General features: G+C 35.0%; 1 protein-coding gene and 1 pseudogene across 5 annotated transcripts; one reads left to right on the top strand and one right to left on the bottom strand.

The window, feature by feature from the left end:
• Positions 1-25,625: 25,625 nt before the first annotated feature.
• PTBP2 (polypyrimidine tract binding protein 2) lies at positions 25,626-101,733 on the bottom strand. Of its 5 annotated transcripts, none has more exons than XM_039869537.1 (14): positions 101,592-101,733; positions 99,931-99,961; positions 77,102-77,177; positions 64,593-64,765; positions 63,204-63,347; positions 58,029-58,193; positions 57,828-57,938; positions 49,727-49,922; positions 40,354-40,508; positions 38,873-38,906; positions 38,362-38,454; positions 33,407-33,623; positions 33,228-33,305; positions 25,626-33,059 (listed from the first exon to the last, which is right to left on the bottom strand). In XM_039869537.1, the coding sequence occupies exons 1-14, from the start codon at positions 101,597-101,599 to the stop codon at positions 32,927-32,929; spliced, it is 1,614 nt and encodes a 537-aa protein (XP_039725471.1). In that variant the 5' UTR covers positions 101,600-101,733; the 3' UTR covers positions 25,626-32,926. The 5 variants fall into 5 exon arrangements, with proteins under 5 accessions (XP_039725471.1, XP_039725475.1, XP_039725472.1 ...); XM_039869538.1 differs by having other exon boundaries at positions 31,556-33,056; XM_039869540.1 differs by having other exon boundaries at positions 31,556-33,056; positions 40,354-40,493; positions 101,592-101,686.
• Positions 59,256-59,355, top strand: LOC120607991 (uncharacterized; annotated as a pseudogene).
• Positions 101,734-144,179: the final 42,446 nt, after the last annotated feature.

The raw sequence follows: 144,179 nt of genomic DNA, 5'->3' as shown, positions 1-144,179 counted from the left end.
ACATTATTGGCCCCAAATGTCAGTAATGTCAGAGATGAGAAACCCTGGTCTAATGGCTCTACAATATTATACTACTCAAAAATAAAAAAAAAGTGCCCATTAAGACCATCAATTTGAACTATACTTCACAGCTTCCTAGATCTCTGTGACTCCCAGTAAACTTGAGGTATTTTCCCCAATACTTCCTTCTGCATCCCTGTCTAATTTGTCTATTAATCGCAGTTCTGACCTCAGCGGAAAAACACAGATGTCACCACACTGCAGTCACAATCCTTTCTTAGCACTAAAGCCTCATAAAGAGACCTTCAATTTCCATTTCTCTAGACGTACAGCCTCTTACAAAATCATTCTTTTTCCCTTTCTCCTTTCTGGATCCCATTGAAGGTTTTGGGTTTTTGTGTCATCCTTGGACAAAAGCTCTCTAACCTGTGGCTGCCCCCAGGCTGTTCAACTAATGGATATATAATAAGGGGTGGAGGGGCCGGTCGGTGAGAAAACAGGAGGAGGAGAGAGAAGCGGATGGAGAGAAAGGAAAGAGGATGAACCCTGGGTGAGACAGAACATTTTATTCTATTCTTATCTGGCAATTAATTTACAGAATTTCTTTTTTCTAGCCAAGCGTAGCGTGTATCAAGTCCCCCTCTTGGTTGCCTCACCTTCATGGTGGGTCTGTTCTCCAATTAATTTTCTACCTCATGCAGATAAAGATACTTACCAGGTACCTGATTAGTGCCCTGGTGTCACTTTCCTTAATGCTGCCAAGCAGTAACAGACCTCTCCAAGGAATGCAGAGTCCTGGGTTGTGGTCCGATGTTCCAGCAGTGTGCCTAGAAAGTGGGGTGACTGGTGATTGGAGCCATGAAGAGCGGCTGGTGCCCGCGGGAGGCAGTGCTGTCCTCCTGCTCCCTCCTCCTGTGGATGCTCTTCCCTTCCTCTCCTGTGGAAAGAAAGCTTTGCTTCCTGACATTTTAGCAGCCACTGACATCTCCCACTGTGGTGCTGCCCTGAATTTCTCAGCGGCCTAAGTCTTATTTTCAAATTTAACCAACTGTCATAAAGATAAAGAATGTCGATGGTGTTTTGATCCATGTGTGGACAGAGTAGAACTGAAAGTTATTGTACTTTCTTTAAGCTGGAATCAGAGCCAAAGTTCGCACGGGTCCGGAAGATAGGAGATAATTGATCTCATATTCCAGATAAGAACATTTTATTTCTTTGCCGAGTACTTTGTTCCCAGCAGTTGAGAGTTTAGGAAGCCAAGTGATTAGAAAAAGAGATCTCTCCTTCTGTTCTGCATTTATAGGTTACATGCCACTTTACACATGTAGAGAGAGATACATAATCTATAAATATGTATATTTTATATGAACCAATCTTTTCTATTAACTAGATCATAGGACATGGTTCAATTCAGTGAGCACATGTGAGTGTCCCCATGTGCCAGGCAAACAAAGGTGAGCAAACAAAGGTGAGCCTCATCAGGTGGGTACAGTTATCAAGGGCTGTCAACGAGTCAGGCGCTGTGCTGTGTCTTTCACAAACATGCTGTCATTAATCCTTATGGTAAATTTATGAAGAATTTTTTCTTCTTTTTTAAAACAAAAGAGCCCCTCACTTTCCTAAGGAGACTTATCATAAGGTTTATAAGAACGATGTCAAAGCTGAGTCTTAAAGACTTGTATGGTTGAAATCCACAAGTTCTGACGTGCAATGCGGTTGTTTTTTGTTTTTTTTTGTTTTTGTTTTTTTAATTCAACTAAGTTTCTGCCTTGTGTTCCCATTCAGCCAGATGGTGGAAACTTCATCTCAGTCAGTTTGGGATTGCAGCCCCCTCTGGGGATGTTAGTAGTGCCTGTGGTGGGGAAGGGTGACTGGCATCTACAGGGAGGTCCATGCTCCTACTTGCTCCAGAGAGCTGGTCCATGCAAGTCACACCCAGGTCATCCCTCACATCCAGTAAAAGGCCACTTCCAATCTGACCAACCTCTCCTGCTGTTGCTGCTGCTCTTCGGGAAACTATGGTGCTGAAATCTTATGGCACTTTCCTTTATGAGATCATCCTGAGATGCCACAGTCCTCTGGACTGGAGACTGCTGCGTGGGGCTTTCGGCCTGTCTACTGAGCTGGACCACATGCCATTCTCTCTTCCGGCACTGCTCCTCTGGGGTGCGATGCAATACATCCTCCTGTGCTGTCAATCATGCACACCTCTCTGAGAAAGCTGCCTCTCTCTGTCAATATTCTCTTCTTTGGGGACCCTCCCCTGCTGCTTACTCATACGTCATTTCTGCTCCAACTCCTTCTTCCCCAAATAGGAGAAAATTCATCTCTGGTGATGGGGGAAAAACTGCTTTTATGCTTTATTATTTTCTCAAATGTATGATCTCTCTTCCCCTGAGGGACTAACTCAGGCTTTTAAAAATCAAAAGACGAAGATGGACTTTCTTACCCTTTGTTTTCTGCTTTTCCTGAGAGAACAATGCCTGAGACTAATTCCTGAGAATAAATGCCCTAGCTGACTGAGTGAGGAAAAGTCAGTGGGGAAAAGGGAGCCAGGAGAGAGGCTGTCTTTGCTATTTGAAGAGTAAGAATTATTCAGGTAGACAAATTAAGGAAGGAATTTCAGGCCAATGGAACCTATTGTATAAAAAGTCCTCAGAAAACACATGGCAGGTGGTTCGGAATAGACGAGGGGCAGCTTATAAGGTGAGGGATGAGAGATGGGTTGGAGGGCAGTGGGCAGACAGGGAGTGGTATGTGCAAAGATTTCTATTTCAAGGTGGAAGACAATTTAAAAGGCTTTTAGGTGAGGAGGTTGTTATGGACTGAGTGTTAGTGACCTTGTGCTTAAATTCACATGTCGAAGCCCCACCCCCAGTGCTATGGTGTCTGGGCGGGAAGCCTGTGGGAGGTGATCAGGTTTAGATGAGGTCAGGAGGGTGGCGCCCCCATGATGGGATTCGTGTCTTTATAAGAAGAGGAAGAGACACCAGAGCTTCCTCCCTCTGACATGCAAGGACGCAGCAACAAGGCAGCGTCTGTAAGCCAGGGAGGGGGCCCTCACCAGATCCCAACCAAGCTGGCCCGCTGATCTCAGCCTTGCAGCCTCCAGAACCGTAAGAAGCAGATGTCTGTCGTTTCGGCCCTCGGGTCTGTCATGTTTGTTACAGCAGCCCGGGCAGTGAGACAGAGATAACAAATGAGTTTGTGTTTTTGGAAGCTTGTCCTATACCGTGAGAACAGAAACCAGACCTCAGCCTCTCTGGGTTCCCCAAAATTGCAACGCTGGAGCACGGGGAAGGTGTTGACCATACCTGCGTCAAAGAGTTTCACAGATTGGAAACCCTGCCAGTAAAACGGTCCCCATTATTTGCGTTAACTTGATTCCTCAAAAGTGACCTGGGCTTGCGGATCTGAGAGTAACACATCAGACTGGAAACTTTGAGACTCACTCCCCTAAATTCCATGTTGTGTTTACCTTCTTCACAAACGTCTGTGTATTTTTTAGAGTCATTTATTTTAAATGACCATTATTAACCCCAATCTGACTTTTCAATACAAAGAAACTGAAATATAGCAAATACTTATTCAGGGTATGGTTTGTTTCAAAATGAATTTAAGTCCCTAAGTGCTTAGCTTAGTCAATGGGAGATTGTCCCCAGTATTGAGCCCTCATTTTTAATTAAAAACAAAACCCTGGTTAGTTGCTTACCACATGTTCTGAAGTAATTAAGGAAGGTTGTCGATAGAATTATAAAAGAATTATGGAGGAGAGATCCTATGTCTGTATATGGGTTATCGTTAATAAAAAGCCTTGATTTTCTTTATTTTCCTTTGGTTTTATTTAATTTATAATACTCTTACCTGAAAGAGAGTCTGTAAAAATGAGCTGAATCAAACTGTTCTTCTTATAAAGAGGGGCAATTTTTAAATTTTAGTAAAATGGACCCATTATTGAGGGATTGCTCCAGCCATAGAAAAGAATAACTGGTCTGGGCCAGCAAACTTAAAAAGGGCCTGCAGAGGAGGCTATGAATCAGTATTGCTTTCCTTAGCAGCTCTTATTTTCTGTGATTTCAAAAAGGGTAACTCATCTTACCTCCAGACTAAAGCTGCAAACTGTCTGATTTTAGTGCAATTACAACCACTAAATAAAAATACTTTTAACTCTACAATTGAAATAAGATAAACAATGCAAACAATATGCCTTTTCTGGTAAAACAAAGTACACTTAAATTTGTACTATAGTGTTAATGAATGACGTCAGACTTTCGATAGGGGAAAAAAGGAGCAAAGGCATTGGGTTTTTAGAGAAAGTCCACCGGTGAAAGGTTTTTGTTGTCATTTGCTTATTTGTTTGTTTTTAAAATCTCAAAAACAATTAGCTGAAATACGGAAGACAAAGACTTACATTTTCACCAGTCTGCTGGAAACATGCTTGTGCTCGGTTATTAGAAGCACAGAGGTCCTCAGGAACTGTCTTCTCTCCCAGTATTACAAGTAACTTATGGTGAAGTTTTAAGTTGTTGACTGCATCACTATATATATATATAGTCCAGTTCTCAGTACTGAAGTCACAATCCACTTGGGTGGTACAATCAGTTATGAGATGTTGTAAGTAATTTGTCACCTTTAATAAGTACCAAGGTTTACGGACAATTGGATTTTTTATAAACATTAGACCATAATCAAGATTATACCACTGTAATAACATGAATTTCACTCACAACTCAGTATGTTCTCTTGAGTGAAAAAAGGAATAAGCGGACATAGAATTAGGCTGCCAAGATTTGCACATAAACTGCACTCAGTCTGATCTTTGCTATATCTTATCATCTGGGTATACCCATAAGAGTGTGGTACACATATAAAGGCCATCTATAATATGAGTCCCAGCAGGAAAATTGGAAAGCCATTGATCTAGCATCACCAAAATCAAAAGCAATCTATACTCAGAGTCCAGATTGTTTTTCTCAAGGCAGGCAGGCCTAAATCAGGGTCAAACAGATATCCTCAGAGGCCAATGTCCACTAGTTAATAAATATGGAGGCAAAGCAAAAGTTGACGTTATACTTGAAACTTGAAAGCCTGTTTGGCTTTTCCTCGGGCTTTGATGAATTGCATAGATATTTTCCTCAATCAAGTCCCTGGGTCTGAGAAAAGCAACTTAAAGCAAACAGCCTGAAGACAGGCAAACAGATTAATGGAAAGGTTGAAGAGTTGAGAGAGAGTGTAACATGAGATAAAGTGAATAAATAACTAAAATGTAACCGCTGGGCTCTCTCTAATAGCCCCCAGGGCTGTGCGATGGCTCTTGGCCGATTGGCCACCTGGACACTGCAAATACACGGGAATTTAATTACATCTAAAGGAAGGTCTCTAAAAGGCTATGTTCTGAGAATGTTTAATGTTCTTGCAATATCTTTCGAATTCTTGCTCTAAAACCACACGTGGCATTCCCACATGAATCGGATACACAATGTCTATTGTGTTTGCATGATGTGTCAGTGAGGTGGCCACAGTGCAGGAGGAAGTGGGGCGAGTTTGGCATGATTTTCTCTTAATTAACAAGTCGATCCCTGTTAATGGTGCTTCCTTTTCTAAGGATTGGTAAGCATGTTTGAAAAGACAAATCCAGTCTGTAACTCATCATCTGCTTATAGTTTGAAAAAGCCTTCTTCTCCCCACTTTTCTTTTAGAAACCAAGACTCTCACCTTCAGTTCGAGGGTACCTCTCCTGCACCTCTCATTTCCTGCAAATCACTAAGTAGCGTTTGAAGGTTGTGCCTGTAAGTTCTGAGATTAATCTGGAAGTCCCTCCACACCAGGACACTTGAACTTTTCCCTCTCTCAGGCCTCAATTCCCTTGTACTAATGTCTTATGTAAAAGTTAGATGATTTTCTTTGAGAGGAAAGTAACATGTGAGTTTAATGACTCTTTCCTGTATGCCTCTCACAGGTAGACCCAAAGCATTGGTTCCTCTCATTGCTTTCTTAACCTTCTGAAAAATAAAATTGTCAATAGAACAAGTCAAGAATTGATGTCATAACGTTTCCTTTAAAAATGGATTTCTCCTTCTAGGCCATAAACAACCTGAAGATTGAGACAGTACTTTGTAATTTCCCTTCCTGTCTCTGAGTCGTGCTATTGAGCGGTATGCCTGCTGCAGGAGAGATCCTCAGTAAGGGTTGGATTGCTCCACTTCATAGAGTTGAATGTGAGGGGAAAATGTCAAGGGAGATTGACCTAGTTATTCAGATTCTGATTTCGTTTCTCCTCAGCCTTGTCCAGGAGAATGAAGGCGATCCAAGGCTACTGAGGATATCTGACTCAGGGCCCTGAGGGGAAGATGGGGCTCTTGTCCCAGATGAAGTTATCTATTCATGATGTGGTTCAGTACGTGTGTGCTTTTAGGATTCTCATTCATGTATAAACGAAGCAGGTTCAGAATTAGTGCAGAGAAGGATGTCATCACTCCTAGCCTTCTGGGTTAGGGGCTGTGGGAATTTTCGTTTGGCCTTTTTCATGCTTCCGGTGACCGTCATTGTTTTACAGTGCCCAAAGTTCGCTGCTGAGTTAGATGCTTCCATTTCTAAAAGTCTACACATCCAAAAGGAAGTTGATGCTTAGAACATGCTCATAGGAAACTGCCCTGCTAAAGCGTTGGCGATGTGGCCATTGCTTTGAGTCTGCAGGGGGGTCTGTAAAGCACAGAGGCAAGTAGGATGTCATCTTCACGTGGATGATGTCAAGTACCTCAAAGGCAACATGTCCAAAACCAAACCCATTTCCTCCCTGACAAGCCCAATCCCTTGCATTCCCATCTCAACAACAGGCACCTTCATCCATCTAGACACGGTCATTGTTTATCTTTCAAAACTCAACTTGAGCATCACTTCCTCCATGCAGACTCTCCGAACCCAACAGTCTGATCTGGGTGTCCCTTAAAGACGTATCTGACGGGGTACTTACCTTCTGCGTCATGAACATTGACTACCTTACGTCTCCTCCATGACATCCTGAGTTCTTTCAGTGCAGGCATCGTGGCTTTTCAGTCCTGACATCTGTGAGAATGGTTTCAGACTGCATAAATAAGGTGATTTTGTTTTGAAATTCTTTTTCCTATGGATTCTTGCTTATAACTGAACTCTTCTGTTAGAAAACTTCCCTACTTTTAATGACAAGTTTCTGGCCTCAGGTGTTGCTAGAAAGCCAGCCTGTGAGTCGACTCTTAGCCTACAAACCCGGGACCACCTATCTACCAAGCACAGACCTGAATTCTCAGTGGCACCGGCAAGACCACAAAGAAAGGAGTGTAGTAAATAAAAAGACAGAGACAGCACCCAGAGTTGGTGGAAAGCCCAGGCAATGAAGGAGGGTCCTCACCCAGCCAGGTTCCAAGAGTTCCCGGGAAGAGGAAAAGAAGAGTTCCCATGGCCCCTCTGCCAGGGAGAGCAGGAGGGAGCAGAAATGCAAAGATGCCAGGAAATACAAAGAAAAGAGCTAGAAAAACAGTCTCTGGACAGGAAACCAAATGTAACCAGCCAGCTTCTGAGTTCAGTGGAGGTGATGAAGCCAGTCCCCGACTGGGCAGAGAAGGAAGTTGCTGGTTGAGGGGAGGAAGATGAAGCTGACCCTCCACCCCCTATACCCCCGCACACAAGTTCACCTTCCATCTTGTGCCTACAGGCAAGGAATGCAAGGCCGCTTGTAGCTGTAGAGACCTCATCTATTGAAGCAGGAAGCAGAGATGTTCCTTTGTTCCAGAAACAGTAGAAACACAGAAGGGGCGGCCCTAGTTGGCACCTGACCCCCAGAGGGTTACTGATTTTGATGACAAGTCCCTTTCTAAGAGTCATGCTGCCATATCTGGCTGTCATCAGATAAGCATCCACTCCCTGGGACAAATTCCTTTGATCAGAGATTTTGTTTTGTTTCAGCTCATGGAGATGGATCACAGCGAGGCTTCTGAGAGTCAATAAGAACACGTTAATAGATTTTCTCTCACTGGGGAGGTGTACCAGTGTTTTAATCATCTTGTGGCTGCTTAATTAACATTTGTTGGCATTATTTCTGCTACTGTTAGCAAAATGTAAATATTTAAATGGCATGTATTTTTCATAGAGTAGAACTGTGAGCATAGAACTTGAGGCAAAGATCTGGCCTCATCTCCCTCTCTGCTCCATAAGACACCCTCTTAGCTTTTGGCAAATGTCTTAACTTCATGACTTTTCTCCCTCAGTTTCTTTACCTGTAAAAGAGATAATGCAAACAGTTCTAAGGGGAGGGAGGTATAAAGATTAATCACCAACTGTCCGGAAAAAAATCTTTGAAGATGAAAATGGGGAAATATAGCACTTCCACCTGTGAGCAGAAAGACTCAGCAGAGAGAGAACATGAAGGGACTAGAATCACATAGAGAAATAATTCTACCTATTTCGCATTCGCTCCACTTAGCTGCTCAGGGTGATGCATTTTAACTATACAGGCAGACCTCAGAGTTACCGTGGGTTCGTTTCCACCACTGCAATAAAGCCAGTATCACAATAAACTGAATCATCATCTTCCTGCTGCTGGAGGGTCTTGCCTTCAATTTGTAAAAAAAAAAAAAAAAAAAAAAGCAACATCTGTGAAGTGCAATAAAACAGTCTGCCTGTGCGCACAAATACACCTGGTGAGCGACAGAAAGTTCAAGACAATAGATTAGTCTTAAAAATAGTTGTTCACTGAGAGGCCGTTTATTTCCAACTGGAGGTGATGCCCAGATGAATCCATTAAATATATCCAATCACAGCCTTTCACTTAAACTTCTAGATTAAAACTGTTTACAAGTTAGGAAAAGAGAAATTGCAAAAAAATAAGGATTTTAGATGTATAGAGCAGGCAGTCCTCAAGGAGAAACATTACCCTACGTGTTCAGCCTGTGAGAAGGGAGTTTTTTAATATCTTGAGAAGACTGCGTGGAGATTGGTCCTTCTTCAGGGGACTTCTGGCCGCATATGATGCAGCAGTTTCCATGAACAGAAGTGATGGGAACAAAGGAGTCTGTCTGCCTGCGCGCATCTAAGTCAATGATATACGTGCCGGTTTTGCAGCAAAGAAAGTAAGGTTTATTTAGAGTTGGAAATCCCGGAGACACAGGTGAGCTGTTGCTCTCAACGAGTGTCTTTAGAGGATAGATTATATGGGAAAAATCAGCCATCATGGAAACTAAGGACGTCGGTGGTGTGGAAACTACTGATTGGACGGGGCTGGGGTAACTGATCAGTGTGTCTAGTTCTGGGATCAGCATGGCACCATCCTGTCTGTCCCCTGGTCGGTGGGCCTGTTCTGCCTGGGGTTGAAACACACCTACAGCCAAGATGTTAACCTTAATCTAACTAAAACTTATTGTCTTCATGATCACAGACTTGAGGCTTCATTCTTAAAGGATTTGAAACTGGCTAGAACTTTATTCCTAAGGCTTAAGGGTTAAGGGAGCAGACCTACAAAGGTGGAAAGATGGATGGAAAAAAATGCAAGTGACTCACAGTGCCATTATCTAGGCAAAACCAGCCTGAATCAGAGAAAAGGCTGTATTTGAAATCTGGGTGCAGTTACGCAGGGATCCACCGCCAAAGGCTCCAGGAGGGTGAAAGGGCTGGGAAGTGAAGTCTGGATGGAATGTCTTACACTGTCCTTAATAGTGAGAAATTGTCTTTGTCCCAGGTCCTCTTCACCAAGTTAATGCGGATTCCTAGAGCTTCCATTTTGAGCTTAGCCAAAAAGTGCTACATTTTAAGAGATTTTAAGAGGTGGAAAGGTTACTGAACGAGGGGTTCTATTTCTAGCTCCACCACTGCACAGCTGCAGTGGGACCTCTGTTTCCATCCTGTAAAACAGACACTGTAGAGGCTTATAGCGGAGTGATGAATGTGCAGACTTCAAATCGAACCTTCTGGGTTTAATTCCATACTCAGTCGCATGCAGTTAACATACCTGGGATGAATTTCTTCTCTCTTAATTTCCTAACCAGTAAAGCAGAAATGTAACAATCCCAGGGATTCTGAGACTCAGATGATAGCATGCGTAAATCTCTAGAACTGACAAGGGCCCATAGTTAGTGCCCCATGAACAGTTAGCTACTATCGTCACCATCTTCGTTGTCATCTCCTTCCTCCAGACTTCTCCAGAGAGTTTTACGTAAAGCCCAGGTTAAGGCAGGAATGCATTGCAGACTGCAATGAACTACATTAGTGTAAGCTATGACCATTTCAATAAAAAGTCCATTGCTGAGAGGCTGGGATATCCCAAATAATGTGAAAGGCGTAATAAGCAGCTCTCAGAGCGAGGCAGCACATCTATATGGCTTGGAGCAGGGTCTTCTTTGTTCAACAAAGTGGAGCCAGGTCTCCGGAAAGCTCACTGCTCATTATGGCCCTAACGTATGCGAACGAAATTCTCTCACCAATCTGTGCCTCAGTCTCGCCTCTCCATAGTGCCATGGTTCCGGCTGCCTCACCTAGCAATATGCACAGGCGAGGAGGCTCCTTCCGCCCTGGGAGAGGGGCGTGTCTCCCGTACAAAAAGCATGCGGGAAGTTCAGGAGGTGGAAAAGGGGAGCGAAGCCTTGTGAAAGCGGAAGCGAAACAATCATAGGGATCTGCACGCTCAGAGCTGCTTTTCCAGCAGCGGACCTGGAGGAGGTGTGCTCAGACCAGAACAAGCAACAACTGAGGCAGGATGGAGGAACCTAAAGTAGGAAGGGAAGGAAAAAGAAATGGCAGATTGCCTTTTTTATTGGTAGAGAAGGTACAAATGCCAGTCTGTCAACTCAAGTGAGCAAGAAGGGCAACAGCAATTTTTTTTTTTTTTTTTGTGGAACTAATTATTAGGCCCCTGTTTCTACGGTGGAGATAGCATCAGGCAATTCCTATCCGACGCCCGTGGCTCTCGCACACCAGGCAGGAGCTGCTCAAATGCTCCCTTGTCGACAAAGCCTCTGCTGGGCACATTATATGAAAAGACATCCTCAAACCTATTCCAACCTCTTTCTGCCTTGTCCTGTTTTGTTCTCCATTGCACTTGTCACTACTTGAGATACACACACACACACACACACACACACACACATACATGCAAATATATATTTGTTTAGATATATAATTTATATTATATAAATAATTTGTTTATTGTCTTCCACCACTAGAATGGAAGCTTCATGAAGACTTTACTGAGCATCGAGTCCACTGGGGGCAATCTGACTTCCATAACTGTAGACCACCTATGTCAGCATGACTTAGTTGTTTGTTACAGAAAATCTTTTCCCAGAAAAGGCAAGGCTATAAGCCAATAAATAATCTCACTGTTTACTTCAGGAAATTCCCTCAGAACAATTTATCAAGACAATGACCAGCTCACCTAGACAAACAGTTTGCTCATCAACCCCAGTTTACTTAGCAAGACTCACTTCCAGGCTCACTTCTCTGCACTGGCCAGTCCCGACAGATTGTATCACAGTCTGTGTCATTCCATTCAGGTCCCCACTGTGAAGACCCAACTTAAGCTGCTCAAGTTCAGACCCCAGAGTCCTATAACATTTTACTTTTGAGTTCTCCTTTCTGAGACACACTTAAAACTCTGCCAGGGTTGCACTCTGTCTTCCTGTAGCAAGTTCTAATAAATTTGGTGATCGAACACACAGCTTGTCAGGTGATATTTTGAGAAAGATCGGTATTATTTTAATTCTGTGTTGGCCACACCTAGGCAAGTAATAGAAAGATAACAGTTGCTCTACGAGTGTTTATTGAGCGGATGGATGAATGAACAAAGAATTGGGTAGAGGGTCCCCACCCTTCACTTCCCGCAGTTTGTTGAAGGAGATTTACGCGTTGGCGCCTGATTGATGGGGCAGGTTCTCGGCCCAGACTGGCATCTGTTATATCGGTCTTCCCTTTGGGTCCTTGGCCATTGGATCCTGAAGGATGCTGATGGGTCATTCCTTCGATCTTGTCCATACTGGCTCCTTCAAGCCCCGATGGCATTCTTGGTTATTGCTGTACTGTCATTATTTTGCTGCTTACATGGCACACGAATTGCAAAAAACTCACTAGGACTGACGTAGGCTTTACTCCATCTTTTTGCCATTTTGAGTTCACGGGAAGTCCTTTGACTGTTATGTGCCACGCTGGTTGTTTTCAGCTCATCCTTCTAAGCACACTAGGCATTTCTTCCACCGTGCACAATATTCCACACTTCTACTTGAGGAACTGGAATTTGCCAGTGCCCTAAGCTAACGGTTGGCAAACGTTTTCTGTAAAGGGCTAGATAGTAAATATTTAAGGTCTCTGCTGCAACTATTCAACTCTGCTATTTTAACATAAAAGCAGGCATGAACATTACAGAATAGGCGTGTGTTTTCGAAAAATAGGCTGCTGGCTCATGGGGCAATCGGTTGGCTTCCCCCGTTCTGTAGGCTTTCCTAGGGAATAGAAGACAGGACTTTGCTACTCTTGGATCTACAAATTTATCGAGGTTTGATCACTTCTCCCCAAGTCACAACCCACTTTTGGGAACAAGATATATATAACTCCTCCTCAGCCCTTCAAACATTCTAATCACTTTATTTTCCTTTTATGATAAAGTCTTGGGGACAAGAAAAAGCTGGCTTTGACAAATAACTTTTTTTCCAAATCTATTTCTTCTAAATCTATTTCTTAAAATCAGTTTTAAGAAATGCCAAGAATTTGACTCTCTTATCTATTCTTCTCGAGGAAAAGATGCATTATTTATCCAAGTGGGAGGATATAAAAATATAATAATAGGATATTCCAGGAGGAAATATCAGCTAATGTTTCAAAATACCATTGGCATTTTGTTATAACATGGCTCCTGGGGAGAATGGCAGGTGGAAGTGGAAAGAAACTCGGGCAGCCCATCAGTGGGGCAAAAGGGAGTGCACTGTGCAGCAAGAGGCCCAGGAGCGGCCCTGCTTCACGGGGACGAAAGCCACTGTGAATCATGTGGCCGGCCTTTCTCCCACTGACTCAGCCGTGTTGGGGCCAGCAGGTACGTTTCCTGCCACTGAAACAGAGGGGAAAGTTTTGGTGTAAGTTTTAGACCAGAAGAGAAATTTGACTCTGGGGTGGTATCAGAAGAAAGGAGGCAGGTAAGAGCTCTACGATGATGTCACCTAGATACCCTGCTCATTTTTTTCAGATTTGGAAACTAGATCATAATAAAAACAGTTGAATAAAATCCATGGAGTGTGGTTTGGCCTGGAAAAACTGTGTGTGATTTGAACAATGGCAAGGGAGGATTCCCAAACAGGTATAACCAAAGGCATATTAAACACGAAGCTGAAAATATCACATGAGTTTACCGTATCTTAGAGAGTGGCTCCCATTTGGAATGGTCGCAATAGCATCTCCTCTGAAAATGGTGGCTTCCTACTTGGGGGCAAAGAGCTTGCCTCCTTATCTAAGCCTATTGCACAAAGTGTCTCATGATAGGAGAGAGACACACATACAAATGGGTCAAAGGTCTGGGATAAACAAACAAACAAACAAACAAACAAACAAACAATCAAACAAACAAACAAAAACTATATTAAACTGAGTAATATTTTCCTAAAGTAAAGAAGCCAGGAGGGTGGGGGACTCTGCAAGAAGAGAAAGCTGGAAAAGGAAACTTTAGAAAGAAGTAGTGAAGGAGATGGATTTCAGAGGGATGATGAGCACAAAGGCAAAGGAAAACCTAATTTGAAACTATCAGTGGCATACGAATATTTAGAAAAAGAGGAATGAAAACTCAAAGTGAAAGAATAAAAGTGTAAAATTTTGAAGGTCAAAGAAAAGCTTTTACAAATAGATTTTAGATGGAAGATGGTAGGTATCAAATAATTATGGGTTTTGAGTTCCATTAGTCTTATTTAAAAGCAACTTACAGTTTTATTCTAAAAAATAACATTTATAATATTCTGGAAATTAAATCCTTTATAATTATTCAAATTTATAACAAGAAATTTTAGATACATTACTTAAGATACATTAAGGAGAACATACATTTTCAAAATTCTTTTAGGAGGTACATGAGCAAAAATTACTGAAGACCACAGTTATATAAATATATAAATGACTATAAGCTCTTATGGTAAGGGTTTATATGTCTTGTTTGTAGATGTGCCCTTAGGATCTAGTGCAATGCCTAAGACATAATACAAATTTCATACTTTTTTTGGAATTAAGAAAGATTATAGAAAATCTGCTCCTATAAAAAGGGGAAGAATATTGCTTTTTGGTAGAAAAAAATTATAGCATATTAAAATCACAACAGATGTAAAGGCGTAGAATGTCCTTTGGGAAAGTACTGTTTCCCTATTTTTGTTTTATGTGCTTAGGAATTTATGGGGTAAAGCAAGTGATTCAATCTTGGCCAATCAAAGCACCAAATTTCCCTGGCTACGGGGATTGGTTCAGAGGAAGATACATGACCTCCAACGTGTCCAATCAGAGAAATTTTATATTCTGGCCATAGGGATCATTTCATGCATCCTGATCCCACCAGGCTAACTTCTAAGACCGGAGGAATTATTACAAGGAAGCGAAGTTCATCATCTGCAAAACTGGGATAAGATGTTAGAGAATTAAATGCAGTGACGTCTGTGATCTACTTGCACAGTAAATTTGGCAGTTAGGTCATTAATGATGACCATTTATGATTTGGCAAAAGAATTTTCTGTGGAACGTTGGTGACAGAAGTCAGACCGCAGTTGACTAAAAAAGTTATGTCATGTGAAATAGTGAATATAGATTATACCTGTAAACAGTGAATGCAAAGAGAGGTGAAATTACATCATAGTTAGAAGGGGATACAGATCGAAGATGTGCATGTGTTTGTGCATATGTGATTATTTTATGCAATTTGAGTATGTTTATAGGCAGAGACAGAATCCTAGGGGACAATTTAGAGCTAGAAAAGACAGTAATTCATGGAGGAGTTTGTAAAAGGGCAAGAAGAAGAGTATTAGAGAATTTATTTTTGAATAGGATGGGCTCATTCTCCAAGACTGAGGAGAAGGGCATATATGATAGCAATGTTGGCAGGAAGAGGCTATATTTCTATTTTGATTCTAAAATTGTGTTGGGAGTAGGGAGGGGTATCTAATTCAATGAAGATTTTTATTTTTAATTTTTAAAAGATTTCAGCTTTATTGAATTGACAAAATTATAAGATATTTGAAGTGTATATCATGATTTTATATATTTATACATTGTAACAGGATTCCCCAAATCTAGTTAATTAACACATCCATCACTTCACATTTTTATCTTTTTTTTTTTTTTGGTGACTACATTTAAGTTCTCTCTCAGCAAATTTCAGTTATACAATCTTGTTATCAATAATGCCACCATGTTTTACATTGGCTCCTCAGACCTTGTTCATCCTATAGCTGAAAGTCTGTATCTCTTTACTAAATTCTCCTCATTTCTTCCACCACAGCCCCTGACAACCTGTCAACCACTTTCTACTCTGTGTTTCTGTGTTTGTTTGTTTGTTTAATTTTACACATAAGTGATACTACGTAGTATTTGTCTTCTCTCTGTCTGGCTTATTTCACTTAGCATAGTGCCCTCAAGTTGCATTCATGTTGCCACAAATGGCAGGATTTCCTCTTTTTTCATGATTGAATAATACTCCATTTCAATCTTTCATATATATGTTGTTTCCACATCTTTGCTGTTGTGAATAACGTTGCAATGAAAATGGGATTACGGATATCTCTTTCATATCTTATTTTAGTTTCTTTTAGATATATACCCAGAAGTGAGATTGCTAAGTCACATGGTAGTTCCATTTTCAATTTTTTGAAGAACCTCAATACATTTTTCCATAATGGTTGCATCAATTTATATTTCAACCAACAATGTACAAGTTTTCCCTTTTCTCCACACCCTCACCAACACTTTTCTCTTTTTGATAATAGTCATTCTAATTGGTGTGAGGTGATATATCTCATTGTAGTTTTGATTTGCATTTCCTTGATGATTAGCGATGTTGATCATGTGTCTGTTGGCCATCTATAAGTGTTCTTTGGGGGGAAAAAAGCCTTTTCAGTTCCTCTGCCCATTTGTAATTGAGTTGTTTATTTTTTGCTATTGAGTTCTATGAGTTCTGTAAATATTTTTGGTATTAATCCCTTACCAGATATAAGGTTTGCAAATATTTTCTCCCATTCTGTAGGTTGCCTTTTCATCTTGTTGATGGTTTCCTTTGCTATATGGAAGCTTTTTAGTTTAACGTGGTCCTACTTGTTTTTGTTTTTCATCGCTAAGACCAATGTCAAGGAATTTGCCCTCTTCTTCTAGTTTTATTGTTTTAGATCTTAAATTTAAGTCTTGATTATATTTTGAGTTCATTTTTGTGTATAGTGCAAGATGGAGTCTAGTTACGTTCATTTGTATGTTTTCCCAGCACCATTTATTGAAGAGACTATTTTTCCATATTGTTTATTCTTGACTCCTTTGTCATAAATTAATTGACTATATATGCATGAGTTTATTTCTGGGCTTTACATTCTGTTCCATTATTCTTTGTTTCTGTTTTTATCCCAATACCACACTGTCTTATTACTATAGTTTTACAATATAGTTTGAAATCAGGAAGTGTAATGCCTCTACCTTTGTTTTTTTTCCTAAAGATTACTTTGGCTATTCAGGGGTGTGTGTGTGTGTGTGTGTGTGTGTGTGTGTGTGTGTGCACATGTGCACATGTGTGGTCTCATACAAATTGTAATATTGTTTTCTCTATTTCTGTGAAAAAAATGCCATTAGAATTTTGATAGGGATTCTATTGACTCTGTAGATTGCTTTGGGTAGTTGGAACATTTCAATAAAATCATTTTTTCCTATCCACGAGCACAAAATATCTTACCATTTATTTATGTCTTCAGTTTCTTTCATCAGTGTCTATAGTTTTCAGTATTCATCTCCTTGGCTAAATTTATTCCTAGGTATTTTATTCTTTTTGATGAAATTGTAAGTAGGATTATTTTTTAAATTTATTTCTGATTGAAATAAATCGGAAATGCAACTGAATTTTATATATTGATTTTGTATTCTTTACAAATTTTTTGGTGGAGTATTTAGGGCTTTCTATATATAATATCATGTCATTTGCAAATAGAGACAGTTTTACTTCGTCTTATCTTATTCTGAAGCCTATTTCTTTGTTTTGCCTAATTGGTTTGGCTAGGACTTCTAGTACGACGCTAAATAAAAGTGGTGTAAATGGGCATCCTTGTTTTGTTACTGATCTTAAAGGAAAAGCTTTCAGCTCTTCATCGTTGAGTATGATGTTAGCTGTGGGGTATATAACCTTTTTATGTTGAGATACCTTCCCTCTATACCCAATTTGTTGAGAGTTTTTATCATGTTTAGATGTTGAATTTCATCAAATGGTTTTTCTGCACCTCTTGAGATCTTATGATTTATCCTTCATTTTGTTAATGTGGTATTATCACATTGATTTGCTGATGTCGAAACATCCTTGCATTTCTGGAATAAATCCCACTTGACCATGGTACATGATTCTTTTAATGTATTGTTGAGTTCAGTTTGCTATTACTTTGTTGAGGATTTTGCATCTATGTTCATCAAGAATATTGGCCTGTAGTTTTCTTCTTTGTAATGTCCTAGTCTGGTTTTGGTGTCAGGGTAATGCTGGCCTTATAGAATGAGTTTGGAAGCATCCCCATCTTCTATTTTTAAGAAGAGTTTGAAATCCAAAGGGACAATTTAGAGAGAGAGGAGAGCATATCTGATAGAGCATTTTCTCTTCATAGGATATTTTCTCTTCTTCATAGGGCAGGAGGCCACTGAGAGAAATTATCCTTGAATAGGATGGACTTGTTTTCTGAGACTGTAGAGAAGACTTTATGCGATGGTTATGTTGGCAGGGAGAACTTGAGTTTTCACTTGATGATTTCTATTTTGATTATACAGTTGAGATAGGGAAAGGGTAGTGGTATCATAGGATTATTTACTGAGTGAAACAGCACATGTATGCATGTATGTGTTAGGGCTGTATGTTAGTGTGTGTGCATATGTTTATTAGATAGGGGGCTTGAGTAACACATGCTGAGAAGAGGAGCAGGAGTTCATCAAGATCATTTGAAATGACTGATAGAGAGCATTGAAGAGCAAGCGAGACTAGAAAGCCCATATTTGTGATGGCTTCAAATCTGATAGGTATGAGCCTGTCTTCATCTTTGGATGCTAAGCCCATGTGTATTAATGGAGAAGTCTGATTATAAAACTGCATTCAGAGTAGGCACAACACACCACCAAACAACTGATATTTACAGTAACTTTTGGACAAAGTTGCCATTTGGATCCCATCTAATGTGTTCTTTAAAGCAACTGCAGTAGTATTCCAGTTGCAGTGATGATGGACCTCTCTATCATCATTTTATATTTAACACATTCTAAGCCTATGATGATCGTACATCATAGATGTTAGATCTTAAAGGTTCTGTTACAGATTTTTTAGGTCAACCATGATTTTCAAGATAAAAGCACTGGTGCTCAGAGTCCTTAAGCTAGTTTCTCATCCTGGGAACTCAGCTCTTCTAATCTAGATGAGTGTTTTTCCTACTATATTGTGATTTTTTTCTTCCACTTACCAAATATTTTAAGTGCTTTTTCTTCCCAGAGAGCAAGTCTCCAATTACTTTACCATTAAAAGCATTATTTGTTGTCAACACTTTTTAAACGTGCAGCATTTCCTCTTTTTCCAAGAAGGAATAATATTTTAGCTTCTCTGCAATCACATCAATTAATTATAGTAATTCTGCTCATGAGAAAATTTATCTCCTAAATGGCTAAGTGATATATTCAAAGTCAGATTTAAATCATTGGCAACTCTTCTAGACTTTTAAATTTATATTCTTACATATTAAACTTCAGCTTTAAATCTAAGAATTTTTCATGATAGGATAAATATTTTCTAGATGAAAAAATACAATTGAACTAAATAAATGTAGTAAATCAGAGGCTATGACGTCTTCTGTTTGTATAGACCAGTATAAACGAATTAAATCTAAATAAATAAATTTTTATTTTTATTGTTTCTTGCTTTTAAGTTCAATTAATCATTCTTGAACCCTATCTTATCTAATAAATTGAAAGGAAAAAAAAGCTTAGTTTAATACAAATATCTAGGGGAAAAAATGCCTAATTTTTTTTTCTATGTAGGACCTTTCCAGCTTGTTCCTTCTTCCCCATTGACTTTAGAAATATGTTCATTTTTAACTCTCATTGTATTATTTCAAGTAAGTGGTCTTTTAGGCCACACAAATTCTTGCCAGATCAAATATAAATGGAGTGAACTAACCTATATTTCATAAGGTCATAAGGAAAGGTTTAGAATTTAACAAAAAAAGTATACATGCCTCTAGATGCAAAACAACTTCACATTTAGATCAATACACAAAGAGAAATCCTGTTTTGTTTGCGACATTTTGGTATATATCCTCTGATTTTTGAAGTGTTAGTTTCCTCCATTTAAGAACTAGGTACTTTAAAAGTAATAGATACCAGCACACAAATTGTTTAATTATGCTTTCCTTTTTAAAAAAGTAGGTTGAGAAATTAATAGAAATGAAGAGTTTTTGTTACCATGAAAGGATATATGTATTTTAAAACAAAATGTATGCTACCAGTGAATGGTTTAGAAGAGATATATATATTTGCTCTTATTTTGGTAAATGATTTGTCCTAACATTTTCATGGTTATATTAAGTATTATACTTTGCTTAAGTATTAGGTCTTAGTAAATCACTGTTGTTACAATAATCACAACTGCCAAAATAACTTCAGTCAAGTAAATTCCAATGGGGAAAACATATTCACATAGCACATAGTACTACCTCTTATCTTTGTTAAACAGTTGGCTGAAAACCACATATGTATGCATGTATGTGTTCGGGCTGTATGTATCCCAGATTTTTGAGTTAATACATATTGTACTCAAACACCACACAACCAAAATCTGTGATACGTGGGATTTGGCAATCCTCCTCATGTATCTACAATTAAACTAATGAAGATACATGCAGGATAAAAGTAGCAATGGAGAGTATTAGCCTCAGAGAATGCTAAACCAAAATTCATATTAAAAATAAATATAATAGGCAATAAAACTCCTGTGATTGACTGATTGGCATTTCTCAAAAGTTATATGAATAAATCTGAACCACAGATCAAAGCAAGATTTTAGCACTGACTGTTTTCCTATGATAAAATAGGTTTCCTGAGATTTAACTTGAGAATAAATGAAATTTCTAGCAGCTTCATTACAGCACTAAGACAACTTTAGACTGTGCTTCTTGAAATTATAATCATGTTTGTGAATTTCAAACAAAGCTCAAGTTCAAAATGCTGTAAGTTCATGGTTATATATTATCCCTTGAATTCTAAGGAATGGATGAAAACCTACACAAGCCTGTAACATATATTTTACAATAACATATATTTTACAATATGCCATAACATATATTTTACAATATAACACCCTGGAAAAACAGTGCTGAGGAAGACCAATGCAAAGCTTTCAAGTATTTTATAAACCAGTCATTAATATCAACTAAGCATTGTGAGTAGTCAATAGCTGTAAGAGATGCAGTTACTGGCCCTTTATTACTGGTTTGAAAAGTATGGAGAAACTAATGATATGAAATGCAGATATAGATTAAGAACTGGCACAAAAATGATAAACTGAACCGTAGAAAAGAGAGTTTGAAGCAATTACCAATCAGGGAGATTCTAATAAATCAATCAGCATTTCGGTTGCTCTTCAACAACTAGATTCATGGTATTGTAAATTATTTACATTTTTAAGTGGCTCACCTGGCTTAGCAATGATATTCAAATAATTACCATAATGTTGCCTGACAAAGACATCTTAGAAAATTGCTATTTAACACTGAGATTCTAATGGAACAAGGGGGTGGAAGGTAGGAAAGGAAGAAGAAGACTTCACTAAGCCAGATGGAAGAAATATTTTTTTAAAAGTGCCATAGCTAAAGGAATAAAATTTTAACAAACATCAACAAATACAAATTTAGTCTCTCCACATAGAGCGTATGTGTTGATGCAGAATTGTGTAATTCCTGAGAGTATACGAGTAATTTATATCATTAAAAAATAAGCCTCTATTCATACATTTGGTGCAAACCATACAATAGGTAGGTCCATTTGTATGTTGTAGCCTTTCTGATCAGCAAATATTTAAATTCAAAGCAGAACGACAGAAGTAACAATACAGCATTAACACTGCTTTCCAAAAACAAACAAACAAACTTTTCTGTTCTTGAAATACTTCTGAGGTGAAACAGTCTGGATTTATATAATTAAGTTCCACGGAGCGTTCAAATTTTTCCCTGTGGTGGAATTTCAGAAATTACTTTCCAAATTATCCTCTGTGCTGAATTAATAGAGTGCATACGCAAAGAAAGAAAAGTGCTTTAAAGATAAGGGCAAAGAGGGGAAAAAGTTCTTAAGCAGTTACCCATTCATGATGAAGGTATCATTTTCTTCTTCTGGGCTCTTAGAAGCATACAAAACTTGACTCAGTCCCAGCCCTCAATGAGCGCACTGTTTATTTGGATAGAGAGCCAATAGAACAAGAGATAAGAATAAAAATTTCTACCCACTCTCTGTATACAACCTTACCCACTCCTATTGCTTAAACTATTATCTACCTGGCACAGCTGAAAGACTCCCTGGATATTATCTCCATTTCCACCTCTTTTCTGTGCTCTATATATGCGTTCACAACCTAAGTGGATGTTCCAATGGTTCTTTATGAAACTGATGCTCTAAAACCACACTACAAATGCTCCTTTTCCTACCTTTTTAAATGGAAATTTAAAATTTAGATAATAGCATAATCCTCTGGTCATCAATGTTCTTTTCTTCCATGTGTCTCACTTGTCTCCCAGCCCGTCTCTAAAATATTCTTCAAATTCTCTCCACTTCACTGCCTGAGTTCACAGTGAGTGTGATCTTCGGCCTGCACGTTTCATGAGTTTCCCCAACTGATCTCGGCTACTCTAGGTTTTCACTGCAATCCATCCCCATTCCCACCAGTTAGCTATTACGAATCTGATCACAAAAGCCCTTTCTTAAATATTCACAATTTCTATCCACAGGGAAGACTAAAATCCTCAGCATGACAGATTTACCAACTTTTCTAGTCTTACTTCTCGCCACTCCCCACCTCCCATATTTCAATATCGAACTATTCATGAGCTGAATGTAATGTCTTTCCATTATCTGTACCACAGATGCCTACCTTACCCATTTCTCCTTCTGGGGAATGCTTAGCTACCTTTCAATATTCCAGTTAAGTATCGCTTCCTCTGTGGCATTAATTTATCCTTCCCATGTGCTCTCATAGCACAGTTATACATCTCTATTATAATCATGGAAATATGGTTGTTTTTTCTTCCCTAGAATGTAGGTCATTTTTGCAATTTTCACTTGAATCGAACAGGTTTGGCAAGTGCAGTGATACAGGTAAACAGTCTTTTTGTGGAGACAAATGACCACGTCAGTCTAGGCTGAGAAATCAAGAAAGGGTTCCGGTAACACAGTTTAGTCTTAGTAAGAGTCAATCAGCAGGCTAGGAAAGTGGCAATTAAGAACACTGCAAGAGGGACAAACGTGTACAAGCTATGTTCAGTGATCTCCGCTAGTGGTAAAGTTGGAAAGTATATACAGGTTATAGGAAACAGGAAAAGGGAATTCATGACCTTGATCCTCAAAATTTTGATTTAAAAATGACTCTGATGAGTTGAGCTACCCTCCAAGTATGTACGATTTTGTAGAACTGTACTTAGCAATTCAAAGAATGTAGATTTTGATATTGATCTGGGTCAGGATTAGTTGGGCAGGCGTGGCATAAGTATACAAGTATAAGGGAAAGGAAGATTTTAGTGAGTGGTTCAGATAACAGTTCTTGGTTCCAGAGTAGGTAGAACTGGAAAGAATCAAGGAACACAGGCTGTTTTCAAAAACAAGATATATTGAGATTGAGAAACCTAATAGGTACTTATTAAGCACTTACGGCATGCCAAATACTGTTAGGTGCTGGAGATACAGCAGAAGAAAATCCCCGTGATGTTTGTTGAAGTTCAGCTTTTCAGAGAAAAAGCAGTTATGCAAGATACAAAGATCAGATATAGAAGAGATGACAGTGTTATGGTCTGGGTCACTGGAACTTGGGAGAGCCAGAAATTCTCCTAAAGAATATATTCCCTAAGCCATAAACACGGACAGGAAATCAATTGGGACATTATCAGCACTTGGGTGGTAAGAGAAAAAAGGCCAATTGTGAAAGTGAGATGAAAATGAGCAGAAGGCATAGTTGGATGCAAGTTTCACTGTAGTAGTATTTACCTGAAAGTTGAGGATGGAGAAAAGGGGTAGTGGAGAGAAAAAAACATGCCGATTGCGTGGGACACCATGTGAAATGAGAGGAATCAGGTCTTAAGTGCAGAACACATTCTAGGAACACTGTAAGGGCTTTGTTTACCATGGATCAAGAGTTTCATAAGCCCAGTGGAAAGGTGAAGGACAACATGGCAGTAGGAAACTGGTTCAGAAGAGAAAGCGAAGGATGAGGATGCGTGTACAGTGGATTTTAAACGACTTGATCAAGAAGTGGACTTAACTGACTCAAGTGTTACAAAAAGCGCTGGTGCAGCAGATGGAGCCCAGGTGCTGGAGACAGACTTCCCAAGTTTGATTTCCAGCTTCACCACTTACATTGCGACTTTGGAAATTAGACATCCTTTGTATAGAGCTTTTGCATATAGGAATTCTTAATTTTTAGCTATTATTCATGTGCTGAAGCCGAAGAAAGTGATAGAAGTTGAATGCAGCTACTCGCTGAGGCCTGGGTTATATGCAGGTATAGGTGGAAGCCAAACACCACCAAAGATCTGACTTGTGGATGTTGACACCATCCACAAGTGCAAGAATAGGTCCTTAGTGGAAATGGAGGTCAATGAACTGAGAAACTGAGCAGATGAGGCCTTGGTACATTGATGCCAATAAAAACATAACTACCCAAATTAAAAGACTCAATAGAATACCATCACCTGGTCTGTGATAAGGAACTCCCACTGGAAACTGAGCTTGGTTTTATTCGTCCCATCACTTGGCTCTGAACCTCAGAATCAGGTAGGCAGGGCAATGAGACAGGATGAGAATAAACCCATCAACAGAAAAACTATGCTTATTTATGGAGGCGTATGATAAAGTTTTATCACTAAAGGTCTGTCGGCTAGACAACATTGGGGGGATTAGTGTTTAAAACGACTTTGGTAGTAATGTCCACCGAGCCTCCTTTGCCATAATATAAACATATCTGCCACACATGTACAAATGCTGAGTTCGGCATATGTAAGCATTACTAAGAAATATTAATTCCTAGCTCTTACTACAGGACCACGGCTACAAATCTAAACCTACTGGACATCAGATTTGTTTTCATGTTAACCCTGCTCCAACATGTGTCTTTTCCTGAAGCTTTACTAAACCCCTAATTACCTAAAAAAGGAAAAGGTTTTCATCCTCATCCTGTAGGAGAAAGATGGAGGGCAGCTGAAAGCTCTGGCTCTCGAATGCAATTGCATTTAGACTGTATGATAAAAATGTACTAGATTTACAACTAAAGGAGAAAAATGTTATGTAATGTAAAATAGTGTCACAATTAAGTGTTACATAGATAAGTGACCAGGACCGAGAAGAAGATTCAATAAAGATCTTTATCTTCCTTTGACTGAGGACTACAATGTGGATAGTTGGCTTTTAGTGTTGGTTGTATAGACAAAGGAGTATGTCTTCATCCGGCACTACAAATCCAACAAAGCTAAATAATAAATAAGGTCCATGGTTGATTTTGGTCATGTCTTCATCACAAGCAAAGGAAACTATAAATTTAGGTTCTTAGAAAATACGTGATGTTTGTTCCCCTCGAAGGAAGACAGGGAAAGGGGTCACTGTGATTCCAGATCTCTATGCATGAAGTGTTGATTTTTGAGTGTAGATACAAGAGTAAAAGGACACACCAAACCATGTTTATTTCAGAAATCCTTACTTTGCTGTTTCTGTCTTGTTTTATAATACACATCATTTCCTACCACTGCTTCAGCTCATCGGTAAGAAACCACATACTTCAGCTCTCCAACTTCAACAGCAGATAACATTCTTGTCTTGAAAAAAAAAAAATTCTTGTGTACTCGTAGTCGTGTATATCATAGTCAGGTTTAGAATTTACTAAAAATAGTTAGGTGCCAAATTAAAACAAAATTTGCATTAATTTTGCCAATTATTTTGCATTTATTAGGCCATATATTAGACCAACATGGTCTGAAATTTACGCAGTAAATAAAAATAGACCGAATGATCCCTCTGATCTCCTTAAGTCAAACACTATGAATCTGCTCAAATAGCAATTCGTTTAAAGTATGTAAAAAAAATGTGAGTTTTGAAGTTTATGAACTGAGATTTGACCTGGACATCAACCCCATACATCACCCCAGTTCACGATTAATAAAACAAGGGAGACACATAAAGAATATTTTTGAGGGAGAAAGTATATATAGGTAAGGGAACAGTAGAGTTTTAAGTTCAGTGATTCAGTGATGAGAAAGGAAGCAAACACTACCGTATTTTTGTAAATTGTTTATAATAAAGGTCAATTACCATAGACATCTTATTTGTCTACTTTATTTCCAATGATTCTCATTAAACTCTACATATGACTGTTGTAAACAAAATGATAAGCTGAGGTAGATAGCAAATTTACAGGCACAGGTAGTAAAGTATGTTCAATTTTCACCATTAAACTGGTTTTGTGTGGCTGTAAACTCATGAATGCATTGGAAAGTATAATCTTACTGGAAGTAGCTTAAAGGTAAATTATGATTAACATACTTTTTTATTAATGTTTAAAATTGACTCATTTTTAAAAAATGGTTATTAAATTTTTATAAAGGGGTCTGTGCTCATCTACATTAATTCTTTTGACTTGACAAACCTGACATTTCAGATTTAAAATTTCTCTATTATTTAAGAGTAGGAATTCTCAGAATTCTCAAGCCAAAACGGCAGCCTTAACAGGAGAGTGAACCTATATTCCTACTGGGCCTAAAGCATAACAGCGAAAAATGGCTTTGCAATTTCATTTTGTTTAACGTGGGTTTGTGTTTTTCTAATGATAGCTACATTGTTTTAATAGGAAAATATTTTTAATTACCATAAGAAAAGAAAATGCAAAACCAAGCAGCATGTTTTGTTTCACGTCTGGTGCTTAGAGAAGCATGGTCACAGGTTTCATGTTGTCAGAGGATAATGCAGCCTTACCATGAGGGTTTCCTTTTAATGGCACTCAACGAAACATCTGGGAGTTTTGTTTTTAAAAAAGAGAATTCTGAGTTTCTTAGATAAGTTTAAACTTAAAATTTGTGTATTTTTGAATTAGAAAAAAACTATCTCAACTTTTTATGAAATGAATAGTTTAAGAGTAAATTTGCTGTTTGTTACATCAATCTTGTTCTCTCTCTTAAATTCATTTTACCAACTAGTTGTTTAAAAACTGATCTTAGAATAGAGTCCAAAAGCTTTAGAATGGCCAATAATCCGGCTTCTTCCTATCCAAACACATTTCTCGAACTCTTCCCCTTGTCTCATCATCTATGACTTCCACCATCCTGAACGTTCAATTTCTCCAGGGTGCCATCTTCTTGATCCAGGTCTTTTTTAAACAAACTTTTCTGTCTACATTTCCTTTCCTCATCCCTCTCTCCGACCAAGCTGAGTCTTAAGTCTACCTCCCTCCAAGAAATCTTTCCTAATAAAGGTTGAGTACCCTATAGTAATAATAGCACCCAACAGTTTCTCCATACAACTTTGATCAAACTGTGTAGTGCTTCTTTACTGATCTCACACCAGACCAAAAAAACATTATAGGAAGGAACCATTTTATATGCTATTTCACAGTATCTAAGCTGGTACACAGTGTGTGATAATTTGCTGAATGAATTAAGAGGTGAAAAGTAGATTTAAAAAAAATAGCAAAGTATAAACCTAATAAAAATTCAGATTCTAGTTAGTAGAATCTGATTTTCCTACCACTACAGACATTCCCCCAAAATATGTATCTACAGTTTATAAAGTGCTTACATAAATCATCTTACTTGCAACTAAAAATGACTCTGTAAGACAGAAGGAACATAGGTAAGAAAATAGGTTCAGATAACTTAACATGCTTTGCTCAACCTACTCTGATCAGTAAGTGGTGATGTTTTCTGATGTCTAATGTCACATTATCCTGCTAGATACTATTTGTCACAATGTGAATTATACTAGAGGCTCCTTGAAAAAAGATAGTTATATAATACAATATAAGCATTTCCAGAAACTGCCACACCATGTGAAATCACATAATAAAAACTGGGCTTATGGGAAAAATTAGGGTCAGTGGCACAACACTCAAAAACTTCATCAGTGACACAAAAATAGAAACAATGAAAAACATCAGCGCAGTTTTACATGTTAATTGGTTAAGAAATACATAAATTCTGCTATAAAATGTCTTGCAAAAGATATAGTTTGCTTATTGGAAGTATTGCAGCTTGTGAGTTACTGTGAAGTGTGTAGGAAGGTTATCTGAAATCGCATGGAAAGTTAACACCAGATGTGGATAGGTGTGACTAACATGTGGAGGACTGAAGCAGCTGACAGATGTTTGAAATGTACACGTGTACATCTTGTATGTTTCACACAGCCCAGTTTTGTTTTCAGCAATGTTTCTCATGATGGAACTGCATACATAAGTAAATGCGAAATTCATGCAATGTATAAATTGTTCCCTAATATGTATCAAAGACGTTGGAATAAATTTGCATTTTCAAATTACTATAGAAGAACTATGTGTACTGTTTATCTTTGTATTCCTGACAATACATATAGCAAGTGTCCAACAAGAATCTTTTGTATAAGAAGTCTAAATTCATATTTAGGGAGAAAAAAACTTCTATAAACAAAATGCCAACTATCTTCCCAACCAAGGGAAAAGAAAAACTGATGGAACAAAACTGTATTTCACATAATCCTCACAGTGAACATATGAGGTAGATATTTCCATTCTACAGATGAGAAAAAGGCCTTTAATGGTCTCACAGCTACTAGGTAACTTACGAGGTTTGAATACAGTTCAGTTTAATATTAATGCCTATGTGTTTTCCAGAATAAAAAGTATTTATAATTTATATTTTACATTATACATTCCAAACTTAGGGAAGAGACAACTGCTCCCCCAAAGCTCTTTACGTACATCTTTAAAAAATACCAGTAATTACTTCTTTGAACACAGGCACCGTAATGTCTAGGATCACGACTAAATGAGTTGGAATCACCTTTTAGAATTTTACAAGTCTCCTTAAAAGAGCTCAGTCCTGAACACAATTCTTTGACAATTTCCTCTCCGCTAGAGTTGAACACATTATTGCTTCAGGTTTCTAAAGCGTTCCACTAATAATTTCAACCATCTGGTATTGCTACAATCCCAAAAGTTAAAAAACAAAAGAAAAAAAGACAAAAACGGTGAAAGGATTTTAAGCTGAACCAAAAAACAGCAAAACATCTGAATATTACATACAATGCACTATCATTTGTCAGTTCATTAACTAGAAGTATAAAGATCTAATTGGTTGGTTATCGTTATAAAAATGTCACAGGAACAATGAACTTAATTGAAGATGGATGAAAAATGGAGAGAAACAGCATAAGTGATGGATAGTTAAAGCAACAAGGCTGAGACAGCAACGGGGGTGGTAAGCAGGGTGACAGAGAAAACCACTAGCTTTAGAACATTAAAAACTATGCTAAGGGTGTGTGGGTCATACTATGGCACAGCTAGGCCTATATTCACGCCACAGCTCTGAGAGTATCAGTCATCACTCAGCAAGGCTCAGGTACTTCAACTATAAAACTATGCTATCCAAGTGGAGTAGGGAAAGAGATTGAAGGAACATTCAGTGCATAGGAACACTGTTTACTAAAATGACCCAAGGTCACCATTTTATCATATAACAGACATAGGGCTTAAGAGTGTTCATTTACACTCTTTTAAAAAAATCAATTCACATGAAAGGTCTTTCTCTGCCAGGTGAAATTTGATGTTTAGTACTAAATAAAAAATCATATTAATCTCTGTGATCAGCTATATTTACCTATTAACTTGTACGTCACAGTTTTAATTTGTGAATAACAGTAGATCTCTATTTCCATTATTTAGTGTAATACTTTGGAGGACTGGAGACCCAGGCAACTATATTCTAATTACAGGCCACTCACTATAAATGTTGTTCAAACTATTTATTTGATCTCTCTGGAACTGTTTATATTTAAAACAATATATATATGTATATATACTTTATGTAATCCTTTTCAGTTCTAATTTTAGTGTATGAATATGTTTGAATAACTTAAAATTACCAATAAAATGATTTTCACTCAGGAATAAAAGGAAAAAAACTTTTAAGCTTATTTTCATAGAACTGAAAAAAAAAGTTCACTAGTGGACTTCTCAAAACTTTCCTGTCCAAACGAATCACACCTGCCAACTCTTATCAAAATGTAGATTCAGCAGGTCAGAAATAGGGCCAGAATATGTTCCCAAGTGATACTAACTGCTGCTGGTTTGGGGACTGCATTTTGAATTGCCAGGTTCTAGGATCTGAAGAAATGGTATTGCTGATAAGCTGGGCCAGCCCAGATATTATTATAGCGGAGCAACTATGACCAGGAATAAAATACTGTGAGGAAAATATACCAGGAAGTCTGTCTGATGACATATGTCTGGGATTTGCATTAATATAAAAGATGAGAAGAGGGTGGAGGCAACAAGAAATATAAGTTGGTAACTGAAGGTGAATACGGGGGTGTGTTATAGTCTTCTTTTTTTGCATGTTTGAAACATTTCATAAGTTAAAATTCCTTGACTAAAAAATCCTAAACACAAACACCAAATAAAAGGATGAAAACAAAGATGCCAAATACTTTGTCCACTGAAATGGGAGAAGTTGCAAGAAGAGTAGATATAATGTGATACTAGAAAGGGTATATTTGTATTTAAGGATCTTACACAACAATTTAGCTTTTAAAATACTAACAATAGCTCCTTCACTTTGTACATCTTTACCTTAAGAGAAACTTGAGACTCAATCACTATTGTAAAGAAACTGATTTAAAAACCTGCTCAAAAGTAGTTAAATGTCATGTGATTTGATAAGGAGTTTATCAATGTCCAAACGGCCTTGTAAACTATGGACAGTGTAAAGTGGTGAAAGAGTAGTAAGTACATAGCTGTTCATTACGTTTTTATTTTTCTGCATATTTGAACACTTTTTTTGTCCTTAATGTGGGTTATCTGACACTCTTCTTCAACATTTATTCTTTTATTTGCAAAATCTGAAACAAAAAAAGATTAACTTAAAGGGAATAAAAATATTTAGGAGAGTGAAGAATAACCTTAGAAATTAAGAATTTCTATAATCATATTTCCTACGAATATTTAGCTGAAATAGGAAGACCTATGTATGCTCAATTTCACTCAATTCTATACCCATTTCTGTTTTCTGATCCTGGCTTCAGAAGGGAGAGATCTCCATTCCACTCCCTCCTCATACAAACTCACTTTGCATTGTCAGTTATAACACAATAAATGTAAGGAACACGTATAACTGAAGTTTTCTAAACACCAATATACTTGTTTGAAAAAAGTGATCTAAATTATTTTGAGTAATACAAACAGCACCCGAATCAGACTCTTTTAAAAAGTGGAAGTCGTAACATGACAAATTACCTTTAAGTTTTAAAATATTTTAAATATGTGTATGTATATCTTCCCACCTGATGCAAAAGCAGAGGATACGTTAATGTTTCTTTCCAATAACATCAAGTACCCTTTGTTAAAACTCACAAAGGCTGTCTAAGATTAGTAGGAGATCTTTAGCAGACACAAAAGATGAAAGATGAAACTGCAGCAAGAGAGCATGGCAAATCCAAAAGATCTATTACTGCATAAATCTAATAGAAAAACAACAACAACAACAAAAGAGATAGAGAGAATTAACGAGCTACAATAAAAGTTCTGTTTTTAAAGCAGCAGATTATATCAGGGTGGGAAATGTTAATTCTGTGTCCTCCTGGGAAGCAGTCACCATCTTTTAAACTAAAAAAACCCGCTGGTATATTTTCACAGCATCTCGGTTTATTTATGGAATAAAGCCATGGAATTATAATATTATTACTCCTTTCCCACCCTGGCAGAGAATAAACATGAATTCAGAAGCACAGTGGAGTGAAAACAAAGAGGAGAGAGAAAAGGCAGCAGAGAGAGACAGAAGGTGAATACAGAGCTACAGAAGTGTTTATTGAGCATGCTACAGAGGTAAGCAGAGTACACACAAAAGGAAATTAAACAACCATCAAACCTCCCAACTTTGTTAGAAAATTAATTTTTAATTGTGCCGCTTTCAAACTATACTGAATTTTACATTTCTAAAGATGTAAAAACTCAACTAATAGAAAATATACATGACCATTCTGTCTACATAGATAACAGAATCTATGAATCTTGAAACTAAGTACATCAATTTCAAAAAAGTATTGGTCATTTAAACAGAATCAACAATTCAGATTGACAAGAACTGTTCAAATTAATTTGACCTGTAGATTCTGAGCCATGTTTTTATTAAAGTCAGATCTATTCCTAAATACAAAATATTTTGAAGATTTATTAAAACTGAATATTACAATGCAAGGTAAATTAAGACTAAAGGCACATAAACTTTGGTCCCACCTGGTTGTCAGTTTTAGAAAACTGCCACAAAATTAATCTTCCTGCAAATTTTTGCAGTACACTTTCTTTATCTTTGAAAAATACATGCACCAGTTCCTGAACTAGCTAGACCAGTCTTCACATGCTCAGAAATCCACAACCATATTCCAAATCTTAATTACAAACTAAGGATGGCAATATATATTTAAATGCACATAAGTCAAGTCAACTTCAAAAACATCTACGAAAAATATTCAGCCACAAACAAGACATTACTTAGTGCTGACATTTATATGATACGTCCCACAAGAGTGTGTACAAAAAGGTTAAGATTCCACAATGCTTTCCACATAGGGCTCAAACTTACAGAAATCACTTTGTTGTCTTGAGAAATTAATACTCTGCATCTTGTTAATTTTAACTAATGCCTACATTCATAACTGAATCTAGACCAGAATTGTGAGATACAAAAGGCCAATGTTTTTTTAAAGCAAAGCCTAAGATAGTAAAAACTAAAAAAATGCTGCTTTATTCTTTCAATATCCTGTATCTTATTTGATTAAACAGAAATAAATGTGATAAGCCAATAATTCAAAATAAGTTCCAAGCAGGAGAAACAAAAACTTAACCTTTTTACACACCCCTGCCTAAACATATTGTAATTCCCATAGAACAATGTGCCCTAGACAACCAATTCCTTTTTTCTAGTAAATGCACAATAGCAACACTAGTTTTCCTTTTAAGGCACGTATGTCAACTAAGTTGAAAAAGGAAAGTAAAATTAAACTGAAATTTTAAACGGACAATAAAAATGGCTTCCCTATAGAACAGATGAAATAACAGCAGTTAATAACTCTGCCTTTACATATGCCATTTCATTTTAGAACGAAGGAATGATAACAGCATGAAAACAAAAAAAAAAAAAAAAGGAAACAAGAAAAAAATCAAACTCTGGTCCCGACTATTCTGAACAGTCAATAGGTGATGACACCAAACAATGTGATTCACCTCTAATCTTTATCTCCTTTTTTTTTAAATTGTTGACTTGGAGAAAGACACTCTCAGATGATGGTTTTCACCAAGGTTATAATTATGAAGATCAATCAAGGCCTGGATAGCTTCTTCCACTGTTGCCATCTGAAGAAGAGCCATTTTGTGATCTCTTCTGAAACAAAATTTTAAAATTAGATCCTTCATAAAAATTAGAAAAGGCTTAAATACTTGAATTTTGCCCATTCCAGAATCAAAAATTTCTATAAACAACAAAAAAGTAAAAACTACTTGGAGAACTTTTTATCCGGTCACTAATTTAAAGACAAGAAAGCTTGCTTACTGAAAAAACTTAAATGCTTTCACAGTGCCCCCAGTGTTAGCAAACAGTGTTCGTAGATCCTCTTCTGCTACTGAAGGACTAGGAAAATTGGATGGAAACAAAGAGTAAAGATTAATAATAAATTTTACATTTTATTCCTAAAACGTATATCCTTAATAAACTCCAGCTTTAATACTTACGGGATATTGGACAGGTGAAGGGTTGCAGAAGGAGGAAAAATGTTCTGAAAATTTTTGGATCCGGGTTTCTTAAAACGATGCAGGGGGGAATTACCAAAATCTTTTGTGAGCCCTTGATCATCAAGTCCCTCTCGAGGTAGTTGTACAGTCTGATGTTTGGATAGAGTAACACGAATAATTTTTCCATACATTTTCTGTCCATTAAGATGGTTCATAGCTATTAAAAAAAAAAAAAAGCCTATTAAAAAAATGTTAACAAATTTCAAAGCAAAAATACTTATTTTAGAATAATTTAAAAATCTAACTTCTCTGATTTTAAAGTAAGTCATTAGTTTCTAATAACTACTGGTAACAAAGCATTCTGGCACAGAAGCTTCTTTCACGGAATGAAAATCCAGATTATGAATCAATCTCTCTCTTCCTTGACTACTCTGCTGAGAAATCAGATACTTAGATGCCCAAGAAAGAAACTTAATACTCATCTATACTCTTTTCTCTTTTCTGTTCAACATCTTAACTGCCAAGTCCTATGATACTCTTCCTCTTAATCACCTCTCAAATTCATCTCTCCATTTGTCCACTTTTCATGCCATTATTTTTAATCTGGATAACTCAGTTTTCTGATTTGTCTCCTGTTTGATTCTTTTCTACCTTTCTCCAATCCATTCTATACACAGCAGTTGAATGACCTCTGTATAATGCAAACCTGATTATGTCATGTATTGATATACAATACTAACCTCTTTGTTAGTGCTGGGAATCAAGTGGTAAGACAAGAACCATCCCAGTCGTAATGGAATTTATGGTACCTTAGTACTATGCTCCTTGCACACTTTCTGCTCAGCTGTTCATAACATATTTCCTTAAACTAAGTGCTAGTTTTACTTATCTTTAGCCTGTATGAATGCTGTTCTATCTGTAACAATTCCCTACCTCCTTCACTACGCTCCTAATCTACTCATCCTTCACTGTTACTTCCTCAAGAAAGCCTTTCTTCATCCTTTGGAAAGGTTCAGAACCTCACTAGATAGTCCCATATAATACCCTTTACTTCTTTTTAAATTCGTCACAATTTATTTTAATTATCTATATCTTCCTTTAGACTGTAAGGTACATGAAGGCAGGTACCATGATCTCTACCCCACACACAGCAAGGCACCTAAATACAGAACACTATGTAGCTATTTCTTGAGGTAGTAATTGGGTTATTAAAACTAAATGAACTGGACTGAGATTAGAGAACAGTTATACGTTTTATTTTTTATTCACTAGTCACAACTAAAAAGATCATTTCATAAGTCACATAAGTTTAGCTAAATTGAAGGTCTGATTTGACTACTCAAATCAAAGTATTAAGAATATTAATAGCAGAGAGATAAAGGCAATGTAAAAGAACAGGTAATTGAGAACAGAATCGCTACTTTCAAAATGTTTTCAACTTGATTAGAATACTACAGTATACAGTATGACACAAGAGACAGGAAGAATTTGTAAATCATACTTGCTTGTACAGAATAAACCAGTTAAAATAAAATAGGTCTGAAAAGGAATATGCTGTAAAAGTATAAGATACTATTTATAAAAGAATCAAAAGTGACTTTTTTTCACTTACCACTTCCCTAATTTGTAAAAACAAATTTACTCTTTGATTGTTTTATGACAGTGTTATATATCTGTAATAGATTTTTTTAGATTTTCAACTGAGACTAACAGAAAAAAAATCATCTCAGGCCTGAATTTTCTTAGTATTTTCTTACACTGCATTTCACATATAAATTTACACTTACGCTTATGAAATCAACTCAATTATCAATAGTGATGGTACGCTTTTATAATAAAACTTATTTGAATTTAAAAATCTTTTTAAGTTCTATAATTCTATTGTTCTAAGTGAACAGAACTTCTTATGATAAAGTGCTATTTCCCTCACGTAAAATGTGTCCTAAGCAATGAGTCTGGAGAATAAATTGGTATTAAGAAGCAGACTAAGGTTGTCATAAGAAAGCTGTCTTAGTGTGGCTTTGAAAAAGTTATGAAAAGACTGAAAGCTGAGCTCTGAAATACTGATGGGCAGGAATAAAAATAATGAAAAATCCTAGGCACAGTAACAAAGAGATGGGTAGAGAAAAAGGATTAAAACTGAGCAAAATAACGAACAGCTATCTGAAGAAGTAGCCAGGTAATGAAATTCTAGTCAGCTGACTGCTGACAAAAGAATGTGAAATGATCTACAGTGGATGGAGGTTTAGGGGGGGAGAGGGGAGTAATTAAAATACCAGTCCCCACCCCCACTTTTAATAATTACTTTTCAACTGCCATTGACATACAATATTCTATTAGTTTCAGGTATACAATATGGTGATTAGACATTTATCTAATTTACAAAGCGATCACCCTGATAAATCTAGTACCCATTTGACACTGTACAGTTATTAATATTGACTATATTCTCTATGTTATACTTTACATCCCCCATGGCTATTCTGTAGCTACCAATTTGTACTTCTTAATCCCTTCTCCTTTTTCGCCTACCCATCCCAAAAATTGAGGTACAGATAATGATTAAATAAAGCAAAAGCAGATTTGAATCACTAATTTAAAATGAATCAAGTTTAAATAATTGGACTCATATCTTGAAATCTTATTGTTCCAAGAAAATAATGGCATAAATGGATAAAGCAATCAATGATAAGGGAGGTAAACATCAACGCTGCACAGTGGAGATAACATTTTTGGCTGAATACAATTTTTTACCTTTCTCTTAATCTATCTCTGAAGAAGACATTAATGAATAAAGTTAAAAGATAGCAAAAAATTTATAACACAGGAGTTTATATAATATGGAAATGGAGCTTACCAATACTTAATACCCTTTATAATTCAAAATGTCTTGCCTCTCTCATTTTAAAAAAATATCGACATCCACGTGTCTATTAGTCTTTTCAAAGGACCCAAGTATTTCCTGTTATTTTTCTCTCAACTATTTATACCATTATAGAATGCTGCTTTTATTATCTTCTTTCTTTGGTTTTATAACATTCTTAAAATTAAAACTTTCTGTCAAAACATCACATTCTAATTTGCATAGTACTTTATCATTTAGCTTTGTTATTTTAAATTCCCATTAAAATAACTTCTTTGATAGCAAAATCTACCCTAGCAGCAATGAGAAATAATAAGTTAGTTGCCACTACATTAGTCCAAAAACTATAAATGATGCTACCAGTAAGTCAAAGCTTTAGTGAAAAAAATCTTATAAAAATTAGGGCTTTTTTACAAATATAAGTATTCTTACACACTGAACTGTATTCTCCCAAAATATACATGTTAAAGTTCTACACCCCGCACATGTGACTATTTGGAGAAAGGGCCTTTAGGAAGGTAATTAAAGGTTAAATGAGGTCATCAGGGTGAGGCTCTACTCCAAATAAGACCCTGTCCTTAAAATAAGAGGAAGAGACACTAGAGAGCTCAGAGAAAAGGCCGGATGAGAATACAGGAAGCAGGCAGCCACCTGTAACCCAGGAAGAAAGCCCTCACCAGAAACTGAGTCTGTGGGCACCCTGATTTGGGACTAGTCTCCAAAATTGTGAGAATATAAACTTCTGTTATTTAAGCCACTCAGTCTGTGGTATTGTGTTATGGCAGCCCTAGCAGAGTATAATAAATATTAAAATATCACTTATTTAAACTAGCCCTCATATAAAACAAAATGAATTATTCAGAAGAATTTGATTTAATTCTACTTCGGGTACTTCTCAACCACAATGACTATATAATAAGAAGGTGATGCCACCCGCAGCTCACATGGTGATAAGGGAAAAAAATGAAAACTTTGAGCATGCTTTAACTATGAAACACTGTACAATGCTATTTACAATGTATATAAAAACAATGGCAATGACCACTCTCACCAGAGTACAGAAGTATACCCAAGCAGAGGAAGAAGAGATTTACTAAGCATCTGTGACATGATTAGCACTTTTATATGTCTTTCATTTTAAAAAATGGGAAGCCAGATGTACAAAGTTCTACACACTGTCTGAACTATCACATTGGTTGGTAAGAAACCCTGAAATTCAAATTTGTGTATAACCTCAAAGGCCAAAAGATCCAGTATATCATGTTAGTTTGTGAGTCTCATTGGATATGAGAGCAAAAATATACCAGTACTTACATCGAAATGGCAAATTTCAAAGTAACAATGTGAATACAATCAGTCTGAGGCACTATCATTCCTGAATCTCAATTAATGGAATTATATGCTCAGAACATACTGATATTTACAGCCAATCACCCTAGGAGTACGCAGTTATATTCTAGATTTATGTGATTTGACTTTGTGTCTGAAGTCAAATGATATGAATTAAAATCACCAATTATTTATCTAAGTAATAAGTGTTAACTTGACTAAAGTAAACACTTTAAGACTCCAAAAGGGACTAATGGTGTATTTGGCACAGGTTTTTCATTTTGAAAGAACCTAGTATCTTTTAAAATACATTTTCCATGTGGACTTCTCCATTACTAAGTTTAGCCAAATACTTATAAATGACGTTAGAATTAAAACAACACGGCATTAGTCAGGGTTCCATGGACCATATGAACAGTTAACTTCCATTACAGGGAGTAACCAAAAATGAAAACAACTGAATATCATTGTAATATCTATATGCCATAATTCTTATGTAAAATTGTTATGGTAACTTTGGAGCCAAACCCCTTTCCCACTAGACTGAGCATGAGAAATAGTAAGAGGATAGCAGAAAAATACTAATATGCTTATCATATACAACTATTTACATTAAAATATGAAAATTAACATGACATTTTGAGCCCTGGCTATTAAAAAAACAAATGGCTTCTTACTAATGTACAGGGTTTACTCACAGATTTACATTATGTATTTGAAATCAGATCTGAAGATGTATAGGTAATACATGGTTTATTCTTACCAAGTTGTGACTGGTTTCCATCAGCCATCTGGATCAGAGCACTGTCTTTCTTATTGTACAAAATCTTCACACGCTGCACATCTCCATAAACACCTTTTTTAGAGCCACAGAGAGGTAATCCAAAAATGGAATTAATTTTATGTTCAAGTCAGCTAAAGATTATCTTTCTGACATATTAATGAAACATTCAGACAGCAACATGATCACTCATTCAAACTCATCATTCTCACAAATGAATAAAGAAAGATCAAGATTTTGAACAGTGAATTTTGAAAAGAATAATTTCTGATAAACCCTCAAAGCTATGTGAATGATATTAAATTAAAGACCATGCAAAATAAATCAGCATGCATTAAAACAAATTTTGTGTCTATGGAGAGTTTTAAATAGCAAAGAAAAATAGCAAAAGATTTACTATTCAACTTTAAGCCAAAGTGCTAGCTACAAATAAGAATTAAGGTGAAACAAAAATCAAATCAATAATAAAAGTATAGTGCTAACAATAACATACCGAAGAGGGTAAACAGACTTTGGGGCGTAACCATCTTTAGAAGGAGAGAAGAGCAAGCAGCGTAAGACAAGAAGAGAGAAGAGTCGAGGAAGAGCGGAGATGAACAGATCATCCATAACGAAGGGTGGTTCCCGCAGAATGGTGAGGTGGTCATGGATCATGGTTCAAGGCGGTTAATTGGGGCAAGTTGGTCCGAGGAACATTTGTTCAAGCACAGAAGCATGAACATAGGGAATGGAGACAGGGAATGAAGACAAGGACAAGGAAAATAAAGGATAAGACAGGGAAGGGAATGGGCATTTGGGGAAAGACAAGGAAAGGGAAGGTGAACACACAGGGAAAAGGATGAAATGGGGAAGGGAAACAGCAATGCAGAAGAAAAAAATAAGGAATTGGGGAACAAAAAAAAAATAAAATATAGGTCAGTACATAGGAAATGCAGGAATTTGGTCAGAAAATGGTTGGTTTATGTACTGTACAAGAAAAACTGAGTAAAATGTAGTCATCCAAGACAAATATGGGTAAAGTACATCTATATCAAAGAGTAAATTACAGCATTTCATCTCAACATGGGGAAGGAAAGCATGCATAGGAATTTTAAACTTTGAACTTTAACTGCATAAGCATGGCTGGTTATGAAATGCAGGCAAAATTCTTAAAAGAAAAACAAAGGCACTCTGATTCAAACATTTTGGCATGCAGAACTGAATGACAATAGTATTAAATGATAAAATAAGCTTAATGTTCGTATTAACAGAGGCCAATTAAAAATGAAACAAATATTCAAATTAGACAGTGTAAACTGATACATTGAGCTTCCCACATTTCATAACAGCTTTCATAGCAATCAAAATAAAATATACCAGACGTAAAATGTACAACTAAAGAAAATAACAATAAATTTTATTGAACAAGAAGGGGGGGATAAAGTTGAAAAATATTTTTAGAAGACAATAACTAATAACTGCAAAGAAAAAATTACTAAGAAAAACTGGAAGAGTGCCTCGTCAAGCTCTTTGGAAGAACCTTCAAAGAAAAATGTATTAGAGTAGTTCACACAAAATAAGATTTAAAAAAATGCAATGACACATAAGCATGAAATGAACAAGCAAATAATTAGAAAACGCAAAGAGCAAAATTGTTTTACAGTTAAATCTGCAAATTAGATTACATTTGCCTTTGAGAACAACAAAAAGATAAAAAGCCAAACTACGGTACTTCACCATATTTTTCTTAGGAAAAATAGGTAGTTAGATTAAAAAATATATATATATCTATATAGAGATATGACTGTGTAAAGAAATAAAGTATTACTTAAACATGTACAAAGATTTTATTCAGAAGTAGAAACATACAAAAAAAATACTTTGACTAATGAATGTACATAAACAGAAAGGCAAGTGCAAAATGAAATAAACATGAAAAACTTTCACAAATGAAATGGAGTTAAAGAATAAACATCGGAAAATTATGTTACTGACCTCCTCATTTAAATTGCTAACCAACAGGACTGTATTGCCACCAGCTGAGACTCCAGGCATACCCACTCGGCCAGCAGCAGCCGCAGCCGCAGCCGCAGCCGCATTTGGAATAGCCAAAGGACTCAGAGCTCCTGGAACAGCTGCAACAGGAAGCCCTAATTTTAAAATAAAGCATATTTTACGAAATACACACAAGTCATTTACAATACCAATTTAAGCACGATGGCTGCATGGCTTAGGGTTGACCATTCCAAATGGTTCCTGAAAATTAATTTTTGTAACATTTAGAAAAATGGTTTGCTGACATGTAGTTAGAGAAAAATAACTGGTTTCAATGAAATCATTAAATATTAGAACTAAGGTACATACCTGTATTATGTTAAAAAATTAAATATAAAATATTCCATTTCCTATGGAAAAGCAAACAAAGCATAAAGAATATATTTCCAAGAGACCTGAAAAATTCATTTCCATGGTTTAAAAAGGCATATTTGATAATAGTAACTCACTTTTTTATACAAGTACTATCTTCTTCATATATTCACACTTGAAATTGAATAATCAGTTTATGAAAATGAATACAGTAAGTCCATCAGTTCCTATAGACAAATCACCCTGAACATTATTATTTAATTCAAAGACCTAAAGAAAATCTTACCAAATTCTGTGTCTTAATTCCACACTCAAGTAGTGATAGTGAACACAAGTTTCTCAAATACAACACTTCCGCAGTAGAAAGAATGAGAACACTATATCAGACTTCCTCTTTCAGTATTTTATCTTTTGCCTACCAGTTTTAATATTTCCTTCTTCTACATCGCAGTCTTAAGATAGTTCAGTCATTTATTCTAGAGAGAATTCTTTTGTCTCAGTCTCTTTTATCCGCTTTTCGATTATCAATGAACTCAGAATCCTTTCATCCTTTAAATTCTTACATACCAGCTTATTTCTCAGTATCAGTTCACTAAAGAAATATGTTCTTCTTCTCATTCCCATAATAAAGGAAACATACATCCAACCTAAATGAAGTTAATTTATGACATACCTGGGTAGAACTGGCCCTTAGCACTGTAGTCCCATTTCTTCTTTTCTTTCGAGCCTTCTTGTGTATGTCACAGGGATGTGAAGTTACCTTTGGTTTCAGATACCTTATTCTTTTAGCCAAGTTGTTATCTTTTTACTTTAGAAACTACCACAATCTCTCACTGTCAGTCTGAAGGGTTCTTTAAGATTCACAACTCCTTAAACCGATTTAGTTTTTGACTTAAATTTTTTTCCCCGTCAATTAATTTTTTTTTATCTATTCTGAGAACTCCAGTGGAATGATGTTTCTCATTTACATTCTTGCTCTGGATGAATTTATACATTTTTGCCTACACCATGTTTTAGAATCTCTCTTTTTATCTATTTATCTACTTTCCTTAGAATTTATTTTGTTTTGGAAAATTTTCAAAATATACAAAAGTAGAGAGATTAGAATAATAACCCCCCAGGTGCCCATTACACTGGTTAAACAATTATTAGATCATGGCCAATCTTGTTTCATTCACTCACCCATTTTATTTTTAAACTAAATCCCAGAAATAAGCATCTAATTTTAAAATAGAAGCTTCTTATGTCTAGTATTTACTAATGCACAGTAGCCTTTTAGTGCATTTTTGGATCCACCAGTATGGATCCTTTTAACCAGCTATTCCATGGCATCACTAACTTCTCTCCACATTAAACATCACAGCTCTCATTACACTTTATAGGTTGTTTCCATTTAACATTCGGTGGGTGTCTTCATTTGATGGCAATGTCATGTATAAAGATATATTCCTAACTCCTAGGCATGCACTCACCTTTGTTCTTGCACATTCTTAGAAAGTGACCCCTTCCTCTTAAACACTGCTTTTCCATATTTTCCCATAGCTTTGGCTGCATGCACATAGTATCCAACTAAAGTTGGCAACACAATTATTTAACAGTGGCAGAAACTCCAGATGTAGGCATAGGCATTACACTGTAAAATCATTCCTTGTTTCCCTGCCTTTAATTGGCTATCTTTCAGTGGGAAAAAGAAATTTAAAATTCTGTTAAGTTCTTTGGTCTTAATAGGATCCAGTTGATGGTATATGGGCACACATGTGTGTGCGTGTTGCACACATGCGTGTACACACACACACACAAATACCAACTGCAAAAGATGGCACGAAGAAAAAAAGTTCAATACCAATCCTCGAATTCCTTTTGACAATAAAAAAGTATTTTTAAAATCCATCAAAGCCATGTGACTGGTTCTTTTTTCACAATAAAAAAATTAAAATCAGTTTAATTTCTGGTTTCATTGTCAATTCTAAAAGGCAAGAAGCAATAATTCTCAGGGCCTACTAAGGCAGAAAAACTTAACCAAAGAACTAATTATCATTAGTTACCCAAATTAAAATAATCTCAAAAAGCTATTCCTTAGCATTCTCTCTGTACATAACTTAACTCTTAAAACCATCACCTGTTTACTAAGGTACTCTGTACTTCCTCCTACTTACCTGCTGGAGTTCTCTTGAACTTTGTATCTCACATTGAAGTTCACTTGCTATATCTTTTTTCTCCCTCTCCCTTTCCTCCCTCCCCTCCATCTATCTCTGCCATTTGTTTCTAACATTTAAATCCCCTTTCCTGATTTCATTCTTTCAGCTTCCCAATCCTCCTACTCCCACAAAACCAATGAACCACTGCTGGCCTTTATTAGTAGGCTTACTTCCTACTAATCCTGTAATGCTCTCCAACACCAGACTTGGATAAATTTAATTTTATACTTTAGATATGCTCTCATCTGGGTTTGTGGAATATTAAGAGTGAAAACATACACACACAAACCCAAACCGATTCCACAAACATTTTGCTATCCAACGTTAGCAGATTTCCTAGTCTGGAGTTCCCTAAAATAGCCACCAGACTTAAGTCTTATATCCTACTCTCAACCCCATTTTGTTCAACAAGTATCTTGTAATACTGAGATCCAAATTCTCTCAAATTTTCAACCAACTTCAAAAGTACTCCCTTCTTATCTGTTTCCTTTTTTTCTTCATAAAGATATAGAATGGTGAAAAGATTATGGACTATAAAGCCGATGATTTTATTTCTGGCTCCAGCTCTGCCCTTAAAATTTCTATATGAGCTTGAAAAAAATCCCTTCAGGTTATCACAATGATGATAAAAATTATCTCTATATTTTTCTAGACCCCAACATTTCCACTATCCTCTTGATCCAATCTACTATAATCAATTCCAGAACTAAAGCTAGCTTTAAAAAAATGATTACCATGAAATGAGCATTCATTAATGCCAGGCACTGTGCAAAGTTCACTGAATGCATTAACACATTTAATTCTCACAACGGCCACAGAACACAGGAATGCTGTCATATACAAACACAGAAACTGAGACAGTGAAGTTGAGCAAAATTTTCAACTCAGGATGTCTGGATTTGAAATCCACACTCTTAGTGATTGCACATACTTCCTCACTGTAAACATTTACCATTAAAATAGACATTTTAAAGACTTAAAATTATTATTTTTAAAATTCAGCCATAGGAAAATAGAAGGTAGTTTGATAATCCAAAGAACTCAACATCACTTTGAAGAGTGCACATATGAAGTAAGCATCTCCCAACTACTGTTTCTTACCTAGATGTTAAAACAGAAATAAAATGAGAAAACCAAAGTTACAGGACAGTGAATTAGTACAGGTATTTTCATGTGACTTCTGACCAAAAATTTCTGATTTGTTTATGTTGAACATGATAATATATTGTTTTAATTACATTGTTTGTTTGTTTTGTATTTTGGTGTAATAGCCTTCAGTAATACTTTCAAAATCTATGTAGTTCAATATTTCTGGGAAATGTTTCTAGCATGTTTGTGTATTTGTAATTATTTTGGTCTTATTAACGGACTATTATAGATTAGGGTTTTGCAAAATTAAGATTTTGGTATGTAGGTTTTAATGTATATTTTGTGGAAAAAAATATAAATTCAGTTTATTTTGGCTTGCATGTTATATATACATATTTCTATTTGGATGCAATTTTGAATGGATATATAAACAATACCCACTTTTGGTTCTGTAATCATAAAATAACCAGATTAAACATTGAATGGACTTGGCAACAAAAAAACTGTCACGGCAACAGAAAACATCTTAGTATATGAAAAAAAGTTAAAAGTATAGGACTTACATATTTACTATATGTATGACATTATTCTATATTAACTCCATAGATGAAAAAATAGGCTAAAAGGCCCAGCTAATCTACAGGAAATATTATTGTTTATTAGTTAGGAGCATGGACTTTAGAGCCAGACTGCCTGCCTCTGAGAACTGTCTCAGCCACTCACTAATTACGGAAATTTGAGCAAAGTGCTAATCTATGTCCCAGTTTCTGTGTAAAATGGGGGCAATAAAGGTAACTTTATTTAGGGATGATGTGAGAACTTACAAGTAAAGGGCTAAAAGTACGATGCCTGGCACATAATACGCACTCAGTAAATGGTTAGCTATTATTAGTATTCATATGCATCAGACAAACTTTGGGATTGAGATAAATCCATTCTAAGCCACAGTATTTCAAATGTATTTGCCAAAAATATATAAAATGAAGAACTCCAAGCAATAGAGGCAGAATCTAAGTAGATAATTTTAAGCTAATAATCTCCTAAATAGTTATTCTTACCGTAAAACTACCCCCAAAAGATGTATATAGGCATTTAGAGAGTGGAGCCAAATTTTTAGAGAGCAAACAGTGGTAGAAAAAACAGCTAAACTCCCTCAATCAATACCAATTATCCAAAAGACCTCGTTCCTTAGAAACTGGTATATGTGTTTCTTTAAGAGTCCTTTTCATCAGCATTTCTTTTTAGAAACATCTATTTAATGGCCTACGTCACAATAATTAACTGAAAACAGCTTTACAAACTCATGAAAATATCAATAATTTTGTTCTTCCTAATCTCTGGGGTTACTGAATGGTTGAGTAAGAAAAAAAAAAAAAAGAATTTCCAAAACGCACTCATCTTTGGAGAATACGGAAACCTTGAATAGCCTAAATTTATTAAGTAATACCTAAATGACGATGAAAGAATATATCTTATTTTTTAAAAATAAAAAAATGCACTCATACAAAAGGAAAACATAGGCATCACTTAAATATATTTTAAGAAAATACACAAGCACTGCTCTATTAGAGCTCACTGTTACAATATTAATTTCCAATTAGTCTAGTTTAATGAAAGTTCCCTCTATCACTCCACTACAATAGCATATATGATAGCACTTTTTCATCAAAGATGTTTTTACTGTACATCTTATAGAATCACATTCAAAAAGAATAAACAGGCTGAGACTGCACATACACGTGGGTACAAAAAAAAAAAAAACCCACTTGGAGGTTATTTTTTTCTCACAATTAGCTATAAGAGAGAAGTGATTTTACAGTCTACTGGTATTTACTGACACCATATTAATGCTCTCCAGCTCTTTATGATGAATTATTTTTTAAAAGAAAAAAATATCTAAATTTTAATTAGCTCTGTTTAGTTCTTTACCCACCTACCCCCTTCCTTTTTGGGGGCCACTGTACAAGACCAAACAAACAACAAAAAAACAATAATTACGTAAACAAAACTTATCACCTTTAAGTTAATTTCACTATCTCAAACCACCTGGACTACCAGAAACCGGAAGCAACCAACAGTTTCTAAAGTTTAAAGCAGAAGGTGGGAAGAATTTAGGTTATACCGATTTATAAACTTGTTTAAACTTGTTTCAGCTAATTAATGTAGAAGGAATGTGTACATTAGGGGGTAAAAAAAACCATATTTGCACCCCTCAAATGAAATAAATTAATGCAGCAACATTAGTGGATACTAAAACCATTAGTATAAAAATATAATGGAAGATCAGAATGTTACTACCCCAAACCACAATCAATCTCAAAGCATCACTAAAGTAACTTAAAGTGGGAAAACCAGATGTTTCATGCTTCCTGCTAAGTAAGATACAATATGAAGCACAAAGAGCACCTACAAAGTATTCTTCTTAAACAAATATTAATAACAGAATCTGAATCTAATCAAGCTTTTGGAGCTAACTCCTAGTTTACATAAAAGCAGCAGTGGATGGAGAAACAAATTAGGAATGACACTATAAGGAAAAAGCCAGACCAGTCGAAGACTGTGAGACTTTAAAGAACTAGCTTTCTACAATACATGAACTGAGGGAGGAAGTAGAGGGAAAGGATAGCAGGAAATGGATTCGATCAATACTAGTTTGGTTGTACTCTGAAGTCACCTAAGTATCATTGGAATCAAAAACACACACAAAGATTTAGTTACCAATCCAGAAAGCATGACCTCATTAAAGCAATATTGGATGGCAGCTGTAAAGAGTGTTTGAAGAATACTTTAAAAAGCAAAACTGTAAGTGGCTCCTAATAAAGATCAAAATATCCACCAAATGTATGGAAAAAAGGTACCTTAATGTCCTGTAAATGCACATTTTTATATTAAGATGAATTAAAAATATTTTTCCATAAATTGGCTAGTCTAGAATGTGTGAATAAAGTTGAAGGATCAGCTCATATCAAATATAAACATAGGATACTTAATATGCATTTTACATATACTGTACATCCCAACTCAAAGAATCCTGACAACCAATTCAGAGACTTGCAAATATATAATAAACACTTAAAAGTAAACTAGATCATAAATAAAAATTAAAATAACCTGACATTCTTATCAAATGAAGATCTTAGCAAATTGACAAAAGAATATTCAATGATGATGGGGGGGGGAAGGAGAATAGCCAACATCATGTACCATTCATGTTTAAATTAACATCACCTTCTAGAAAAGAATTTGCGGTAAGATTCAGTAGCCTCAACATTTTCTTTGACCCAATAATTCTAATTCTAGGAGTTTAGCCTAAGGAAATAGTTTGACAGTTATGTGCAGGGTGTTTTCACATGCCATTTTTATTAATAAAAAATATGGAAGTAGACTAAATGTCCAACAAAATTACTTTCACAAGTATGATATAGCCATACTTTAATAGCTATGCAGCTATTAAAATTATCATTTTTCCGAAAAAAATCTTAGTAAAATGACAATTACAATACAAAACTGCAAATACAGTGTGATTTTAATTTTGTACAAGTTTGTATTTACATAGGAAAAAAGAAAATAATATATACCAAAATATAAAAGTGGTTATCTCTTGTAAATTATACTAAAGAGTTCATTATTTGATTTTTAAAACTTATACACTCACCTACTTTCCAAAACTACTTTAGGATACTTAAAAGCTCAGTTATAACAAGATGCAAGACTATTAAAACAGGTAAATGATGAAGCTATTTAGTAAAGGAATATGAATTCACATATTTTCACCACAGAATGTTTTCCTTTTTCTTACCAGGCAGAGTGAAGAAACAAAAATCTATTACATTAAAATATTCAACAGAGCTGGAAGACACGAGACAATTTATTAAATAAGAACTGATCGACTTTACTCATATGCTTTTTATGCAAAAAATGTAGAACAGCTGGAAAAAAAATAAAGGCACAGAGTAAGATAGAAGCTAGTTATGCCAAGGCTTCAGAATTTGAGACATTTACTATTACTTTTTAAAAATTTTAACAAGGCCATGAGATTACAAAGAAAACAGTGATGAATTCCCTAGGAGAAGAAATCAGGTGACTTGTAACCCAGAATCCACCTACATCTAACTATACTCAAATGGGCAAAGGCACATAGCTCCTCAGTGTTCTATGTCTGATACTAGCTGAAGTTTCTTGGTATTTTACCCTTAAATTGTTTAATGAGTTCCATGTGAATTTTTAAACTTCTCAAAAACTATATATATAGTCTTGATGTTATCTTCTACTTTGTTTGGTATCTTAAGAATTAAATATTATATCTGCTAAGTCCCTAGTAGAATGCCTAGGACTAAGAAGCTATTCAATAAATATCTTTTTATCTCTTCAATACAATTCTATCACAAAAGAATAACCTATAGTAGTAATTATAAGCAAAGGCCATGTACCATTCATTACTGTCTCACTCGATTTTATCTTTAAAAATGATATACTATCAAACAGTCAATATTAATTTATAAGCTGAGATGAGGGAATAAAGGCTTAAACTACGCCCATAAAGTGATAGAAATTTTGTCAGGAAAGAATGTTATCAACCAAAAAAGCGTCTATTATAGTCATAATAAACAGCTATGGCTTATGTACACATAGAAGAAACTTAGAATAAAGGGCGAGTTTTGTCTGAATTAAGTCGCCAGAAGTAATTTCAAGTATCAGTTGCTTCTTTTGTGCATCAGGGTGTCTCTGTTCATAGACGCATCACATATATTACTACATATTTACAAATGGATAGCACAAATATTATATATCCACAGTAAATTTCAAGAATTACTTTATTAAAATGCCTTTTTTTGTTGTTGATGGGCAGAAAGTAAACTGTAAGAACTAGTTTGGCTCTCATCAATCTTGGGTTCCATGGAGACAGAACTAATTTAAAGGTAATCTAATTTAAAGATAATTTAAAAATAATCTAATAAAAACTAATTTAAAGATAATCTTTACAAATGTCAAAAGTAAAGAATTTCCCATATACATCAAATTTTAAAAAATGTAAATTTCATCTTATGTTATAAATCACTCATTTCACTTACAAAATAACATTTTCCCTTATTTTTGTCTTCTTGACTATACCAACTATTAGTCACAAATTTTGCACTTTTTTTTGTTAGATGGGTCAAATCCATTCTAGTACAAGGTGAAATACAAATGATTTAGACAAATGGCAAAATTTTATAAAAAATTCTCTCCAGGTTAAAATTTTTTCTTTTTTTAAAGAGAGGCTATGATGCACCTTACTCCCATTACACGTTTTATCTGTTAACACTTCACTGTTTCTATGTAGTGCTAAATTAAAACAGGTTAGCCCTAAAGAATATGCACAGGAGACCTAGACCTAGACTTCAACTTAGACAGTGTGACATCCAGTTTAAAGTGTAAATGTTTTATTAAGAACTTAACAGTATTTTTTCATTACAGCTTTTGTTCTTTTACTTGGGAGAGTGGGAGAGAAGGTAAGTATGGTGAAAAACATATAACTGACATAAATGTAACTTATGAAGGATACTTTAGGTTTTTACCAATTGTATTCATATGCCTTCTCACCTGAGAAAAATAAAATGTAACACAATTTTTTAAATTCCAAAATGGGGGACTCATTATACTTACTGAGTTTCATAGGCACTTTCTCATTTGGCAAAATAGGAGAAAAGTGGTATAGATGATAAAAATCATACCTAAGAGGGATGTCTCCTTGGCAAATGCTGCAGCAATAGCTGGGTCCAATGCAGGCTGTCCATCCCCAGATGGAAGGTCAGGTCGAGTATAATCCCTACTTTTATCGTTGTTGTATTTTACATTCAAATTCACAAGTTTGGAAAAATCAATCCTTAGGGTACAGCAAGCATTATAAATATTCTGACCATCTAGGGCCTATAAAAGTGAATACAGTATATCAGCAATGTTAAGAAATAAAACTTTGCAAAAAGATATTACTTTGACAGTAAAATTCAACAATGAAAACCTGCACATAACAGCTACCAGGAAAGGGATCAAAATATGTTACACATCATTCTTTGCTATCCCAGCAGTACAGGTATTAGTTTTCACAAATACTATCTTCTTGAAATAGAAAGTGCTACTTAAACCTAAAATACAACCAATTAAGCACATGTGCTAATACTATTAGTTTTTAAAATCTGCAAATAATTTAATTTTAAAAAATAACAAGGGTCACAAGTATAGTCAGTCCTTCCAAAGTAGTACCATAATAGCCTGCATGATACTTTTAATTTTATTATACATATATTTTTTTGCTGGGTAGCAATACTCTTAAGAATTGACATAGTTTTATAAAGTAACTTCTGTTTGATCCCACATTGTATAAAGGGTCTCAAGCCAAAATGCATAATAGTAATTCTCACAAAATGGGTAAAATCTATTATCTTCCTTAACCTGAGGTGTTCAACCTGAATAAGAATAACTCATTGAATTAGCAAATCCAACGACATTCCAGGGAAGTTCTGGAGTAGAAGAGCGCCAGCTCTAGAGTTGAAAGCCTAAGCTCAATTGGGTCATCTTGAGCAAGTTAAGTTAACTTAACCTCTCTGAATCTCAGAGTCTTTCTTACTCTGAAAACCAGAGATGATAATGACTGCCATGATTCCTCCTCATGGGGTTATTATGAGGATTAAATAAAAGATCATATATATAAAAGTACATAATAAATGGCAAATGACTATGCCGCTGTTATGATTATGTTTTTTTCTGCTCCTATATATTCATCATTTCCACTCCAGCTATATGTAAGCCTGGAACAAACTAGAGAGCAGTAACATATACTGTTAGTTTTTCATTAGAATAAACTTTTACTATATAAAATGACAGTTCAGAAATGAGGAACAAATTTAAATCTATAAATCACTGAAAATTAAACAACAGTTCTTCTAATAACAAGAGATAAATTATCAAGGCTGATGTTTACATAGATCAAGATCCATTAGGCGTGTAAATTTAGAATTATATTATTTTAATAGTAAACCAACATTTTTTTCACATGCTTGATGTTTGAAAAATTTTTATATTCCCTCGGTATGACTTTAATTGCCATGTGGTTGGCTAAGTAATGAAACAGGCTTAAAAACAGGAGTGTCCTATTACGGAAAGAGTAAACCTACATAGCTATTTAAGTATACAGAGCTTGTAATTCATTCAAATAGTCACACTCTCTGGGGGAAAAAGTCTTTTTCCTTAGTATACAAAATTAAGTTTATGTGAACATATTTACCAAACTAAAACTAATCTAAAAAATAATTCAATACGACTTCAGCCATTTCAACATAATACTGGGGAAAACTCAAAGGGACTACAAACACATTGGGATCTGAATTACATTTGAGTTAGGCAAGGTAACTGTCATCAGATGAGAGTGGAAACCCAAGTATCAACCTTGTCAGCCAGAATATAAACATTAATTCAATGCTCTGCTGTAAAGGCAAACAAAGCATTGAAAATAGGTATTCATTTACTCATACAGCATTCCTACAGGGGAAATGAGAGCCAAGTAATAGATTCTGTATCTCTATACTCGGTATGTGAATATCAAGAGATGAGTAGCAAAATTTACTCTTAGATTACTATTTCAATAACATTGAAGGAAAATTCTGATATCTTGTTAAGAAAATACCTGGCTTTGGGTCATAAGTTATCTAGGTTAATGCAAAAAGTAAAGTACTAATACAAAATTACTGACTTCACAGTAAGCAAAGTTTATTTGGAGCTGAGTTATTTCCAAGTAATATTGAGGCTATCAAATATCTATAGTAAATATGCTAATTGTTAGGAAGCCCTCTAGAAACCTTGACATTTTCTTTTTAACTTAAAAAACAAAAAACAAAATGAAACAAAAAAACACCTCCTTTATGCTGGTGGAAGATATATAAGTATACCTGAAGTTCATAAGCTAGAAAAATCAGCAAAAAATATGGAAATTAAAATGTGTTAGCAACAAAGAAGAGGAACAAGAACTGAGGATGCATGCAAACAGAAATTCAGGCATTTTCAACAATTGGCTGAAGTAAGGCAAACACAAATAAGAAAGGTGAAAAAAATCTAATTAAAACATACATGCAAGCTCACTTCAAGCTCATCTATTTCCAAAATTCCAAGAGATAATAGGAGCACACAAATCGGTCTTGTGGTACAGCAATCAGGACTGCAGTGATCTTATTGGAGCAAAGATTTCTGAATGTTAAACCTCAAGCCAATATGCAGAAACACCTCAAATGTGTCTACTCACAGGGAAAGTTGATAGTTAACAAAAACAATTAGCAAAAACATTTTCATACTAAATATAAGAGTTATGGCTAAAACATGATAAAACTAAGGAAAGATGTTAGACACAGAATGCATAAATAGCAAAATGAAAACACTGCATATGAATTAAAATAGGAAAAGTCACAATAAACCTATTTCCAATTTATCTACTCTTTCCTGAGAAGGTTGCTGAGAGTCATAGATTTAGTAGATGCTCAGGGAAATTTTAAGCTCCAAATTCTTTAAATATCTATCTTCAGGTAGTCATGAAAAATTATCAAAGGTAAGTAGATAAAAAGTTCCATTATACTAATACTTCAGACCAATCATTTACCAATATAAAACCACCCCCAAACTAGCAGATCCTGCAGGATTTTTCTAAAACATTCTGAAATCATTAGTTTCATCATAAATCCTCCAATCATATGCATGTGCATTACATAGATTGTAAACACTAAAAAGATAAGAATTAGGCAGGTGTCAAGGAGAATCAAATCTTTATCTAAGAAAACAGGAAAGGATAATTTCATTAGGTCTCTCAAACACTCCACAAAAAGCACAGTACCAGGGTAAGAAGGAATGAATGACCTGATCTTACTGCTGCAAATATTTTACCTCCTGTTTATTTTTTCTGTTAGTAACTAATGAAATACAAGCTCCTAGAAGGAATCACTCATGAGAAACAATCCATTTGTAAATAAAACGATCATATTAAAGGACTTCCAAAAGACACTGTCACTATCTAGTGTCAGCTACTGATATTCTTAATAAAAATAGATAATGCTACTGAAAAGCTGATTCCAACACACAAACAAAAAGAGCTATTTTCTACTCAAGTGTGTTATAATAGTAAGGCACATCTTTGCTCAACACACTGCTTGCTAAAAAACAAGATTTTCAAAAAAAGGCATTAAGGTATTTTCTTTAATAAATGCGAGGATCATTTAAAACATTTACTTCTTATTTGATAATTATGGTTGTTACTACGACTTGTGATCATCACCCTAAATGTCAACCGTCAATATACACAACATTAACTTTTGTTGTTAACTAAAGAGAGTTTTATTAAAAAGACTGGACTGCGACATATACCAGCCTCAGGACAAATTCAGGAAACTGGTGTACTTTCCCCTCCAACCCTCACTAAAAAATCAGTTAATCTGTTTTTTTTTTCTGAGTTGCTAGGGGGGAAATTTCCTGAAAGTAATTGCCAAAGACCATAACTAATATATGGAAAGAGTTCGGTTGGCTCTGTCACTCAAGCAGCATTTGCTATCAGTGGTTCCCAAAGCTTTCAAGAACAAAACAAAACAAAACAAACAAAACACCCCAACCATCAACCAACCAAAAAAACCCAGAATATTGGGCTCCCAACCACAAAGATTATAATTTGTTAGTTCAGGACAGCTTAAGAGTCCTTTTTTAAAAGAAGCAATCTATAAGAGAGGAACATAGGTAGGCTCTGGAGCATACTTTTTAGAACACTATAAATTCTCTTCCCCCAAACATGAAGGTATACTTTGCCTGCTAAATGAATTCCCAGTGCTTAAGAGGTTTTTGTCCATCTCTCATTCACTGGAAAAATTATCACTAGAAGTGGAGAGGTAGGCTTGAGAGTCTCATCCCAAATTCTTACTTCTTGCCTATAATTTTATATGACCTCCATTGCCTTAACAAGCATAAATATCTAGCAACTAAATTACAAAGCTTAGAACTAACTCATTTTATGATATACTGAGATACATGGATGGCTGAAAGGCAGGAAAAAATTTATAGCACATCAGGTGCTGGGAAAGTTGTGACCTGGGATGAAAATGTCCCAATACCTACAATATGCTATGCATTGTGCTAAGTTCTAGGAACGCAGCAGAGAACAAAGCAGACACAGTCCAACGGAAAATACAGACATTTAACAAGTAATTAACAATTGATGTATGGTGATGAGAACTAAGAAAGGGAGATTTAATCTAAATGAAAGGTTATAGAACATTTCTCTGAGAAGAGACTTCTAAACTGGTAACTTGAAACAAGATAAGGAGCTGAAAATAGTATTAGCAAATGGAATAAACAGCAAGTTGTAAGCCTAAGAGATCAGAGACAATACAACATAAGCAAGCTATTTAAAGAAGTCCAATATAGTGAAAGAGGTGGGAGATAAGACAGGAGAGGCAAGCTGAGGATTGATTTAGTTTACAGCCATGTTAAGGACTGAGGACTTTATACAAAGGACAAAAGTCAGTAACTGAAGAGCACCAAGGATGGAAGTAATGTGACTTTGGCATCATTCTTAGTACTCTGGAAAAATAACAGCTGTGGGGAAAGAAGTCAAAGTGGTGAGTTCAGTCAGAAAGCCAATGAAGCAGTAAGTTTTAAGAGATGATGGCATAGATCAGTACCATTCACACTGTGGTTCATGGGTAACAGCCCAAGTCACTCTGCATGAAGATAAGAAGTTTGCATCAGAATTTATATCAGTATGGAACACTAAACATACTGTAGCTAGCAGTATGCTGATTTGTATTTTGGCACAAGCACTTTGCAGCATCAGAGCCCAGCACTTTAAACAACACTGGCTTAATCTAGGGAGGGTTGCAAGAGAGTTGGAGACAAAAGGACAGATTCAACAGAAATTTAGGATCTAGAATCAATAAGATTTGGTGATAGACTGAAAGGAAGAGAAATAAAGAATGAGTCCATGTTTCTAACTTGTTGCTTAGTTTTCACCTTGAGTTTCATTGACACAGGGAACACCAGAAGTTTAGCAGGGATTTTTTTTGGAGGGGTGGGGTGGGGTGAGAGATAAATTGAACATGCTAACTTTGAAAGTGCCCCATAGTCCACTGGGTGCCTAGTTTGGGTCTCTTAGGAGAGGCATGAGCTAGAGAAAGTGATGTGAGCACTGTCAGAGTAACAAAGGTGTACGAGAGCTGTGGGAAAAGGCAAGATCCCCAGGCAGCGGGAGGGATCTGACAAGGAAGAAACAGAGAGGTGGGGTTCATCTAGGTGAGAAGTATCAGTTACCCGGAAAAGAGAGGATCTTAAGAGAGTGGTTAAAAAAAAAACACAAAAAAACAAAAAAAACAGAGAGTGGTTCACAGTGTCAAATGCTATCTAGACATTAGGTAAGAGAAGGACTCAATGCTGGTGAGGTTTAGCTACTCTAGGGTTCACTGGTGACACCGGGTAGAACAATTTGGGTAAATGGGGACTGAAACCAAATTACAGTAGGTAGAGAAATAACAAGAGGATCAGAAGTATAAAAAGCAAACAAAGCAAGCTTATTTAAAAAGTCTGATTATAAATGAAAAGGGAGAACTGAGGGTGATAGACAGATGGACAGAGAGAGAGATAGAGTTAAGGGTAAATTCATTTAAAATGACAGAGGCTTAAGGAAACATTGGTGAGTAGCAGCCAACACAGAGAAAACTATAAAAAAGGGGATGATGGATAGTGCAGGAGAGGATGGGATCCATTTACTAGTCTTAAATAGTAATATCTATGCCTTTTATGAAAAGAAAGATAGGTATGGGGATAGTGATTTTGTGAGTAAAGCTGATGGAGTTTCCATCTGATAGTTTTGTTTTTTTTTTTCTGAAAAGCAGTAGGCAGGGTCAAAAAGGGGAGTGAGGAGAGACATGGTTGAAGGAGAAATTACTGTTTGATATAGTCATCATGAAAAATGGGAGAACACTCTGACTGGAGAAATGTAGGAAGATTTTTCAAGCAGAGTAATGGGCCTATTTTGTAACTGATGTTGATGAAGTTAAACTGGTTAGATTATGTGATATTCTCTGGGTATACTCAAGAGTCCAGACACAGGCATAAAGAAAGATGACTGAATCATCAAAAGTATATATTTTAACCAGGAGTCTGAATTATGAGATAATGAGTCAAGCAAGTTTCGAAAACTCTTTTTTCCTCTCTTAACTACTCTTTTAAAATGACAACTGCAGATCTTTCTAGAGAAAACTTGAGTGTTTATAATAATCACAAACACCTATAGTTTGATGCTTATTACCTAGCACAGAAGACTGAGTAAATGAAAACCCCAAATCCTTCTAACATAATTGAGGTATAATTTTTTATCATAAGATTAAATGTAACTATAGATTACTCCAGAAAAGATATACATATAAACTACTTTCCCCATTGAATATTAGCGCAAATGAAGAATAATTCCTAACAAATTCCATTTCATTGGTCCTTTAACAAATACTATTCCTCTCGATCAGAAGGGAATGACAAAGAAAATATTCTACATTAAGAAAAATGTGTGCTATATTTAAATGTTTGAGGTTGTAAAAAATGCCATAGAAATCATAGCTTTTAGACTGTCTGCTACTGATCAAACCTCATATGCTGATTTTGCTAACTCTTTAAATATAAAATATTTCCAAAGTTGAAGAGTTGGAGAATGTTAAGAAAATTATTTTTGGAGAAAAAATTATAACTGTTAATTTATGCCTGAAAAGGAAAATACAGTAAGATTAGATAGCATAACTATAACTTGGGAATGAGAGAAAAGAAGATTGAGAAAATTTCTACCTTACAGATAATGTACATTATGACAAGTAATTTACCTCTTTAAATTTTAGCATCCCCTTATAACATACGAAAAATTCCTGTTCTGTTTACAACACGGAGTAATAGTCAGAAAAAATTGAGATAATAACACTTGGCAAACCACTCCAGTTATGCTATTACTAGTATAGTTTTTCTGCTACCTGAAGCTGTTTTTGCCCCCAAATGAGATTCTAAGGATGGAAATGCAATGAAGCAATAATCAAAAATGGTCTGGGTTCCATACAAGCTAGCTTAATCTAGAGGAAGCACTGAAGTATTTCAGACCATAATAATTAGTCAAAGTAAGAGTGAAAGGTAGAAAAAGAGCTAAGACAAAAAAAAGAGTGATTTAATGGTTTAACACTGGAATAATAATGACATAATATGGCACAAGAAGTTAAAGAGGCAGAGCAAAGGTAGGTTTAAATATGATACATAAACAGAAGATTAAAGCATTTAGAAGCAAAAATGTGGTATGGTAGCCATGACAGGGAAAGACTTCTTTTAATAATGTCTTACACTCCGTATGTAACAACAATAAAAAGTAAATAATGTGAATGAAAAGTAGAACAGAAACCCATTCAGAAAACCTATCTTTTAAAAAAAAACCTTTAAAAAGACAGCTAAATTAATTACTTTGAAATTCCCACTGAAAACTCCCATATGCATACAGGTGTGCATGCACAATACAATCCTGCTATATATCCTCAACGGTACAAAATATAAACCAAATAAAAATGCAAAATAATATAAGCCTATATTGTAATAACTGCAGATATGATTATCTTTAAAAATAAACATTTCTTTTTTATCACAAATACTAAACTTTTCTAATATTATCTTAGTGACACCAATCTGTGTCATCTACATGGTATTGCTAAGTTACATTAGTATGAATTAGCTGTGTGCATCTACCTATGAAAAATATCACTACCTCAAAAAAATATTATCTAGACTTACAAGTTTTGCTTGTTGAGCATTTACTGGATCACCATACTGGAGGAGAGCTTGAAACTGGTTATTTTTTGTAAAGGTGATTATCTTCAATACAGCACCAAATTTAGAGAATATCTGTTAAAAAATTAAAATCAAAACATTTTTATCTACTATACTGTTATTTCTTCAATTTATAGGTCAACATGCCGATGAAATTAAACTTACTTGGTGAAGAACATCAAGTGTCACAGGGTAGTACATATTGTCAATAATTATTCTAAGCACTGGACTCTGGGCTGGAGTCACTGCACTCTCACTAACTGTGGTGCCACTAAGAGGAGTATTTGCTGTCTGGACAGCTGTCACAGCTTGAAGGACTGCTTGAGCACGCTGAAAATTGAAAGATAAAAGCACTTTAGAAATACATCAAGTATTTTCACTTATTTTTTGCTACATGTTACACTATTAGCTCATTTCTTTTCTAAAACACATAAGTTAAACAAAATTTAACATTCATTCAACTACTTTTGAGCATCTGCCAGGCACTGTCTGTTTATAATTCAACTATTTTAGTATTTACTGCAAAACAATTATCTAGGGTTTGGGACCAATGCTAACAAGTGTAAACAGGCAACGTTATTTATTTTCAAAAGAACAAGATGTACCTACATTTTCTGATTATATGGATTTGCCATATAATCAAATAAACTTTTAGAAAAGAATAAAATTTCCATCTAACATTATTGTGCATAAAAAGGGCATATGGTAAACCTCAAGGGAATTATTCTACTATCAAAAAGAATTCCCATAAAGCTTATTATTTCTAATACAATCTTACAAGAATATTCAGAATACAAATTAAGTCTTTTTTAATACTGGTGTTAACTTCTGGCACCCAAATTTTTAGAACAGAAACTGATATACACTAATGTATAAAGCCATGACATTTTCAGAAATACTTTAAGATAAAATATAGAGGGTATTTCCCATAGTATCTAATACACACTTGTAAAATGCACTATTATTTTATGTATGACTAATAAGATATTGCTAATTAAACCATAACATCAACTACTGTAACACACATTTTGATTGTAGATTTTAAAATGTGAATACATTAAGAACTGAACATAGTATTTTTAGGAAATCTGTCAACTAAATCATGTTAAATGTTCTAAAAACACTGCCTTTATTACTATTTTGCTGTTGTTGTTATTAGTTGAACAGGTTCATAAATAAGAAGATAATTTCTTTCTAACTTATCCAGGGTCAAAAATCTATATAAAAGGAAATAATCATTAAAGGTAACAATTATAAACAACTCTGCACTGCTTTAAAATTTTTAAAAACTGTACTGGCAGATGAACAGGAATACAAATAGATCACAGTGATGAATGAAAAGGAAGAATACAAAAGAATTAGGACACATATGAGAACAAATAAGAATGGTTAGTGCTCACTTCAGCAGCACATGTCCTAAAACTGCACCAAAAGATCAGTGTGGCCCCTACCCAAAGATGACACAAAAATTTGTGAAGTGTTACCTTTTTTTGGAGGTGTTAGCTAACACTGTGGTGGTAATCACTGTGCAATACATATCAAATCAACAGGTATACCTTAAACTTAACAATGTTACATGTCAATTATACCTCAAAAAGCTGAGTGGAAAAAATGGTCATTTCACTGAAATAGTATATAATAAAGGATCATGTATGTCTTGGGACTCAAAGAGACCATGTATTCATGTAGGCAAACCTCATTATTTAAATGCTATGCTAATTAAATAATAACATGACCTATAAATTTGTTATCTAAAGTGACTCATTAATTCAAATTCGACATTTTATATGGAGAATATAGTTATAAAGAAAAAAGAGGGATAAAAAGATGTCTAGAGCAATGTTAATTTAAATGTCTGAATATACAGTAGATCCTCACTTAACTTCGTCAATAGGTTCTGCAACTTCAAGCAAAAGGACATAACAAAATCAATTTTATTACTAAGTGTTAAATTCCTATGGCGTCTCATTTTCACAATGATGTTATTCAAGGATCTGCTGCATTTAACTCAATACATATTTAAATAAGCTTTAAAGTAGCTCACCACATTACTTTTTCATTCGTGAACATGTCCTTTCACATATTATATGAAATTACAACAAGCAAGAATAATCACAACTAAGAAAAACATTAACATCTGCCATATCAAATAATGGAATGCTTTTTTAAAATGGGAATCATATGATCATGGTATATTATCCAAAAGGTACAAAAGGTTAAAAGTTTCCTCTGTAACCCTGCCACTTTATCTGCTTTCCCTTACCCACCCTTCGCCAGTATTACCTTGGGTATCCTTCCAGAAATACCATCTAGTATTACATATATGCAAGCATATGTGCATATATCCATTCCATACAAGCACATAAGTATTCATTTACTCCATACATTTTCTTTCAATAAACATATTTATGATGCATATCCATATTTTGCAGGTACCAGTAGCTTGTTCATTCTTTTTATAGGCAGTATTCCACCTAATGGATACACAACATATTCTACTGCTGCTGAACATTTGGATAGCGTCCAGCTTTGGACTATTACACAGTGTGCCATGAACTTTTCATATATATCTTCTGATGCACATGTGTTTCCTTAGGTATATAACTAGGTGTAGACTTACTAAGTCAAAGAATAAATATGCTCAGCTTTAGTAAATATTTCAAATTTGTAAAAATGATTCTACCAGTTTCTGTTCCTATCACTTATAAATGAGAGTTCAAGCTTTTCTACATTATTACCAACACTTGGTTTTAACTGTCTTAATTTTAGCCAGTCTAGCAGTACATGGTAGTTAACTCCCTGTGATTCTGTATTAAAGGTTCTTAATTCAAATCTAATCCACTCTTTGTGGATCAAAGGATGGCTTTCTAGAGGAAACTAGCTAAGGGGAGACCTGAAGATGTCTAATAACTGGCCATGTAAAACATGGGGTGAGGAGTAGGGCGGAAGACAGCACAAAAGCTGGCAAGGCCACAATATTCCAGGCAAAAGTGACAGTACAGAGACACAATGGACTCAAAAAGCCTGAAAAACAAGAGAAAGCATGCCAGGTTAGAGGATCTACATTTACTTTTGGGACAGAAGCACAGCTGTATAGGGTGAAAGGAATCATAAAAACAGAATATAGAAACAGTAGCCATCTCAGAAAGGGACTTTATCCTGACAGGCACTTAGATCTGTGCATTTCAGAAAGACATCGAGAAAAAGAATTCAAAAGGAAAATTAAAGCAGATCACTATTACAGTAATAGAGCAAAGAGGAGACTGTGTCTGAGCTAATGAAAGTAGCAAGAAAGAAGAAGGAAAGTAAGGAGATATTAAGGAGAGTGAATTGACAGGACTTGATTTGAGGAAGGGTTCCAGAGGAATTTATGGTTGATACATATTCACTTGCTTCTCTTCTAAACACAAACGCTGAGCAGAGAGGTCATTATCAACTAAGACTCATTTTTATTAATTTCTTGGAACGGAGAAAATGAATGGAACCAAACGGACAAAAGACATAGTGAACCCATAGCAAAAAGGGTTTGGACTGGTAGCAGTCAAAGAAATTAAGATTACAGAAATCGATAGGTTCACAGGACAAAAAGTGAAAATAAAAGGACTAATAAAGTCAAACAGCTAAACTCCTCTCCCTCCTCTCCCCCACCATTTCTCTCCTTTACTATTAAAAAACAAAAACAAAAATAACAACAACAAAACGTTCCCTTTTGGGGAACCAGAAATTCTAAAGAGAATTTTGTTGACCCAGAATAAAGATCTCTTTGGCATCTAAGGGGAATCTCAGCTTGGTATCCAACTCCTCATTACTTTATAGGAAAGTATTCAGGCCCAATAAAACCTAATTGTCCGTTCTAAAATATGAACAGAAAACGGGGGATAAGGGGAAGAAGGAAAGAAAACAAGATAAATGTAACAATTAACGCTGAAGAAAAAAAGAAATAATCTGGAGTACAGTGAAATATTTTTAAAACACTATTAGTATCCATAAAGAACTGCGAAATCATAAAACAAATGCGAAAAGGATGATCAAAGATTAAAGGGCTTTTGAAAATTAAAAATATGGCTGCGAAAAATATTTTAACAGAAAGAATTCTACACTATTACTCTGTGTCTAAAAAAAACCCAGACTGGACTAAGCACCTTATTCCTTAGCTACTTTGAAGTTTATTACTCGAATGCCACTTCTTGATGGGGTCTTCACTGGTTATCCTATTTAAAATTTAAAATTTCCCTCCCTTATATACATCTATTTATTGCTGTCTTAGCTTTATTCTTTACATGTTCCTGTCATTTGAATCTTTTAAAATAAAAATGTATTCACAAATTACTGAAAATACTAATATATAAAATAAAATTGGGACATCAAATGCCATTTTAAATTCTAAATAAAAAGATTAGAGAACAGATATTTTCTTGTGATGCATTTCCTTATGATAAATTCTTAGAAGTACAACTTCTGGTTCAAAAGGAATGAGAATTATTACCAAATTAAAAAAAAAAAAAAACAGCTGAAATTTTAGCCTTATCTTTTAAACAAAAAATTTATATGCTTATTTTTAGAAAAACTATTAAAGTGACTTAAATCACCTTTTATAAATGTTAAAATCTATGAAAAATTATTTTTCATTAAATTTTCGGTAAGACAACAAGCCAGATACAATTTAGAATTTACTGAAAGAGAAAAATATAATTAGCTACAAAAATATATTAAATTACATTGAAACTATAGTTTTTAATTATTACTACAGTCCATGCACTTAGGTCTAAAATCAGTCATATATTTTAAAAAATATATTAATTTAAAATAGTATCTTCTACATCACAGTTTTAGAAGATCAATACATTCATATATTTTTAATTCTTATATTTTCCCCCAGGAAAACTATTAACATATCTTAAACAGGAATTTTTCTGTAAGAAATTAGGACCTGTTAAAGTCAAGTAACCAAAGGGAGTGAACTTCATACCTTCAAGTCCCAGCAATAGATCTGTACAAAGAGTTTATGCTAATAAGTTCTACTTCATAAACAGTTTCTATACAAAAACTTAACTTGCAACAAGAAAAAGAACATTTGACCAGGACCTTAAAAGCATCGATAAAATATTTAATTAATTCATCCAGTACTAATTTAAAATATGAAAGAGACCACACAGAATTATTGTAAATTAATGTAATATTTAACACGTAGGGACACACTGCCAAAAAAACGTCTTCACACTAACAGAATGCCCACAGAAACATCTTCAGAATGGTTAAAATTTTTATTTTCTGTTAATAAATTTATGAGATTCTTAATATGTTCTAGGTCATTTCACTTATATACCTACATATACTTACTTGGTTTAATGTATTATCTGTTTTTAGTTCTTTGTGATTGGAGTACTGGATATAAATCGGTTGGTTACGAAGATGAGGTGTCACAGCAGAATAGTAATTAACCATAGTAATAGCTGCTTCTTCTGTTGCTAGTTCCAAAAATGCCTAAAAATTTAAATAGCAAAAGTTGTAACACTATAAATTAAATTCAAATAAACTTTAATATCTGTGTAACCTATTCAGCTAATTAGAAAAATCAGTATATAGATATAATCTTTCAAGTTAGATATAGATGCTCTAATAAGAACCAGAAATCCTTATTGGAAGGTTAGGTATACAATTAAAGTTAACCTAAGTAAAAAGCTCTTTGAGTACATGCTGCTTCTACTTCCCATTGATTTTCCATACACCACAAAAGTACTTCCCCCAACAAAAGCTACAGAAAATTAAATCTAAACAATTCCTAGCATCAGAATTTTACCACTCCTAGAGAATATTAGAGATATCATTTTTGAAGCCGTATAATAGACAAAGAAAAAAGTTAAAAATTAAATGTCAGATTATTACTAACATTACCTATACTTAAGAGACTGTTAAATTTCCTAAGTTCTTCTAAATGGTACTATTAACTCGATAACTTACTAGTCTAATTAAACTTAAGTCATATTTTACTCAGAGTTTCCCTCAAGTTTACATACATGAATAGTCAGCCAATGCATTCAAAAATCCCCTTAAGTGGGTCTTGTGCAGAAGAGTAGTATTCTGGCTTCTGAATATATTAATATAAAAGTCTTGCTAGTTAGTTCTCACTATGCCAGAAATATCAAAAATTACAGGGTGCTCTCCATGCACCCTCTCATAACTAAGGAAGATTTGAACGTGCACAGGCACTTGAACTTATCAGAAAGAGGCTGAATTTTCTATTTTGTGGTATCATTAACAAAATCACTGAGTCTGTTAATTTAAAAAATCTGATTTTTAATATATCTGGGCCTTACTGCTACAGGGACATTGTTCAATGAAGACTATCTAGGATTAATAACTATTTTAATGCTATCGGATAAGTATTTCCATGGAATATGCTTAAATAACAAGATGCTACTAGTACCCCTACTGATATTACAAAGAGCAGACCCACAATAAAATACTGTACTTCATTTGTATTTTCCACAACTTCATTATAACGATTGTTCAGTCCTAAAATAAATTCAAAAGGCAAAATTTGAAAACTTGTGAGTTATTTATTTTAGCGCCCTAGCCTAGCATTAGTTCACCACACAACAACTACCAGGAAAAGAGTAAGACTTCTTTTCTAAAAGAACTATATTTTATACTTTTATTAGGACAGCTAATTCACACCTGCTGGATAGTCTGCAGCTTAATATTCTCTAAGTCCTAAAAGAAGTATACCTGATTTTTTCCTTTCAGCATAAGGATGTTGGTCACCTTTCCAAAAGGTAAGCCTAAAGCAATAACTTCGGTTTCTGTCACTTCGCCAGGTAATTTTCGAATATGAAGTACACGAGAAGGAGCACCATCCATTTTATCTTCTCCTTTAAATTTTTTACTATCATTACCATTGGCTGAAAGACATTAAAAAAGTCTTTACATTAATTTTCCTTATCTATATTAACAAACATAAAACAATGTTTATAAAAGAACTTAAAAAACACAGCTGAGAATCCCTGAATAATTCCTAAAAATTCAAAAACTGAGGTTTCAAAGAAATGGAGAAAATCCTATTCATCAATTATTATTAAATGAAATTATCAATTAAGATGACCACTGGGTAAATATGTTTCTGAACAGTATAAGAGTAATAAGTAATACAGCAGAAACATTAAAATATAATTTCATATAGAAAATTTGTCCAATGGCTAAAAAACATAATTATCTTGCAATTTAATCATTTTATCACAGCCTAACAGAAATAGTTTTAAAATGTGAAATATTTGACTTAGCAAAAAATTAGGGAGATTATAATTTTACCTGAGAAATTATAAATTGTTCAATTTGGGAAGTATCATACTCAAAAGTGGGATCAAAGAAGGCATTGCTGTAAAAATTAAAGTCAATTCACATTATGCTCACCTACAATGTGCCTCTTCCAATTTGATATTACCACCTAATCTACCTAAATATTTTCTCGCCATCGACATCTATATACTATAAATCACTCATGGACTTGATTACCTTATTCTGTTACACTCTGAGCTTTAAAGTAAACCGATACATTTAAATCATCAAATTAGTTACCTGCCTTTATTCCAGTTTCACCAAAAATAAGAATCTTACTAAAGATGTAATAAAATAGGTGATGTTTTATGTAGAATTGTTTGAAGAACTTGAAGTCTATCCACTATTCAGTATTGGTGGTCTTTTATCTTCTAAAGACTCAAGGATATTTCTGAGACTAAAATGAAGGATTTTTATACATTAAAAAATATACATGTATACTCGATTTTGTATTTAATTTTAGGTCCTCCCCAAAACATTCAACACTATCTAAACATATCTATAAATAATATATATATACTAAATAATATCTATAAAACTATAAGATCACCTTGATCTCTAAGTGTCTTCAAAAATCATTCACACATTGATAATATAAACAGTTAATGAGTCTCAAATGTGTCTGGCACTGTTGTTTTAGGCTCTCAGATACAGCAGTGAACAAGATCAGTAAGCTCTCTGATGCTTTCCTACAGGCTAACAGGTAGGAAAACTAGCACATGAACCAGATAACTTTTTATAGTGATTAAGTGCTGTGAAGAAAGTACAATAGAGTAATGTTAAAATAATTTAACAGGGTGGTGTAGTAGTGACTTTACTGGATGATCAGAGAGGGTATCTCTAAGAGATGTATGAACTCACTTGATAATTTACTTGTCAAAATATACTTAGTCGTATTTTACTCTAAGAGTTTTTCCCAGGCCTATATACATGAATGACCAGCCAATGCATTCAAAAATCCCCTTCTGCAGAAGAGTAGTACTTTGGCTTCTGAATACATTAACATAAAAGTCTTGCTAGCTAGCTCTAGCTACTACAAAAATATCAAAAATTACAGGGTGCTCTCTATGCACTCTCTCATAACTAAGCAAGATTTGTATGTGCACGGGCACTTGAATTTATCAAAAAGAGGTTGAATTTTCTATTTTATGGCATCATATTTATCAAAATCATCATTGCATCTGTTAATTGGAAATGTAAGTTAAGCAGGGAATCAAAAATATATATATGCCTTAAAACACATAAGTGGCATAAAAATGCATATTCTATGTGAGGCTTTTCTTGGCAAAGCAATATGAGTATAGAATCCTGATAGTTTGTGTTCTCGTTCATTCATTTATTTGAATAACAATGACAACTACCTCATAATCCAACCTAGAGCCCCCCAGGAGTAAGAGATAATGGTATCAGGAAACTCAAAACAGCAAATTTAAGTTTTTCCTAATTCAGTCTGTCCTTTTACTATTAGGAAAAAGACAAGAAAAAACACCACAATAAAGCTACTACCTAACACTGTACATATAAGAAAGAAAAAATAACCTTCCCTTCTCAAATGATTTTTAGAATATGATCCCCTCCAAAGGCAAAATGCTGCTTAAACCTATTATTAAGAGAATAGAACTGTTTATTATTCTGGATTTGTGTTGGATAATTCCTAAACAGTTGCTGGTAAGCAGAAGTAAAATAGCTGAATAATATAGGAAGATGGGATATTTTTTGCAAAGAAGATAAATAACCCTTTTTTTTTTTTGAGAAATACAGACAAGATGCTACTTTTCTTTTGCATCAATATTTAATATTCACTATAAGTTAACCAGTAGTGAAGACAATGTGGTAGAAAAAGGACTAAAACTCAGGGAGTATAACTCTATAGCCTGTGCTTTTAACCCGCTGCACTACAAGAGGATCCCAAAGACAAATTTCTTATTATATACGATGGCCAAGACAAAATCTGTCCTTTTCTTCCAAAAATCAAGAAACTATCAAAATTTATACTCTCTTCGCATGTTACCTGATACTCCTTTAGTTAGTTAACTGCTTCAGAGAGGGTAGTTACTAAATATTCACATTTTCGTGCTAAATATTAAAAAAAATCTTCGTTTTAAAGAATAATACTATGAGAATGTGAAACTGGAAAATGAAGACTTCTTTAATCATACAACTAAGCCTTCTTTCATGTATGAGACGACCCTGGCCCTGGAAAAGAAAGAGTGCAGAAGAAAATGTATGGCCCTCAGCTTAGGAAGTATCTCGGCCATTTACTCCCCTATCAGAGAAGACTGGGTCTCTCTGGGTTATATAGATCTATGATTCTTCAGAAGACAAAGTACAATAATTTGGAATTCTTTCCATGATTTTTTTCCTTCCAGTTCCCAAGTAAATGCAGAAACTTTTGGTTTGGGTATGTAAAAACAAAAATAATGATTTTTAAGAATTTATGCAACAACAGATGTAGTCATGTTTCTGCTTATACGTTGCATATATATTGTAGAAATATTTAATTATACCATTTTCTATATATTATTCAGCCTCTTAAAGCCTTTTGCTTAAGGAGGATGTTCTTCTACTCACAAATTCTAAACATATAAAATGTAAAAACTGTTCATATTTGAATACTTCTCTTGCACAAAGTGGCTTTCTAACTCATTTCTAAAGTGAACTTCAACTTTTGATCAGTCCCAGTCCATCTCTTTTCTCTTTGACTGACCTTGTTCTCTATAGCTTTAACCTACAGTTTTCACATAAACAGGTTTTAGCAAGATCCAGGGTAATGTGTTAAATCCGTCTGTGGCCAAAGATCAGAGAGGCCTCTCACCCTTACCAAGTCTATCCTCACAGCAGCCCAACAACTCTTCTCTAGTTGTCTTTCTTCCCTACTCATCGTCTACCTGCTTTGAACCCTCTGCTTACTCATTCAGCCCCCAAAATAGTTGGAGTTCCCCAAACCGTTTTGGTCTCAAAGTTTTTCCTACCTTTACTTGCTCATATAAGTGTACTCGAGCACCTGGGTTAGAAAAATCATCTCATTTAATTTGCAAATCTATTATTTTAGTCCCACTCATTCGCCAATATTGTAATTCTTTACTTTCAATTGCATGACCAATCTGAAGTGCATTTCAAAACTTAATACTTCATCTGCCCTGTGAAAACTAACAAAACATAATTCTCATTCTCCAAGTATTTCAGACTCAAGCATTTATAAAAGCACTGGTAACTAATTTCTCAAATATGATAGTGAGAGGCAAATCAGTTTAATTCCGAACAGTTTTACAATTCAGAGTAACACAAAATATTACAGAATCTGGCTTTAAAAATAAATAAAAAAAATTGGAGCTAAGATAAACGAATGCTCATACTCTTTGCATTCCGATATTGGAAAACAGAAATTCCAAAGAGTTAACTAGAAACAGGTATATACAGATCGACAGTCCTTCTGTTATTCTGCTGGCTGATTAATTAATTAATTCCAACAGTCACCACACAAAGTTTACTAGGTTTATTGTAAAATCTGGCTGTAACTCTGCATTTCCAAGTAGTTACAAAGCCTAGTTGCCATAAGTATCTAATGCACAAGCTAGAAAAATATAGAAGGCTAGACTAAATTAGAGCAGTTTCTCTTAACTTCTACATGTAAGAGGACATATTAGAACCCCTATTAACATTCAAACTGTAAAACTGAAATACTCTCAAAGCATAACAACATGAAATGACATATCAAAATTGTCTGCATGTAAAAATTAAAATAAAAATCTCAAGAGTTCTGAGTAACATGTATCAGAATTTATGGAATGATTTCAGTTATTTTACATAAGGCGAAACGTCACACTTTTAGCAATAATAAATCCTGCTACTACGAAATAACAATATGCAGTACTGGCAGAAATATGTATGCCAAACTTCAAGGGATATTCCATTTCCACAGCTCTAAAGAAATGACTCAAGAGATCGTATCTCACAATTGTCTTGCCTCCTTCCCACTGCCAAATGGTTACAAATTCCTTTCAATAAAATCCAATTCCAATACTAGTTGGAGCTAGTTGTATTTTGATATGTTTTACTTTTATTTCTGAAGAACTTAATTTATTATAAAATAAGTCTTAATGTAATGAATTAGATATTTACCCAAGACAAAGTTTCTAATATTAATTTCTCACTTCTACGATTTTTTTCATTGACATAAAAAATAAGTATAATGAAAAACTTCTAGATAGGGAAAGGCTATTCAGATAGATGCTATTAGAAACAGAATTCTATAGTTAAGTCGATCAAAAGAAACACTTTTGAGTAAAGCTGGAATGTAAGAATGTAATCTGCACCTGCTAACCATACAAGTGTTCTTGTAATAATGTCTGTAAAAGTCCCTTTTTGAGACATACGGGCAGCAATGGTTTTCCAGGCAAATAAATGCACTAGTTTTTAAAGATTTTTTATGCTCTTTTAAGCAACAGTATTCAAATTGGGGTCTGTTAGAACATATACAGACTCACATTTTCTATATCAGAAAAAAAATAATTTTAAAACTCAAAATGTTTCCTCTGAGCATAAAGGTAAAATAAATTGAATCTATGTAAATTTATTACATTAAAACAAAGCTTTAAGGAATTTTACTCTATCACTACAAAGATACTGGATTCATTTTTTGGTGATAAATTTCATTATTACTCCTAAACATACATTTTAAAAGTAATTTTACAAGGTTAACAGTAAGGTATTATCCTTCCTTTTCAATAAAAACAAATATCCTTTTCTACTTTTCTTTTTCTAACAAAACTCTTAATCCTTCTCCCAACAAGTCCACTTCCAAATAACTCAGATGTTCTAATTTCTTGATACATCGTTTCCTCCATATTCTGCTGAGACCTAAAAATTCAGGACTTCAATGCCCCTAGAGCAAATTATTGTAAAGTTTTTAACTGTCCTCCCTATGCACTTTAGTAACCCTCTCTATCACCTACAAAATACAAATGGAACAAAATCCTTTCTAAAATGTAAATCTGGTAAAATCCAAGCTCCTTAGTATATTAAATCCCATATCCAGACAGCTGCCTGCGAGGAATCACCTTTAGTCATTTCCTTCTGAGTATTTCACATTCTAGCAAGACAAAACTAGAAGTGATGGTTCCCAAAGCTAGCCTGCTATTTCAAACAAATTTTAAATTTGTTTTACAACTTTGCTAATTGATAAAGAACACATCCATCACCCCGGAAAATCTCCTTGTACTTCCTTTCTGTTAATTTCCAACACCCATGGGCAAACACGGTATTGGTTTCTATACTAAAAATTAATGATCTGCTCTTTATAGAAATAGAACCATATAATATATACTCTTTTGTGTCTGGCTTCTTTTACTCTGTATGTTTATTAATATTCATTCATGTTGCATGTACTGTCATTCTTTTGTTATTACTAAGTAGTAATAATCTACTGTATTGATCCATTTTATCATTAATAACTTTTCTTAATTTTTAATCACAGTTGACATATATTAGTTTCAGGTGTACAATGCAGTGATTAGACATTTATATAACTTACAAAGTGATCACCCTGATAAATCTAGTACCCAACTGACACCATACAGTTATTATATTATTGACTATATTTCTTATGCTATACTATATATCCTCATGACTACTTTGTAAGTGCTGTTTGTACTTCTTAATCCCTTCCCCTTGTTCACCCATCCCCCAACTCCCCTCCCATCTGGCAACCTTCAAATGATTTCTGTATCTATGAGTTTGTTTCTGTTCTGTTCATTTATTTTGTTCTTTAGATTCCACATGTAAGTGAAATTATATGGCATTTGTCTTTCTGACTTATTCCACTCAGAACGACACTCTCTGCGTCTATCCATATTGTTGCAGATGGCAAGATTTCATTCTTTTTTATTACTGAGTAATGTTTCATTGCACATCGCCAAGACATCATCATCACAGCATGCGACGCAAAGAGCACACACGCAAGACGCGACACACACACACACACACACACACCTTTATCCAATCATCTTTTGATGGAAACAGCTTGCTTCCTTATCTTGGCTACCGCAAATAATGCTGCAATGAACAAATAGATGCATATGTCTTTCTTAGTGTTTTGGATTTCTTTGGATAAATACGCAGAAGTGGAATTACTGGGCCTTTTCCTTTTCCTTCCCTTCCTTCCTTTTCTTTCTTGTTATAGCCTTTGTTTTAAAGTTTATTTTGTCTGGTATAAGCGCTGCTACCCTAGCTTTTTTTCATGAAATATCACATTTTCATGAAATATCTTTTCCATTCCTTTACTTTCAGTCTGTGTGTATCTTGATCTGAAGTGAGTCTCTTACTGATAGCACATGTAAGGATCTTATTTTCTTATCCATTCAACCTTTGGAACATTTACATTTAAAGCAATATATAAAAAGTTGATATACGTGTAGTTATTGCCATTTTATTATTCATATTTTTTCTTCTTCTTAAAGAAGTCTAACATTTCTTATAATACTGGTTTGATGAATTCCTTTAGCTGATATCCGGGAAGCTCTTTATCTGTCCTTCGATTCTAAATAATAGCTTTGCTAGGTGAACCGATCTTGGTTGTAGGTACTTGCTTTTCATCACTTTGAATATTTTGTGCCAATCCCTTCTGACCTGCAAAGTTTCTGCTGAGAAATCAGCTGACAGTCTTATGGGAGCTCCTTTGTAGGTTAACTGCTTTTCTCTTCCTAATTTTAAGATTCTCTTTTTGTCTTTAATCTCTGTTAATTTAATTATGACGTGTCTTATTGTGGTGGTCCTCTACGGGTTTGCCTTATTTGAGACTCTTAGTGCTTCCTGGGCTTGTATGTGCATTTCCTTTGTGAGGTTAGAGAAGTTTTCTATAACTATTTATTTAAATAGGTTTTAAATTCTTTGATCTCTCTTCTCCTGGTACCCCTATATTGCGAATGCCGGTACACTTGATGTTGTGCCAGAGGCCTCTTAAACTATCTTCATTTGTTTTGGATTCTTTTTTCTTGTTGCTATTCTGATTGAGTGTTTTCTGCTACTCTCCCAAATTGATTTGATCCTCTGCTTCCTCTAATATAATATTGATTCCCCCAAAATATTTCAGTTACTGTATTCTTCATTTCTGACTGGTTCTTTATTTTTTCTGTTTATTCCCTATCTCTTTGTTGAAGTTCTCACTGAGGTCATGAAACATCCTTATAACCATTGTGTTTAGTTCTTTTTCTGAAGCTTTGGGACACGTTTCATTTGGGACATGTTTGTCTCATTTTGGCTGCCTCCCTGTGTTTGTTTCTATGTATCACATAGAACTGCTTTGTCTCCCTGTCTTAGCAGAGTGGCCTTATGCAGTAGGTGTTCTTTGGGGCCATGTAGAGCACACTCTGGTCACCTGAGCTGAGTGTTCCAGGTGTGTCCCTTGTGTGGGCTGTTTGTGCCCTCCTGTTGTAGTTGAGCCTTGACTGCTGCTGGCACATCAGTGGGACGGACTGACCCTCAGGCTGATTTATTGTGAGAGCTTGTATTGACTACAATGGAGGAGCTGTCGTGAAGGGTCTGACCCTACAGAGTAGGGCTCCGGTGCCTCCCCAGTCTGCCCTTTGGGTATGTCATTTGTGGAGGTTGTTGGGTGGTGCTCTGGTATGGTCTGAAGCTGGCCACCAGTGTGAAGCTGGTTCTGGGGTCTCCAGGTAGGGGCCCTGCCACACACCAAGTTCAGCCGCCACCTATGCCCTGCCCAGGGCCACCAGGCATGAGCCACAAAGTGATCTGCAGATAGATGCTACCCGTGCTGGGCTTCAAGGTACCTGGAATAAGCCAAGCCTTGAACTGAGGGCATGCCAAGGCCGGGTGTTGCTTGTCTGGATTTTGTGAACCTTTGAGAGATTTTAGGAAAGTCTACAGCATGAGCCAAAACAGGACATTTGTAAGGAAAAGCCACTGGAAATAGCTTAGGTAGGCCAGAAAGTTGGGTGGGGTCTCAGGGAATCACCAAGGAGGGGGTGAATAGTGCCAGCTAGGTTGCTGAAGATTCAGCTATGGCACCCGCCTGCACATGCAGACTGGGTGAAGGGAGGGGCTCAGTGAAGGAACAATGGTTTCTTCCAACACTTTTGTCTGGGAGAAGACTGACCCTCCAGCCCTCACCCTGTAGTCAGACAATTCAGCTCTTCCCCGTATGTCCCTGGTGTCTTTCCAGCTGTTCATTTGCTTATTAGCCATTCATATACCTTCTCTTGTCCATTTTTAAAAATTAGGCTGTTCGTATTTACTGATGTGGAAGCAGTTTCACCTACTCTGGATATAATCCTTTGTCAGATATGTGTACTGACATGTAAATATTGATATATTCTCCCAGACTCTGCTTGCTTTATCATTGTCTTTAATTAGACCTAATTAAATTAGGTCTTTCTCTTTGCCATGTCTTATGGTTGTTGGTGTGGATATCTTGCATATTTCTTGTTAAATTTATTTCTGGATATTCTGTCTTTCTTATCTTTTTGTAGTGTATTTGAAAATTTTTCATTTTCCAATAAATTGCTCATAATATCAGGAAAGATTTTACTTTTGTATACTAAACTTGTATCCTGCAACTATTCTTAATTTGTTCATTTATTAGTACTACGTTTTGTAGATTCCTTTCAGTATTTCATTTTAAAATTCATGTTGACTGTTCCTAGCCAAGTCAAAGCTGATGGAGTTCATCACCACCAAACCAGTATTACAGAAATGTTAAAAGGACTTCTTTAAGAAGATAAATAAAAAAATATCACGAAGAAAAAAATTCTCAAAGGCAAACAAATAATAAAAGCAGCAGACCAACCAACACTAGAGCTAGTACAAAGTTTAAAAGGCAAAAGTAGGAAGATCATGTGTAATTACAACAGCAAATTAAGATACACACACACACACAAAGTAAAAATTAATGACAAAAACATATGCATGGTGGCAGTGAGTAAAAATGGTGATTTTAGAATATGTTCAAACTTAGGTGACAATTTAAAATAGACTGCTTTGTATATATGAAGCACATGGTAATCACAAACCAAAATGCTACAAAAGAGATACAAGAAATAAAGAGAAGGGAACCTAAACACAATACTACAGAAAACCATCAACATACATGAGAACACAGCAAGAGAATAACAGAACTATAAAAACAATCAGAAAACAATGAAATGGCAATAACTACATACCTATCAATAATTACTTTAAATGTCAATGGATTAGAATGCTCCAATCAAAAGACAAATGGATAAAGAAGATGTGGTACATATATATGATGGAATATTACTCGGCCATCAAAAAAAGAATGAAATCTTGCCATTTCTGACAACATGAATGGACCTAGAGGGTATTATGCTAAATCTAAAGGCAAAATAAATGAACAAACAAAAGAGAAACAAACTCAACAGATATAGAGAACGAACTGATAGTTGCCAGATGGGAGGTGTGTTTGGGGACCGGGTAAAAAAGGTGTAGGGATTAAGAAGTACAAACTGGCACATGGATAAAAAGTATAGCTTAAGAAATATAGTCAATAATAGTGTAATTACTACATATGGTGTCAGGTGGGTGCAAGATTTACCAGAGGAACCACTGTGTAAGTTTCATGTAAACGTCTAGCCACTACATTGCACAAACTTAAACTAATGTAATACTGTCAACTGTAATTGAAAATTTTAATTGTAACAATCATGCTGACTGTGAATAGGACAGTTTTACGTCTTCCTTTCCAATCTTTATGCTTATTTTTTACTTGCTTTAATATAAGCAAAATGCTAGAAAAATTATGAAAACAGACATCCTTACTTCATTTCTAATAAAAAATGATTCAGTGTTCCGCCATCAAAAATGGAATTTGTTAGGCTCTCAGTAGGTGTTCCTTATCTACCTTGTGCAATTTGCTAGTTTTCTGATTTTCATCTGTATTTTTCTCAAATGCTTTTTCTGTGTCTATTGACATAATGGGTTTGTTCTCCTCCCTGTATTCTACCATCATGATAAATAACTTTGAGTTCATTTTCAAAGGTTAACCATTACAATCCTGGGGTAAGCCTCCATTAATCACCATAAATTGTATTTTAGATACTCCTGGATGTGATTTGTTAACATCTGTTAAAGATGTTTGCATTTATGTTAATAAAAAATATTAGTCTGAAATCTTAATTTCTTATGTTAGGTATTGTCAGTTACAGTAGCTTCATAAAGTGAATTAGGGAGTATCACCACTTCTATTTTCTCAAAAAGTATACTGAAGATGGCAATTATTTCTTAATTTGAAGTTTCATAAAATTCAACAGTGAAACCACCTATGCCTGGAATAATCTTCATGAAAATATTTTTTATTGAAAATTCAATTTTTATAAAAGATATAGAGCTAATCCATATCTATTATGGAATAATAGACTGTCAGTTTTGGTCAATTAGATTTATAAAAGAATTTGTCTATATCATCTAATTTGTTGAACTTATTGGCATTACTGCTGTTTATAATATTGCCTTAATTTCTTATTACACTATGTAATATCTATAGAGATATCTCCACTTTCATTCCCAGTAATGGTAATTTGTTTTCTTTCTCTTCTTGCTAGGATTTTAGACCTTTCATTTTCTGATATAGGTATTTCCTAATATAGGCAGAAAATTATCTAATATAGGTATAGACCTATTTTCTCCTCATGCACTTCCTGAGCTGCATCCAACAAATTTTGATATATAGTTTCATTTTCATTCAGTCAGAAATATGCCTTTACATCTTCTTTGAGTCACGTGTTGTTCAGAATTGGGTAGTTCCAATTTCTAAATATTTGGCAATTTCCTAGATTTTTTACTGTTTTTAATTACTATTAAATTCTACTATAATCAGATACTGTATAATCTTTCAATAAATTACTTTATGTCTTCATAATTACTTTATGTCTATCATGATGAAGATGTACATATGAAGTTACTCTATGTGGACAAAAAAAGTTATTTGGGTGGACAAATTCAGCTTTACATCACTATATTAGGTACATACTTCATTTTAATTTTTACTTAACTGTCAGAACTGTGTATGTGTGCGTGGAGGTATACATACAGGCATACCTCAGAGATAATGTGGGTTCGGTCCAGACCACCACAATAAAGCGAGTATCACAATAAAACAAGTATCGCAATAAGGTGAGTCATAATCTTTTTCCTGGTGGAGGGTCTTGCCTTCAATTATTAAAAAAGGCAACATCTGTGAAGTGCAATAACACAATGTGCAGTAACACGAGTCTGCCTACAGACAAAAGCAATAGCTATCTGAAGGAAATCAATACGCTTCCAGTCTGTTACAATCCTTTTGCTGCCCAACACATTTAATTCCTCGAGCAAGTAATTTAGGCAAGATTTTAGGGAAAAAAAAACAACTTTGGTTTGTAGGTTAAAAATGTAAAATATAGGGTAATAAGGCAAGTAAATGAAATCAATTCAAAGAATTAATATATTATTACAGCAAAGAAAAAGGGTTGAAAGCATACAATAAAGACAACTATGTAGTCTGCGAAGTTGAATCTTTGGTTTTAATTTGCAGTTTGGGCTTTCAGGTTTGTGAAACAGAGAATTAAAAATGTTTTATGACATGCAAACATGAAAACTAAAATCAGAAATACAAAAAAGGTGAGAGTGAGGGGACTTGTAACATGAAAAGGTTATATTTTTGTGATTTAAAAAAAAAGCAATCAGATCTAGTTAGTTGCCCATAGAAGTCACCATCTACAGATTTTTTTCACTTGACAAATAAATAGTCTAGTAAGGTTTTTCTCTAAAATGTTTCAACAGAAAGCATTTAAAAATAAAAGCTATTCTGGCAAAACAGAATAAATTTTAGTTTTAATATTCTGCCCCATAAAATAGCAAATAATGAAACTGTTAAGAGGGTTAACACATACCTGTAACCACCATGCTGCTCATATTAGAGTTTGGACTACTGAGAACACTACCCGAGAGTAGTTCGTCAGATCCTCTCTATAAAAACAAAAACAAATTAACATAACGCATCTTTAATTTAAAAGTATTAATCTGAAAATCTGTCACTTAACTATAACTTTTCAAATAATCACTGAAAAACAAAAACGTCAGGCATAATACTATGAAGAATAATTAAAAATTTGTAATCCCTAAATTAAAAACATTAGTACCGATCTCGCTTCCTTTTCCACAAAGCCAACAGTTCCTTTCTTCCTTTCATCCAAGTACAAAAGACAATAAACAGGAAAAATGACTAGATTCCATAATCAAAAGTTTTGGAGAACTACATCAATTTTTATAAACCCCCTAATGCCACAGCAAGCTGGACTTTCTCACAAACATTCTGTGACTCCTCCAACCCTTTATTCATCCAGATAACTCAAGTCTTCGGAAAATGAGAACTTTGTACTGGTGAGTTGGACAACTCATCCTCATCATCATCATTAAAATTAGGTAGATAGTTCAGTGGCTAGAATGCTGAAAGCAAAGGTAAAATCTATGTAATGAGAATTCTTTTCTGCCAATATAGAGACTGAATTATGTCTTTAAATCCTTTAGAAAAAATGTTATAAATTCATGTTCTCAGAATTGCACAGCTGTTCAAACAAGCCAGTGTTGTTTCAGCTATTTTAAAAATGTTTATATATACAAAAATAAGTGAGTAGTTAACATAAAAGTTAAATCTAACTGTTTTGCCTATTTTAAGTAGGCTTGTTTTTACACACATAAGTACTAATATTTAAAATAGCTAAATCGATAAGAGCTGATTTATACAACCAAAAGTACAAAGAAGTTGAATGCACCCAGCAAAATGAAAAAATGTATAGAGGAAATAATTTATCAAAGCATTTCAGAAAGTCCAAAACAATCCACATTAACCACAAACTTTACGCTAACTTGTGTTTAAACTCATAATATCAAATATCAAATTGGTAAACAAATATTCATAAATCATTTCCCTTTTTATAAGCTTTCTACTTATCAAATGCTCAGAGCAATACACACATAAAAAAATTAAAACATAGTACCAAGCTACATTAATATCACATATGCATCATGTCTAATTTCTCATCATGGAAGATTCAGCATGGCATTGTTTTATAAGGACATGATGAACAGAATTAGATACTCTGAATTTCTCTAAGTATGGTCCCTAGACCAGCATTAGACCCTGTTAGCAATCCATGTTCAGATCTAACCCAGATCTACTAAATGAAAAACTAAGGGTAGGATCCAGATTTTAATTTAGCCTCAGGTGCTTCTGATACATGCTAAAGTTTAAGAACCAACGAAATATATATACACTGTTGGTCCACTATCAACAAGTGTTTCCTAGTTTCTTTTGTTTGTTTTTTTTAACAACAGTTTTAGGTTTACAATGAAATTGAAAGGAACAGAGATTTCCCATAAACCACATACCCCCACACATGCCATAGCCTCCCCCACAATCAACACCCACCACTACAGTTGGTATATTTATTATGAAGATAAACCTTCACTGACACTTCATAATCACCCAAAGCTCACAGTCTACCTAAGGGTTCACTCTTCATGTACATTCAATAATACAAATATACAATGACATTTGTCCACCATTATAATACACAATACACAGAATTTTTCCCTGCCCTAAAAATCCTCTGTGCTCTGCCTACACATTCCCCGCACCCAAACCCCTGACAACCATTAATCTTTTTATTGTCTCAGTAGTTTTGCCTTTTCCAGAATGCTTTTTATTGTATGATTCCAAATCATAAAATATTGGCTCGGATTGGCTTCTTTTACTTAGTAATATGCATTTAAGGTTCACCATGCCTTTGTGGCTTAATTGCTCATTTTGTTTTAAGGCTGAAAAATATTCCATTGCCTGGATGTACCACATTATTTTTCCATTTACCTACTAAAGGACATTTTGATTCCTTCCAAGTTTTTGCCAATTATGAATAAAGCTGCTATAAATATCCGTGTGCAGGTTCTGTGTGTACATAAGTTTTCAACTCAGATAAATAGCAAGGAGCGTAACTGACGAACCGTATAACAGTTTGTTTAGTTTTCTAAGAACTGAAACTGTTTTCCAAAGGTGCTATACAATTTTGCATTTCCAACAATAATGTATGAGAGAGTTCCTGCTGTTCAACATACTCTCCAGTATTTATGGTTACCACTGTTCCAGGTTTTGGCTACTCTGGTAAGTGGGTAGTGGTATCACGCAGTTTAATTTGCATTTCCTTGATAACATATGATGTGACGCATCTTTACTATGTTTATTTGCCATCTGTGTATCTTCTTTGGCGAGGTTCCTGTTAAGGCCTTTGGCCCATTTTTAAATACAGTTTACTTATTGAGTTTTAAGAGTTCTTTATATATTTTGGATAATGTCTGTGGAAGAATTCTCTATATATTTTGTTTATCTCCCAGCCTGACTTGTCTTCCAATTCGCTTGATACTGTCTGTCACAAATAACTTTTTGATTTTAATGAAATCCAACTTCTTATTTCTTTCATGAACTTTGGTGTTGTACCTAGAAAGGCATTATCATACCCACAGTCATCTAGACTTTCTTCTATATTATCTTCTAAGAGTTTTGCAGTTTTACAATTACATTTAGGTCTGTGATCCATTATTTACTTGTTTATTTATAGGTGTACAGCATAGTGATTAGACATTTATAATTTATGACCCATTCTGAGTTCATTTTTGTCTGTGTCTCAATTCATTCTTTTGCATGTGGATGTCCAGTTGTTCCAACACCATTTACTGAAGAGGCTATCTCTGTTTCATTGTATTGCCTTTGCTCTTTTGTCAAAGTTAAGCTGACTATACTTAAAGGGAACTCTATTCTGAGCTCTCTATTCTGTTCCGCTGACCTGTCTATTCTTTCACCAAAACCACACTATCTTGATTACTATAGCTTCATAGTAAGTCACAGTAAGTTGGGTAGTGCCAGTCCTCCAAGTTTGTTCTTCAATACTGTGGTGACTATTCTGGGTCTTTTGCCTATCCATATAAACTTTAAAATCACTTTGCTGATATCCATAACTTGCTGAAATTTTGACTGGGATTATATTGAATCTATAGATCAATCTGGGAAGCACCCACATCTTAACAATATTGAGTCTTCCTATCCATGAACATGAACTATCTATCCCTTTATTTGATTCTTTGGTTTCATTCATCATAGCTGTTTTTTCATGTGGATTTTGTAACTATTTTGTTAGATTTATACCGAAGTCTTTCAATATTTTTGGTCTAATGTAAGTAGTAGTATTTTTAATTTCAAACTGAACTGTCCATTGCTGGTACATATGAAAGCAACAGACCTTTGTATATTAGCCTTGTATCCTGAAACCTTGCTTCTTAGTTCCAGATTTTCTGTCACTTGTTTCGGATTTTCTACAGTCTCTCATGTCATCTGTGAATGTTTTATGTTTTCCTTCTCAATGTGCATACCCACTATTTCCTTTTCTTGCCTTAGTGCATTAGCAAGGACTTCCAGGAGGATGCTGAAAATTAGTGGAGAGAGGGGACATCCTTGCCTTGGTACCTGACCTTAGTGACAAAGCACTGAGTTTCTCAACATTAAGTATGATTCCAGTTGTAGTTTTTTTGTAGATGTTCTTTATCAAATTGAGGAAATTCCCTTCTATTTCTAGTTTAGTAAGTTTTTAATCATGAATGGGTGTTGTATTCTGTCAAATGCTTTTTCTCCATCTAGTGATATAATTACATGATTTTTCATTTTTAGTCTATTGATGTGATGGATTAACCTAGTTTTGTTTTTATGGCAAGTATAACATAAAGAAAACTAAGAGAAAGGGCTCTATAGTTCAGCTTCCACCTACTAACTATGGAACTGGTAAAGTACTTATTATCTAAGTGTTAATTTCCTCATTTACTATATAGGGATAAAATTTATATGACAGTCCTTGGGATTAAATATGATAATGAAGGCATCCCTCAGAGACATTGTGGGTTTGGTTCCAGACCACCATAATACAAGAGTTATGGCCATGAATCATACAAAATTTTTTGGTTTCCCAGGGCACATCAAAGTTATGTTTACACTATATTGTAGTCTATTAAGTGTGCAACAGCATTATGTCTAAAAAAACCAATGTACATACTCTAATTTTAAAATACTTTATTACTAAGAATGCTAACCATCATCTGAGCCTTCAGCGAGTCAATCTTATTGCTGGTGGAGGGTCTTGTCTCAATGTTAATGGCTGCTGATGGATCAGGTGGCTGCTGAAGGCTGCGGCGGCTGTGGCAATGTCTTAATAAATCTGCCATATCAATCAACTCCTCTTTTCACTTTAACACTTAGAGACACTGTAAGGTTATTAATTTGCCTAATTTCAATATTGTAGTGTCTCAGGGAATAGGGAGGCCGGAGGAGAGGAAGAATATCTAGTTGGTATAGCAATCAGAACACATTTACCAATTAAGTTTGTTATCTTATATGGGCACGGCTCATAGCACCCCCAAAACAATTACAATAGTAACATCAAAAATCACTGATGACAGATCACCATAACAAGTATAATAACTGAAAAGTTTGAAACACTTTGAGAAATACCAAAACGTGGCACAGACAGAGACACAAAGTGAACAAATGCCGTTGGAGAAATAGTGCTGCAAGACTTGCGCAACGTAGGGTGGCTACAAACCTTCAATTTTTAATAAACAGAATATCTGCAAAGCTCAATCAAGTGAGGTATGGTTATACATGGGCTGTGATTACCAGGAAAAGTAGCTGGTTGACATAGGTAGTGCTCACTATAATATTCCCAAGTGTAAACCAAGCATAGGATCTACCCATAATTGTTGACTAAGTGAATGAATGCTGATTACTACTACCTTAGCTCTCAAAAAAAAAAAAAAAAAACACCCCAGACTCCTCTAGTTTTCAAAAGTATATCTGACCTCTTTTCAAATATATTACAAGTTCATTCTTTAGATATGTGCTTACTTGTGAATCAAAATCCTTCCAACCTAGTGGATTCGTAAGTATTTCTGAAGATGAGGGGTGAAGAATCTCAGGTCTACCGAAATATAAAAGAAAGCCTGTACTTCTGATGAGTAGCATGTAGGACACTTCCTTCCTGCAGCCATGTTTAGGAATGGAAAAGTTTTGCTAATCCTTTTGTTAATTTTGTACCTGAGTTCTCATTGCGCCTTCCCCCCCAATGATTGCATACCTGCTAAGAGTAGGTTTAACAACCTTCATAACTGAGTCAGAATAATACCAAATTATTTACAAATCTAAGGTATTTTCACAAAAAAAATTGAATGTTTTTACAAATGTACTACACTTTTTTTTTTTAATAAAAAAGCAACCGTTTGCCTTTCCGTTGAGTAACAAGCTTACCACTATTATGCCCAGAATTACTGATTCTGCAGTACTGATAACTGTTAACACGTTCGTGTTAACTGATGGAATAATTTTATTTAAAATATCTCAACATAGTTGCCTACCCTGGAATAGGTATAAAATCAAATGACGACTCAATGGTATACTGATTTGACGGCTGTTCTAAAGTAGTGGTTGCTGAAACAAATTAAATTATAGGCACTTAAACTTGGAATCGCAATCTCCACTAAGTACGTATATTTTATTTAATTTGTGTAAGAGAAATGTGAATTGCTCTTAGATTCAATTAAGAAAAGAAATTAAGTGCTAAGCTGGGCACTGATGTCCCTGGTTAAATCTAACCACAGAAACTTTTCCTCCTGTGTAATAACAATGACCACTTCATAAGAAACTAGCATCCCACAAAAACAATCAGGAAAATGCTAATACGGAAAGATGCAATCTATATGTCAATCACAGAAGTACTTTTCTTTAAAAAAAGCTAAGTACAAAAATGCAATTTAAATGACACTTGGCATTTGACATACCAGTGATAGAAATGTCCTATTTTTTTTCTATTCACTAATGTGGTAAACACAATTAAATATCCTGTTTACCACATTAGTCCAATACAACTACTATCTATCACTCCCAGGAGGAAGAGCTGCTGAAGCTACCAGGAAGGCAAGCGAGAACTGAAGGCTGAGGCTGATAAGGTCCCTGGGCTCTGCCAGGATTCATGACTGTGAGCTGCCCAAAGACTCTCTCTTCCCTCTGGAGAAGAGGGAACCACGACAGAAAGACATGCAGCAACAATACAAATAACAAGTTCCTGAGCAAAACTAGGTTCTCAGAGAGAAAGGAAAGTACTCACTCCTGTGAGTATTTCCTTCAAGTTTCCTTGAACACAGAGGTGCTGCCAAGTAGCTGAAGAGGTGAACCAAGTGCTACCTACCCACTCAAAGTTATGAATGCACTACTCAGAAACCAATAAAAATAACAGAATACAGATAACAATGATACACTGTCGAAGATCATTAAAACTAGTTCATTTTTGTAAACAAGACAACAAAACAAACACACTTTACATGAGAATAATCAAGGAAAAAATAAAGATAGCATTGTTATACATCATTGTTATACATCAAACTACACACACAAAAACAAAAGCGTAGAGAATAATGAACCAACAAGATAAAAAAATCTTGGCCCAGTAAAAAACCTCATGGAGCAGACTGATACCACTTTCTCATACCGGCAGGACATATTGCTTAGAAGAAATAAACTTCTAGTCTATTTATGTCACTACGTTCTGCCTAAAACAAACAAACAAACAAATAATGTTAAAAAAAAAATGGAACTGCAAATTTTAATTGAATTTGGTTATCTCTGTTAAGAACAAAAAAATAAAACTGGATCCCTACCTAATATAACACACAAAAACTAATTTTCTCATGGATTACAAATGTAACAGGCAAAGCTTTAAACAGTTTTTTTAAAAAAAAATCTTTATGACCTGAGTATGTAAGAACTTTTCATATTAAAACACAAGAAGCCTAACCATAAAAGAAAATGATAAATTCTACTACAAAGTAACCACAAAATCTCTATGGGAAAAATATTGTATCCCAACAACAGATGAGAACTTAAAATCCTTTATTAGGCATTGATTTCCAACAATTAACGTGAAAAACATCCAGAAGAAAAAGGGAAAAATTAAATGAGTAGGTAAAAAAAATGAGAATACAGTATTTTAACTAGGATGGCAAAGGGAATTTGTGGCCATATTTAAAACCTACATGTTAAAATTAACTTTTATTCATCAAAAGATAGCATAAAGTGACAAAACAAACTACAACTAAAAAGTGATATTAGCAACACAACCAACAGAGAATTGTTAACTGTATTACATAAAAACATACAAAATCAGTTTAATTCAAATTTTTATTAGGCAATGATACAAATAGGCATTTCATAGAATTTCACAGAAAACTAAACGTGTTACAGGAGAAAAAAGACATAACATTTCATTAATAATCAAAGAAACAGAACTAAAATACTACACACTAGATTGACAAAAATTAAGAAATTACTTAACTAAGTGCTGATGGGTATTTCAAACAGCAAAAACTCTTGTGCACTATTGGTAAGAACATAAATTGAAACAAAATGTTGGAAAATAATTTAGTATTACCTAGTAAAATTTAACACACTCTTCTTAGATATATACTCTCCAAAACTCGTGCATACATGCACCAAAAAATAAGTACAAAAATAGTCAAGGTAGCACTGCTCTTGAAGTCAAAAACTTTAAAAGATAAAAAGGAATATATAAACATATGCAACAGTATTGGTAACATTCAATATTAATTTCAAATATAAATTTTAAAAAGTCAATCCAAAAAGATAAAAAATATAAAAGTTCTCCGTGGTTCAAAATTAATTATCCTTAAATTTCACACAATTCCTCCAAAATTTTACATATATTTGTTTTTTAATATTCATTAAAGAACATCTAAAAAATATTCTTGCTAAAAACTGAACCTGAATCTGATCAAGCCTTATCTAACTGCAAATTTACAGGAAATATAGAGGATATGAAGAACATTTGGAAGACAATACAGAGGTATAATCAGCAAAATCAAGTAAGTACGATTTCAGAAAACTGAAAAACTAGATGACCCAATTTCTCTAACAAAGAAAATCAAGAAAGGGAAGAGAAAAGGTAAACTGAGTTATAGATAAAGAGACTTAAAAGACATCAACCAAATCAACATGCTGCCTTTCCTTGGTTCCTGATTCAGAAGAAAAAAAAGTAAAAGACATTTTTGAGGCAACTAGGAAATTTTGACTACTGTTTGGGGATTAGATGACATTAAAAAATTATTTTAAATTTTATTAGGTATGATAATGGTATCAATGTCATCTTCAAGAGACTATATCTTTTATGAAGATACACACTGAAGTACTTGAGAATATGATCTCTGAGAGTTCCTTTAACATTCTCCATTAGGAAAGAAAAAAAAAGTGTAGAGGTGGCCCTTGAATAATCAGGGGTTAGGGAACTGACTCGCTTGTGCAGCCAAAATTCTACATATAACTTTTGACTCTTCAAAAATGTTAAGTCTCTCAGTATCTAGGGATTTGTTCTAGGACCATCACTTGTGGATGCTCAGGTTTCCCTATATAAAATGGTGTAGGTTGATGCATAGTCAGCCCTCTGCATCTGCAGACTCCTAACCATGGATTAAAAATGGTACAGGTAGTTACTGAAAAAACTCCATGTGTAAGTGGACTTGCACAGTTCAAACCCGTGTTAAGGGTTAACTGTATTATTAAACCACTGACACACTTTCATTTATCTTCAAAGTTGTATAATAACGTTTTAAAAATGAAAGATATAGATTAAAAAATTGTAAAAGACACAAATATTGTTAAAACATCCATACTACTCAAAGAAATCTACAGTCAACGTAAACCCTATCGAAATTCCAGTGTCATTTTTCATAGAACTAGAACAAACAATCTTAAAATTTGTATGGGATCACGAAAAAAAGCCAAAGCAATATTGAGAACAAAGCTGGAGGCAGCACACTTCCTAATTTCAAACTATATTACAATGCTACAGTAACCCAAACAGTATGGCACTGATATAAAAAGACACATAGATCAATGGAACGGAATAAAGAGTTCAAAAATAAACCCATGCATATATGGTCAATTAATTTACAAAACAAAGGAGGGAAGAAAATACAATGGAGAAAGGTAGTAACTTCAAAAAATGGTGCTGGGAAAACTAAACACCACATGTAGAAGAAAGAAACTAGACCACTATTTTACACCATATACCGAAGTCAACTCGAAATGAATTAAAGACTTAAATTTAAGATGTGAATCCATAAAACAGCTATTAAAAAAAGCAGGTGGTAAGCTTCTTGGCACTGGTTTTGGCAATGATTCTTTGGATTTGACCTCAAAAGCAAAGGCAACAAAAGCAAATATAAACAATTAGGACTATATCAAACTAAAAAGCTTCTGAATGGTAAAGGAAACCATCAACAAGATGGCAACCTAAGAAAGAGAAGAAAATACCTGCAAATCATATATTTGATAAGAGATTAATACAAAAAACATATTAAAAAACTCATAAAACTCGGAAAAAAATAAACAATGCACCTTTAAAATCAAGTGGACAGAGAAAGTGAATAGACATTTTTACAAAGATGACATACAGATGGCCAACAGGTATAAGAAAAAGCGCTCAACATCACTAATTGTCAAAGAAATGCCAATAAAAAAACCACAATAAGAGATCATTTCACACGAATAGCTATTAACAAAAACAGAAGAAACAGTAAGTGTTGATGAGAAATCTGAAAGTAAAACATAATTTTCTAGAAAAGTACTGAATAACTGAATAAACCAATAACTTTGGAAGAAATAAAACTATTTGTCAAATAAGTATCCCTCTTTTACACCCTACATATATATATATAAGGGTAAAAATGATGGGAAGCACATACAATGCTGCTTAGCTTTGGTAAAATTCCTGGTGATTTAACTTATTTCCCTTTTTGCATAAAGCACTTAATTCTCTGCATTAAGCCTGTCTTTTATAATTAGAGATTAAATCAAGGGAAAAAAGAGAAAATTCTTCAAAGAAATATAGTTCTCTGCCTTTGAGCTCAAGCACTTTATTGATAAAGCAAATGCAATGCTCCCTCAATTAACTTAGAAATTTAGTGCAATTATAATCAAAACTCAAAAAATCTTCAAGGAAATTACCTAACTGATCTTAACAGACATACAGTATACAGTAAACGCCAAGACAATTCTGAAGAACAAAGTTGTGAAATTCCAAGACTTACTGTGATGCTACACTAAATTAAGACACTGTGGTATTCATACAGAAATAGACTAACAATGAAACAGAACAGATAACCCAGAAACAGTTCCATGCACATATGGAAACCTGACAGCTGACACTGCAGATCGGTAGAAAAAAAAATTAACTATTCAACTGAGTTGCATAAGGGAAAAATTATTAAAACTTTACCATACACCACACAAAAATTCAGTTCCGAATAGACTGAGGCCTTAAATGTAAAAATCAAAACTTTTAATTTCAAAATAAAATCTACAAATAATATAAAACTTTCAGTTAAATATTTTTTAAAACTAAAACATAAATGTGATGTTAAAACTTCCAACTGCTATTCCTCAATGTAAAAAAGCCACAGTCAGAAAGGAGTTATCTGTAGCATGTATAATTAACAAAACTTTTAACATAAAAACTCCTAGGAATCAACGAGAAAAAGACAAAAACTACATTAAAAAGAAAAATGGATAGACGATATGAATGGGCATTTAAAAGAAAAAAAACATGAATGGTCAATTAAGAAAATATAACATTAATACTCAGGGAATTCAAATTAAAACGAGATACCATTCACATATACAACATTAAAAAGTTCAACAGTGTCAATTATCAGAGAGGATATGTAGAAACAGGAATTCTCATATACTGCTAACGGAGTATAAATTGGCAAAGCCACTTAGGGAAGCAACATGTCAATATCCATTCAACATGAAACAGACAACCTATAATCCAGCAATTCTACTTCTAGAGAAACTCAAACTTTGACATAATGAAATATGCAAAATGCTCATGGCAATTTGTAACAGGAAAAAATAACCTTGTAGTTGTCAACAGGGTAATGGTATATTCATATAATCATATACTATATGGCAATGAAAATGAATGAATTTGAACTATATATAAACATAGGTTAAGAAACAATCACTGAACATAAAAGCAAATTACAGAAGACATACAGCATGAAAGCACATATGTATCATTTAAACAAGTAAAACAGAACCATATATGCTTAAGATGAAAAATATAAATACATATAACGAAAGTATAGATAATTCCACAGAAGTAAGGGTGAGGTATATGCAGGGTGTTTATGTCCCCCTAAAATTCATAAGTTGAAGCCCTAATCCCCAATGTGATGTTATTTGGACATGGGGCCTCTGGGAGGTAATTAGGGTTAGATTAAGTCCAACTTCCTATCACCCAAAATTCTACTTTTAAAGGCTCAAAGGAATCCTCCACAGCTCCTAATGCCATTAAATTGAACCGACTGTGTCCTACTCTTATTTTTTTCCGACTTCTTTTGGATTATACATCTTTAATTTCAATCACCCCATCCCCAATTATTTTAAAAGTTAGACATCCTATCCCTACTTTTACTGTGCTCACTCTTTTATTTTAAAATATAAAAATCTGATTCACTTTAGATTTGAAATTCCTACCCTCCAGAAAGGCATGGTTCAAAAGAAATGTAATGTGAGCAACACATGTAACCTTGTTTTTCAGTAGCCATATTTTAAAAAGTTAAAAGAAAAAGGTTCTACAAATATATTTTATTTAACTCAATGTTATCATTTAAATGTATAAATATAAAAATTACATTTTTAATACTATATCTTAAGAATATGTGTATACTTTACAATTAAGAGCAGATCAATTTAGACTAGCCACATGTGAAGTGTTCAACAACCACACAGACTAATGGCTACCATAACTGACAACACAGCTCAAAACAATACTTAGAACTCTAGTTACTCTGCCATTCTTACATGTTGCTATAATTTAGTATGTTTAGTTCTATTTTTTAAACTCCCTATCAATCACTGCTTATATTTATTTTCTTATACATTCAGTATTTAAAATCTATCTACAGGCTTACCAATTTCTTGGTTAACCTTACTTCTACCTCAGACATCCTTTCTGGAGTCACTGGCCTTCTTACTAAAGTACAACCTCTAGACATTGCTATAGGGGGGTCTGTTGATAATTTTTTTTAATTGCCTTTGGGGGCGGGATTATTTCTAAAACAAACAAAAAAAGTCATTATTTTGCTCTTCTTAGGGATAAGATAGCCAACTATGAGATGACAGGTGGACAATTACTTTCATTCAATGCTCTGAAGATACTATTTCACTATCTTTTGGATGCCCGTGTTGCTGAAGAAGCGTTTTGTGTCTTTCCAGTTCTTACTCCTTCTTAGGGAATCTGATTTTCTCCGGCTGCTTTAAAGATCTTCTCTGTGTCTTTAGTGTTCTGCTCTTTCACTAAGACTTATCTAGGTTTTCTTTTGAATCTTAAATCTAAGAATTCATGTAGTTCAGCCATTTTAGAAAAATGTTCAGTCTTCTGCTTTTCAAATTTTGCTTCTCTATAATCTTTAATTTCTCTTTCTGGAACTGTAATTAGGAATTTGTAGAATTTAATTTCCTTTACTCCATCTCTTTTAACCTATTTTCATCTTATTTTTGCTCTGTGCTAAATTCTGAGTAATTTTTATTTTTTAGTTAACTAATTTTCTTTTTAGTGCCATCTGACCAACTATTTTTAACCCGGCCTCCATGCTCTCTTAAAAATTTATTTACTGATTTCCATTAAAGTGCTCCTTCCAAATCAGATTTACAAACTGAAGAACTACAATAACTACCATTATCATCATTTGATAATGAGCACCTATGTGCCATTCTGTGCTATCTTTCATAGGTTATTCTAACTAATCTTCAAAAAAACTTTTGAAGTAAGTCTTACTAATTACTAAGCCCATTTTAAAAACTGTGAAACTGAAACTCAGAGGTTATCTTATTCAATGTTACAGGGGCCAACCCTAGTCTGTTAATTCTAAATCACATGTTCTAAAGTTGACAAGACCTCCACTGAAAATACATTCTTGTCCACTATCAATAATTCCAATTTATGTTAAATTTTAATATTGTATTTCTATTATGTGCACTTTAAGATATATTTCTTTGTAGATATCTTTTAAGAATACTGAGGGACAGATGTTTACCAAGGGACTATGACAAGCACAAACAAGGCAAAGAAAAAGCTATTACACAAAATATTCTTGGGAATAACACCACAGACATGCAAAAAAAAAAAAAAAAAACAATCAGACATCTTAAGTCTTCTACTGGAAAAACGTATCATCACTTATAAAATATTACCAAAACAGACAAAAAGAGAATCTGAAAGTCTCCAGGATCCAACTACCAATTGACAGTTATATGAAGAACCTATTAAAATATATCAGAATACAATCAGTAGATGCAGACTGTGGGGGCGACTCTGTAAAACCAACAGCCAGTTTTCTTCAGAAATAAAATGGAATTAAAAAACCCAGACGGGGATGAAAAAACTCGTATATTACAAGAAATTAAGAGGCATATCGATCTAGCATTGAACATGTTGATCTTTTTCTACCCTGATCCTGCCCCACGTAAAAATAAAAAACTTTATAAAAATACTATGACTTTTATGAGACAATTAAAAATTTTAACACTGCGCTTGATAACATTCAATAATTGATGTTGTTTTGGTGTCCTAACAGCATTGTGATTTTATTTCTTGAAAGAAAGACAGACACAGAGAGACAGAGACCTTATCTGTTAAAGAGACCCACTAAAACATTTACGAATAAAACAATATATCTGGAATTTATCTTGAAATACAGGAGAAAAGTGGAGTGTGGAGATTATAAATTGTAGCAATGACTTACTGGTTAATGACTGTTGAGAATGAGTAACAAATAATGGTTTATGATATCATTATCTTTTTTCTAAGTTCAAAATTCACCACAGTAGTTATTTAAAAAAAAAAAAAAAATCACTGCTCAAAAACACATACCTGTCATGACTCTTTGTGATACTTTATTACTTTTGGAGTAAAAATATTACCTCACCACTTTAGCCCCTAAAGCAGTACATCTAAAACTAAATTAAGAAAGCTATTACAATTTATCAACACATACAAACCATATAAGAGATTAAAATAGTTAACAATTATAGAGGCTTATAGTGCTCCACGTAATACCAAAGTTCATCTTTTTGGAGCTCAGTTTCCACATTCTAAAGACAGCAAGAAAATGAGCTACTTTTATGTATGGAAATACAGAATAGTGCCTACCCACAGGAAGTACAAATTCCACAACCTGCACTAGAGGCCTTCTACAACACACCTGCCACCCTATCTTTCTTCTCACATCCATATACAAACCCTATCCTATAAATGACGAAGTATTCAGCACACTGCTCAATTGCTGTGAATTTGTGCTAGCCAACAGAAACAATTTTGACCACATCATTCTCTCATCGTCTACAGGCAGACCTCAAAGATGTTGCAGGTCAGGTTCCGGACCACCGCAATACTGAGTTGTAATCTTCGTAACATCTACGGGGTGCAATAAAGTGGAGCATAATAAAATAATGTATGTCTGTGCTGCTCGCCTGCTCTCCCAACCTATTTACAAAGCACAGATTACAACCAACTACTTTCATGAAATCTATTCTGATCCTACCAACCAAAACTACTCTCTCCTACTGTAGCCATACAGCACTTGCTTGCGTGTAATTATCTCTTCAACTAGATGAGGTCCTAGAAGACATAGCTCTCTTGGATCTCCAGCACAAAAGTTTTGTAATAAATAAAATAAAAATAAATATAGCACTGTGGTATTTATCTTTTTATTGATAAATAGCTCATGAAATTATAAACACATTGAAGCCAAAGACCCTTCAAGAGTCACTAAATATTTACTGAGTATGTACTATTTATCATGTACTATTGGTACCAGAGGAACAATAAAATAAAGGCTGTGTCCTCAAGGAGCATCTACTGTCTCAGTGTTTTGAATCACCAGTTTCTAACAAAGTACTGACATTTAGGAGACACTATAAAGGTCTGTAATCATGCAAATCTTCATTTCTTTAAAATGACTTTTTCCTTTTCTTTCTCCTTGATTCAAACTGGACTTGTACTCACTTGCTTCTTTTTTTTCCCTTATCCTTCCACCTTCGCCCATACTGCATGTCCACTCCCTTAATCATTAAGCCCTTAGGACATCAGATTCTGGTCAGCATCAAACTTAGGAACAAAGCCTCAGGTCTGTTGACCACGAAAACAGTTTTTGTCAAACTAAAGATAACATCTTGACCTCAACTGAGTTTCATCTTTAGACTCCTATAGGTGGAATGACCCTACTGGTCACAACCTCTTCAAATCAGACAGAACGACACCACAAATGATGAAGAACTGATGCAATGATCAACTGCCTCCCACCCTAACACCGATCAATCAATCAGTAGAGCCCAGGATCCCAACTCCCTTAGCTACCATGATATTCCCTAGAGGCCATCAAGAAGCTACATCTTTGAGTGTTAGCTCACCTGGTACCATTTCCTTAAATAAACCTTTCTTTTCTGCAAACCCCTGTTCATACCTCATTTGGCTTTGATGTGCACAAATAAATTCCCTTCAGTTTGGTAACAATTTGAAATCCTAATACAAATACTATAGCAAGCATTATGTAGCGTTTTAAGAAAAATCAAAATCTAAGAACCCAACAGTTCTTAATAACATATATTATAAACAACCAGTTATGTTCAACTATTACAAAGTTAGGTTTAGTATTATTTCATTGTAATTACATAAAAAAAGGCAATGATGGCGACTTCAATATCCATATCACAACTTAAATTATGCATTCAGCAATTTATAACCAGTGCTTTTACAATACTAATGAAATCCAACTTGAAAAAAGCTAACAACTTATTTTAACAAATAGATCCTTTTTTAACTGTCCAGTTATAAAGGCTTCTTTAGTTAACTTACTAAAAAAAAAAAGAAACTGCTACAAATTTCACCATTTTTAAAATTTGCATTCCAGAAGTCAACATTTTACCATATTGAGTATCATCTTGTACTATTCTGCAATCATTTCATGCATTTGTCTTCCCAAACAAAAGGTTCATTATTTCGCAAGGATTTCACACTGGCAAAATGATTAAGAGTACCGAAATGAAATCCTAAAGTTAATTATAAATTACGAAGGATGTAAAAAAAAAATTTTTTAAAAATTCATCAAATTTCCATTCATTTTGTAGTGTCAGTGAGATAAACAAAAAGGAGTAAAATCAATGAGATCTGAATACAGCAAATTTTATAAGAGCATTAAAAATGAGATTTCAACATATCCTAAAGCTGTAAAATTTGGGTATTCTATATGTAGTATAAATTAGTTAACATTAACTGAGGACCTAGTTTGAAAAAAACTTTTTATGCATAATCGCACTTACTTTTCAAGTATCGGACAAATAAAATTAAATTATAGCACTGAATTCAAGTATACCTATACGCCCAAAACTACACACACACACACAAAATCAAAAAATAATAAACTGGAAGGAAAAAAGAACTACAATGCATTTGAATCAATTTTCTTTTTATATAGAGTTGTAGTAAATGATATAAACGATCATTAAAATAGGTCACATATATACAGAGGCAGTTGAAAAGAAAAGAAATATAATCAAAAATTTTATATCTCTCCCATTTCAAAATATAAATTATAAAACACTTTAAGCCTAAAATTAGCTGATGTTCTAAATTTTTATAAAACCCAGAAGTGGTTAGGGCATGGAGAAATAGACACCCCCATACACAGTTGTGGAAAACAAATTAGTAAAGTATCCTTTAGCATTGTTTTTCATAAACTGTAAATTTCATTTTTACTTCTATTTTATATATTTCCATACTTTTTAAGAGTAATAATCAGACCAAAATGTCCATCAGTGCAGTAACTAAACTGTAGTGTATCCATACAAAAAAGAATGAGGTAAATCCATAACTGCAGAGACCATGTTATGTAATTAAAAAAACCCGCTGACTTCTACTACCAATCAAGATGGTGTTACACGGGGCCAGACTACCCTACTAAAATAAAAATAATAATAATAAAAAATTCACAAATATATAGAATGGTTTTCAAGACTGCTGGACATTAGACAATGATGGACAATGAACCCTAAGCATCAGAAAACAAAGAAGTTGAGTCCATGACTGCCCCAGCTTACTCTCTTGAGACAAAGTCCAGGCCATGAAACAGCTCAGATGGAGAAACCAGGCCAAACTTCAAAACTTTCTAGTTAAGAAAGAGTCAAGAGTCCAAAGAGACCAAAGCAACTAAAGTTTGTATGGCAGAGTACCAGAGAAGAACTGCACAGAGAGAACTGCAGAATCTGCAGAGACTCCTCCGAGTATTCAATGCACATACATAACTATGAAATGGGTAATGTAGAAAATATTTTTAAAAGATAACTGGTTGTTTAAACAAACAAAAAGAATGGAGAATTTATAACAAATGCAGGAGTAAAATGTATAACAATAGCACAAAGGCCAAGAGGGGAGAAGTATTCTAATATTCTCATAATACATGTAAAGAGGCATAAATACTCCTCAGGGAAAACTGTGGTTAGAGATGTATGCTATAAATGCTAAAACAGTCAGTAACATAAGAAAACAAAGTTATAAGCTAATAAGCTAACAAGAGATAAAATGGAATAAAAAAATAATTTAAAAAAGCAGAAAACAAAAAAGGGAACAAAGAACACAAGGGACAAATAGAAAACGAAAAGCAAAGTGGTAGTTTTAAAGCTAACCATACTGGTAATAACATTAAATGGGTACAGTCTTAACTACTAAAAGAGGGTATAAGATTGGATTTAAAATTCAAGACCCAACTTGATGCTATCTACAAGAAACATACTTTAAGGACACAAAAAGGCTGAAAACAAGAGAATGGAAAAAGATATACCATGTGAACTCTATTCAAAAGAAAGATGAGATGGCTATATTAATATCAGAAAAAGTAGATTTTAAAGCAAAGAATATTGCCGAGGATAAAACTGGTCATAATAATAATAGGGCCAATGTATCAAGAGGACGCAGTAATCCTAAGTATAAAACCTGGGGGGAAAAAAGCAAAAACTGGTACAACTCCAAAGAAAAACGGACAAATGTATAGCATAAGTGGAGATTTCAATATCCTGTTTTCAATAAATGATAGGACAGGAAATCAGAAAGGTTAGATTACTTGAATAGTATCAGTAAACATGATCTAATTGGCATTTATAGAATATACCACTCAACAACAGCAGAATACACATCCCTATCAAGTGCAATTAAAATTAACAGAATATCAATTTGTACTATAAAACAAGTCTCAAATTTACAAAGGTTCAAGTCTTAAAATATGTTCTCTAGTCATAATGGAATTAGAAATAAAAGAAATATATATGGGAAACTCCAAGTATTTGGAAATTAAATAACGTACTTCTTAATAACTCATAGGTCAAAAAAATAAAAATTAGAATATATTTTGAACTAAATAAAGTATGTCAAAATTTGAGGGATGCCATAAAAGTAGTACTTAAACAGAAGTATACAGCAATAAACTTCTATATTAGAAAAAGTATCAAGTCAATAACATCGACTTCAATGTTAGCTAAGTATAAAAAAAGCAAACTGAATACAAAGCAGTAGAAAAAAAGAGAAATCAATAAAAAAAAAGAGAGAGAAAACGCAAAACCAAACGCTGATTTTTGGATTATTTATATTACTAAAATCAATAAACCTCTAGCCAATCTGATGAGGGAAAAAAGAGAAAAGACACAAATTATCAGTATCAGGAATGAGAGAGTTGACATCATTATAGATTTTATATATATCAAAAGTATAAAAAGGTAATATTATGAACTCTATGCAAATAGGTTCAGCAACTTTGATAAAACAGACTAATTCTATAGAAAACACAAATTCACTTAAAAAGAAACAGATAACCTGAATAGTCCTATGTCTATTAAATAAATTGAACATGTAGTTTAAAACCTCTTCACAAAAACAAACACCAGGCCCACACAGCTACACAGGTGAATTATACCAAACATTTAAGAAAGAATTCATATCATTTAGGGTGCTCATCCTAACATCAGGAACAAAGTAAGGATGCTTGTTCTCATCACTTATATTCAACATTGTACTAGATGTCATAGGCAATAAAAATGGCATACAGACACAAAAGGAAAAAGTCTGTGAAGAAAATTTGATGGCATCTACAAAAAAGCTATTAAATCTAACAAGTGAGTTTGGCAAACGTGTAATGCAAGAGCAATATGCAAAAATAATCTATATTTCTATATACCAGTAACAATTGGAAATTGAATTTTTAAAATATCTACAACAGCAACAGGAAACACTATATAGGGTTGAATCTGACAAAAATATACAAAGTCTGTACACTGAAAACTCAAAACAATGCTGAAAGAAATTAGAGATCTAAGTAAATATGTATTAACGGGTGAGAAACTCAACACTTGTCAATTTTCCCCAAGTTGCTCTATAGAGTCATTAATTCCAATAAAATCCCATCAGGTTTTGTAGACACTAACTCATATGAAAATGTAAAGGACCCAGAAGAGCCAAAACAACTTTGAAAAAGAACAAAGCTCTACTTGAATTCAAGACTTAACATAGAGCTACAGTAATTAAGACAATATGTTTTTGGCTTCTAGGTAGATAAAAAAAGAGTCAGTGGAAAAGAATACAGTACAGAAATAGAATCAAACAGACATACATAATTGATTTTTGACAAAAGGTGCTAAGCCAATTCAAGGAAGAACGGATAGTCTTTTCAACATACGGTACTTTTAGGAAAAGTAGATGTCCATACCCAACACCGAAAAATGTTGATTCAGACTTTGTACCATATTTTAAAAATTTACTCAAAAAGAGTTCAATGTAATGCCAAAAACTAAAAAATTTCTGTTGGAAAACAAAAGAGAAAATCAGGTTAGGCAAGGATGGCTTTGATATGACACCAAAAGGGTGATCCATACAAGAAAATCATTAGTAAGCTTATCAGATTTTAAAACTGCTGCTCTTCAAAAAGCACTGTTAAGAGAATGAAAACACAAGTGCCAAAAAATATTCTAAGGACCTGTAACCAGACTCAGTAATAAAGAACCCAATTTAAAAAGTAGGCAAAGAGATTTAAACCCTTTGGTGTGGAAATCTCATGCTCTGTGGGTGGCTATGTAAAATGGTACAACCACTTTGGAAAACAGTTTGCAGTTTCTTAAAAAGCTAACGATAGATATGCCTACCATATGTTCCAGGCATTCCAATCATAGGTATTTCCCCATGAGAAATGAAACATTTGTTCAGACAAAGATTTGTACAAGAATGCTCACAGCAGCTTTATTTATAATAACCCCAAATTGGAAACATCCCAAATATCCATCGAGAGTTGAATGAACAAAGTGTATATACCTATACAATATACTAAGCACTTAAAACGATGGACTATTGATATATAACATGGGTGACTCTCAAAATAATTATGCTGAGTAGAATAAGCCAGACCCAAAATGGACATATGCTGTACTATTCTATTTATTTAAAATTCTAAAAAATGCAAACTAATCTATAGTGATAGAAAGCAGATCAGTGGTTGCTTGGGGAAAGATGGGAGGGATTACATAAGGTCAAAATTATAATTTTGGGGTTGACAGACGTTCATTATCTTGATTGTGGTAATGGTTTCATAGGTGTATACGTATGTCAAAACAGGGTATACTTTAAATATAGTTGATAGTAAATATCTCAAAAAAAGCTTTTTTTTTTTTTTTTAAAGGCAAGGCAAGATACAGGCCAGCACACATAGCATTAATCCATTTGCATAAACAAACAAGGATGTCCATACATGGGGTAAACATAAACATTTCAGAAAAAAATGCACCAGAAATATTTTAACATAATACCTACATGTGAGAAACAGAACTGGGAATCAGTGAGAAATACTTTGCACTCTGAACTTTTTAAAACCATATATATTACTTTTATTTTTAAAAAATTAGGAAAGCTTAATTATTTGTACATAGGTCTGACGCCAAAGCAAAAATTCTTAACCACTATTCCAGAAAATTATATAAAACATAACTTTAGTTATTCAAACTTTTGTATTACACGATGGGCAAAAAATGGTAAGCAATTATTTTTATATCATTTTCTAATATTTTCTCCTCAAACTACTAATACAGAAAACTGGTATAACCAATAAACCATATCTGGACATCCTACACCGTGTCTCTTTTCTCTCTGCCTTCTCATTCTGGGTCTTCTCTAGTTCATTCTATCAAATTACTTATCTGTCTAGTAATAGACATCTCAGACTTGTATCATTTATTCTTTTACAAAATTCACTTTCAGAGACTATGTTTGGATGGTAACAACAATATCTATATCTTGCACTTTTGAGCAATTCCCCATTTCAAATCCTACATCTATCTCACCTTAGAAAATAATACTGCCAAATAATGCCCCCTGCCAAAAGCTCATTCTTTCACCACCAATCTACATAATATGAACTTAACAAATATGTCTATTAAAGCACAAAGTATCTGGACCACCATAAGGCAGAGGACAGAAAATAACCAAGGAAACACAAAATACCACCAAAAGTATTTTAAAGACTATCACATTGTTACGAATGAAATTTTAAAGTTCTAAAAAATATCCTGAACAGTCAGCATCACCTCTCAAGATTCACACTTGGAGGAAGAATGTCACTGCATCCAACAAGTATTTGAGTAGAGGTAAGTCCTCACTTAACTTCACTGATAGGTTCTGCAACTTTAAGCAACACATGTATAACACAAGCAATTTTGCCACAGACTAATTAATATAAACCAGGGTTAAGTTCTTACTGCATTTCAACATTATAACTAAACAAGATTATTCAAGGAATAGGCTGGGAAGATGTGCCAAGCTTGGAAAATATATAAGACAAGGACCATGCCCTAAAAGGGTAGAGAGGCTTACAAACACGAAATTGTAATGCACCTTGATGTTAAAATATGAATTCAAGGAAACAAAAGGCCTACTCATTAGAACTAAGTTTTAAAGAATGAATAGTTTTCCTGGCCAAAAAGTGATTGAGGAAAAATTCCAAATAATCTCTACCATAAAGCCTATCTTCCTTTAATAAAAAGACAAACCAGCTCTTAACTTCTGACTCAAATTTGAAGCTAACTGTCTAAACAAGTTTATTTTCAAGGATCAGGGTAACAAATGTGGCTACTAGCAAAACTATCTTAGTCTTCATAAAAAAAGTAAAAAGCCTTAGATTAATAAAATTATGATTTACATCAAATTACTTATCTACCCATTAAAAACCATAATTTCCCTCAGAAAACTGGGGTATCATTTTATATTCACAAGAAGCCATGTTTGAGAGCATTTTTAATTCCTTGAACACCATTCACACCTCCTTTAACATGTTATTGTCTGTCTTTCTAGAAAATCGTATGGTTGTTGTCTATTTAGGTTATAAACTATGTAATTCAACTTTAAAAATGAAATACTTTACACTTGGGTTTTGTTAGCTGTATTAGTTTTCAAAAGCTAAGTGAAAAGTTTCATTAATGATAATAGATTCAGCAATCCAGTTTCCATTAGTTTCAATCTTCTCCTACCTTCACACCAACAGCAACCTCAGTGACAATTCTGTAAAGAAAAAAAAAATAGTTTCAACCTCTTGTTATTCTTCTAATGGTCACTGAAACTTTTTAGGGTAGCTCATCATTCATTAAATCTTCCACTCACAATGCAGATGAAAAACAAATACACAGATAGTTGGTGGCACTTCTTTGTACTGTATCAACTTGGTTTTCTAGACTTTCAAAAGGGAAACAAAATTCACTACACTTATTTTTTTTATACTTTAAATAAAGAACAAACTCAAACATTATAATGTGATTTCTACAAAGCTAGTACACTTAGCTTATTAAAACTTAAATCGACTCTTTAGTAATCTTGAAAGAATCAGGGGACATGAACTGCAAGTGTTGCCATCAATATTTCCTTACTGATATGGGGGAATAATGAACTTTATTTATGTTTAATCGGAAAATAATCTCTAGATAACCTCTGGGATAATTTTTAAAGTTTTTTTAACTTAACTTTTATATGATCTTCACTTACTATCTTTAAAAAACATCAAACTCCAGACGTTTAATCAAAATAAATTCCTATTTTACTTCTGACTCTTCAAATACTGTTACTGATTCTAGTACGTACTTTTTAAATGACACAGTTTTCACATTCCCCCACAAACGGGCTGATTACAGCCAGATTCTGGCCCTAAACGGTGCCTCCGTTCTGACAGAGTTCAATTATATTAAGAGCCTTCAGATGTGGTGCGTTAAGCTCCTGGGAGAGCCTGGTCCACATCATTGCCTCACTTCACTCAGCATCACTCTCTCCACTCGGCCGCTCAAAGATGCAGCACGGCTCTTGCTTTTTGTAGCTGTTTTTTGTTTCTCCAGAAACTGGTTAAAGTAGCTAAAAAAGACGGCCCTGTGTTGGCTATCTGCTCGTTTCCACCATGGCTGTTGGCCTTTGCCCATGTGACTTATGCCGACCACAAACACTTGGTGTTTTAGATGATTTAATTTCTGGGCCCTTGTGCCAAGCCTTGAATGTTCTCAGGCCCCACAAAAAGGCATTTTTCCGGCCTCCCGCCCCCACTACCAGACTCCGGTGAAAACAAAGGAGTGTGACATCCGCCCTCCCCCCTCCTCTGCCGCACGGCTCCCCGCCCCCTCCCCAGCGGCTCCCACTTGGCTTCGGCGGAGGCTCCCGCCACCCGCATCTCCCCCGCCGCGGTGGGCCGGGCGGCCAGGGACGGCTGGGAGGCACGGGGCGCCTCTCCCCTCGCCCCCAGGACCCCGCAGGCCTCTCTCCGCGGCCACCACGCTCGCTCGTCCAGGCGCCGCTCCCGCGGGTCCGGGTCCCAGGTTACGGATCGAAATGGCTCCTGGGGGGGGGCAGGGCCGGCGAGGCGCTCCGGGTGCCCGCCCCATCCCCCGCCGCTGCCCGCTGCCCGCTGCCCTCCGGGGTCGCCGCCCGCCGCCCCCCAGTGCCTCCCCAGCACCCGAGCCCCCTTCTCCGGGGTTTCGCCGCCAGAGCCGCCAGCGAAGCGGCGGGAGGGGTGTGTGCGATGGGGCGGGGGTGGGTAACGGCAGCCCGGCCCTGGGAGGGGCCGCCGAGGCGGGGGTCGCCGCGCGACCCCGGGCCGGGCTTCAGGGGGCCCGACTGGCCTCTCACACACCTCCTCGCCGTCCCTGTTACCTACCCGTCCATTGCCGAACCGGACAAAGCTTCGCTCACAGGAACCGAGCCACGCAGCCAGCCAGACACACAAGCGGCGAGAAAATGGCGGCCAATGCCCGACGGAAATTACCGAAGGTGCCGGAGCGCACGGGGCAGCGCGCGGCGGAAAGAGCCGAGCGCGCCGGCGCCCGACTGCGGGAGGCGCGCGGCGGGCGCGAGGACGAGGGGGAGTGGGCGCCTCCCCCACCGCCGCCGCCTCCGCGCCGCCGCGCGCTCTGGGCCCTGCGACTCCCGGGTCAGGCCTGCACCCGCGGGGCACGGCGGCCGGGTTCCTTTCGTAGGCTCCCCTAAGAAGCCCCTGTGGTCTTCCTGGGGCGGAGTGTGTGGGACACCCAAACACTCCTTGCCCCGCACCTCGGGAGGGTGGCCCCTGGAGTACAGGACTGCTCCCACTTTTGGCTACAAACCGAGTCCCAACTTGGCTGTCCTCGACCTACGCAGACCGAGGGAAAACGATTTTATAACTTTCCTCTTAGGCCATCTTGTATTTGCAGACCCTCTCCATCCTCTAAAACATAAAAAACAAACCATTTTGCACCCTGAAACAAGACCACTGCCTAGTGAAAGCAATCCTTTCCAAAGCAAGTAGATCTCATCAGACTGAAACCCAGGCCTTTGCTTCCAGACACCTGTAGCCCCACAACCAAGTGGAGGAAAAGGTGGTTCTCACCCCGACACACTTGAAGATTAGTGGGCAACCGAAGAAAAAGTCACAATACCCTAGTTGGAAAAGAGCACAAGTAACCGCTGTTTTAAAAAGTCGGTAAGGAAAATGCTCCCAGGTGGTTAGAATCTACCACTTGGGATCTTGAAAGGCAAAGTGGGGAGGGGAGTGGTCACTGAGTCTGCACCATTGGCTAGAGAGGGAAGAACCATTAAAATGGACTACACAAATTGACTCCCTTTTCTCTATGTCTGACAGTCTCAATTTTAATTTTAACAGCATCTTGGACATTATCCTTCAATACGTTTTTATCGGAGTCTCAACGAAGTTTGAACAGGCAGCTAGCTAGCTACTTTGGAAAATATGCTCAGCGATTGACTGCTTTGCTAACACCTTTTCCTCTTATCCACCCTTCACCCCCCAACCTCGACACACACACAAATGCACTTCTAATCCTGAGAAATGAAAAATATTCCTTGTGTCTCTCCAGTTACTCTCTATGTCCACTCTGAGTTTTCCTATACCTCCTTCTGGCAAACCTCTTAACTCTCTATTAATTAGTATCTGTATAATTCATTTAATTATATTATTTTCAAGTTGGACAGACCTTAAAAAGCATCTTGTCCAAATATTTTGTTATAGAACTTTTCAAAGTACTCAAATATTAAAAATTCTTGTTTTGCCTCAGGGATTGACAGTCCTTGAAAAAAAAATCCATTTCCTACAGTGCCTTCCTTTCACTTTAACCATTGACTTATGACACATAAAGGACCCATTACCAGTGCCATTAATAATCACTTTTCACATATTTGTGGTTTTGTACATGTATTTTCACTCAACAATTAAATATGTAAGCTCCCAAAGGGCAGGAACTCTAGCATAATTCTCTATATTCCCCACATCGACTCAATCGATATTGATTGATTGGCTCTTGCTTTATCTTTGCAAATACAAACTGTTCAAAGAGGGGAAACCTGTCCTTAGGTAGCAAAGGAAATTATAGTATTCACAAAAACACATTTTTCTTTGTTTTTTTTTTCTCCTAATAAAGTACAACCCTACAAACTATAGTCAATATGCTTGTTTATTTAAACCCATCACTCTCTAGAGAAGATTGAAAGTTGTTTATATGTCAAGACACATAAAATACTAGATAAAATAAAGTAAAATATGAAGGAATAAAACAAATGGACAAAATGTAACATGGAGTCATGAATGAGACAAATGCAACAATGTATATCACAAAAACATGTTGAATAAAGACTAGGTTCAAATTTAGCTGTTTAATAGCTGTGTGACATTAGGCATGTTCATTACCTCTCTAGGAAAAAGTTTCCTTTACTGATAATAATGGGGTTTCCCATACTGCCAATAAAAATGGGATTAAAAATAGGGCCTTCATCATAGACATTAGTTTGTATAGGCTAAATGCCTTAATGTATGTAAAGCACCTCCCTAACTCAATGACAGGCTACAGTTAATACTCAATAACATTCCTATTATTCTTATCAACATTCTTATTATTGTTATTATTTATTATTATTCACTTGAAAAGAACTGGTCACAAATTTGCCTCTTAGATTTTTAGCAACCAACAATATTCACATAAATCTATATAGAGATTTTCACAAAGGTTAAACATGTCAGTAAAGTAATTAGAGTGGCTAGAGTGGCTGATATCTAGTGGAATAAATCTGGGGAAATGTCATAGATAAATTTCTAAATCCCCATCCAAATCTAAATTTGTATGATTTTATGAGTTAACCATGGGGCTAGATTATTAATCTCGACATTAGCAGATTGTGAACCTTTATAATATATGACAAGATTATATTAATGTTTATGGATTTCTAACAAAATAAGGCAATAAAAAGTGAAGTGCCCATACAGTATTATTTTCATACACATATCTTTTATCAGCATAATGATTTGTTCTTTCCTTTCTGCATGGTAAATGTTTTGACCTTTTACAGAGATTTACACTTATGTGAACAATGATTAAATCTAAATTCCAGTGTATGCAAAGCCAAAATGAGATCTAATATTGATGCAATAAAAATAGGAAATAGGATCTTGTTCATTATGCTCCAACTTTATTTCTAGCCCCTCCTCTCATCTGCTTATAGTACTAAAAACTAACTTTTTCATGCTTCAGTTTCTTCTTTTGAGAAGAGAGAATAATAATAGGATCAACTAGATCTTTTTTGGTGTGTAATTTTGAATAGAAGATTTAAATTAAAAATAGACAAAACAAATTCAAAAAGTATAAAAGTATATACAAAATGCCTTGAAGGGCAAATATAGAGACAAAAGTAGATCAGTGGTTGTCTAGGGCTGGGAATGGAGAATAACTGTAAAAGAACAGTTTCTTCTTAGGATGATGAAAATGTTCTAAAACTAGATTGTGGTGATAGTTGTACTATATACTAAATATACTAAAATTGAATTATACACATAATATTGGTAAAATTCATAGTATGTAAATTATATATCAATAAAGCTGTTACAGAAAGAAAAAGCGTATACCTTCTACTCCTGCTTCCCAGCTACTGAGTCCTGTGTTCCAGAGGCAACCCATCCTACTGGAGATGTTCTAATGCATAAACTAATTACATACATAGTTTTTCTTTTTATTCCAAATTTGTAATTACAGTACACACTGTTCTGCAACTTATTTCTTAACTTAAAGATATATATCTTAGAGATCTTTCCTTATCAGTACATTTAGTACTGCTTCATTCTTTATATATGGCTACATAATAGTCTATCAAATAAGTAAATCATGATTTAACTAGATCTCATCAATGGACATTTTAGTAGCCTCCAATCTAACTATTTACAAACAATTCTGCAATGAATATCCTTGTTTCTAAGTCATTTTTCACATGTGGAAATATAGCTGCTAGACAAATACTATAAATTATATTTCTGGGTAAAAATTCTTCATCTTAAAAGATGCTATCAATTTGCCCTCTAGGTCCTTCGATCCTGTGGGAATATATTAGCAATTCCTATCATTATAAAGGGGCTGATTTCTTTAATATAGAAAGAGTTCCAAGAAATAGAAAGGTCAAAGGCCAACAATCAAATAGAAAAATAGGTAAAGCATAAATAGAATACAAACAAACATTACAGAAAAGTAAAAATGAAAATGCTCAGCCTTGCTTATAAGAGAAATTCAAAGTAAACAGTTTGAAGATACTCTTTCACTTGTCAGTGCCCACACTGCACCCCCATCCCAACTCTCCCCAGGCAGACAAACTTCCTGAGGACTGAAAAAAAGGATTCTTTTCTGGACTATCAATAACGTATGAAAACAATAAAAATACTGCTAGATACACTAAATGTCACAAAATTTGTTTCCTATGCATTTTTTTCTTTGAAATCTTCTGGAAGATATATTCCCCAATGAGGGTATACATTAGTAAAGAAGAAGGTATAGGATCCAGGAGATCTGAGATCTAACATAGAAGAGAGAAGTGAATTAGATGTCGATGAAAGAAGGCCTAGGACAACGGTTATGCAGCCATGTAGCAGTCCTTCAGGTCCAATGCAAGATGAGATCAGAGTGCCCTAGGAAAACTGTCTCCAAGAGAAAAGATGAACCTTAAAGATCAAAAATGTCTAAATGTACTGAGCAGAGTTTTATAGTGCTGTTGGAATGCTTATGGAAAAAATTTAAAGATATATGGAAAAAATGTTTACATTAACTCCAAGATAAATAAAAAGTTGTAAAAAAATATAGTACACTGTGTGGCTCAGTTATAAAGATAGTTATGTCATAATAATGTGAGCACTGAATATTAATACAATTAAAATTGTGAAACAATTTTGTGGGAGGATAGAAGAATGGATGTGTGTGTGTGTGTGTGTGTGTGTGTGTTGTGGTAATACACTGTCTCACATTCCAAAGTAGGAAGTCAAAAGATAATGTCTAGAATTGGTAGATGAGAAAAATCACAGATGAGCATATTATTCAGAAGCATAGAGGTAAATACTGGGAGAATCAGGGAGAATTGTCTAAAGTGGTTGTTACCGGGCATGGTACTTGGGGATAAGAAAAGAGTAAGACAGAAAAGTATGGTTTTGGCTTTTGTTTATTTCGCGATAAATCTTCCAGAACTATTTACTTTTAAAGCTATGTGCATGTGTTACTTTGATAAAAAATAAATTTTACATTTCGAAAAGAAAGGATTAGATGGTAGTGAGCAAAGGACTGTCTTAGCAAAAATACTGCCTCTTTTGTATTCAGCAGAAGTGACTGCTTATCTGTGTGTTCACTGAAAAAAGCTCAGCATAGCCGGCTGTCCTTCCTATAGTGTGCATATAATAAGGATTATTCTTGGAAGAGAACACAATAGTTTGAGTGGATCAGCAGTTTTAAAAAACATGCATAAAGAACTAAACTAGGAAAGAGAATGGGAAAAGTAAAGAAAAATACACAGACAAGTAAAAGGTGAAAAAAATGGAAAAAAGAAAACATTTTGCTTTATGTATTATAAGCTATGAACTATTATAAACATGTTATAAACCCATATTATAACTTCTGTGGCTTTCTGCAAATAGCTACCTAAATGACAACTGAAGACAAATAATTTGCAAATAAAAATACAGGTGTTAAACTCATTCCCAGAAAGAGTAACTTCCATTCTAAATTCTTTGGTAACTTGACAAAGAAAGGAACCAAGTAACAAATGGAAACCATCGCCCTTTTCAAAATCTTTTAATATTTCTAAAGTTTTCAGAGTAGTTTGAGTACTTTTGTTCCTTAACGCCACCAATGAAAAACTGAGAAATGAGAGCTGAAAATAGTTCAGATTTGGTTAAGTCACTTAATTATTTTGCAATAGATGTCTCTGTTGTAGCATTGTCACCTCAGTCTAAGATCCCCTCACCCTGTACATCCATTTTCTATTATAGAAATAAAGTATCCTTTTAAGAGGAAGGCAATATAATTTTGTCCTTATTTAATATTTATAATAAGGTATGTGCACTGAATTTGCAAATGACTGATATATTAGGAAGATCGAATCAACATTTAAAATGATATTGGAAAGAATACAACAGGAATACAAATGTAAACTGTCTTATTTAGGTTAAAAATAGCAGTCTCACAAATATCATACATCTAAGGGTTTGATGATAGACCTTATAAAGAAATCACAAAGCATTGACCCAAAACAATTACAATCTCAGGATTGTTAATGAAGGTACTCAACAATGGATGTAATAGTTCCATTGTGTTCTATTTAAATTTTGCCCATAGATGATGTTGAGTTACAATAAATGTTAAGAAAACAATAATAATTATACCAGGGTAATTGTGGGACAGGGACAATATTTTGGTGGGCAGCTCAACACCATTCTATTCTCTCCTTGTGAAGTATCCAAGTAACTTGGGTGAATTTGACCTTCATGCCCAGCTTCAGGGGTAGGCCAATCAAAGTAATGACTCCTCTTCCATAGCGATAGCTTCAGAGAATCCAGACCTAAGGCATTCCCCTGAACCCAGAGATTGGTTCAGGGGTGGGTCAATCAACATGGAATTCACCATCATTTGATGATGGTAGTAATCACCCTCTCCTTCTTGATAGACACAAATGTGGAAGCACAGAGCTCTAATCAATGTTGGCAGCCCCACTAAAATCACAAAAGGAGCCTACCTAAACCTAAAGCCTATGGAAAAATGGAAAGAATCTTTTGCCTCCCAACCATCTATTTTTCATAGGAGCCAGGGAGAGTCTTTCAAAATGTAAGTAAGGTCATGTCACTCCTCTGCTAGGAATTCTGAAATGGAACCTGATTTCATTGTCAGTAAAAGCCAAGGCCTTTACAAAGGCTTGTAAGTCCTGCATGATCTGGTCCCCTGTCCTCTCTCTGTCCTTATCCCTGGTGACTCTCCCTTTCACTTATTCTTTCTCAGTATACTGGACTTCTTTGCTGCTCCCAGAACATGTCAGATACTGTCTGATCTTAGGTCCTTCGCTTAAGATCTTTTTTAGACAATTAAAAGCAAGCTAACCATTAAAATAGTTAAGAATGAGGGATTCATATCAGGGAAGAAATATTTCAAGGACCTGCAGATGTTTACCCTGTGGAAAACCAGTAAAGAACATGTTATTCGTCTTCAAATAAAGAAAGGGCTGTCATATAAAAAGAGGAATTAAGCATATTATTTATTGTTCCACAAAGTAGAGTAGATTAAAGTAGAGAGGCAAATTTCAGCTCAGCCTAAGAACGAACCTTCTAACAATAAAACTGCCTCATGATGGAATGAGCTGCCTCATGCTTTAGTCAGCTCTCTATTGTGAGTGTTCAAGCAGAGGCTAAATGCATCCATTAGAAAGAGGATATAAGAGATCACCGCACTGGACGGTGGATTGAACTCAGTGATTTTTTTGAGTCCTTTTCTTCTCTAAAATCTAGTATGAAGTATTTTGATATTTGCTTAGCCTACAAACAAATCCTCTTTCTCTGTGAACTACCTCTTCCCTCACTCCTTGTCTCTCTTCACAAGGGTGGCCTTCCGTAGCTATATTTGCTCTGTGAGAGCCCAGTCCCTTTGGCTACGACTGATTTGACCAAGAATGGGCTGCTTAGCAAAGTGTGGCAGTCAGATTCTCTCTCCTAGAAATTTAAAGTTAGCCAATCTTCTATGTGATTAGAAAGGCAACATCTTGACTCAGAGTGATGGACAACCGTATTCTACCATGTGAGCTAAAAAGCAAAGATAACTGCTTTGCATAAGGGATAAAAGAATAAAGCGGATGCAAAGAGAGAGCAAAACTAAGTGACAGAGATTGTACTGCTTGGCTACCTACTGATTCCTAGGTCCAGTCCTTCCTAAGACTCATGAGTAGACTTACTCTGGAGTCTATCGCTCTCTCTCATTTCTTCTCTTTCTCTTCCTTAAACTGGTCAAGTTATTTCTGTTACTTGCAACCAAAGAGTTACAATCAATAACCATTTTATTTTGCTTTTAACCACTGTTTATCTATATAGGATCTGGGTTAATAAACTAAATCATTTACCATTTATATTAAAAGGGTAAAATAAGACTCTAGACATTAATTGGAACTGCATACACTGTCAATTAATTGAAAAAAATAAGTCATATGACATTTCTTGCTTTACCGTTATCACCATCATATAAATATTTGATATGAAGTTCTAAAAAATGTGATAACACTTCTAAAATGTTGAGTATTTTAGAACTTCACAAAGGTACTATATATTTCTATTTGGGTAACTTAAAAGTCATTATGATGTCCTACTCACTTTGGGGACATTAGTATTTTTTGTTCTTGTCCTCTATTTGGATTTTGAGTTCTATTATTATCATATTGAGGAAACTCCATACTGTTTTCCATAGTGGCTGCACCAACTTACAATCCCACTAACGTGCACAAGGGTTCCCATTTCTCTACATCCTTTCCAACACTTGTTATTTGTTGATTTATTGATGATAGCCTTTCTGACAGGTGTGAGTTGATATCTTTTTGCAGTTTTGATTTGCATTTCCCTAATTATTAATGATGTTGAGCATCGTTTCATGTGTCTGTTGGCCATTTATATGTCTTCTTTGGAGAAATGTTTATTTAGATTCTTTACCCATTTTTTTAATTGAATTATTTGATTTTTTTTTGATGTTCAGTTGTATGAGTTCTTTATATATTTTTAATGTTAACCTCTTATCAGATATATTATTTTCAAATATCTTCTCAGTACCTTTTGTTTGGTACCTCTTTATTTAGAACCCAACACCCTATGTTTGCTGAAAAGATCAACCTATATAGCAATTTTTGAAGGCATAATTACAAACAAAAGTATGTTTTTCATCTCATGGAGTCTGGGACATGCTACCCCAAAATACTGGACATTGGTATATTGAATATCTTAAGCAGAAAGATTTTGAGAAAAAGGCAGAAGCGGAAAGATCATTTAAATCCCCTTGCCCTTCTTCCCTGAAATGGATCATAAAACTCCCATGTAGAACATACTTTCACTGTACCCTGTGGAAGGACAGCATTCTTGTCACCAGAGATTGGGGGCTGAAAAATCTATAAATTTAAATCCAGTTAAACTTTCCTTTATCTTCCTAGTTACTTGACCACTTACTACCCTGAGCCCAAACCCTTCTGTCTAGTCAATTCTTCACAAATGTATTGTTTCTTTGTCTAAAAGGTATAACAGCTTTCTGCTCTGGTCACTTTTTCAGGTCCTCCTTCTCTTGTGAAGGCTCCCATGTACGTGTCAACTTCCATACAATAGATATACTGGCCTCCTGTTACCCTGTCTTTGTCAGTTTAATTTTCAAACCCAGCCAGAGACCCTAAGACGGTTAAGAAAAACTTTTCCCTTCCCTGCACACCTCACCAGATCTCAATATAATCCAAAATTAAAAAGTACTAAACCTGTCCAACACATTTTTATAGTGACCATTTGGAAGACTTTCACTGAAAAAAAAATGTGGTACCCCAAGTTCAGTGCATCCTAAGCACAAAATTAGCCCGATTATTGTTTAATCCAATGTTAGTCACTGTAGTGATCCACCTGACGGACTTTTCCCAGACAGCATCCTAGACCAGCCAGAGAATAACTGAGGGATAGCACTTACCTTTAGGAACAGATGCCTGTGGCTTTTGGTACAGGGTTGTTATAAAGGTGGCTTTTCTTAGAGCTCAGCCACAGGAATTGATAATAGTCACAGAAGCACATGTTTCTGGTTGCCCAGTTTCTCTTAGAAAATTTACATGTGCTATCACAGTACTCTGATGTTTGAAAATGTCATGACCTTGTTATATGAAAATGACAGTGCTGAGCTGTGCTTTGAGTTGTTTATTCGAAAGCAGCGAAAGGTCAGAAATCCAGTGACTCTTTTCTCTCCTGTTTCTCTTATAAAAGGTAACATGCATCCCTGAGAAGAATGATTCAGGATTTATAAATGTTCCCTATGTATAAGGCATAATATGTTAGGCCGTCAGGAGATACAGAGGGATCAGTTTGCATCCTGTCCTTGAAAAGCTACAGTGGAGGCCTTCCTGCCTTGTCTTTAGCGCTGATTGGCAAATGGCTTTTTATTTCTTGGTCTGTATGCTTGCTTATAGTTTTTTGGTAACAACAGTTCCACAGGAATATATTTACCTCACAATGGCTAAAATATAAAATGTGAACTTCATAATGCCAAAATTTAAACCTTACTATAAGCAAAACTCTTAATTTTTATTGCGAAATATTTCATATTTACAATACACAAATGTTCATGAACAGTTCAAAATATTAATGAGATTAATACCATCTGGGTTAAGAAATAACAGTTAATGAAATAAAATCCTAAGTGAGCATCTGGTCCAGCTGTAGTGGGACAAGATCATTGAGATATAGCAGAAATAATGGGCAAAGGAATAGGCTGCTCTCTTTCTTTTCTTCCAAGATTGCTATGTTTTATCTCCACCTCTCAGCAGTGAATCAAACTAAATTTACTTCTCAGTAATACAGTAGTCCCCTTTAACTTGGGGATACATTCCAAGACCCCCAGTGGATGCCCAAAACCATGTGTAGTACCAAACCCTATATACACTAGGGTTTTCCCTATACATACATACTTTTGATAAATTTTAATTTTTAAATTAGGCACGGTAAGAGAATAACAACAGTAGCTAATAACAAAATAAAAGTTATAACAATATACTATAATAAAAGTTATGAGACTGTGGTCTTGCTCTCTCTCTCTCAAATCACATTGTACTGTACTCACCCTTCTTTTTCTTATGATGATGTGCGATGATGTGAGGTGAATGCCATAGGCATTGTAACACAGTATTAGGCTACGATAAGGATTACTTGATCACAAGCACTGTGATACCTCAACATTCGATCTGATAACTGAGATGGCTACTAAGTGACAAAGGGGTGGGTAATGCATACAACGTGGAGATGCTGGGCAAAGGGGTAAGTCATGTCCTGAGCTGGACGGAACGAGACAGGAAGAGATTTCATCACGCTACTCAGAACAGCGCACAATTTAAAACTTATGAATTATTTATTTCTGAAATTCTCCATTTAATATTTACTGATCACAGGTGACTGTAGGTAACTGAAACCATAGAAAGTGAAACTTCAGAGAAGGGGTGACTACTGTATGGCCGCAGTGCATGGATGGGAAAACAGAAATTTCACTAGTAATAGTCAAGACAAGTTAGCCACAGATAAGAATTTGGGCTTGGCTCATTGGAATCCTATGTCGTAAAAGAGTAATTGGGACCTGACTTGTCTTCTTACCATTAAAACAAAAAACACTAGAAAACTTGAAGAAATGAAAGAACCAATGTTTTTTTTGTACATTGGACAACAAACAGTACAGGACTGAGAAAAAGAAACAAATGAGGTGAGTGGGCCTTAATCTCTCTAGCTTTGCACTTGAAGGCACTTTCTGGAGTACCATGTGGACGGAGTTGAGCAAAGCAGAACATGACGATCTCACTAAATTGAGATGACAAACATCAGATTTAGGAGAGGCTAAGTCACCTGATATTTGGAATGCTGAGAACTGGAGAGGAAGAGCAGGGAAAGAGCTCCCCAAATCTGCAAGGATTACCCCAAAGTCTATTAGTAAATACTGAACTACACATGCATAGGGTGAAACTCCTTCAGGCTGGTCAAAGAATGATTGAGGGGCCGTGAGCTGAGCAATGCCCATTGCTCACATAAGCTTTATGCAGATCTGCAGTAGGGAGTGCTGTTGAACTCCCTAGACATTCAACAGACACCCCACAAAGGTCCCACCTTAATGGCAGGGCTAAACTAAGCCCTAATGTTCAGATTGCTCTTGGTCGTCCCTGACCAAGCTACAAAATAAATCATGTTAGAGTTAAACTGATCCAAACGTAACTTAAATGCCTACCAAACAAAATTCAACATTCTTCAAAAGACAACAAAACACAGACACACAACATAAAATTTGCAATGTTCAGAACTTAATACAAAATTATAAGACATATAAACAGTAGAAAAATGAGACTCATATTCAAGAGAGATATCAAGCAATAGAAATATATCCAGAAGTTATAGAGTTGATGTTTCAGCAGATATTTTTAAAACAGCTGTCATAAATATGCTCAAGGATTTCAAGAAAAACAAATATAATGAGGACAGAAAGAAAAGATATAAACAGATTATTACATATAAAATTATTGTGTAATAATATCTATGGATTTGCATTAGGCTCGGGGAATTTAGAAGGGGCCAAGAGGGAACACAAGGCAGTCCTCATGAAGCACATCACCTAGCCCAGAAGAGAGCTGTTAACCTGTTATACAAGATGTCATGGGTGTCATGATAGACAAGGCATGGAGTGTCATGGTCGATTCATTCTGCCCACTAACAAAACGAGATTTTTAGAATGTCTGCATTTTCAAGTAGAAAAAATAAAAGAAGGAAAACCACTATTATTTTTCTCTGATCTCTCAAATTTAGCTCTTTTCCCTTTGAAGCCCAAATCTAAATTACTTGCTATTTACATTGATTGTTTTTTAGCAACCATCTCATACGTATATATATGGAGAATGTTACAAAATTGTTTTAATAGAGCTGAAAATTAAACAAATTTCAGCTATATCAAAATATTATTATATGAACATATTTCAAAAGATTTTTGAAGTTTTATCATGAAATTAAATGGATAGCTAGCAAACATCCTTTCAGAATGGCCAACTATGTGTCAGTGATTGTAAATTTTTCAAAATAATAAAAACGAATGCAACTCACGCTAGGAAATACTTAACGTAATCGCTCACTGAACATATCGTAATGGGCTATCACCCAGTGCATGTAGCAGTTGAAAAGAAGGTTTTGGTAGGGATCTATGGTCAGACAATGTGTCAGGAGTTCAGAAAACTGAGCCAAACTAGAAGACACAGGTAACTGGTTCTGGAAGGAGTGGGCTGATAAGCTCCAGCGTCCAGAAAATGGGGCAATGATGATGACTGGAGGCAGCCGCGCTCAGCAACAGAAGAGAATGAGTTTGCTGAGTGATTCTACTACAGGTGCTGTTGTCCTCTGATTCCCCTTATGCTTCTTGCAAGGAATGGAAAGCTTTTGGGTTGTAGAGAGGCAACAGGAAGAGTCTCAACTCTGGTCTGTGAAGTGCCAGAATTGGGGCAAGGCCTGAAAGGTTATATGAGGATAACAGGCTCATCCTTATGCCAACACTCTAATAAAAACACATATATTCAGCCTTAAAAAGGAAGGGAATTCTGATATATGCTGCAACACAGACAAACCTTGAAAACATTACTCTAAGTGAGATAAGCCAGACACAAAAGGACAAATATCGCATGGTTCCACTACTTGAGGGACCTAGAATAGACAAATTCAGAGAAACAGAAAGTAGAATAGTGGTTACCAAGGGCTGAGGCAAGGGAGGAATGGGGAGTTATTGTTTAATGGGGAAAGAGTTTTAGTTTGGGATGAGAAAATGTCTGGAGACGAATGGTGGTAAAGGCTGCACGACAATGTGAATGCACTAAATGCCACTGAATTGTACACTTAAAAGTGGTTAAAGGACCAATTTTCTGTCATGTACTTTTTACTGCAATAAAAACCCTACATGTATTTAATATTTACATTTAATATTAGTGAAAACCTACTATTAGGGTTGCTAGATAAAATATAGGATACTCAGTGAAATTTAAATTTAAGACAAATAACAGGTTTTTTTGGTTTGTTTTTTGTTTCTTTTGTTTGTTTGTTTGTTTTAGTGTAAATATGTTCCATGCAATATTCAGGGCATATGTATATTTAAAAAATTATTTGTTGTTTATCTAAAGTGGGACATATTTATACCAAAAATTATTCATTGTTTATCTGAAATTCAGATTCACTGGGAATCTGTAGTTGTATTTGCCAAATATAGGAAAATTAACTACTATGCATCAGACATTGTGCTAGGGACGATATATAATGTAGCATAATATTATGATCTAGTCTTTGAGGGTTTTTTTAAGTTACAGTCATTCTTAAACATCTTAGCAGTATGAATTCTACCTTTATAAATAGAGTCATTAAACATAAAAGTGATATAATTTGAAAAAAATTCTCTAAGTTAAAATTTTAAATGATTAGGAAAAAAGAAATCCTAATGCTAAAAATAAGAAAACAAGAAAATGCCTATGAATTCATTCTTAATTTTTATGGTGTTTGTATGTAGTGTTGGATAGTGTCGTTATAGTGTAATTCTTCTTTATATTTGAAAGAATGCAATTAAAAGGAAAGTTTTTTTAATCTTATTTCTTTACAAGAAAAACACATCTCTGCCTAAGACTACAGTCATGATGCTTTATTCTATGTTAATGTTTTAAAATTTATATTTTTCATGTACACACATTTCTTATTTTTAAAATAACAACCACCACCCTCTTTCTGTCAGTTTTTCAATATATGCTAATCTCTCTCCCACTTGTAATTTCTACTTCCTGCAATCTATCAATGATGGATTAATCTTCCTACAACTTACTCTGATATTGTTTTCCTGTCCAAAAAACTTCAGTGGTGTCCCTCTACTTTAGAACAATACTTGAAATCATTGGCTTGGATTTCAAGTCCTCCAAAATTCACTCCCTTCCTCACCTCATTTTAGTTTTCCAGCCTTATCTCACTCCCCTAGCGAACTCTTCTAGACAGTGAACTACTTTGTCCTTTAATATGTTTCCATCTTTTGACCTCTGCCAAAAATGTGTCCATTTTCCTAGCTCGTTTTCCTCCTTGAAATCTTTCTTATCTTTTAATATAGTGGCTTTCAACTGATTTTTGTTTCATTTGTCTTGTTTTACTGAGACCCACTGTAAGAAATGTATTTTACATTGCAACCTGACATACACACAAACACACACACCCCTATATGCACATAAAAATTAAATGGAACAAAATTTTCATGAAAGCACATTTCCTTTATATTGTGTGATGTAAATTTATATTTCTTTTTTTTACTGCATTGTATTCCATTCTCTACCATTCTGTTTCATTAAAAGAAATACTAGTCTCATCTCATCAAATTGATTTTTGACTCAATTATGGGTTACTATTCTCCAACTGAAAACATTGCTTTAGTGCTTACCTAAGATGTCCCTTCCTGGAGGAAGACTTTCAGCTTCTTAATCAGAAGTAGTCTTTCCTTTCTTGAAACTCTGATAAGGGCTGGGAAATCCAATCCTACTTTTAGAATACGTAGGAGGAGCTCCGATGTAGTAGCATCTTCAGTTTCTCTTATTAGAACAAAATGATTAAAGGTATGGTAATAATGGGGGAAAAATGAAAAGAAAAGCAAACTACTTGAATAGAGTAATATTTTCAGAAAAGTAGTACTCAGTAGCTGGAAAACATTCAAAGGGGGATATCCTTTAAATATTGTTTTTAAAAAAACTTCAAAGAGGATACCCAAGTCATGCAACTGTTTTTTAACATAAAAATCTTCAAAGAATACATTTCCCATGCAATGCTTAAAATTCTCAAAGGGGGCTCCCTCTGGAGTAAAACTCTTTGAAGGTGGAATCTCTTCCATCATGTGAATTTTTTTCAAAGAGAAAACGTTTTCCAAATATTCCTTAAGCCAGGGACATTCTTTAAGGAATTATTTCAGAAATAGAAAACTGACTTTTCAGTGTTATGTGCATTCCTAGATTCCTCCAAGTGAAATCTTTAAAAATAATGAAACTAAAATACTGGCAGTAATTTTTATGACAGTTAAGTTTGGTAAGTAAAAGAAACTTCTTGTCAGCACTGTACACAATACGCTTCATTTTAATTTTGTAAAAATATAAATTTAAGGTTGATTTAAGGTTGTTAGATATATATGTCTAATTGCAATAAGAGAAACAAAAATAATATTTTCTAGGGTCTTCCTTTTGTTTCAAAAAGAAAGCAAGTAAAAACTTTCTATGTGTAGCTCAACTTAATTTCTAGATTTTATACTTAATGTAAACTTTGATGAGATCTTACTGGTGATTTCTCTTCAACTAACTGTTATTAAGGTAATTTTGCAGGTTACTATGGCATTTGAAGAGAAAAATTGCAGACATAAGGGATCAGATCCATTGTTCCCCAAAATGCAATATTCCGTCATTGGTACCAGGAAATGTGCTTTTGTGGCCTGGCCACAAAATATTCAACAAATATTTATTATAATTCCTATTTGCCAAGTACTAGACTGTCTTCTCGCATGACATCAAAATAAGAAAATGGAGTATATGCCCTCCCAAGAGTCTCTTTTTCACTTTCTCTTCTCCAGCGGTCACCGGGATTAGTTACTAGAAGGACCAAAACAGAAGCAGCTGTTTTCATCAAACCATTTATTTAAGCCTTGACCCCCAACTCCAGACTAGGTAGGTTTCCAGCCTACCTTTGTAGATCTAGAATCTATATTAAATTGTTCTGGCAAACAAAAGAACTATCTACCAGCATTTCTAAGCTTAACACAACCAAACGCTGGCATCAGTTCTGACATGTGTTCCACGTGACACAGAATGCTCACTTTGCTTTGTAAAATAGCAACATCATTGGGAATATTAAAAATTAATGGACAAGTACACTGCACCTCTGTGAAGTTTTTTCCCCAAATTTATAACTTTAATCTAATCGTGACACAATAGAAATATTCAATTAAGAAACATTCTATAGCATACTTCATTATGAATCTTCAAAAGTATCTGTCAGTCGAGATCATGAAAAACAAGGTAAGACTGAGAAATTGTCGCAGGTTAGAGGGGACTAAGGAGACATTATGATTAAGTGTGATATGGTATTCTGGGTTGGATTCTGGAACAGAAAAAGGACATCAATGGGAAAATTGGTGAAATACAGTCTGTAGCTAAGTGCTGTTAATTTCATAGTGTTAACTGTGATTGTGTAAGACGTCGACTTTAGAGGACACTGGATGAAGGGTATATGAGAAGTCTTTACTATCTTTACAACTATGCTGTAAATCTAAAATTATTTCCTAACAAGTCATTCAAAAATATATTAGTGCCGCTCAGGTGCAGGGGAAACAGTGACTCTGAAAGTGATGTTTAAATGCTTGAGGTCTGGGAAATGCCACCCCAAGACACACACTGTCCTAAGAATTTCATCAGCTGCAGTGTGGAGTCTGCAGGATGCCCAATAAACAAAAGCCACGTACAGGTGGCCCAAAGTAGTATCTGTGGATTGGAAGAAAAGTTTTTTTTTCTACTAGTTCTCCTTCCAAAAAATTCACTAATTCAAAAAGTACTCACCGATTCTGAAGAGGTCTCAGTCAATGAACTAGGTGCTGGATGTACAAAGCCCACTTAAACATGGTTCCTGCTTAAACATGTTTCTTGCTTTCAAGGGTCTCACAGTCTCCAGTGGTGAGAGACCTATTCATTCAATACACAGTTAGTTTTTGAGTTCTTCCTCTGTGCCAGTCACTATTCTCGGTGCTTGGGACACAATAGTGAACAAAAAAAGATACCTGCCCTGAGGGGTTTATATTCTCTTAGGAGAGGTTTGGGAAGAGACGCCAATTTATAATCGGGGAAATATATTAATAAATAATGGAAATCTGATTCAAACCCAGGGTTTGTCTTTGCTGGTAGCCTTCACAGGAAGTGTGGCTGACCTGTGGCATAACTCCCCCTTCACCTGCTCTGGTTGATTATGTCCCATTTCCACTCAGACATGGCCAAGCAGAGGCATTGAGTGGACACAGTATGACAGAGTCATGATTATATATCTTCCAAAGGACACTCCTGTTGGGACAAGGGAACCCAGCCTTGTACTTGTGAAGTAGAAATTATGATGTGGCTGGAATCTAGGAATTTGTTACAGGTCTTTTAGTGGATCCTCTACAGGCCAGCAAACCCTATGCCCACTCCAGGCAACACTAGCTGGCCTTTGCATCACACTTGATTTAAGCTCCTTCCTGAGCATGTCTTGTATTGAGACACCCTTCTTAATGTATTCACTCTACAAGTATTTATGAAATCTATACCGTGTGTCAGGTGCTGTTTAGGAAGTTGCGGTTATAGGGGTGAAAAACAAAATCCCTGCCATTATGAAGTTTATGGTCTAGTGGAGGGACAGGTAATAAAAAAGTAGACAAATAAGTCCACAATACCATTTTATATAGCTAAAAGAACCATTAAGAAAGCCCAAAGAGTAAAAAGTGATAGAGACCTGGGGTGGAGAGAGGAGCACTGTTTTATATAGAATCTTTAGAAAAATCCTCTCTCTGGAGCATGCCACATTCTGGTTGCTGTGTGAAGAATGGGATATAAAGAGAACATGAATAGAAGCCGAGAGAAGGGTTAGGAAGCTATTTCAGGAATCTGGACGACAGGACAATAAAACATTCTTTTAAGCACTAGAATTAAACTCCTTAAGAACAGGTTCTACAGTTACTGCTGTTTCCCCTTTAAATAAAACAGCCTACCGTATGGTAGGCATTCAATAAACCTGTGTGCACAGGTGACCAGAGCAGTACAACGGCCTAAGGCAGAAACGAGCCCAGCATTTTTGAGAAAGAACCGAAAGACCAATGTTCAGAGGGCAGAGAACAGGAGGAGGAGGCAGCGTGCTTTAGATGAGGTCTGAGAACTAGAGTGACCAGAAAGGTAGGACCTTGTTTACCATAATAATAAGTTTGGATTTTCTTTGAACGGTGATGTGGAACTGTTCCAGGATGAGGGGTGGAGAGGAAGACGGGGGTCTGAACTGTGCCCTGCTTGTAGTCTGATTTATAACTTAAAAAGATCATTCTGCTACGTGAAGAACGGACTGTATAGGGACCAAGAATAGAGGCCAAGAAGTGTGAGGAGGCAATTGCAGGAGTCATGAAAAGATGTGGTAGTTACTTGTACTAGCTGGCTTGTCACAACAGAGGATGTGAGACTGGTTTGAATTGAGATTTACATAGCCAACAGAACATGCTCCAGGGTTGCAGCAGGAGTTGGGAAAAGAAATAAGGATGACTTCTAGCATGTTGGGCTAAATATACACATGAAGGGTACTACCATTAATTGAAATGGGAAAGACTTAGGAAAGATCAAGTTTAGGTGAGAATAGAGGAATACAGTTATTTTTTCTGGCCATGTTAACTCTGCTAGTTCAATTAGCTATCGAGGTGGATATGCTGAGTGGACAGCAGATACATAAATCAAGAGCTCAGGCAGGCAGATGAGGCTGAAAACACAAAATTGGCCATCAATGTGAGGATGATATTTAAAGACATGGGAACTTCCTGATGAGGAGGGGTAAACATAGAGGACATCAAAAACTGAATCTTGGGGTTATTCAGCATTTAGAGAGATAGAAACGTACTTTCAGGGCTTCCCTTATAAGGTGTCCTTTCTTAATGTTCACAGAGGTGCTATGTGGTCAGCACCCTGTCTGTGACCCCACCCATATTTTATCCTTCTGAACTTTACAAAATGTCCAGATTGCAAAGAGCATCTTTAACCACTTTCAGTGCTGATATGAATCTTTTCACTTTAAATGTTTACTATGTGGAATTTGCGGGGCGGGGGGAGGGGGGAAGATATAAAATTGTGAGCTTTATTTAATCATATCAATTACTCAGAGATCTTCCACATTTTGATTAAAAAAGGAAAAACTGCACTAAAAGACTAATATTAATTTTGCAGCCTCTAAATATGCTTATGACACTTGGCGTCTTCACAAGTCTGAAGAAGTTCCATATCCATAGTTGATTCACATTTCCTTATCTTCATAAATGGTTAGTGAAAGTTTGCAAGAAATAGACAAACAGCCTAGAAATTAATTAAAACAAATCTAATGATGTGGCATTACACAAGCATTATCTACAGATACTAATACATAGATATAATAATGAACTCCTAATTTTTAAGTGCTTGGGATCAGAGATTTAACAATTACCAAAAAAACTCAAGAGAGTGTGTATTATATGATATGAAATGACAAATCTTTATTAAGTTATTTTATGGGGATTATTTGGCCATCCTTGTGCTTACCGTTAACCTTTATTATCCTGTAAGCTTTATTTTTACATAGTGTTACTATGACAAAAAAAAAGTAGAAAACAATCAATCAAGACGTACAACTCCTAATGCCAATGATAAGATTATTATGGTTTCCACTTGACCATCTCAAAAAAGTGAGTGCTCATTTTGGTGTTCTGTTAGCTTCTTGGGTGAGAGAAACTAAAATGTGGAGCAAGGAGCAGTGAATCACGCACAGGTTAAAGGAGATATGAACAGGTGTGAATCAGGGCAGTGTGTTTGTCCTGGCCCTGCCCCTGTTGTGTTGGGCTTCTCTGCACTGCTATTTTTGCTAGGGAGTCAGACTTCCAAATGGATCCCTGTGTGGAACCAAAGTTAAAAGTTTTTTGACATATACAGCACTAAAAAGCAGCAGAACCATCAGGTATCTGCCTTGAAATCTGGCCATGGTCTCCAGTTCTATCTCTAATCCCTCCAATCAAACATCTTGCCAGTAATAGACAGGACCATTGTCAAGGACAGGCTGCTGAAAAAGAAGCAGTAATGTTGAGAGAAGAAACAAATTTCACAGATTATTTATTATTAGTGAAGTACTTTGAGAATAACAGATGATAGGCACTATGAGTTCAAATAATTCTGTTATTAGAAGTAGGGTTTTAAATATACATGCATGAGGGATTCAGTGCAAGAAAATGAAGTGGATTCTAAGATCATAAATTCTACACTTTGGGGGAATTTGACACTGTCATTGCTTCCTGGCATATATTGGAAATATTTAAGTGGTTAGACAATTATTTTAGCAGCTGACAAGTTATGGGACTTAATGCATAATAGGTGGATGATGGGTTGTTACTGCTTTCAATTCAGTGGAACAAACAAAAGAAAATTTAGGGTTGTCATTGTGACATTCAGAATTTTTCCCACCCCTTAAAATCATTGCCTTTTACTACATAGACAGTATTTCAGTAAGTTTTTCTTTAAATTCAGATTTGGCTCTCCATGGTAAGCCCACCCTTGGAGCATCAATGCACCACTAATGGTGTCAGCATGTCATTATAATCATCATAGCCCACACCAACTGTGGCCATCATTTTCCTCACTCACACTGGATGTGTTATATACGACTTTTGGTTCTTAACAGAAAATTACTGGGGCTATCATTTTGACCGTAACTAAAAGACCTGTGGCATTTAGTATCCCCCCAAAAGATGTCTTCTTTTTTTTAAAAAGTAAAGCTACTGTAATTATTTTAGATTATAATATTGGCACAGACAATATAATGTCAAAATATCCATATTGAAAATGTACATTGTTGTATAATTCAGTTTAGAAATAATATATTCTATAAATATAATTCACTTTAGTATGATGCTCTATACTTATACAATATCTCTCTTCTGAGTTTTCCAGAATGTTCTCCATGCATTAATTAATTTAACCTCTCAATGTTCTCATGAGAAAAGTATTATGTTAATATTCATTTTTATGGGAAGAAATTTGGGGGGAGAAAAGCAGCATAGAATTACAAAGCAATTTAGTTTATAGAACAGGATTAGAATTCACAGCTTCTGAGAACATTAATAGGTATTTAAAATATGGGTTCCCATGAACTTCATCAGGCAGTACGTGGCTCCAGGAACTATTTAGGAGCTCATGGACCTGAAATAGTTTTTGATGAGAGATAATTCATACTCTAGCTGCTTCATAATTGGGCATAAAATTAGGCCCTATGTCATGGTGGGTTGACAGTTGATTCTAAATGTGGAATTAGACATTTCAAATATTTTTTAAATTTTTTACTCTACGGTACTTCTCTGAAATGATTCATAAAGTCGTTAATACAGTATGTATAATATGCAGCAGAAACACCATCTCAGTATGTCACAATTGTAACCTTAATATTCTAGTCAATGTGTTTTCACATACAAAAATTCTTTCTTAGAAAGAAAACATTAGCCTCATTTTATATGACCATTAACCTTACAAAACAGTTTACATAAAATATTGTGGCTTACTGTTAAATGCACAAGAGGGATCGAATTCTTGAGAACTGTGTGGAAACTCCCAATAGACATAACAAGCCCCGAATATTTTCTCTCAGAGAGGAAAGAAATCCGATAAACTTATTTATTTTAGAATTATTGATATTTAACGTTGCATTCACAAATGATATTTATACTTTTTAAGAAAATGAGCCTAAAAAGGATCTTCATGGAAGTTTTGTCTTTCATGGGGAAGATAATTTGGGGGCATTCAGTGATGTTTGTATTTAAAAGTGCTTGATTTTCACAACAGAATGCCTCTGAGAAGATACCTAAGAAGTTTCTGGCTAGTAATATGAACTCAGATAATGGGAAGAGCAAGAGAGATACCTTCAGAATTCACTCAAGTACTGCCTCAAGCAGTTTGGCACAGATGTAGATGGCTGGGAAACAAATGGAACCACCGTTCATGCCTGAAATTCTGCTACAAGGAAAAGGATTACTCTTTTGGAAAGAAACGTCTAGATTTAGAATGACTAAGAAGTGGACCAGAAAACAGAAACAGGCTTTTAGGATAACTGTAAATTCATGCACTAAACAAATGTTTTTTCAACACTTACTATGTGCCAGACACTAAGTTAGATGCTAGCAGTTGAGTGGAGAATGAGACAAACCTCATGTCTCGCCTCCAATCTCTGTACCATGGGCTACAGAGAAGAAAAGAGGCAATCATAACATCTGGCACGTGGAAGGTACTCACAAAAAATTATGTCAAATGAATTAATGGATTTAAAATATGACTATCCTACCGTGGTAAAGCATTAGATACTATTCATGAGATTTCTCTTAAATGTGTTAATTACAATATGGTTATAACATATTCACAATTATAGAATCATGGTATCTGTACAAATATTAAAAGTGGATTTTGAAGTGCTTTGAGAATGAAAACTATGGTTATTGTACTGAGGTGTTGAAAACATAAACCTCAAATGGAAATAACATTTTTTACAACTATTTTAAGGCTGCATAATAAGGGTATGGCAAGTATATGTGCATTTTTATGCATAAGGGGATAAACTAGGATAAAGGAGAAAATTAGACAATGGAACATTTATTGCCATCCTATTTTTTCTTATTTTTTAAAAAAGTTAGAACTAAGGAGAATAATTTGAAAACATTTACTCCCTGATATTAAACCATATGCTCTAATACTCTAATACCTTATTTTTATTAGTAAATATGCATATCTATTATTAAAATGTGTACATATTTTATTAAAATTCTGTTGAGAAATATAACATTATTTGGATTAATTGTGTTGGGAAAGGAGAGCAAGGGAATGAGAGAATAAAAAAGGAGGAATGGAGAGAAAAAGAGAGAACGAGCAAAAGATCTTTGATTCGCTCTCATTTCTATATATAATATATTGTTAACAAATTTCTCCTGAGTGCGTTTTAAGTCTGTTAATTGTTTAAATTCCTCAGATAGATATAATGTTTTTTTAGCCTGTGGTCTAATATTCTTATGCAGCATAATAAAATCAGTCATTTTTTTTTCTATATTTGAAAATTATTACACATGTATATTTGTGGAGGCCCTGAAGCATCTGGATTTTATTTCCTTCTGCAGCACCATCATTAACACCCTGGGAAGATAAGATTGAGTGCAAGTTGACTTTGATTTTGAGACATAATGACTTGGGATGATTTCTAATTTGCTGTCATCATATTTGAATCAGTTTTTCACTTCCATCCTCCATTTCTTAATGCACTTCTTTTTGTATTGTCCCTGCCCTGTCATCTTCTATTATTCCACGTACTTTTGGACTTGCAGAATAATCTTTAAGAAATTATTTTGTGAAATGTTTATCATTTGAGTTACTTATGAAGTGACTTGAGTACCCTTGTCAAAACTGTAACAAAATGTAACAGATAGACATAATGATATCTATATATGAATACAATTTCTTTAAACTTAAGAAAAATTCTGCTACTTAACCTTCAATGGAAGGGGTAATACGTTTGTAAAATTGGACTTCTACTTTAGGGGTTGGAAAGTTAAAACACTTGATTTTCCAGCCATGGCTATAGGTTAGATCGGCCATAAAGCAGTTCTGGTCAATGATAATATAAACAGGGACTTTTAGAGAAGGGAATCTCAGAGGAGAAACCCTGTGAGAAGACAGTATGTGACCTTCTACTTTCTTCCTGCATGGAACACATGTAATGTATGGAAGCGCGGTAGACATTTTAAAAATATGAGGATTAAAACTACGTGCTTAGTATACACAGCAGAAAGATAACTTAGATGAGCCTTGGTCTTTGATGGCTTTGTAGAATAGCAGTAGCAGACTTCCTATCTCTAAATTTATGATTATGTAAGAAAGATAAACTCCTATTTGTTTCAGCCACTAATAGTAATATTTCCTTTTAATTTTAGCTGAATACATCTGGTCTAGAATTAAACAGCCAGTGGATAGCTTTTGTGCTGCTGCTTTCCAAGAGGAGATAGAGACCCCCCAAAGTCATAAAGACTAGAAGCCAAGTTGAAGCGTGCCACTAGAGTGAGCAGCCAAGACACTGACAATGCAAGAGAGAAATGACACTAACATACTTGTTCTTAGAAAGGAAATGGGTTTTACTTCAGCCCCTCTGCAGCGGGATTATTCCTTATAGATATCAGAGTAGTCCAGAGAAAGAAACATAGAATTGAGAATAAATGATAGACCAGAAATGTTGCTTACGTTCTGGAGAGACTGGAGGTGATGCCCAACAAGGAGCTGGACAGAGGAGAACCAGGAGTGTTGCACTGGAAGGCTGGCAACAGAGGTAAGCAGAGAAGTCAGACTGGCACTCTTCGCTTCTCCAGCCATGACGAAAGGACCACAGTATGTCCCAAGGTTAGACTTTTGCAACTTTTATATGTTGTCTATCTTATAATATTTCATCATTGTGTTATTTTTTTCTTATTAATCTGGCCATAAGAATGTGACAAAATGGGCAGGGCAGACTATGCCTGTTTGGTGTTTCAGATCTCCTTAATATAGTAATGAGAAGAAAAAATTGCCAGGGATGTTACGTAAAATTGCCAGACAATATATTGTAGGGTTTCCCCCATGGAGATTACTGGGGCCAAATAAAGTGAAATCATTAAGGCATGTAAGCGAACCAGGCCAGACTGATGACAGGCCTAGGATGATCTCTTGGAAGCAGTAATGGTGAATGTATGTAAGATAAGGTTTTAAAAAGGTGAAAAGAGGCCGGAATGACTCATACTTTTAGAGATGACAATATTATTTTCACATTTCACAATACAAATGAAAATTGCTTTTTTTTTGTTGCACTACTCCCCACCCAAACTATTCTCACTTTGATAGGAAGAGGGAGTGAGTCTTCCCTGCCAGGCTGTTAGAAAACATCCAAAGTCACAGCACCACAATGTCCTGGTGAAGAAGAACAAGCTATATAAAACTGACAGAAAGAGGCTACCCTCTCTCCTTACCTGTCCTGTTTAATCATTCCTGGCTGGGTAGGTACCATCATGGGACGGGAGGGAGGTCTCATCATTGGCACGTGGCCTCCCATCATGAGACGAGAGGGAGGCATCATTGGCACTTGGCCTCCTGCAAGATGACCAAAACTTTTCAAGTCAGAATTTGGCAAAATGCAGGGCAATTTTTTCTTCAGTAAAATTTGGCCTTTAAAATATGTTCAGCTATGTTTTAAATTCGGTATGGTAGGCCATGACTTACTTGAATGACCAATGGGATGGGAGAGAAAGATTTCATTGTACTAATAATACAGATACTATGTATGAGACAAATAAAGAACTTGACCTACATCAATCAGTCATGCAAAATGATTGTTTCCTTAGAGTTGTTCCTAGCAAGAGGTGCATAAAAGGGATTAGAGATGGGCTGTCTAGAACATCTTTGTTTAGGGAGCAGAGCTCTGAAAACAAAATGAGAGAAACAGGAAATAGTAGGAAAGGGCTGGAAGATAGGAAGAATGAGAAGAGACGTAGAAATGAATATCAAGACCAGACCTGCTATGGAGAAGCCAGCAAGCTTATTTTGCTTCACAAGTACATGTGCTTGACAGTTTTGAAGGGTATCTTAGGTATTCAAAGCCCTTTGGCGTGGGCTGACTCCAAAAGGCATATCTTAGATAAGGAGGAACTTCCCAAACAAGCTGACAGTGTCAGGAAACCATGTCACAAGAGAGAAGGTACAAATTTTAGGTTCTTAAGAAAAGGGATGAGGTTTTTGTTAACAACATTTTCCTTTTTTTTTCCATCCCAGGAGGGTATATGACATGTAGTAGGTATGCAAAAGATATTAGCTTTGTTTTTATTACATATTAGATAATTCCTACATCCCCAGATGAGAGTTCTATAAACTAGGGTTTGAATAATGGTTACTTAGGCCAATCACTTGCAGACATGTTTTGTTTGACCAGAATATTATATTTGCGTAAAAAGGAAAAAAATTTGTCTTGACACAGCTGCCATGTTGCACAACTCCAGAAATCATCCCTGGTGTGTGATGTGGCAGCCCAGTGACAAGGGCATGTGTTTCCTCATTCCAACAGCACCTACTACTAAGCATTTTCTTACACCTGTCTCACACATTTATGCTCTTTGCTTTATAGGTATTTATACAGCCACCTTGCTCACCACTTTGCCTATTCATTCTTCAATCCTTTATTCCCTAAACATTTTTTAAACATCTTCTATGTGCCAAACATTACATTAGGCATTAATATATTACCTTATTTAATAATAATATCAATCTTTTGAATACATATTATTGTTTCTGTTTTAATGAAGCAGAAACTAAGACTTGGGGAGGTTAATAAATTGTCTAAGAAGATGGCAGAATCAGATTTAAATCCAGATGTGACTGAATCCAAAGCATACAGTCTTCCTCTTACAGAAAATATTTTTCCATCCAGGATTCCAAAACTTAGACTATGTTGATTCAAGGTAAATACGAAGCAGACTATACTGTTACAAAACCTGTGTACAAAAAAGGGAAGAAATAAATAGTAGAACTGGTAATGTGGCTTCCTAAAAGGCTAAGCATCTGTGATCAGAAGGACCTATAGAGCCTCTTTGGTTTATTCCTTACAAAGGGCTATAATTTACCATACTAATCTGTTCTAGCTGAAGAAACTTTTTAGCCTATTGGCAGTCAAGATTACCAACCTTAAATGGGTGATGATAAGAGCCTAGGTAACTAGGAGGCAGTTAGAATGTCCCAAATGTCTGTTGACAAGATTATGAATCAGTAAATTGTAGAATATTTACACAATGTGATTTGCTGCAGCAGTGAAAGTGATCTACAATGATATGCAACATCATGAATAGATCCTTAAAACAAAATGCTGCTTAAACAAAGGAAATGATAGAATAATGTATACATTAGGTTACTATTTTTACAAGTCTCCAAACCAAGGAATCAAACAGTATATTGTTTAGAACTAAATACATTTACATAAAACTACGAAGGGGTGGGGGAAAGCAAGGGAAAGATAAATACAAGATAAACACAAGTTTCAGGATCATGGTACCTTTTGGGGTGTAGGGAGGCAAAGAGGTGGTACAGAGACAGAAAACAGGTAGATGCCACATTTAAAAAGGTGAAAACAGGCAGTGTTCTTATGTTGGTTAGTAACTTCAATTCAATTGAAGGTTAGTAACTTCAGTTCACATAAATAATTATTTTACATATATTCTTACATATGTATCAAATATCAATCAATAAAAAAGGATGGAAAAGAAACCTAATAGACTAACTTAGCCCTTTTTGTTACTATGGGCATTCTAAATTTCTGATAACAAATGTCGTTCTACCTTTCTCTAAGAGATTTCCAGTAATGGGGTCTCAAAGGACGATTTTATTGCAAGTTTTAATTTAATTTGGGTGAGGATAGTAGAAAAAATTTCAGATATAAACTGGAAGGGAAGAAATTGTGTGTGTATATGTGTGTGTGTGTGTGTGTATACAAGCACCTTACTTTTCATATTTCCTTCTTCCAGAAGCCAAATTATTTAATAAATGAGTCAAGTTCTTTGGGATCTCTGATGCCATACAGAGTCAGATGAGGGAAAAAATTGAGGGAAAGAGAGTAGTAGAATTCCAGTCCTGATTGACCTGACATGCTAATAAGAAGCACATAACTCCATCTTATTAAATTCCTACTATTTCGAGTCGAAGAACAATCATCTAATATGTGACCAAGAGTATTCTCTCATGCTAAACCATGTCATACAATTTGGAGCTGTTGTGAGTTAACCAAAGGGTTAAGCACAGTTTAAGAGTTAAGTGTATTTGGTCACTAGTACAAGTATTTTCTCAGAAAACTAATATTCTGCCTAATTAGTGCTTTTCCTAAGCTCTTAGACTTTTTCCTGCAGTGAAATCTGACTCCAGCCTTTTGTATGAAAAATCCATTTCATGATAATTTGAATAGTAGAATTACTTTGCTGTTTTGTTTCTGGATTGTATGCCAAAAAAGGCGGGGGGAAATATAGTAATGTGTTTTCTATGTTGGAATCTCCATTATTTAAGTGACATATAACTTTTGAGATGATAATGTTTCAGGAATGAGACAGTGCACAGCACTGTGCTCCTTTATATGCTCTGGAAGGTGGCAAATGATCTGAGCCTTAGTAGTTTCTTTCCTTTATGCCTCAAGCAAGACTTTGGGATGCTACATATCAAAACATCCATTTTAATGGGTAGTAAGGAGTTTGGAATTTTTAGGTTCAGAACTGATACTGTCTTACTTTGACCTTTCTCAGCATGCTAAACACCCTCCAGTCCTCTGCACTGGAGTGTGGCGAGCGGAGTTGAATTCTCATCAATCTCAAGAAGGAAGGCAATACATCTGATCTACTGAATAGTTTCAAGCCACTGCTTCAATAATTCAAAATATGTAGTTGCAGTCCATTTGCTGCAACGGTGGCTGCATCAGTGTCTATAATCGACTGCACCGAATATTTGTCCAAGAACTGATCCTTGTCTTCCATGTCACAAATACTCAATTTTCTGATGTCATTTCCTTGTAATCTTTACTTTAAAGGAAAGATATAGAATGTTAGCAAATCCTCTTCAGAAAAAAAGTTATCTAGAGAGATCGTAACCTTCTTTCTTATAGTAACTTTATAGGAGTTTACTCTCTTTAGATTGAAGAATCGTCTGAAATCATGAGCCAAGACCAATTAGAGTTCCAAGATGCTAAGATAATTTGTAACAACTTCATGTGTATGAAGACATTACCACAATCACAGAATATTCGTAATTGCAAAGAGACTCTTTGAACTTTGAGAGACGTTTTTAGAGAGGAGTGATAATGTAACTTATAAACTTTTTCACCCTGTGAAATAGAGAAGAATTTCCATACTTTAAAAAAAAAAAGGATGTGGAGCTGCTCTCATCTGCTGCTGGAGGGAATGTGAAATGGTAAAACCACTCTGGAAAACAGTTGGGCAGTTCCTTATAAGGTGAAACATTCACTCACCGAACAACCCAGCAATTGCACTGTTGGGTATTTATTGTCGAAGAATGAAAACTCATGTCTACACAAGAACCTGTGTGCAAATATCCATAACAGCATTTTTGAAATAGCCCCAAACTGGAAACAACCCAAATGTCCTTCTGGGGCGAACATAGAATTTTAAATTCCAAGGTAGTTTAATCATTAATTTAAAATGACAACAAATTACAAAAATAGAAATTTGAAGTCAAAATTGTAACCTTTGGCTTTCACCTCACTAAATGAAACAGCACTTAACCAAGCTTGTCACTGAACTTTTCTTGGCAACACTAAGTTTCTTGTGTCTATTTTCCCTGAATTTATCTCTAATGGTAGCTTCTGGTTTTAGCTTCTGATCTCCTTACTCCCTCCTTCTTCTACTTCCAAAGTTCTTGTCAGGCCCATAAAGAATGATTTTTCCTCCTCTTTTTGTAAACATTTCTAGAAGATTTTATTATTAGAGAGTTCACACAGAAATCTATTTTTTTACATATCTGTTGAAAAATGGATTTGAATATTTTAGATGTGTCAAAATGTTTCTTTTTTTAATAGATATTCGTGCAGACTTGAAGTTGCAAGTACAAGTAAATTTATATTCCAGTCACATCATATAGTACTTTTTAAATTTTTTATTTTGAAATAATTTAAGACTTATGAGAAGTTGAAAAAATAGTACAAAGATTTCCTGTGCATCTTTCACCCAGCTTTCTCCAAAAACATCTTAAGTAATCATATTAAATAGCCAAACCAGTAAACGGTCATTGGTATACTACTACTAACTAAATTACAGAACTTGTTTAGATTTCTCTAGCTTTTACATTCCCTCTTTCCTTCGTGCGTATGTGAGTGTGTATGTGTATACAAAGAGCTCGATAAAAGAGCTTAACCCAATTGTTCTATGAAATTTTACCACATATATAGATTTATACAACTACCTCCACAATAAGGATACTATTCTGTCACAGCAAGGAATGTTCCTCACACTAACCTGTTATCATCATACCCTCTTTCCAATCCTAACCTGTGGCCAGTACTCATCTGTTCTTCATCACTATAATTTTGTCATTGAGTGTTATATAAATGGAATCTTACAGTATGTAACCTTTGGAGACTGGCTTCTTTCACTCAGTATAATGTTCTTGATATTGTCTATATTGTTGCATGTATTGAGTGTTTGCTTCTTTTTATTCCATTGTATGGACAGTTTTTGTTTTGTTTCATTTCGTTTTAATATGTTCACTCACAGAAGGACATTTGGGTTGTTTCCAGTTTGGGGCTATTTCAAAAATGCTGTTATGAATATTTGCACACAGGTTCTTGTGTAGACATGAGTTTTCATTCTTCGACAATAAATACCCAACAGTGCAATTGCTGGGTTGTTCGGTGAGTGAATGTTTCACTTTATAAGGAACTGCCCAACTGTTTTCCAGAGTGGTTTTACCATTTCATATTCCCTCCAGCAGCGGATGAGAGCTCTAGCAGCTCCACATCCTTGATAGCACTTGATATTGTCAGTATTTTCCATTTTAGTTATTATAAAATGTGTGTAATGGTGGCTCATTGTGGTTTTAATGAGCATTTCCCTAATGGCTAGTAACATTAAATAACTTTTCATGTACTTATTTTCCATCTTCATATCCTTGTTGATGAATTTGTTCAAGTCTTTTGTCCATTTCCTAATTGGATTGTTTTCTTACTATTGAGTTTAGAGAGTTCTTTATATATTTGGCTTACAAGTCCTTTCTCAGATATACAATTTGCAAATATTTTTTCCAGGCAGTGGTTTGTCTTTTCATCTACTTAACAGGGTTTCTCACAGCAAGAGTTTTAAATTTTTATGAAATCTAGTTTATTGATTTTTTTTCTCCCTTGCTTTTGGTGTCATACTCAGAACTCTTGGTCAAACCCTAGGTCATAAATATTTTCTCCTATGTTTTCTTCTAGAAGTCATGTAGTTTTTCATCTCATATTTAGACCTATGATTCATTTTGAGTTAATAGTTAAGTAAGATTTAGGTCAAGTTGTATTTTTTTTTTTATGTTCAATTGTTCCAACAACATTTACTAAAAAAATTATCCTTTGTCCATTGATTTACATTTGCAACTTTGTCAAATATCATTTGGGCTCTCTTATGTGGATCTATTCTGGTTTCTCTATTCTATTCCACTAATCTATGTGTTTACCTTATATCTAGTATCACAGTGTCTTGATTACTGTAGACATAATTCTCTATTATTTGTAATTTTCTATGTGAGAGCTGACTAGGTAGTACTGTCATATGTATCTGTATCTACATTTAGCTGTGAAAGTAAGTCCTTGGTAGTGTGTGTTCTATTTCTCAGCTATTTTGGGAGTTCAAGTTCTTTAAACAAAAAACTCAGTATATCATTTAATATAGTATATAGTAGACAATCCATACACACTAAGTCATCTTCTATTTCTCTTTCCCTTACATCACTTGTTTGTCATTTAAAAATTAAATAGTTTCATGGTGATTAGTATTTGGGTCATCAGATGAGCAATACAGAGATTTGAGGTTTTAAAGCAGAATGTCCAAGTGTGATTTTCTAAAACAAGATTTTCTGTTTGAGTTGTTAAAATCCACTTACAAAGCCTAAGTTGAATCATCTTATCAGGAAATGTCTACTGACATGTCCTTCAGAAATCTTATTCTAGAGCAGTAGAGAGAGTAAGACTTAGGAGAAGACAAATTTCGTAATTTTTTCAATGTCTTTTTTTTTGCTGTTTCAGATACATTAACTCCAGAATGTAATTTTATTTTTCTGAAAATCCATATTTATCTGTTACCAAACTCAGAGATAATTATCTATGTATATAAGATTATACCACAGTGAATGTCATTATAAAGCATCTATACCTTTGAATTAGTCATTGGCATTAGATCTCTATTTAAGAGTAAATATTTTTCAGAATGTGTTACCTGGTAAATATGAAAATATGTGGAAAAAATGCTAAACAAATGAAACCCAGAAGTAGCAATAAAATGGCTGTAACTTTCTCCTACATTTAGATCAGCTTTGTTACATACATGCCAAAAACTCAGCCTGGTAGAGAGGAAAATTGAAAACATTCTCAAATACAATGTCTTATCATTTTAAGTAATAAAACAAATTAAGTTAAAAACACACTTAAGTAGAAATATTATCCATATAATGTATATTTTTATTATAAATATATACTTATATGTCTTATTTTAAAGTGCTTTAAGAAATATATTATTTTTATCTGTTCATCTACTTAACAGGTTCTCTCACAGCAAGAGTTTTAAATTTTTATGAAATCTGGTTTATTGATTTTCTTCCCTTGCTTTTGGTGTCATATATATATATACTATATATATTTCTTAAAGCATTTTCATTACTATATTTAACATTAAACATGTATGACTTAAAATTTTGGTGTAAGCCTAGGACATAGTTAAGAATTCTTAAATTTCTAATAATTCTAGTAAAGAATTTAAAAACAAATACAAATTATATGAAAATATACTTGTAAATTATTTTTGTAAAAGAACAACAAAGGCATTTAGAAACATTTGAAAAAATAACTATAGTATCTTTTGAAGAGGAGTGAAGTTGTTTTGAATAAAAAATATTAATTAGTTCAGAAGCTATAGTACTAGTCCCATGTTTTAAGTAAAACAAAATATTTATTCAACCATTAATATTAGTAACAAACATTTCTTTGGGCATTTGGGAAAAGGATCATTATATTCCATGGGGAGTTTACAGTTTCTGAAGTAAACTCTATCATTATAATTTGCAAACACAATATTGGTTCCATTGTTACAGTGTGGCACTTTACACCTAACACAGTATTACGAGTAATCATTTATTTAATAAGTAGTGTTTGACAATACTTAGAAATGACAATGTCACCCTTTTCCTATATTCCCACACACTTATAAAAAGCTTTAGAGCTTGAAGAAGGTTTCTTATACTTTATCTCCACTGATCCTCAACGTGACCCTCGGAGATAGGCAGAATAGGAATTATTATCCTATTTTAAATTATACAGACAGATGCAATTGAATTTATATTTATAGGGTTTGGGGAAACTCTTATACCACTCAACTTCTGCTTTGATGAAGTTAACAAAGAAGCCTTTATTATATAATAACACCACAGGAGAACAAAAGGTTACCTGTCTTCAGAGGACTATTTAAATTCCAATAAACAACAGATAGAAAAAGATCAAGGATCTTTTCTTCTCAGATACACACACATTATTAAAATATACATATATGTAAATATATATAAATGTATATGTACATTTAAATATATATAATGCTTTTGTTAAATTTTATGAAGATGAGAGAATGAATCTTGGTATATGAAGCATGTTATAAACTGAAATGATGGATAGGCTGATTATATACATTGGATAGTTTCTTATTTTGTTGAAATTTAATTCAGTTTTACAATGCTATCTTTTTTAGGCATGAACATTTTAAAAGAAAAGCATCAACTCTTTTGACAATTAAAGCAAAAATATTAGAAAATGTATGTGAAAATATAATTTTCAATGATTATAAAATATGTATTCTTCGGCATCATGACTGGGTTTCAGAAGCACTGTCATTTGCATTTTCTGTACTTAAATATGTGATTGTGAGTGACTCATACTTTAGGTCTAGAGGGAATTTGTGCTAGTTAAGAAAAAGTAAAACATTTTACTGTATAATGTGAATGACCCATAACTCATAGGTGCCCAAGGCTGATATTTAATTTACATAACAGGCACTTTGGCATTTTCTCAATATTTTCAGGAGGGAATTTGTATAAAATACTTAAGTTTCATATTCAGGACACTTGGTATGCAGCGTATCTCTGCTATTGTGTGCACTGACTATAATAAAATAAAATAAAACCAATTTTGATCTGTTAAAAATATACAGACAAGAAATACCATTTTTTGTGAGTGTTCAGTGAATTTTAAGGTAACTAAAGCAGAGTGCTCTAATGTATATGAAACTGAACTAAGAAAAGATCTTTATTCTAATTCTAGTACTATATTATATAATTGTTTGATGTCACTAGAAAAATTCATTTCTATTAATTCTCATTAAAGAGTAATTGATGGGGAGAAATTTTATGTTATGGCTTAAAATTTGTGAATTTCAATCTTCCTGTACTATCTGTGTTATTATAGAAAATTATTTCTAACATTATTCACATGTATATTATATTTGTTTCTTGGATGGGTAACTTAACCAAGAGCATAAGTGTATTTAACATATTATCCCTGTTATAATGAAGAGTATGGGGGTAAGAGTGAAGAGAGGGGATGGGAGGATAAAGAACAGGAATGATAATTATTAAATGTTTATAACAGGCTGGGCACTTTTCACCTGGTAACTCACGTAACCCTTACAAGAGTCTGTGAGGGTGTCATTTTCTATAAGATTGTAGCTTGCCCTGCCTGGAGAGGTTAAACCTCTCTTTCCAAATTAAGATTTGAACCTAGGTCTGTGTCATTCCAATGTACAAGGAAGGAAAAAAACACCCACTCCATTCCCTCCACCTACACCATGAAATTGAAAACTTTAAACTGTTTATTCAATGTTTATTTAGCAAAGATGCTGAGAGACTGGGGGGAAGGGAAAAGGAGAAGATCCCCTAACAACAGTGCTCAGCTTTCCCTCTTTTGGTTTCAAACCCATATGCCCCTGGTGGGAACCAGAGCTCTGCAGTTTGCATGTTCCATTTCCTGAGAAAGCTAGTTATTGTTATTAGCTACTTTGCTACTTAATCCCTCATCCAACTAACATATTAAAGAATTCTTTCCAACCTTTTATAGTGTTTTTTTTTCAGAGAGGAATTCTGGAGAAAACAAACAAACAAATGATATTTTCCATCTTTTTACATTGTCATTAATGTCTTCGTGTTCCTTATTCTGAAGTCCCAGGGCACCCATACAGCTGGCCCAGCCTTTAATTAGCTTCTGTTAAAGCACTTGCCCTTTCCATTATACAGGTTCTATCTCGTAATCAAAGATTATCTGTAACTCCTTGAGTAAAAAGTAAGAACAAGTGTTGAAGTGCAACCTTGCCTCTGGGCTTTGAACCACACCCTAAGTCATTTAAGACACAGGTTACAAATGAAAAAAGATTCAAGTCAAAGCCACATCCTAATCTTTTCCTTATCATGAAAACCAGTTATAACACATCCTTATCATGTTAACCAGTGTATAACATATATATGCTTCTTTTTTTGTTCATCTCTTCTTCCTTTTAACCTTAAACATTTGTTAAGCATCCACCAAGTAGGTCCCAAGTACTGAGGTAGGTGATGAAGATAAAAAATAAATGAGACATGGTCCTACTTTGAGACAGAGAGTTAGGCTGTGATATGGGTCAAATAGCACGTTAGCATGGAGGACAGAAAACCAAGTATACCTAGAAAATAATGAAAAGGCTTTTGTGAAGACTTAAGATTTCAGTTAGGTCTTAAACAGCAAAGTAGAACTTTCTAAAACAGAGGATCCTCCAGATTGAAATCTCCATAAAGGTAGAAACTGTTTGTTTCTAACACATTTATTTTAACATATCAACGGGCCCCTACTGGTCTCTCAATATATATTTCTGACCAATTGCATAGAGCAGGACATTCTAGAGGAAAGAAAAACATGCACAGATGCTCTTGGTAGTTAGAACATTGGTGACACCCAAGAAATAGTGAAAAGTTTAATGAAACAGGAGCTGGGACAGAGGAAGGAAAAGAAAATGAGGCCGAAAAGACTTGGCCCATATTAATTATGGCCCCATGTGCCACATTAATGATTGTATTCTAGAAACATCAGGAAAAAGAAAGAACTTAAGCAAATGAGTGGCATGAACAGGTATTGCCGGGGCAGCATTAGAAAATGTAAAATGTCAGAGTATAGTTTTATCGGTCTGATCATTTTAACTATTGATAGAGATAGCTACATTTGGCTGGAACGCCTGGCTCCTCTTATTAAATCCTAGATGGTAATATCAGCTCTGCTCTGGTAGGATTCTGTGACTAAATGAAGTCAGTGCCTGAGAAAAACAGTATCCTCGATTGTATAAACAACGAGGTACAGATTGTCAAAAACCCCATTTGCACCCCAGGCTGCCGAGTTAGCCTGCTACCGTTTCACAGATAGAGACACAAAACAGGGACACAGACTTTTGGGTAGAGACAAAGGACTTTGTTACTCACGGCACAGAAATTAACAAAAGTTTATATTCACCTTGGTTCCCCTAGTGATGACAAAGACCCAGGTAGATGCTGTGCACACAGTGGGATTTTGTTGTAGATGAAGAACCTTGATCTTAGGAGACCTGAATCTTTTATATTAAAATGAAAGCAAGTCTGCCAGACTTTCGCCCTGGAGAGAGTCGTTACCTTTATTACAATGGACAGTAAACAAACTTGCCCTCTGCCCCATAGGAAGACTCTCTCTCTTCTAAGACTATTCCACATACAAACATGCTTAAAGAGATAGTCCTGAACAAAGAAAGTCCGTGTCTATATTATTATACTCAAAGGCCACGTTCTTCTCTCTAAGAAATTGAAATAAATTTTTTAAAGATAGAAACTATATTTAATTGACTACTCTCGCTACTTCAGGTTCAAACTACTTATTTAAAAACTAATATATAATATACACTTCTTGTAAAGGAATCTTGATTGTTTATTTTCAAATATCTGAGTGCAAATATTTAGTATAACTGCCAGCAAGTAATTACATGGAAAGCTCAGGTAGATGTGGCTACATAGATTTGATTCTAAAAGTAAATAATCTTAAACATCTGGAAAAATGAATGAATCTAAAGAGTACCTTAAGTGTCAAATTAGATATCATATTAAACAATGCTGTTGATCTGATTTATCTGTTTTCTATTACATCATCATTAATAGTATACTATATTAAGGATGCAGTGTTTTAATGTTGTAACTGATATTCCACAAAGGTATTCATTAGTTTATTTTATCTAACTTATTTCATATGACTTCGGTATTGCAAATAAATCTAAATAAAAATACTGATAAATGTTCTATTCTAGAAAACTATAATTTAATAAAAAATTAGTCACTTAAATTTTGCACATTGTTTTCTATAATAAAGTGCTTTACAAATGTGTAAATATATCCTATGACTTTTGGAGTTATGAATTAGATTTTTCTAAGTTTGGTAAATATAGAAAAAAGGTAAACAGCTAGACACATGGGGTTATGGTAAAATAATAACAAAAATCATAAAATCCTTTCAATATGATTACAGATAATACCAAATTAAATCATTGTGGAAAGTTAGAGTATCCTCTATGACTTTACTTTTATTTAAATAATTTTTTATTTTTCAATTATACTTGGCATACATTATATTAGTTTCAAGTGTACACCATAGTGGTTATAACTTTGCAAAGTGATCACCACAATAAATCTAGAATCTATTTGACACCATACATAGTTATTATATTATTGATAATATTCCTTATGTATACTTTACATCCCCATGACTATTTTTAGCTTCTTAAACCAATTTGCCCTTCTTAATCCCTCTAATTTTTCAGCTGGTTCCTAACTCCCTCCCATCTGGAACCATCAAAATGATCTCTATATCTATGAATTTGCTTCTGTTTTGTTTATTTTGTTCGTTAGATTCTACATATAAGTGAAATCATATGACATTTGTCTTTATTTGACTTAGTCCACTCAGCACAATATCCTCTAGGTCCATCCATGTTGTTGCAGATGGCAAGATTTCATTTTTTTATGGCTGAGTAATATTTCATTGTATATACATACCACCTCTTCTTTATCCATTCATCCATTGATGGAGACCTACGGAGTCTCCATATTTTGGATATTGCAAATAATATTACAGTGAACATATAGACTCTTATGTCTCTTTGAAGTAGTGTTTTGGGTTCCTCTAGATAAGTACCAAGAAGTGGAGTTACTGAGTCCTTCTTTGTCTCTTGCTATAGATTTTGTTTTAAAATCTATTTTGGGACTCGGCAGAAACATGGCGGAGTGAGAGATGTCCCCAGATCTCCTCTTGAAACAACAATAAACTGAACATCTAAAATGTAACAAAAAACACCCAAACTGCACAGCAGCACGTCTGAGCGTGGGATCTGCGCAAAGAGCTACCACAGGTCAGAACCCTGGGTGTTGGGCGGTGGACTGGGAGAAATAAAGAAGCTGCCTCTCGCAGCCACCAGAGCTCCCTGCAGGAGGAGGGGGAGGGTTGAAGGTGGAGGAACATCCCTGAACAGCCTGTCCTAGGACTGCTGTGAGCAACCCATGCTGAGCGGAAGGGCCCAGTCATCAGAGCAGAAGACAGAGAAGTGGGACAGGACCACAGAGAAACAATAGTTGATTTTTACTGGCCCCGACTGCAAAACCGAGGCTGAGCCACAGCCCCCAACCCTCAGCCCAGAGGGCCCCTCCCCCCATACCCTCCAATACCCATCACGACGGAGGCCCAGGGGAATCTGAGCAAACATAGCTGAGACTGTCACTGATGCTGACAGAGACTGAAACTGAGGGTAGTGAGCATGCTTAAATATTTGCAAGAAAATTTTTTAAAAAAGGCATTTTAAGGCTTTAAAGCAGGGATCCAGGAGGCTTAGATGCCACCTACTGGAAACCAAAAGAAAAGAGCCTTTTTGCAACAGGCTAAAGAGAGACCTTTATATAATATAATAAACCTTCTTTCTGGAAAAACAGTAGAATATACTTCCATTAATGCCCAGACAGAGAAATAGTTCATTAAACACCATGAACAACCAAGGTGACAAGGCATCTCAGAAAGAAAGAGAAAAATCTCCAGAAAATAAGCTTACAGACATAGAAATATGCAACTTAAATGACAGAGAATTCAGGATGGTACTTCTGAAAAAACTCAGTGAGTTCCAAAATGAGTCATAGCAACAATTTCAGGAATTTAAAAAACAACTAGATGGGCAGAGCAAGGAGACTGAAACCCTCAAAAAAAAAAAACCAAAAAAAAAAAACAGCTTACCGGTCGATCTTCTGGAAACCAAAAAAAAAAACACACACACAAGAGTTGAAAATAAACTAGCAAGCTTGGAAAGCCGTCAGCAAATGGAGAAAGGATCCGGTAATGTGTGAAGGCAAAAGAAATCTGAAATAAATCAGAAGGAAGAAAAAGCGAAGAATGAAAATAAAGAAAAGAACTTTAGAACTAGCTGGCATTACCATCAGGAGAAAACATAAAACCAATAGGCATTATGAAAAGCAAAAGAAAGAACGGAGAACTGAAAGCATTTTCGAATAAATAATGAGCAAAATTTCTAAATCTGAATGAAAACTGAAACTTGGAATTCAAAGTAATAAGGCCCAGTATCTCAAGCAGAAAGAGTCGCCTTAAAGACACATTGTAGTAAGTTGCTCAGAAATGTCAACGACAAAATCTCTCAAGGCATTCCAGGAAAAAATATGACCATGCCAAAACCAAACTCATTAGGTATCTCAGACTTCTCAGAGCAAACACCTTGACAGAAAGCCAGAAAGGAATGGAATCAAATATTTAAACTACTAAGTGAAAGGAACTACCAGCCTAGAATAGTGTATCCAGCTAAGCTCTCCTTTAGATATGAAGGAGAAATTAAGACTTTTCCAGACATACAAAAACTGAGGGAATTCTCCACTATGAGACCTGCACTACAGAAAATACTGCAAGAGGTCAGTTTACCTAAATCAAAATGACAAAAACACAAAAACAGAAACATAATTAGGAGTAAAGTGACTATCATGCAAATAGAAGCAGAGGAGTGCAACCCATACTAAGAATAGGGCATTATAAGCTTAAATAATAATAAGAGATTTGTTATAGCAAGATAGTAATGAATGTTCAGGATACATAAGAACACATTGAGATAACAATGATTGAAAAGGGAGGATTCAAAGATCCAAATTTGCAAAGGGGAGTGGAGATAAAGCAAACACAGAAGAAAATGGATGACTGTGTGTAACTATCCTTTTCATATTTGTAATGTTAACCACACACTAAAGATTCAGAACCGGAGTCTATAACATAAAACAAGAACCAGAGGCAAAACCCATAAAAGCCACCAAAGTAAAGAAAACAAACACAAGGACAAGGAAGCAATGGAAACACCAAGCTATCAGAAAGCAAAAGATAAAATGGCTATAAGAAGACCTCATATTTCACTAATCACCTTAAATGTAAATGGATTGAACTCACCAATAAAAAGGCACAGAGTTGCAGATTGGATCAAAAAACAAAACCCAACCATATGCTGCCTCCAGGAGACACATCTCAGCTCCAAAGACAACTATAGACTCAAAGTGAAAGGGTGGAAAATGATATTTCGAGCAAATGGCATTCAGAGAAAAGCGGGAGTAGTGGTACTAATACCAGATGAAATAGACTTCAAAATCAAAAAGTTAAAGAAAGATACTTAGGGACACTTCATAATGATAAAGGGAATCATGCACCAAGAAGATATAACACATTAATATCTATGCTCCCAATCAGGGAGCCCCAAAATATGTAAAGCAATTACTAACAGAACTAAAGGGAGAAACAGACCAAAATCGTAATAGGGGACCTAAATATCCCACTGTCGGATATGGACAGATCACCCAAACAGAAAATTAATAAGGAAATAGAATCCTTAAATGACACATTAGACCAACTGGACATAATTGACATATACAGAGCCTTCTATCCCAAAACAGCTGCTTATACATTCTCCTCTAGTGCACATAGAACATTCTCAAGAATCGACCACACAGTGGGACAGAGAGATAGCCTCAACAAATATAAGAGGTTTGAAATCATACCAACCATATTCTCTGATCATAATGCTTTGAAACTAGAAATCAACTGCAAAAAGAAATCAGGATAAACCACAAATACATGGAGATTGAACAACATGCTACTGAAGAATAACTGGGTCGCAGAAGAAATAAAAAAGAGAGATCAAGAGATACATAGAAATGAATGATAATGATACTACAACATATCAAAACTTTCGGGACACGGCAAAAGCGGTCATAAGAGGAAGTTCATATCATTACAGGCTTATCTCCAAAAACAAAAACAACGAGCCCAACCTAACACTTCATCTGAAAAAAACTAAAAAAAGAAGAACAAATGAAGCTTAAAGTCAGCAGAAGGCAAGAAATAATCAAAATTAGAAAAAAAAATGAAATTGAAAATAACGAAAAAAGATAGAAAAAATAAATACAAGAAAGAGCTGGTTTTTTGAGAAGGTTAATAAAATTGACAAACTCCTGGCTAGACTTAGTAAAGAAAAAAGAGAAAGGACACAAATAAAATCAGGGATGAAAGGGGAAATTATGACTGATATTGCAGAAATACAAAGGATCATACAAGAATACTATGTAAAAGTATATAACACCAAATTTAATAACCTAGAAGAAATGGACCAATACTTAGAACAATACAACCTTCCTAGACTGAAAATCTGGAACCGGAAAATCTAAATAGACCGACCAGCAGTATGGAAATTGAAACAATCATCAAAAACCTACCAAAAAGTCGAAGTCCAGGACCAGATGACTTCACCAGTGAATTCTACCAAACATTCAAAGAAGACTTAATATCTATTCTCCTCAAATTCTTTCAAAAAATCGAAGAGGAGGCAATACTTCCCAACTCATTTTATATGAGGAGGCAATACTTCCCAACTCAGTAATATGAGGCCAATATTACTCTGATACCAAAACCTGGTAAAGATAACACAGAAAAAGAAAACTACAGACCAATATCTCCCATGAATACAGATGCAAAAATTCTAAATAAGATACTAACGAACCAAATACAGTAAGATATTAAAAAGATTATACACCACGATCAAGTGGGCTTCATCCCAGAGACACAGATAGATATGGTACAACATACGCAAATTGATTAATGTGATACATCACATAAATGAATTAAAAAATAAGAATCATCTGACCATATCAATAGATGCAGAAAAAGTCTTCAGCAAGACACAGCATCCATTTATAATCAAAACACTTCACAAAATCAGTGTAGAAGGAAAGTACCTTAACATAATAAAACCCATCTATGACAAACCCTCAGCCAACATTATATTTAATGGTGAAAAACTAAAAACCTTCCTTCTAAGATCAGGAACAAGGCAAGGCTATCCACTATCACTACTGTTTGTTATTCAGTATAACATTGGAAATCCTAGCAAGTGCCATCAGACAAGAGAAAGATATAAAAGGCATCTAAATAGGAAACGAAGAAGTCACACTGTTATGATTTGCGGATGACATGATTCTTTATATAGAAAACCCTAAAGACTCCACAAGAACACTACTAGAAACGATAAGCAAATACAGTAAAGTCTCT

This window comes from Pteropus medius, unplaced genomic scaffold (genome assembly GCF_902729225.1).
Source record: "Pteropus medius unplaced genomic scaffold, Ma_sr-lr_union100, whole genome shotgun sequence".
NCBI classification, from domain to species: Eukaryota; Metazoa; Chordata; class Mammalia; order Chiroptera; family Pteropodidae; genus Pteropus; species Pteropus medius.
This window is presented reverse-complemented; position numbering and strand designations above follow the sequence as displayed.

Excerpts from the sequence above, each read along its gene's own strand:
- PTBP2 (XM_039869537.1), bottom strand. Across the intron at positions 57,939-58,028 it reads CACTTGATGTTCTTCACCAA|ATATTCTCTAAATTTGGTGC; the intron begins GTAAGTTTAATT and ends ATTTTTTAACAG. Across the intron at positions 33,306-33,406 it reads CTTCACCTGTCCAATATCCC|TCCTTCAGTAGCAGAAGAGG; the intron begins GTAAGTATTAAA and ends CAATTTTCCTAG.